This window comes from Triturus cristatus, chromosome 3_2 (assembly GCF_964204655.1).
Source record: "Triturus cristatus chromosome 3_2, aTriCri1.1, whole genome shotgun sequence".
Taxonomy (NCBI): domain Eukaryota; kingdom Metazoa; phylum Chordata; class Amphibia; order Caudata; family Salamandridae; genus Triturus; species Triturus cristatus.
Window position 1 is genome coordinate 406,942,075 of NC_140584.1, and position 144,179 is coordinate 407,086,253.

General features: G+C 44.9%; 1 protein-coding gene across 3 annotated transcripts; it reads left to right on the top strand.

Moving 5' to 3' along the window:
* The first annotated feature begins 24,850 nt into the window (after positions 1-24,850).
* On the top strand, positions 24,851-106,440 carry TRAPPC3 (trafficking protein particle complex subunit 3). 3 transcript variants are annotated; one of them, XM_085647966.1, is made up of 5 exons: positions 24,851-25,068; positions 63,733-63,830; positions 68,527-68,626; positions 86,771-86,953; positions 103,319-106,440. In XM_085647966.1, exons 1-5 carry the CDS (start codon positions 25,027-25,029, stop codon positions 103,436-103,438), a joined length of 543 nt encoding a protein of 180 aa, XP_085504092.1. In that variant the 5' UTR covers positions 24,851-25,026; the 3' UTR covers positions 103,439-106,440. The 3 variants fall into 3 exon arrangements, with proteins under 3 accessions (XP_085504092.1, XP_085504091.1, XP_085504093.1); XM_085647965.1 differs by having other exon boundaries at positions 24,858-25,034; XM_085647967.1 differs by lacking the exon at positions 24,851-25,068 and adding an exon at positions 47,669-47,711.
* Positions 106,441-144,179: the final 37,739 nt, after the last annotated feature.

Here is a 144,179-nt window from a genome sequence, read left to right on the forward strand (position 1 = left end):
TTCTGCATGTAACCGTTAACGTAAAAGTACCGCGTCATAGACTTCACTGGCCACACCAAGACACACCCAAATATCTCCCAACTGATTACGTAACTTTGTAAGGAGCCCGCCTAGGAACACAAGGGTCCTACTGCACATGGTCACATGACACTACATCTCCCCGTTTGTTAAATAAAAAATACGAACAAATATACATTAGAATTCCTCAATGAGTCATTAAGGTGCTTTCACCAATCTTCCATAACTAGTCGTACGAAGTGAAGGAGTTACACTGTCGTCTGGAATCGTAGATGTAGACTCATATGCTTGACTTGGGCACTCAGGTGGACTTGTTTCACTCCTGAGGTCTGGAGCCGATGAACATTGAAACATATATTTGAAATGGGCTGAGTCTCTCGTAATGGACTTTTGGGACGTTAAGCGGTCACCATATGTCCTTTAGTTGTCGTGACTCTCAATGGATCAGCATCAAATGGAGTGTCAGTCTTGGCGTTTCTGTTTTTGCTTGACTAGGACTCGGTCTCCTTTTTCAAAAACCATGTCCCAAGCTTATCTGCGCTTATCTGCCATCATCTTTCTTTTGCGAGAAGTTTCCAAGACATGAATCTCAACAGTTTCTAGTACTCGGTTGGTGGTTCATTGTGGTAGCTTTGTCCCAATGGCTTTCTCAAACAGCAAGGTGGCGGGGCTTTTATCTGTTGTGTAATGGGGAGTTGACCAATAGGCACACAGGGCTGGACACAAAGCTGACTTGAGATCGATTTTTTCAAGTAAAGCGCTAGACCACATTTTTCAAGTTTCCCATAAATCATTCAACAACGCCATTTGCCTTTGGCCAAAGGGGCGTGCTTTTCTGAGGTTTGACGTTCAAATGACTAAGAAAGTCCCTCAACTCTCTGCTACAGAAGGGCAGACCATTGCCAGATTTGAGGATGGAGGGAACACCCCACATTGCAAAAATATCATCCAGCCTCTTGATGAATAGCCACTAAGGGAAAACACGAGTACTCATCAATAACTACCAGAAGATGATGGCCATTGTTTAACAGTCCAAAGAAATCAACTGCAATTTTCTCCCACGCTTGTTTAGAAAGGTCAGACATATTTAGCGGATGCTGTGTTGTCTTCTGAGACAAGCAATTACACAGGTGACATGCTTTCAGTTCCTTCATGAATCGGTCGTCAAGGCGAGGGAACCACATTCGGTCTCTGAGGGCTCTCTCAGTGACTATAATACCATGATGTCCTTCGTGTGCGATTCAATAACTTGTCTCAAGCTCTCAGGTATGACAATTCTCGAACCTCTTGAGGACTTGAGCAACAAAAAGGACTTACTGCGCATTTGTGAATTTTTTATATTCAATGTCATTTGTGAGAGGTCGAGTATGTTTTCTCCGTGATTGCTTTGCACTTTTATCCTTGAGTGTGAACATATCCCTGTCTGTATTGGTAGCAGCAAGGATCTACTCAATGGATAGAGCTGCAGGGTTGCTGGACTTTACTATGAACTTGACATACTCTTCTGCTGCTTTAGACGTTTTACTGTGACGCTGTAACAACACTCGTGAGAAGTAATCTGCAGGGTTTCGACCCTTCCCTGGCTTATGCACAATAATGTAATCATACTCTTGCAATCTGAACCCCCACCTCTCATGCGAGGGGCATCTTGGCTTTTGGATTTCTGAAAATGGTGAGTAATGCCTGGTGGTCGGTAACAAGGGTGAAATGCTTTCCCTACAGAAACACAAGAAAATGTTCACAAGCCCAGGCTCTCTTTTTCTGGCTGAGAATAGGCATGTTCAGTCTGAGATAGACTTTGGCTGGCGCAGCCGCAATGTGTCTCTGAGCATTTAAATGTGTATTGTGCTGAGCAAGGATCACACCCAACCCCACTGGGCAACCATCTGCAACAATCTCAGCATATAACTTTGGATCAGAGTAGGCCATTTCAGTTGCATTTTCAATTGTGGTGTGGCTCACTGGTTAGAGGCGGCAGACCCGGAAGCAGAGGTCGGCCTGGGACCAGGGTTCGATTCCCGACGCGAACCCCAACATGGCAGGGTCTTGGGCCAAGGTCAGCGGACTCGATAATTCTCGCTTCGGTGCCTACTCTAACCATGGATCCCACTCAGCAACTCTGGGGAATAGCTTGCTTAATCTCCACTTACGGCCCCATCAGCACCGGGGATGCTTGTCTTCACCTTGGAGATGCCCAGCAGGGACCATCTCACAGGAAAAGCCAGGATGGGTTCCCCAGCGGTATACAGCGCCGGGACGCCCAGTTGCTGGGGAAGCTGTGCGCTTTACAAGTATATAACATTTTAACATTTTCTTGAAACTTCAATCACATTAAGAGGACCATTGGAAGGGAAAATTCTACTTTGTCAACTCTTGTAATGGGGCACTTACTGTGGCAAAGTCACGAATATATCTGGAGCAATAGCTGATCGGAGTATTGATACTTCCTGCGGGGGACAGGTGGATGACAGTGCTTGTACTTTTTTATATGGACTAGAGCCATTCCCCTTTCAGAAAAAATATGCCCAAAGAAATAGAATTTGTTTTTGTGAAACTCACATTTTTCTGCGTTTAATGTGAGACCTGCATCGGAGAGCAAATGACACACTTGCATAAGAGATTTGTCATGTTCCTTTCGTGTGGCCCCACACAATAATATATCATCACTGTAGTTTAAAGCACGTGTGAGAGGTTGAATTATCCAGTGAATGACATCCTGAAAATTTCTGCAGCCAGCGACACACCAAAACTGAGTCTCTTGTATCTGAAAAAAACAATATGAGTTGAAAAAGTAGTAATGCACCTAGAGTTCTCTTCCAGCGGGAATTGATGGTATCCTTTCTTCAAATCAAGATGGGCGAAGACTTTGGTGCCATGTAATCATGTCCACAATGTGTGGACCTAGATATCTTTCTCTCTTGATTGCTTTGTTGGGGGTTAGCGCATATCAACATAAATGGGCGCTGCACCTCCACTGTCCTTTTTTTTACTACCACTATGGGCGAAACCCATGGCGTTGGACATGTAGAGCGCTCAATGATGTCATGCTTCAACAATGTTTCCAGTTCTTTCTCAACGGCCTTCTGTAAATGAAAAGCAACCCAACAGTGTCGCTGAGCAACAGGATGAATGTCCTCATTAATGTGAAGTTGCACTTTCCTTGTCTTAACTTTCTCTAGTCCATAAAGTAACGATGGGAACTGTCTTCCTATTACAGAATGTGCATTGAGATTGTAGTTAATGGAAATCAGTCCCATGTCAGCAGCAGTACTGTAACTGAGTAGACATGTACTCGATGAAGTACTTTGGAGAACATGAACTGCTGCTTGTACTGTCGTTTTCTTATGCCTCATGGTCGCTACAAATGACTCTTGACTTTGTAATGGCGTAGAAGCAGCCCACATGTACACTTTTGTTTTCTATGGTATTAGACGTGGTACTGAAGAAAGTTTGTTGTATTTTTCTGCCGACATGATGTTGATTGATGCACCACGGTCTATAATGAATGTTGTGGGGCATCCATTCACCTTTAGCGTGATCTTGGGGCTTTGGCCAAATGAGTTGGATCGTTTCACATGGTGATCTTTTCAATTAGTGTTCTTCTTTGCAAGCAGCCAATCCTACATGTGCATGATTTTCTGCAGTCGGCATCACCATTGCACACGCATCCTCTTCACTATCGGTCGATGATAATGCTGAAGAGCCTTTGGAAGATGACTTTGATGATGATCGACTTCATTTAGTCTCTACTTGCCTCAATTGATGTTGCCGTTTGGCCTTGGGGGCGTGTCTAGAATCCACGTGGAACTTTCTGGCGCCCATTTTCACAACCCCATCCAGGCCAGTGAGTTCGCTCTCCCACTCCATTCCATGGCCCCATTCTTTACACGCCATTTTCCTTCAAAACATTTTGGAGGACAAAAGCTTGTGGTTTAAAAGGCCGCAGTTTTATTTCATAAAACACAAAACACATGGATCATACATTTCACAATGTTATGGTCGATCATTCGTGACCCATGTCTTTTGCCATAATTCACATCTCTTAGTAATATTGTCCCACTTGTTTTGTTTCATTTCTAGCCGACAGCACTAATCTTGAGTGGTGGTCCATTCAGCAGGTACCCCAGCGTTTACAGTTCTAGGCTTCCCTTGCTACCAACCTTGTGGGCGGCCATCAGGCCTGACCCGGGCTGCAAGTGCCGTTCCACTTGGCCTGTACCTATGCTGTCCACTCGCCTGCTCCACCGTGCCCCTGCCATGTGGCATCCCAAGGCCACTGTCTGAGTAGTCCTTCTATTCTAGCTGTCTTTGTGTGCTGTCACCTGCTCACCTGTGCCCCTGCCGTGAGGCAAGGACACTGTTTGAGCAGCTCTTCTATCTAAGTTACTAATTTCCTTGGGTACCTTTCTGTGCTGCCGTCTGCCACACTGCCAGCGGTTTCACGATTGGTGGCAGCTACCTCTTCTGACCCGCTTGCTCATGCAAAACCTAATTGCTCCAGAACCCCGACAATATTTATATGAACACATCCATGCCCACCTCAGCATGGTAAACTGGTGACCTAAGGTTGATTAGCCCGTGTCTCACGAACACCCAACCATTTGCCATAGATATTTTTGCCATTGTTATGTTAAGCTTCCATCTGGACCTGTCTACGGCCCCTGGCCTAATGGCCCCCCTCCATACCCGCCGTGCTATCAACTCTGACCAAACAAGTTCCAGCGGGCGTATGATCCTGGCCAGTGCCGCTATCCCAGATAACATGGCGCCCAACAGCTCCCTCCTCCCGATGCTTGCCAGGTCGATCCCTTCTAGGTGTATGGCGCCCGCATCCGGGGCCCTTCCATTCTGTAATTCTCTTTGTATTGCTGGGAGCAGTTGCTCCCACCTCATGCCCGGTTGCCCCATCCAGGTCACCTCCGTGTTTCTCAGTCATATTCCTCGGAAGTCCTTGTGCACCGCTGCCCATCGTTGAGCCCCTGTGATGTATGAATGTCCCACAATCCATACCACACGCCGCCTTCCCATTAGACCTGCTGAGAGTAGGGACATTTTTAAATGCTTGTTAGCCGTATGTATCCTTTGTAAGCACCCGACACCCACCGACCCAGCTTTTGATCCGCTCAGCACTGAGCCCCAACTGGGCCGCAGTGGTGGCAGCCCCTATGTGAAATGAGTGTGACCCGAATTCCCTGGAGGGGAAACCTGCCTTCTCTAGGGCTTCCCGCTGTATTGCCGTGCATTGGAATTGGCTGAGATATGTGCCATGTAGGTGTAAAAATAGGGGTCCATTGGCGTGTAACCCCTGCCCCACATATTCCTTCATGTGGCACACTGGGCAGCACGCCTTATCCTCAATACAGTTGATCCGTGTGTCTTTCCCCTTGCCATTTTGATCTGTCTTTGATCGCCTCAAGTGAATTATCATATGCCTATCCTCCATGTGTAGGTCCCCTGTTTGTATACAAGCGGACCATTGGGTCCCTCTGGCCGGAGCCACAAGCTTGCTAATCCTGTAGGCTCCAAAAAATGCCAGGGCAAAAGCTGCTCTGAACAGCTTTCTCGCTGGATGAGATGTGCATATCTTCTCCAATGCCCGCAGGACAGCCTTCAAGACTTTAAAGTTACTTGGCCTCCTCCTGTCCTTTTTCTTGGGCTGCAACCTCCCCCACCCCTTCATCGCTGATCTAATGTAGAAATAACCTGCCGGGTCTCTCCCGGTCGCTAATCTGGCATAATATGATACTGAAATCAGGTGCATCTGTGCCTAGGACTTGGACCCACCATCCTGGAATGCCCATTGCAGAAATCTTTCCACCTCCGTTTGTGTGACCCAATCCGGAGCCCCTCACCTGGTGGCATTCTGGAAAGTCTCCCAGCACTTACGATATCTGCTTGAAGTTTTGGGGGCCAGTGCGTTGTCCACCAATGCTCTCAGCTCAAGTCAATTAGTTTCCACATTCGCCCAGGCATCTGTGTCATGCTCCGTTCTGCTTCTGATGCCAGCTCACTGAATCTGTCCCACTGGAAACGAGAGATTGCATCTGCTATTGAGTTTTCCATCCCTGCAATGTGTCGGGCCCTAACCGCTATATTCGCCCCCAGCTGGTAGTTCACCAGCGTCCGCAGCAGCTGCACCACTGCTGGCATTTTGCAGTTCCCATGTTTATTGCCTGGACCACTGCATGATTATCTGACCATAGCGTGACTTGTCTGTTCGCTAGCCTATCCTCCCAGATAGCGAAACCCATTACATTGGGGAAGAGCTCTAGGAGCGTAATATTTTTTGTTAGCCCTGTGCTATGCCAGGCGTATGGCCAGCTTGCCGCTGTCCATGCGGTGCCCATTATTGCCCCAAAGCCATGCCCACCGGCGACGTCTGTGAACAGTTCCAATTGTTTGGATGTTACCCATGGTGCTCTCAACATGAGTGTCCCATTGAAGCTGGATAGGAAGGTGTCCTATTGTACTAGGTCCTCTTTTACCCCTTGTGTGAGGCACACTCGGTGGTGCTTTTTTGACATTCCCTTTGTCAACCAGGCCAGCCTCCTAGTAAAAGGCTGCCGGGCTGGGATCACCCTGTTAGCAAAGTTAAGTTTCATGAGCAGCTGCTGTATCTCCCTCAGGGTCGCTTTCTTCCTTTGTCTGGCCACTTCGGTGTTGTCCCTCACTGATTTCAAATTCTGGCTAAGTCATAGGGCCATCGTGCCCTTGTATGGTCTGCTGAAACCCGCCGTGAAACCCCCCGGCAGCAGTTGTTTGTCACTCAGTTTTTTGGGTATTCGTTCAGTTATTGCACCAGTTTTCTAACTATGATGGGGGTGGGTAATGTTCTCACCGGTGCCTGGTCCCCCCAATCTGGGCCCCTGCTCCTGCCCTTCCTTTTTTCTTGTTTTTTTATCTCTGCTTTCCCCCTCCCCTTTGGCCTGTTTACAGCGGATAGCCAGGTGGGTGCCGCCGCATGTATCACAACAGTGTCGAAACCTGCAGGACTTCTCCCATTTGCACTTGTCCTTGTCAAACTTCCAGCATGTGGTGGTGCGTCCCTTCCCAGCTTTACCCCCAGGTGTATCCTTGTACCTTGTGCCCTGTGTGTTGCTCTCGGATTTGCCTCTCCCTTCCCTGGCGGCCACCATGTGGCTCGTGTAGCCTTCTATGTCTTGGTGGTCCCATTTATGACTGGCCATGTTTGCATTTTTTCTCGAAAACACTTGTCATAATGAAGCCATGCCCCCCCTTGGTTTTTTTGCTGTGCCTCATGCACCTTCTGTTCATGCAGGAAGAGTGTGGCTGCACTCTGCAGGAATTTTTCCATGAAAACGCATGTTAGGGTCCTAAATGCTTGTTGCCAGTTCTCTATTGACCTCTCCACCCTGGGCTTGTGCCTCTCCATCCGATCCTCCTCGTTTTTGTCATGTGTTGTGAGGTCTAACCCTGCCTGTCGCACTTCTAGTAAGGAAAAAATGTCACTGTATTCCTTCCTCCATATTCTCTCTTTTACCTCTAGCGGCATTAGATTGGTCAAGCCAGTTAACATTGTAGTAATGGTGGGGTCTCCTGGGGAGGGGCAAATGTATTCACTGGCAGGCTTGGACCCGTACCCACGGGCCCTCTTGCTTGCTCTCCCGTTATTGGGCTCGCCCCCTTTGTCCCCTGCTGATCCAGCCACCGGGGAGTCGCTCCCCCCTGGGTCCCCCATGATCCTGTTTCCCACTTCCTTCCCACTCGTGCTGGCCCCTACCTCATCTGAGGCTTCTTGTCGGTTTGCCCGGCCCTCCTATCCTCGCACTTAATGCTCACCCCAGGGTCTTGCCTGCCAGGGGGCAGCCTGTGCTGAACTGGTTCTGAGGCCCCGACAATGGCCACCATAGCATGAAAGATGGGATGTGGCCGCCCAGCTGTTGAAGTGACGGTGGCCCCCAGGCTTCCCCTTGGAATCTGCTCCCCCAAGGCCCATTGCCTGGGCTGGCCTGCCATTGGTATGGGAACGCCCATGGCCCCTGCGCTGTGGCATTAGTGACCCCCAGCTGTGTCCTGTAGTTGGCATAACTACCCAGGCCCCCTTGTGTCTGCCACCCAGCCCCCTTGCGCAGCGCATGTTGCTCACCAGTTTTAGTTTTGTCCCATGCGTTCTCTTCCTGCCTGCGGGCCTCTGTTGTGGCTACAAGCCCCCCGTCCGAGTCATTGCTGTCGATGTCCTCTGGTTCGCTACAGTCATCCTCGTCTGGTAGTTGCCTGGTTGCTGTAGCTTTGCTTCGCCCAGCCTGTTTCCCTTTGGCTGATGTAGCCCCAGCCTCTTTTCCTTGTGGCTGCTGGGCTTTTACTTTTGGCTGCAGGACCTTTCTTCTGGAGGGGGCTGCCGTTTTGTCTGCATGCCACTTTCCTCATGGTTCTACCCCTACCTTGGTGTTCAGCTTGGGCTTTTTGGCTGGTCTTCCATTTGCACCAGCGTCCATTTGCTACTCTACCAATCTTTTACCCTTCTTTGCAACAAAAGCCTGAGCGGTTTCAAGCCGTCGTCCAATGCCGGCCCAGAATCTCTTGCTCTGTGCCCCAACGTTGGTTGTGCCCCGTTGTCCCGGAAATGCGTCGGCCATCGTCTCTCTCTTCCTGTCATCCGGCCGGTTGTTTGTTCTCCTTGTTGTTAAGCCCCCAAGCCTGCTCTGTGGCAAAAGAGCTTCAGTAGAACTTCTAGCTTCCCTTTAGGCCACACCCCCGCTCCGCTGCGTGCTACGGTCTCTGCTCTTCGCATTCCGGGGCCTGCCACACCTGTGACACTGCTTCCTTTAAGGCTCCTGCCCCTTTAAAAACACTTGGGCCCGCTCCCTTTAAGTTGAAGGCCATGCCCCCGCTCAATGCTGTTGACCTCGGAGCCTCTGGCTGCTCCAAATCCGCTGCTCCATAAGCCACTGACAAAAGAACACATCCTGCACCGCTCACCGCAGGGAGGGATCACTCTCTCCCCCCCCCCCCACAGCTCAACTTGCCGGTTTCTCCTCGGCGTGCTTGTCGTCGCCTCCGGCTCCGTGCTGTCGCCCTGGTCCTTCGATGGGGGAAGATGGTGGTGCTCAGTGTCCTCACAGTGCGCCGCTCCACTTCTCAGCAGGAAACCGTTCTCTCACCGCACGACCGACTCACGGTGATCCTCTGTAGCCGTCGAGGGAACCAGCTGGTGGTACGCTGAATCCCCACGCCGAGCTGACCTGCACCTGCACGTCCGTCCCGCTGCTTCGTCCAGTTCCAACGAGGTAACCGGCGAAATCCACTGCTGGCAAGGTTACAGGAACAGGACACCTGCGACATCCATGGTGATCACTTGCGAGGTTAGTTGCGCAGTTCGTGTATTTCAGGGGGGCTCTATGCCTCCTTTTTGTCTGTCCCCTGGTCACCTATTGGGCGGTTTCCTTTTTAAAAAAATGCGCCCAATTGTAGTGCAGCATTTTCATGGGTTTTTCGCCTCACGACATTGGTCATGCTCCCACCACCGTGAGGGGTTCCCCATGGGCCTTGATTGGTCCAGCTTTGCTTCCCCTGCCCACGCTACTTTTTGTTGTGACGTTCTTAGTTTCTCTATTGCTTCGCAAACTGTTATGAAATGATTTTCTTTCCCACATGCTTTGCATATTTGTCCAATGGAGAGGCATTTACATTTGTGTGGAAACGAGAATCCACATCGGAAACAAAATTTATTTTTCTTCAGAGAGGTTGTCTTTTGGGCATCCAATTTGTGTTTCTGCTTACTTTTTATGACCAACACTGATTCACTCAGGGTTCTTCCAGCTTCCATATCAGCAGTCTGTCGATCTTCACGTTCCTCAGCGCTTGCAGTAATGAGTACCATAAATATCTATCTATATATATAGATAGTTATAGTTAGGACCGTGTTTCCATAGGAAATCTGAAAATTCTATTTTGAATAACTTTGGCGCCGGTTGATGAATCCTCGCGAAATTTTCAAACTAATGGGGCGCTCCGCTCAGCTCCTACCCTGAAAGTCTCGGGGTGATTCGTCAAGCGGGGGCCGAGAAAAACGGGGGGTCCCTAAACGCGTTTTCCCCATGTTATTTCCCATAGGACCTTTAGTCGAAGGTACAGCCCAAACGGCTGAACAGAATTACTTGAAATTTGGCAGAGAGGTAGTCCTCAGGTCAGGCATGTGCCTTTTGCATATATGGAGTCAATCTGTAAAGTAGTTCCTGACAAAATTGCAGTTAAAAGCACATAAATATCTATATGCGCACACCGTGCGCGCACCGTTCGCGCACCGTGCCGTGCGCGAGCGTAATTCTGATTGGTGGTTACATGTCAGTCAACATTCGAATCGGTCGAAATCAGGAAGTGTTGTCCGCCATTTTGTTTGTTTAGGGTGCGACACTGAAAAAGAGAGGTGGCGAACGTGAAAAGGGGGCAGGGTAGAGAGTTCCTGACCCCCTAGCCTTTGTCAGGGGGTCCCTGAAGGACCCCGAAGGGTGAAAAAAACATTTTATTTTTTTTAAAAAATCGCGGGGTGCACGCACGGTGTGCGCACGGTGAAAACCCTTAAAAAAAATATATAATAATACATACATAGCTTAGCAGTTAAAAAACCGTACAAATTCACTTAAAAAACCATAGGTTTCACACAGGTTATAGTTAGGAATTAGCATTTAAAAAAACCTTGCAAATTCACTTAAAAAACCATAGGTTTCACACATGTTATAGTTAGGTGGACATTTCACTCGTAAAAAACCAATGAAATTACCCCGTTATAGTTAGTTCAGATAACTATAACTCGCGCGACCGCCACTCTATCACAAGGATGATGTCATCAGTGATGTCATGAGTGATGCCACTGACCATGTCATGAGTGATGTAATATGTGACGTCATGAGCAGTGGATTGCGGGCGCGCGAGTTATAGTTATCTGAACTAACTATAACGGGGGAATTTCATTGGTTTTTTACGAGTGAAATGTCCACCTAACTATAACATGTGTGAAACCTATGGTTTTTTAAGTGAATATATATATATAGAGATATATATATATATATATAGATATATATATACAAAAAAGCCCAGCTTCTTTGTATTTAAAAGAAAATAAAGAAATACAAAGAAATATTAAGTTAAAAATGCTAGGAAAATTGATTAGGGTCAATCACGATAATGCAGTGTCTGCAGATGCAGAAAACAGATGGTGAGGAGACAGGATTCTTTATGGGTCCATTTAGAGGAATGTCTAAGAGTATTCTGCAGTGTGGAGTGGGCTTTTAAAAAAATGAATAGGTCACCTGGTGCCCGTAGGCAGGAGAAGACTCATCATTTTGTGAGGACTGGGGCAAGGCAGGGTTGATGAGGAAATTTTCTGAATTGTGTTTGATGTATAATGTGGTGTGATGTTGTGCCTGATGGATAATGTTATCTGTGGGTTTCTTGTGTGAGGTTTGTTTAAAGTTGTAGGGTGATGTGATATGGTGTAATGATTTTCAGAAATTGTACAAAGTGATATGGCATAGTGTGATGCATGGTAGTATGATGATGTATGATATTAGTTGGTGTGTTTTTTTTTTTTTAATGAGTTTGTGATAATTTGTGGTGTGTTTAATGTGGCGTGGTGTTACTTGGCAAAGTGTGGTGTGATGTTTTTCTATGGAGTAACAAGCTATGCTTTTAAATTATGTTGTGCATGCTAGTGTGGATTAGAGTGATGTGGAGGGGTATGGGTGGGTGGGATTGTGTCGTCCTGCGTGGTCCGGTGTGATTCAGGTTTGTGAGGGTGAAATAGCAGGTGTTACATTCTTCAGAAACTGAGGGCCTCATTTACTATATTTTGACGCGCAGCAGGCCTTCCTACTGTGCTGCTGTGTGTCAAAATAGAAGGGCATGAATGTGCCGTATCTACAAGATTGAATGAGGTCATGGTATGGTGTTCTATGGTGCAGTAATGTCTAGTATATTGCCATACGTTTAATACTGTGGTGTGGTGAAACGCAATGGGATATGCCATGGTGTGATATGTAATGAGATGCAATCTATTAGAAGTATGATGTCGTGTGGTATGGCGAATTTCACATCTTTATATGCTCTAGATATGGGTCTAGATGTATAAAGCTGCACAGTTGCAGCACAAACATTGCAATAATTTACAACTTACAAATAGCAATTAGCAAACTTGTATATAAGTATATAAGCTGATCCTGATAAGTCTCTCAGTCGCAAAAATTGGGAACTTAAAAAGAAACTTGCAATTAGTGAATTGCCAGGAGTCACAAATATCAAATTGATGTAGCGGAATGTTCCTTATGACATCATGCACATACTTAGTGGCATTTGTAGCACGTACGAGAAACAAGCACTGGAATGTGGGCTCAGATACCCGAGGGTCACTAACCACTGAGGAAAGTGAAGTCTGCAAGGCAGCATAATCCTACTGAAACACAGCCGCGGCCCGTGCAGGTAACAGTGGTGGGGCCGGTTTGGGGGGCATTCGACAGACGACCACAAGGGGAAATTAAATAAATGTATTTTCCCTTGTGGTCTTCTGTCGAATCCCACCCCCAACCCAGCCCCACCGCTCTTACCTGCACGGGCCACGGCTGCTGAAACAAAGACCTAGAAAAGAAAAGGAGGTGCTCTGATGAGGAGCTGATCATCCTCATAGTTCCCCTTAAGATACCTTAGAATGGCAACACAGAAGGTTACCCATTTCTTAGACAACAGATCTTCAGAATAGGGATTCCCATTGTATATTTTGAGTCAGTCCTCTAATTGTGCATCCAAAACACAGGACGTAGGCCCTCACTCACATATAGAGTAGCATGTTTCATAATTGGGCTATTCATGTAGCACTGTGATGTAAATTAGAAATGCATCACGGAAAACTAAACAAATCTTAATATTTCCCCCTAAGTATGTGATTAAAACCTGACAAGCAGCCTTCGATTTGCAGGATGTCAACCTTTTTTGGCACTTTTTGCTTGCTACACATAGCCATCACACACACCCATCAAGACATGGGCCCACATGATCTTGTCAATTCTTTCTACAAATAAAGGGCTGATTGGGGCTGTGTGAGTCCCAAAGGATGAGGGTTCTAGACAAATAAAGGAAAATCAAAAAGGAAAACCCACTCAGGACATGATTCAAAGTCCAAACCATGAAGGTTTATTAAAATTTAAGAATCATTAAAGAAGGCAAAAGGGGCTAATGGTGAGTCAATTCAAATCATCATGAATATCAAAAATCGAAAGAAAAGTCTAAGTATGGAATCAATAATTGGTCTGACATGAAGTCTGCTTCTGAAGAGAATAAGGACAAGTCTGGCAAATATTCTAAATACAAAGTCAATGCGCTGTAGGTCATAGGGACATGCTCGACAGAAGTCTCACAAAAGTCTGGTAGACATCCCAAAAACAGCACATTTTATGAGTTCACAGGAGTACAGAATCATGCACTTTGCATTGTAAGTGGCCCCATCCGCTGTACTAATAAAAACACATTGACAAAAAACAATCAACATTTCAGAAATTATATTACATAACACAGGCTCACTCTAGAAACCCTTCCAGGGTTAATAATCAATGGGAACCTCTAACCTACATACAAGGGGAAATGACATTGCATTACTAAACAAAAAAGTACTGAAAAAACATTAATGGAACTTATTTTGACCAGCAAGCAGCACTAGTCTTGAACACTGAAACATTACAAGTAGGCAACTTTTTATTCTTCTCATCATTCAAGGCCACATCATAGGTGAATCAACACACCAAATATATCCATTAACACTTGACCTTGACCAAGCCACGTTTCACTGTTTCACTCCCTTAAGACTCATTTAATTCACTTCTTTCGTAATACTCAAGTGATGTACCCTCGGAAAGACTAATACCAGATAACAGAAGACACCCCTAAGACTCAGATTGCTAAAATAAGCTATTTTACCGCAAACTTGATAAATATTTCTTAATATGGGATCATTATCAAACAAAAATACCTTGTTAACCAATTAACTATAACAACACTCACTCATTCCAATATTTTCTGTAGCTTCCCAATCATCACGTTTTTCATGTAAATCACTCTTTTCTTCTCTTGATTAATTTTAAGTCTAGGATACATCTTCAAATTTCTAAATCTCTCAGCAGTTTCTTCTTTCAGTAGAATATCTCAAACATCTGCAGCATTTCTACTAATTTTCACTGTCCTTTTTATAAATTCTTGAGTACGATTAAGTTTCATATCATTCAACTTTCATAAAATTATTTATAGTTTTAATAATTGTTTTCTTTAGCATAATGGGCCTATTGTTATTATTGTTACTTATAACCAGATTTTTTATTCCAGGCAGCTCTTTAAACGGTAAGTCAAAAACCATCTCAAACTCCACCAAAAGATCTTAATCTGCTAGCATAGAGAAATAAGTATGGCAAGATAATGTGTACGATAATATAAGTTGATGGTATGTTATTCCTTCTGTAGGCAGATATGTACAGACATAACAGTCATTAACATCCTTCACCTCTCTTGTAGCATTGCTATTAAATGCTATGATATGAGTCATTATTTTCAGAAGCATACCCATCAGGAGCGTATGAACTCACTAAAATACCAATTATAAATAAAAGTATGATAATCCTAAGAATTAATTTTAGATCCAAGCACAATTTGTTACAAGTAACCTCCTTCTTCTAAAAAACCTCTCAAAAACTCAAATTAAATCTCTAACAAGGTGCAAAATTTAAAATAAGTTCTTCAAAAATGTATTTACAGTCCTTAAAATGGATAATAGCAGATACAGGCATATACTTCAGGAGTTTGGTTAATAAAGTTAAATGCAGGCATAAGCAATATCTTCAGCAGGGCATATCAAGACAAAATTATTCTTCAAGCAGATATGAACAATCAAAAATCTCTAACTTATTATCTAATCTAAAGAACTTTAGAGGTTCACTTTGAAAAATCCTAAAGCAAAAATCGTCTTGTGTTCCACAATTCAGTTTCATTTCTTCATTCGGAAATTATTCAATGCGGATCATCACCATTCTCAATTCACAAATATTCATGGAGGCTCTTCCACCAGAATAGTCTCTCATATCAATGTCTCTTTCTTCTGCTTCAATCTTTGTCAGATATCCCCATTCAGGAACAGCATACTTCTTGTTTGGTATTCTTACTCTAGTTGATCGTTTGAATATAGACTTTTTAGAATCTTCATCATTCAGTTCTGTTACTGTTTGCATTGCTCGTCTTCCTTCTACCACACCTTCCGACCAATCAGCTCGATTCAAGCTTTCATCATCAGACAGATTTGTCTCATTTTTATTTTCACCATTCCCATGATTTATAGCACTTGAAATTGAACTGCCTTGTATTGCTCTTGGAGGTTTCAGAGATCACATTTTTAAGTTAGATATTCTGGCTCTTCTATTTGTTGAGTTTTAGCTTGTAGTTCTTGAGCTCTTTGTAATCTTTGTGTTCTCTGTTCTCCTCCCTCTGTATCCACGTAGCGAACTTTAGCTTGACTCTGTAATTCACCTGTGAATTGTATCGCCACTGCAGTCTTTACACTCTTCATATGAGATGCGCCGATCTTCCATGGCAAACCACTATACTTTATAGCAGTATTCATCTTAATTAACCTTTAAAAGGTGTGCACGGTGCAAACAAGGAAAATGCACCGTAATAGGATGAATGCGTGGCCCCCATGGCTGCCGCAAGCTTACGCTGCCCCCGGGGCAGCGCATTCTTTTGAAAAACAGAGCAGCTGCTCTAAAGCCCGCTCTGTGTTTCATAGTGCAGGCGGTAACTCGCCTGCACTTTTTACGGGGGATTAGCGATCCCGTTGCAGGCGGGTGCAGTGAGTGGCTGCACTCGCCTGCAAAGGGGTATCTGGGGGGTCCATTTGACCCCTTTCTCCCTTCCAGAGGGCTGCCTTCAGGGGGTGCACTGACAGTGTACGACATTTTAGGTGGCGACTGTCAGTGCGCCTCCTGACAGCATCTTTGCCTCTGCACCCGTGTCTTTAATATGGCGTGGGCGCAGAGGTAAAGGGATTCCCTCGTTTGCATGGGACCACGCCCCCATGCAAATAAGGGAACGCACTCTGATGATAGCGCTGGCGCTTTATGTGTGCCAGCACTATTGATATTACACAAGGGGACGCACAAGCGACTGCGGCCCCTTCTGTAATACCAAAGTACCCCGACGGCGCGCAAAGTGGGCACAAAAGTCCTTAGCGACCCCGAGGCACTTCTGCAATACAGCCCCAGAGGTCCTCAAATTGTAGGTTGCAACCTACTGGTGGGTCACAAGCAGGTTTTTGGTTGGTAGCGAAATTCATGGTCAATATGTATGTAATATTTAAAGATTTGCCCTGTTCAGGGCTTATTTTGAGCCAGGGGTTGCAGGTGGGGCTCACCCACACTCATTTTAGGGGACCAGTACTTACTTTATGTCGGCAGACTTTGACCCAGAGCAAGAGAGAGAAAAACATACAAGGGGCAAAGAAAGAAAAAAAAAAAAAAAAAACATCTAAAAGGGAGGAAGCAGGAACCTGCAAGGGTGAGACAAAAAAACAGTAAGTGTGTGGTTTAGATTAAAGAGGCAAGAGGTGGCATCAAGACTACAAAGCATTGATATTCGGCACCATAACCTTCGATAGCGCCAGACACAGGCTTCTGGGCCACAGCACTTATTGTTTTTAGAAATTAAGCAATGGCCCTCTTTGTGCCCCAGTACAAATATGCTGAACAATTGTTTCCAGGACCAGTTTTAGAACAGATTCTTGGAAGTATTTCGAAGCAAGACTCCAAGTAAATGTTCCAGCATTTGTTGCTACTGTTTTTTTTACTTCACAAAGCCATTTCAACAGAGAAGGTGCACACTATACATAATCCTACACAACCAAACCACTAGTACATATCTATCACACATACGTTGAGCAATATCAGTGTTGCCTAATGACTAGAGCTGCCAACTTTGGATCCCGGGGATGAGATTCAATTCCTGGAATTGGCTCGACATCCTTTGGTGAGAGAGAGAGAGAGAGAGAGAGAGAGAGAGAGAGAGAGAGAGAGACTCACTCCAGAATGCACCACTGGGCCTTGCTTTGATCAGTGGCAAAGTGGTTTTGCTCTCTTTTGAAGACATGGTAAAATTGGCCTACCCCTGATTGGTACATTTAATTTACTCATGCGTCCCTAGTAATTGGTTCTACTTGTACCCAAGCCCTGCAAATTAAATTATGTTAGTGGGCTGCAGCACTCTTTGTGCCACCCACTAATATAGCCCAGTCAAACATGTCTCAAGCATGCCACTGCAGCCTGTAGTGCACTTTAGTTTTAAACTGTCATGTCAAGCTGACTAAATAAACCTTTTGCCATTTCTGAGCTTTCCTTTTTAATACTTATAAGTTTAATGGTACAATCAGATTTTAAGTTCCGATTCTGAAAATACCACTATTAGGAAGTTGTCATTTGTCTGCCTAAACCAAATGTGCCTTTTTGCCATTTTCTAGGGTCACATGACTGTGAATGATTCTCCTGGGGTGTTTTTTGTGTATTCCTTTCAGCCATGGTAACAAACAGGCCTCGGGTGCAGGGTGTTCCTCTTCTGAGCAGGAAGTTCTGAGGGGTTGTATACAACCTTCCCGAGCTTCATAGTGTAGCCTCAGGGCTATGTCCACTTCTTTCTTGACTTCTAAAGGCTGCCTGCCACTGACAAATCCAGCTAACACCTAAGCCTGCCTGTCCTTTGTTACCTTTGATAGTCTGGCACCAAACCCAAGAAACAGAGAAGGTTAGACAAACGGGGCATCTCCCACACAGAGTCTGATCCTAGGGATAAAAGGGGCACCTTCAGAACCTCTCGTCAGAACACTCTTGGGCCTGTGGAAGATTCAGAAGAAGGACTGCGCTGCTGTCTGAAGAAGGAAGACTAGACCTACTTGCCTTGATCACAGGCTCCCCAGAAATGACTCCAAGAGTCAATTGGCTGACCCCCTGTTTGAGCCACAAGAACACATCAAGCTTTCAGAAGCCTCTCCTGCAAATGCCCAGCTAACCAAAACCAACTAGACCTGCCTGAGCCCTTCTGCTGTCCTCTGCTGGAGTGAGTCCTGATCCTCAAGAGGTGCCTCTCCATCTCATGGATCCTCGGCTGGCATCAGAGGTTTCTCCTCCTGCCTCCAAACCACAATTCCTGAGCACCAGGTAAACATCCAGATGTTTATTTACTAACTGAAATGGTTTAAGATTAGGTCACTTTGGGCACTAGCCACTGATATTCGATACAAGTAGACTCCTATCTAGCGCTCTACTCTCAGTGGTCAACCGCTCAAACAGCCACTCCCAAATTACAAAATATATACAGATGTTTTTTAGCTATTCACATCTGCAAACGGACTCCGTGCATCGCCTGACGACCATTTGCGATGCCCACTGACTAGAATCTCCAGTAGATATGCGTTCTTTGTGTCCACTCCGAGATCCAGCATCAATAGTGACAGTCCGCATTGACCCCTAATGCGGAGCTCCAGCGATGACCATCTCTCTGCATCAAACAGCAGCAATCTGCAACAACCAGCTTGCTCCTCACACCGACAACGATCTCCTCAATACAGACCGCAGGTTATCTTTTGCTGTTCATCGGACGCTGGTTTCAAGTTGGGGCAAGATATGCTCCCTGTATACCATCTGTGGATGGGATGTATTTAACTCCTTGATATGATGGTTGTCCTAGGGTGGTACAACACCAAATATTTTCAAATATTATGAATACGACATTCTATGTTTTAAGCCCTGATGAAGTTCCTATGTGTCAAGGAACGAAACGCGTTGGCTGACTTTTAACTATGTACAATACCAAGGATTAATAAATGAAGATGATGGACTTAATCTTGCAAAATTGAACTTCTTTCCTGGTGCACCTTCCTTTTGAAGAATTTCCTGTTTCTGGTCTCCAGTGGCACTTAATGGCGGCAAGTGCCGGAAGCGTTATGCACAGGACATTAAATTTCAATATACTGGATTGAGGTGCAACACCTATGGTCCGCCGCTGTTAGCTTTTGTGTGTATGCAGGATGAGACCCTTATCGATCTGGAGGTTCAGGACCTTCTGGCCAAAGGGGCAATATGTCATTCCAAGCTACACCCCAGAGGTTTCTATTAGAAAAGAAGGACAAGGACTTCCGCCTCGTCATCAACCTCAGGTCCTTCAACAATCTCCCACCACTTCAAGATGGAGGGGATTCATCTCCTCAGAAATCTACCGCACCAGGACGACTGGTTAGTGCTTCCTGACCTCAAAGATGCCTACTTGTCAGTCCCCATCCATCCCCTCCACTACAGGTTTTTTCAATTCGAGTGGAGGGGGCAGGTCTTCAAATTCTGGACTCTTCCGTCCGGCCTGTCATCAGCACCCTGGTGCTTTACCAAACTCCTCAAACCAGTTGTGGAACACCTCCGCACACTGGGCATCAGGTTGATCATTTACTTAGATGACATCTCACTGATGGATCAGTCCCGAGACTGAAAACTCATCTGGACACCACCATATTTCTTATCCAGAGTTTAGGGTTCATCAGGAACCAACAGGAGTTGGACCTGGTTCCGCAACAGAGCATGATATTCTTGGGTTTCGGTATAGATTCCAAGGCAGTGACCCTGAATCTACCGGAGCAGGAGATTTCCAAGATCAAGAAGGAACTGAGGAAGGTTCTCAGATGGGACAGAATCTCTTTACTTCAGCTGGCCAGGATTGTTGGTTTGTTATCATCTTCAATACAGGCCATCTTCCTGAGGCCCCTACACTGCAGGGTCCTGCAGATACTGAAGGCATCCCACCTCCGGAGGGGGCTCAGTTACTCTGAGCTAGTGACTCTGACACAAGAAGCCGGAACGGAACTCCGATGGTGGATCGACCACATGGAGGCATGGAATGGTCGGGCGATCTTCGGCTTACGACCGGATCTGGTGATAGAATCGGACACCAGTCACCTGGGATGGGGCACCAGATATGGATCGACCTCCATGAGAGGCAGATGGATGGTGGAGGAACTAGCTCTCCACATCACCTGTCTAGAGCTCCTAGCAGGCTTGTTTGCTATTCGATCCCTTACGAGGGACAGAGTATTGTGTTGTGTGCTTCTGCGGATGGACAACACGACAGTGGTGCAATATATCAACCGACTGGGTGGCACCTGACCCCGAGCCCTTGCGGAACTTGTCAAGGACTTCTGGCATTACTGCCTTCAACGTCAGATTTCAGTGACAGCGGAATATCTTCCGGCGGTGCAGAACTCCATAGCGAACTGGAACTCCAAATACTTCAGAGATGCCAGCGACTGGAGACTCAACTCGATGGTATTTCGAGCACTGATGGCACTTTGGGGACCGTGCCAAATGGATCTGTTTGCCTCCAGATGGAACGCTCAACTGTCCCGATACTTCAGCTGGAGACCGTACCCGGGGGCGGAAGCGGTAGATGCCTTCCTTCACGATTGGTCGACAGAACAGGCCTAGGCTTTCCCTCCCTTTCTCTTCATCCAGACGGTGGCAGCACAAGTCTGGTGCCAGAGAGCCTCGCTAATCCTGGTCACCCCGATCTGGAGATCTCAAGCATGGTTCCCCTCTCTCCTGCAGCTGGTGTGGGCCACCCCGAAACAACTTCGATCATTCAAAGAGATCCTGTTGGACCTGCTGAGCCAGCCACACCCTCTGGTTCTCTAGGGCCATCTTCATTTCATAGTTTGGAGGATTTCAGGCGACGCTGGCAAGACATCCGACTTTCGCAGGGGGCTGAATTCCTTATCCAAATGATTTGAGATAAAGGAGAACAAAATTCAAAATAACATAACACACACCAGGGTTTAGTATTCAATAGTGTATTCAAAATTACATTGAATGTCATCTATTCATGGCTTTCGCAATTTACAAGTCTAATTGCAAGAAAGAATAGGTGACTGTGGTGAGATGGTGACATGTGGTGATTGGTGACATTGATAATACACTATATACAAGACAAAATAAATGTGTAAAAAGAGGGGAGAAAGAAAATAGTATAGGATCATCCTTAAGATTTTCGCACATATGCTGAAGGATCCATTGCTAATTTAGACTGTGATCCTGAGCGTTGTGTGGACGTATGTGGTGCGTATCTGCCACCCGGAGAATTCCCGAACTCGGCATTGAGTGCTGCCGTTAGCTGCGCGGACCGATCCCCACGATCCCTACAATTGAAGTGTATGGTGAAACCCCCCCGCATTGATCTGCTCAACAGCGCCTACCCAAGTGATAGGGCATAGACGCAGTGGTGTAAATTCCCGCCATATCAAGACTACCGGTCTTATCCTAATCAACGTCAGGATTGCGAGTGCTCACTTTTACGTCCTGATGATGATCTCAACTAGTTGAGATCGAAACGTCGTCGACCAGCTTACAAAAAAAGCTTCCATAAATTGTGTGAATTTACCTATGGAGTTTTTACAATGTTGTCAATGCGATGTTTTCTTTTAATTTCACTATCACCTTGTCACCACGCACTATACACTTGTTTGCTGAGCACTGGAACTAACATATAATTTATGATATATCATTTATGGTGCTAATAAATGTTATATTGCATCTATCGTGTTTCCAAGTATCTGTTGCATAACACTTGACCACCATTTTAATTGGTGTATCCTGACTTAACCCTATCTCATAAACCTAAGGCGGTTTTTGAATCGGCAATGTAATTCTAACTTGTCAGGAGCCAGAAGCGGCATCCAGTTTCAACTTAATGCAGCAAGTGCATGAGTTTTAGGAGAGGAATTCGGGGCCATTCTCACTCAAAACAGCTTACTCAACACTTTGTCAACCGCACGAAGAGGCCATTTAGGGTGAGGTCATTCCTGTTTTTTATTTCCCTTTTTGTGTTGTAATTAATAACATTAGAGCTACAGTTTGAATCTAAAGTAGAGCGCCACACAGGAGCCACACATGAGCAAGTTTACAAGTTGGTTTTGAAACCATCTGTTTCACCGTTACCAGCCTATTTGGATTTGGGAAACTCAATCGTTAGTGCGCAACGTTTGAATATTTGAACGTGCGCCGCAAGCGCATTGTAAGCACCAGCACGCGCTCCTCACCTCTTCACGCGGATCAGCTGGAGAGTCTAGTGTGATGTTTCTCTTCGTTGCTAGGCAGATCTTATTGCTGCCCTTAGACGTCTTGCAGCAGGAGTGTGCCTGGAGCCACCTGGCAGGCGTAAGATCAACGTGACGCCATTTTGTTATTTCAGCACTAAGTTTACTCTTTAGCCGATTTGCCGGGGGAAAAGTTGTTGGCACTCATCCTTGTTCTTCGGTGCTGTGCTGTTGCCTTTCGACTCTGAAGAACTGTTGGAGTTTTGATGAGGTATGGCTCACATGGTGTGCACAAAGGCTGGCAGTTGAAGTAGGCAGAGTTTTACCACAGGGACGCTGTGAAGACTGGAACAAATCCGTGGCAACCCAGTGAGGTTCAGGGTGGTGAGTCTAAGTTTTCCAAGCATGTAGTTCACTTGTGTTGCCAACCCCGATGTGCCCTGCGTGTTCTAATGACGTTTGGAGGAAGCATAGTGTTCATGGAGATGAATGAGTTTCTGGCAACCCACAGAGGTTCAGGGTGTTCAGCCTAAGTTTTCCTGCTCTGAAACACATGTAAGACACTGGACTTTGGACACTAGTTTCACTTTAAGTGAGGACTTCGGGTGAGAGATCGCTCACCGGAGTAAGAGTCTTTCTATGTGTTTATGTCATTGTTGCAATACGGTTGCGTTGGGGTGTTTGTGAAGTGTTGAGTTTTGTTTTTAGGCAGGTTGTGGGGTAGTGAGTGCCCCAGTTCTGTTCCTAGGGTGGTGAGTACCCTGTTATGTGTAGTTTGTCGGGCGGTGAGCGCCCTTTTGTGGTGAGGTTGTGGGTGCTGAGTGCCCCTGTTCTGTTCCTAGGGTGGCGAGTACCCTTTTGCGGTGAGGTTGTGGGAGCTGAGTGCCCCAGTTCTGTTCCTAGGGTGGTGAGTACCCTGTTATGTGTAGGTTGTTGGGCGGTGAGTGCCCTTTTGCGGTAAGGTTGTGGGAGCTGAGTGCCCCAGTTCTGTTCCTAGGGGGGTGAGTACCCTTTTGCGGTGAGGTTTTGGGAGCTAATTGCCCCAGTTATGGATCATAGGAAGTTGTGTTCCCCTATTACGTGGAGATTGTGGGAGTTGAGTGTCCCATTTCTGGATTTTTATCAGATTTTCAAGTTTTAAGTGGTATGCCAATGAGTGGCTTTAAAGCTTGTTTTCATTTTGCATAAGGGAGGGGATGAGGTTAATCTCAATATGTTTATTTTTGAGAATGCAATGTAAATGCTTTCCTTTGCAATGTAAATGCTTTTCTTTCAGAATGCATTGTATATATTGATGTTTGTGTTTGCTTCCTTCACTTCTGCATTTTGTTTCCCTAAGGAAGGGGGATATGTTATAATTGACTTGTGTCTTTCCTTTCTCTGGCTGGGCCTTCCCTGCTGCTCAGCTAGTATGAGTGTTAGAATGCCTGATGACCTCATGGAATGTTTGAGTGCCTGGCTTGTGTGGAGTGTCAGTTGATGGCAGGCAGGCTGAGTGGCAGGGAGACTGCTCCTGGTGGGGTTACTTTACATCTACCTATCTTCTTCTAATGAACTTAACCTGGAACTAACCTTCAATAAATCCAACCTGTTTTATATACCTGGCCCATGGACTTTCCATTTACCACAAAAACCTTCAAGGCTGTGTCATACGTGGGTAATGGAACACCTTCATTACAGTATGATAATGTTTGTCATGTTCTATGATACTCTCATGGCGTTCGATACATTTTTCTTGAATGTTGGATGCAATGGTAAGAGATCAATTACGTGAGAGCTTTATAACCTTCTATCCATATCTTCTTCGGTTCGGATTCTAAAACGAAGCAATGTCCCGAGGTCTTAACTTCCTCCAGCGAAGAAAAGGGAGGACTATGACATCACCAGTATTATATGGACATTCAGACTATTATATGATTGAACAATTGGTGGCCATGGTTACTCATAGTGTTCATGGGAGTTGTAGTTCTGTGATTTTTTTTAAACTTTATCTTTGAACGCGCTGTTAATAGAGTGAAGAAAGTTATGCATAATCCTCGCCTCCGCGTCCTTAATAGAATTGAAACTTTTCTTCGTATTAACCAGGACATTTTTCAGTCTCCCTCTTTCCGCTTTCACAATGTTAGCATGTGTGAGCAGTGCCGATATGTTTTTTCAAACAAGGGAGGCAACTAAGCTCTCTGTACCAAAGGAAATATTGCAAATTTCACATCTATTCAAGCAGCTTCCCATCTGTGACAGTCTGGTTTGAGTTCTTCGTCTGAAAGTTAGCACTCTAGTAGTTCACGATCTCTGTAATAAAGCGGGCGAAAAATGCGTCTGGTTATGCAAATAAAAGATTGACAATTGCTGCAAGTTTCCATTACTGGTTTTAAAACAACAACGAACAGTAATGGAACGTTTTGCGGAATGATAACAACTAAAATCTTACTGAACGTAAGTTATTTCACAAAAACGTACTTTTAGGTAACCTTTAAATATAGTAACCTGTTTAAGCTAACTTAAAAACATATTTACAAAATAAATACACAATCAAAGTAACCTAGCATTAAATCATCACCATGTTAAAAAACTGTATTTCGAAGTGACTACACTTTATTATGTGAAATCAAAATTAAATATATACGGAAGAAATAATACAATAGTGTATTCCAAGATGGCCGCTAGATTGCACGATCCCACTCAGTTTTATGGGCACGCTCTCCCACCTCTCCCCTCCTCCATGTCAGTGCCGCGCATGGCCATTGAGCCAACAACGCTTTGCTTCCGGAGTGAGCTGTCAACACAACTTGGTCCTGAGGTCGCTTCTTCTCGTTACTCAGTGGATCCAGGTGCACTAGCCGTTCCTTCGCCTTACTGTCTTAAGCAGTCACTAGCCAGGAGAGAGCGGGAGTGGAGGCGCCATGTCGAGGCAAGCGAACCGCGGCACTGAGAGCAAAAAAATGGTAATTCTAGAGGGTGGCAGGGAGGAGATAATACCAGTGTCTTATGAAACGCAATGCATGCGAAAGCACTACCCTCAGGGGGGTGCGCATGGGGGAATGCTAAAATAATATACATGCAATGTCTCATTAATAGGGAGAGAGTGTGTTAGCGGATGTCGGTAAGGAAGGGTCATTGAGAGGTAACGGGAAAGCAGAGATACTACAAGCGTGAAAGGTCTATACCGGAGTAATGGTGTATGTGAGGCTTAATGCCTGTGCAAGAAAGGTAAAGTTACGCTGAGCATGAGGTAATCTAGTCACGTGAGGGCAGGAAAACCGTTAATGAAAAAGTGGAGGAATGGATTACAGCTAAGTAAATAAGAAGATCGAGTAGTGCTCGAATAGGGGAGGGACAGTGCTTTATGTGGGTCGGGTCCTGTCGGATCTCAGTAAATAAAAACCGACATGAAAATGGCTCCCTATTGGGCTCGTTATTTCTCACCAATGACTGTAAAAAACCCTCAACAAGAGATAGCTCTGCACACTTGTAAAAATGTAATTCTCAATAGCCCACAATAGGGTACAATTATAGTGTAGTTGTATGCTTATATAAGGAAACAACGTTATTCAGTTGAAGTTGATTTTTCATCTTTATTCATTATGCAACTGCCAACGCGTTTCGTCCACACATGGACTTCTTCAGGGCTCAACAATAATGTTTCTCTATTATCAGATGTTCATGGTCAACATGTTTAACACAATCTGTTTGTGAAAGAAATTGTCCGGTCATCGTCCATCTTATGTTTCCATTAGGGCAAAGTAGTGAGTTGGTCACAGTGTTCTTCCGTGCCCAAAACGTCCGTCCGATTCGAATTGGACGGACGTTTTGGGGACGGAAGAACACTGTGACCAACTCACTACTTTGCCCCAATGGAAACATAAGATGGACGATGACCGGACAATTTCTTTCACAAACAGATTGTGTTAAACATGTTGACTGACCATGAACATCTGATAATAGAGAAACATTATTATTGAGCTCTGAAGAAGTCCATGTGTGGACGAAATGCGGTTGCATAATGAATAAAGATGAAAAATCAACTTCAACTGAATAACGTTGTTTCCTTATATAAGCATACAACTACACTATAATTGTACCCTATTGTGGGCTATTGAGAATTAAATTTTTACAAGTGTGCAGAGCTATCTCTTGTTGCATGTGTCTAGTGAAACCAGTTGACTTCCACCTGGTTTTCCCTAGCTTGGGGACATAGGGGATTGTGTCCCAGGCTCTTTGCACCTTGTTTGTTGTTTAAAAATTGCTGAGACGTTCTAGATTGGTGCGGGTCTTTGTACTTTGATCCCCCCTCTTTTCCGTGACTGTAAAAAATCCTCAAGGTAATACATGTCATCTATGCAGTCCCTCTTTACATTCCGCGTTTTACCTGATCTTGTATTCCCTAAGAGTATTTGCTTTTTCTAGACGTTTTGTTTCTCTAGTTTTGTTCATGCTACACTTGATTTTTGAATTGTGCATACAGTGATCTGAGTCGCCGAAGGTTAATGACAAGCACGAATGAGAGCTCAGGAGCTGATGCTGAAGGCAATGTGAGTTTCTCTCAATACCTGTCAGTGAGTAATACAGGTACTCAGAAAACATGTACATCCAGTCCTTTGCCTCTCTAGCGAGCGCAAAGAGCGATGGTCAAGTATGTGCCATTTAATTGCGTTCATACTGGAAATTGTGATAAAGAAGTACATGATTGATTAAATATTGACACCGACAAAGGAAAAGAAAATGCAATCCCTAGAGAGAAGTGGGTGTAATTTCTATACATTAATTTGGTTCTCTATTATACTTTTTTTTATTGACTTCTCACAAGCCTGTAGTTCTCTTTTAACGGGCTTCATTATCACTTCAGCTATTAAGAGATCGTAATAATGATAGTGTATATTTCTTCCCTGTCTCACTATGTAGTTATTTCGTCACCGCTTTCCACGTTTCGTGTGAGCTTCCTTGTGAGACCAGTTTTCTTATCCTGATCTTGATGTGTGTCATATTCACACACCTCTTTGTAAATTTAGAAGAGTTCTATTATGTCTGCATGGTAAAGGCCTTTTAAATTCACTATCTCTGCAGACTGAATGAATGCAGGATTGCTCTGGCACTTGACAAATCTGAGACCTTGACATCGGAACAAACCCACAACTGTGGATATTCAACTTTCATAGCATCACAGGTCGAAACAAAAAGTATCCTGGAGTCATGTGCACTAGCATCTTTGTCTACCCATTTTGTGCCAACAGTATATAGTATATAGGGGGGCGTTAAGTCTCACTGCCTATTATTATAGGCCTATGTATAAAATGTGTATAAGCAGTCTGAATTTACTATAAGACACCATGTCGTACCGTACAGTGTAAATAAATGTAGTGAGAAGTCAAACCCGTTGAAAGCATGTCAAAAAAGAAGCCACTTTTGTAAACTTCAACTTTAAACAAAGAACATTTTAAATTTAAACACATAAATCCACTTCCATCTCTCTTTTGTAATCCACTTAAAGTCCTGTATTTTGCCGGTGTGTTTAGTATTGTATTACTAAAATATCGTAAAAATATAATATCACATTTACCATTCTAAGACGACTAGTTGCAGCTTTTGGATTATGGGAAACAAGTTCATCTAGAATAATTTGCAAGCAATTCCTGTCACACATTTAATTCTCATTAAAGCTGAGCAGAGTAGTATAACTTAGTCCACTCATAAGCAGGCCTACTAATAACAGTGAAACCGAGCTACTTGAAAGCTTAGAGTGATACATAAATTATGCAAAGGAGAAAAGAGCTCTGTGTACACTCCCGTTTTGGTCAGAGTGTATTTCAGGCGAAGTTCCTCAATATGCCAGTGGCAGTTTATTGTACTCCACTTCTATTTCTATACTCTTGCAAACCCTTTAAGCATTGACGTGCTGTCTGCCAAAAATGGACACTCTTCTGTTTTAAGTAATGTTTGTGTGTCAGGCTACTTATCTCACCAACTTATAAGAGTTTCTGTGGTCTGACTTAAGAAGAGCCCTTCGTTATATTCACCACAAACTGCAAAAAATCTGACTCGCAAAGTTGTCAGTGAATGGTCTTTCCAGTATTCTTTCCTTTTATTGATTACTGGAAGCGTGTCCCATTGTTTGTTGGGGCTACTACCTAGGGTGAGCTCTTGAGCATCTGTTTTCATCCCTCTGAAATCTGTTGCTGAAGACTTTATAGTTGTCACCTGCAAGGAGTAGGGTATTGTCAGACCCTGTTCAGTGAGTAAGAAGAGCAAGCAGGGGCTACTGGGCCTCAACCATAGTTGTTCATGTTATTGGCCTTTGACCTGAAGCCTGCTCTGCTTGGTTCTTCAAACTGGGCTATGGACAACGCCGTCAGCATGTCTCTGGCAGTGGAAGCTCTGGGGAACAGTCGCTTCTCAGGGAGGTAGTGTGAGAATCCTCGAGCTTAGAACTCAACAAGAACACTTTAGTGTACTAAAAGATTGTCCACCACAGTGCTCTACTTTCAAACAGAAAGGTATTTGAAGGCACACTAAAACTACATATTACTCATACGACACAAACAAAATGCAACTTGGTGTCCTGGACTCTTGAGACTTTCTTGGCTGTTTGCAACTGTTGGCACCAGTCCCCCTCTATAGTACAGGCAGTTCCCTCCTATGTCAAGTGCCAGGCTCAGCCGCAAATTACCCCGTAGTCTCTCAATGCATGCAGTCTCTCTGACTACATTGTATATCACCAAATAAGGTTTCTTAGTCAGTGTTCGGGTCGGTAAATGTTGGTGCCCACCAACTCCTCCATTTGTCCGCTCTCTTGCTTCTGCATGAGGGCAAGCCATCAATCTTGCCAGGGTCTCTCTTGGCAGTCGCTTTTCCTATGAAGTATCTGCTCCGTGTTCTCCGGGGACAGGGGTGGCTCCTCAAAGGCTGAGACAGCTTTTCCGGGAGACTCTGGATCACTGACTGGTTAAGTATGTGTTCGAACATCTGTGTAGCCCTGCTTGGGCCAATCGTGTCGAGGATGGTGGGGCTACATGCAGGCCAGTCTCAGGATGGTATGGCTACGTGCAGGTGTGTCTCACAATGGTGCAGCTCTGTCATATGGCAAGGCCCAGCACACGCCCCACACTCTGTGAATGCAGAGTAGGTCTTGCTGTGGTTTTGTCTTTACTTTCAGCAGCTCAAGTGACACTGCAGTTTTGTCTTTGGGAACTGCGGCTCAGGTAACGCCCAGACTTCTTTTTTTGGCTCATGGCTCAGGACACGCAGTAACTTCTTTTCTAGCATGACCGCCTGGTCATTTTAGAGGATCAGAGTCCCCACAGGCTTCAGCAATCTTTGGTCATGCTGCAGGACAGTTGTTTTCTTCTTATAGCTCTCACCACTCTGGGATCACACATCATCTTGCTCCTGCTGAACCATCACTTCTACAGCAGGGTTGAAAGACTCCTTCCCTTTCAGGCAGGCTGGCTTTTCCATACATCAGGACAGGTCAACAACTCTTACAGCAAAGGGTAGACTTGGGTGATGGCTCTTCCCTCTCTGTGAATCTGGACATCAGACAGACATCAGCTTTGGTTGCACAGCAGTCTTCTGAATACTGTGCAGAGCACCTCTTTCCGTGCTCATAGAGAACTTGGTACTGGAGCAACAACTTTACACAGAACAAGCAGTTAGGAGATGTAGATCTATTGCCTGCACTTTCAGCCTGCACTTTCAGAACCGGTTTGAGGTGGTCCTCCTTCTAAGTGTCTTTTGCATTCTGCTTTCTAGACAAATACTTTTTGTAGAGTGATGTTTTGCATAGCAGGGTGTCTCCAGCCAGGAGCACCCACAACAGGTGCACAAAAAGGTGTGAGGTTTCTACACCTGGTTATCATTAGCCAGAGTGAAGCATGTAATCTGGAAATACTAAAATGCTGGGCCTCCCCTAAGGAGTCAATTTAACCTTGCACAACAGAGTCTGCAGTCCTATCTTCCCCCCCACATCTACCAAATGGCAGTGTTTTTAGGAATACTAATCAGCAGCTCCTTACTTGGTAAAAGGCCTATTTGAATTTCTAAAGGAGCCTTGACTTCCAGTATCAGGAATGGCAGCATTACGCTTTCACTGACTGAAAAACACAACCCTGCCTTCATCTCATGCAGCAATTCAGGCTTGTGGCATCCAAAATAGATCCTGCAGACAGACCTCCATTACTCTGACTTCCTTAGACACACCATGAATGTACAATTCGGGCCACATGCACAAAACACACATGCATACACCTTGAATGTTGGTACTAGGATTTGGATAATCCGATAGAATCAGAACTTTATATGAGTGGGCCAGAAGGCCCCCATTCGAGTAACTCAGATAGAAAGGTCTGGCCACAATTGTGGATTAACAAAGTGCGGTACACTGCCACCACTACTGTATGTGCTAAACCTATGACAGGTACAGTAATTCACCGTCTGTATAATGAGGAGAGGTGCTCCCCTCCCCTCCTGGTGACCGGTCCAGGACCTCACTTAATATCAGACCTGGATCTCTGTGTGCACACTAGATTATTGTGCGGCTAGGCCAAAATGGGGAAAAAACAGGATCCTAGGTAAACACATTTGGGCACTCTGGGCAAGGGAACTTAACTGTATATCATGTAGGGAACATCCCCATCCAAACAGATGTCATCAGAGTTGTATTATTCATGCCTATATAAATATCGCTTCAATCTTTCCGAGTAGCTAGCTACCTGACTCCGTTCTCATTAAACTCCGAGAATTGTTAGGATCCCCAGTTTCAACATGGGAGCTCCTGACTGCAGACAAATGCCTCCATTGTTTCACTTTGACATTGCTTGGCGCAAGGCACTGACGACTGCCCACTGGATTTTCACTTTATCATTCTTGTATCTCATGTAACTCCACAGACACATTCCAGTTTTTTAAAGCCTTATATAGATTTTATAAACTCGATATAGTCTTTACGGCAATAACCAATATTAATGGTTGCTTATATAGTGCTGAGCGCAAACTGAAGTCGGAGGCTTCTCTCTGGCTCTGTTATTAAAGTGCGTGGGGGCGAAGTTGTCTTTCAAGTTACTGGTGGAGCTGACAATTGGGGAGTAAATTGCAGCACAATTCTAGTTATTAACTGAGCTTACCCCGAGAATTCTACTACATGCAAAAAAGGAGGGGAATTGTGTTAACTTTTTTTTTTACTTTTCTGTAAGCACAACGATGACTATTTATGAAAAATGCTGTTTGAATGTACTGGGACATTTGCATCAATCTCTTTCTTGGAACAGCAGAACCCGTATAGTAAGGTAATCGATATAAGACTGCACACTAACAGGTTTGTTTTTTTCAAGACAATTGAAAGAGATGTTTTATTCAGATATATCTCCAGCTTTATTGGGCTTAAGTGCCTTTGGAGAATTAAAACCAGATGAGATGTTAAGAGGATGCCTTCACTGTCCCATCATTTACCAATTAAATAAGTGGATGGGCCTCATCCATATTTATGTAAGATACCAGATACCGACTCAAATAAATTATTCCTTAACTTGAGGACGCAGGAGTATCAAAACCCCTTTTTATATTTGTGGAAAGAAAATTCTCTGTACGATGATACCTTTTTCTATTGTTCATTGCTTTTTGTGTGGTGAGTGAAATGTATAGAGCCGCAATAATGAAGGATAGGTCAGGTTTGTTGTTTGAGAAATGTAGTGCGATAATTAGTTTTGTATGTAATGTTGAAGAGCTGTGTCTTATAAAACTGCAATTTTGTTTAGGAAACTGCATAATTATTTAAATAGTGTGTAGTCACTTAGAGTGCAGGTGTTATTATCAACCGAGTGGTACTTATTTGCTCACCCTCTGAATGATGAGAGTCTGAGTTAGCCTTTGCAGGTCTCTAAGCAGGTACTCCGCTCACTGTGCTATCTTATCAGAATCCGCTCGGATGCCCAGACGGAAATACGGAGAATCATGTAGTTATCTCAATGAAATGTGAGTGACGTCATGCTTCGAATAACTGCTGCGGCCAAGCAGTCACCGCTAAGAATAGTGTGCATCAAGTAATTGTAGCTTCAATCTCCATGGTTCAATTTAGCCTTCCATCCATCTGAGCTCAGAGAACAGAATGCCATTGGTGGGTCATTGTAACACCTATCTGTTTCCACAGCGCTGTGGAGCCTCTTCTGTGTGAAAGAAAAGCCTCTCTTCTGTGGGCTTTGGCTCCACCCAGAGGAGTTTTACTTTCTCTATTGGTTCTTTGGTGCATCATTCTGCCTTCCACAACGTGCTTCCATTGAATGCATGAGAGACTAATTTCTTTATTCATTTTAAAAACTCTTTTTATTGATGACTAGCTTACACAGTGCAAACACTTTACAAACATGAGCGTTCAAGGGTGCATAGTTATTGTTAACTTTTCCCCCAGACCACGGATCGTAGCCGGTCCATGACAATTGCATATTCAGCCAACTTGCACTTGGTCTACTCTGGATCGTGTCCCCGTCTCAGCTGCGGGGGCTCACATATTCCTCCCCTGTACCCGTTTCATTTTTCCCAAATCTGTGACCACTTGTTGGGAGACCATCTGGATTAATACACTGTCCTCTCTGTCAACATGCACCAATCCATGTCTCTTTCCCATGCTGCAAGTGACGGTGATTCCTGCGACCTCCACAGTGTCGCAATGTTCCGTTTAGTAATTATCATTCTAAGTGTCACCCATATTCTCTCTTTACTGTTTAAATCAGTCAGGCCCCATATATTCAGGAGGCACATCTTTATACTATAGTCACTTATTACCCATCACTTCCTCCATACACTCTGTCAACTCAGACCAATACGTCTAAATACATGTACATTCCCAGAGTATATGCACGAAGGTGCCCTCTTGGCCACATCCCCTCATGCATCCTGCTTCGGTTCCATAGCCCATCCTTACCAGCGCCGGGCCCGTAAGATATGTTCTATGGAGTATTTTCAGCTGTATGAGTATCAGCCTAGAGGAGATAGCAATCTCTTTGGGGTAAGCGAGTGCCTCAAGCCATTCCTCATCCTCCAATCCCACTACGTCATGTTCCCATCTAGCTCGGAGCCGGAGGAGGGAGTTAGACATGTTGATGATTAGTTTTTTATTAGTCATTGATATGGATTATTCCGGCATTTACTCGTCTAAAACCCTGTCTTCTAACTGGGAGTGGGAGAAGTCTGGTGGCGTTTCCCCCTTTGCTATCACCGCTTGCAGTGCATGCTTGATCTGTATGTATCTGAAGTGTTCAGTGTTCACGAGTTCGTACTCCGTTTGTAGTTGGGCAAAAGTGACTATCTCTCCCGCCCTCCACTGATCCCCCAACCCTGGAAATGCCAATCAAGTCCCATCGGTCGAAGCCCTTAGTCTGTGTTAAATTGCCAAGTAATTCTGCGTCCCAGAGTGGGGTGGCCCATGTGACTTTACCCTCCCAACCCAGCCTCTTTGTAGCTGCCAGCCACACTTGGACAGCATGCATAGTGGGGCCTGACAGGTTCAGTTTGGTGGGGTTGGTATAGAGTGCCCCTGTGAAGTCTCCCCCCGGGGGCAGCCACTTATCCATTTGGTATCCAGGGTCCCCCTATACATACATTGATTAATCGCAGTAAGTTGCGCAGCCCAGTAATATCTTTTGATATCCGGGAGGCCGATTCCCCCATCATACCACCCCTGTGTGAGCTTCTGGATGGATATTCTCGGTGGTTTTCCCTCCCACAAAAGTTCTCTTTGGGAGCTTTCTATAGATTAAAAGTATTCTGCCCCTACCGGACAAGGCGAGTTTTGCAGGACATATAGAAAGCGTGGTAGGGACATCATTTTGAATAGCGCTGCAAGCCCCAACAGGGACAGCGGAGAGATTTCCAATGTCTGACATCACTTCTAAGTCTTTGCAGTGGGGGCAAGAGGTTGTGTTCATAGAAATGGGTCGGATCTTGAGAGACATGGATACCCAGATATTTGAATCCCACTTCTGCTTCGTTAATGATGATATCCCTGGGCAAGGAGGGCAATTACCACTTAGAACATAGATGACTGATTTGGACCAGTTATACACTTCAGCGCTCCCACCCTCATGCTGATGTCTCGCCTCTTTGCTTTTAGTGCTTGCCAAACGATGTGTCGCTATAGTTTCGTTGCAAAACAGAACCCCGTCGCCTCGTCCTGGCTCCAAGACGCCTTCTGCCAGGACAGGATTGAGCAATATTCTGAATTAGCCCCCATCCCCTCCTGCCCTTGTGGTATCTAGCCGTCATTTGGATCCTATCTATGGCATACCTCGGGGCTCCCTCCCCCACATTTGCCCTCTTGGGGCATTTAACCCCCACCATCATGGCACTAAGCGCAGTTGCTCACCACATTCTTCTACCACCTTCTCTTATGCTGCTACAGTTAAATGGGTTTGGCCCTGCTTGGACTGTTTTTAGGGCTCGACTAGGCGCTTGCGCTGTATCTCTGAGACATGCTGTATTTAGATATGGACTTGAAGCTCTGCCCATTCTCCTCCTATATTTTTTATTGGCTTGTGTCATTCTCCTTTGTAAATGGTGGCTTCTGATTCATTAATAGGCTTGCTAGTCCCTCCTTAGTACCGCCTTTTCTACATTTGTAACCTCCCATGAGGACTGTTCCTTTTACTTGTGTAGTTACACGTATGTTTTATTTACAGTCTGTGAGCACTATTTTCTTCAATGATTTTCTCCTACTGCAGGCACGACATGCTTTCCGGCAGCGGCACCCGCTTTACTTGCCACAGGTGGCGTGCTGCACTGCTGTCCAGAATCTTGAGATATTGAAAAAAATAGACTTTGGTGAGCCATGACGAAGAAAAGAAAGGCGCGGCTCGCCAAAGTCTATTTTTTCAACATTGCAAGCTTTTAGTAAGCAGCACGCCACAAGAGGCGTGCTGTGCAGCTTACCAAAAGTTTTCAATATTGAAAAAAATAGACTTCATTGAGATGCGCCTTTCTTTTCATCGGCGCGGCTCAATGCAGCTGATTCCTTCTCCTCCCTGTTTGCTCCCTCTCTTCGGCTGCAGCTGTCTCCTCCCTCAGCTTCAATCATGGTGGCCTCTGCTCACCATCTGGAGACTAGCAGCCCGAACAGAAACAGGAAGCAGTGCAATAGGTCTCGCATTTGCGAGAGTTTAAACTATTGGCATTGTAACTGGCAATGCTTTTTATTTACCGGTTTTGAAAACCAACATATATATAAAATGCATTGTCATTTACAATGCTAATAGCTTAAACTCTTGCAAATGCAAGACCTATTGCATTGCAAATGCTTGTTTTACATTCAGAGTGTCTGTATTCCTTTTCCTGTATTGGCTGCAATGTTTTTGGTTGCGTTATTACATTTTAAAAAAAACCAAACAAACAACAAAAAAACACTTCAAGACCATCCGTACATCTGCCACTTTGTATTTATTTATTTACTTACATATTGTTATGAAGTGCACTCACCGGGGGTATTGTAGTACTAGACATAAAACATTGAAATTTAGAGCTTCAATTTGGAGAGAACATCATGAAAGAAATAAAAACACGTGAATCATGAACACACAATTTTAAAGTAATATAGATGTTTACGTTGTTCATTTGACTACGTCTAGTCTGTGTGTAGAAATGTATGCTGACCTGCAGTCTTTTTTTAAATCAGGAATCTGGAATTTCAGGAACTCGGACTTTGGCTTCTGTTCACTTTTTAAAGAAAGAACTCGGACTTTCTCCCCGCTGTTCACTTTTTAAAGCAAGATCTCAGATTTTCTGCCTACTGTTCACTTTTTAAACCAAGAACTCGGACTTTCTGCTTACTGTTCACTTTTTAAAGCAAGAACTCAGACTTTCTGCCTACTGTTCACTTTTTAAAGCAATAACTCGGAAGAACTCTGACTTTCTGCCTACTGTTCACTTTTTAAAGCAAGAACTCAGAATTTCTGCCAGCTGTACACTTTTTAAAGCGAGAACTCATACTTTCTGCCTGCTGTGCACTTTTTACAGCAAGAACTCGGACTTTCTGCCTACTGTTCACTTTTTGAATCAAGAACTATGACTTTCTGCGGCATACTGTTCACTTTTAAAAGAAAGAACTCGGACTTTCTGCAGCGTACTGTTCACTTTTCAAAGAAAGAACTCAGACTTTCTGCGGCGTACTGTTCACTTTTTAAAGCTAGTACTCGGACTTTCTGCCTACTGTTCACTTTTTCAAGCAAGAACTCAGACTTTCTGTCTACTGTTCACTTTTTAAAGCACGAGCTCGGACTTTCTGCTAGCTGTACACTTTTTAAATCAATAACTCGGACTTTCTGCCTGCTGTTTACTTTTTAAAGCAAGAACTCGGACTTTCTGCGACGTACTGTTCACTTTTTAAAGCAAGAACTCGGACTTTCTGTCTACTGTTCACTTTTTAAAGCACGAACTCCCACTTTCTGCTAGCTGTACACTTTTTAAATCAATAACTCGGACTTTCTGCCTGCTGTTTACTTTTTAAAGCAAGAACTCGGACTTTCTGCGACGTACTGTTCACTTTTTAAAGAAAGAACTCGGACTTTCTGCGTCGTACTGTTCACTTTTTAAAGCAAGAACTCGGACTTTCTGCCTACTGTTCACTTTTTAAAGCAAGAACTCAGACTTTCTGCCTATTGTTCACTTTTTAGAGCTAGTACTCGGACGTTCTGCCCACTGTTCACTTTTTAAAGCAAGAACTCGGAAGAACTAGGACTTTCTGCCTACTTCTTCCTTTTTAAAGAAAGAACTCGAACTTTCTGCGGCGTACTGTTCACTTTTTAAAGCAAGAACTCAGACTTTCTGCCAACTGTTCACTTTTTGAAGCACAAAAGCTTAGGTAGCGAGTGTAAAAAGGTTGTGAACCGGGCTATCAGTAGCGATTGATAAGAGTTTGAGCTTGAATTGTTCCACAGGGGAGAAAGCTTCTTGCACGGCCCACCAGAGTGTGTGCAAAGGTATTCAAACTCCCTGCTGATCAGTCCTTTCTGTGCTTGGACCCCAATCCAGGCCTGCCAATCTCGACACTTGTGATTAATAACAGAAGGAGGCTATTTCTGTCAAAAATCTTGTCACGAAATGTGGACTGTTATAGACCTTCCTCGCCCTAGTTACTATATGAGAACCCAAAGGTACTCACACGGAAAGTTATTGGCGGGTGGGGGCGCAGTGAATGAACCTCATCACCTGTATCATTTCAGGGCCAGGAGTGAAGGGGAAGGCCGCGGCGTAACATTGCAAGGGGAACTGGTGTACTGTTTTCACTTACCTTTCTCCAAATTTTAACGAGAGATGATGCAATGTCAAACGCCCGCGTTTCTGCGTACAGGCTTAAAGTAGCACTAGCTGTCCCTAACTTCTCAAGCTCGTTTTATTTCAAAATCTGTTGTAAGGTTGGGCAGCATCAGAGCGCCACCAAGTGGATCAGCACGGCAAGTGTTGCTCTGAAAGGCACCCTGAGCAGAGCCGTCATTCTTAGACTTTGTTCTAGTAGTTCTTCGTGGCACCTTTTTTTTACCTCTTTATTTATGTATTGTTCTGTATAGCACGGACTCCACTCGTCACGGTTTCAAAGCGCCTTGCAAGGCGTCTGCATAGGGTGTCCAGGTGACCTGGGTTTGCCAGCACTGTCCTGGTTTCCCACCAGCTGTCCTGACAGGTTTCAGCAAATTTAGCTTATGTCCCCGTTTTTAGAGAGGGTTGACTGAAAACAGTGGGAGGGGCATTTTAATGTTTTCCAAAGCAGGGAGATTTATCAGCTGTTATAAGACATCAATTTAATTAAAGGGCATGACACTGCCTTAAAAAATTGCATTTTATTAATATTCTTAGTGCCTCTTTTGTAATTCTATGCTAATGAGCTCCGTCATTTTGTGCGCTCGGTTTATGCAAAATTGTAGTCCTTCCATTTTTGCTAAATGTCCTGGTTTTTGGTTTAAAAAATCTGGTCACCCTACGTCTGCATTAACAGTAATAGAAGGAGGCATTCAGTAAAATAATTCCATACCTCTGTACAAAACCGTTACAATTGCAGGAATAAAATAAGCATAGAACAGTACACAATTTGGAGAATACCTTTAACATAAGCGCAGTAACAATAAGTTAAAGAAAATGGCATCACGTGCGTTTGCAATAACATGAGTAGAAGTAAAAGACATTTAGAGCAATCGCCAGTTTCTTGTTGATGCATGAGTACACTGTGTGAGACATCCACTTAGATTAAAGAAGAACTAGTTAAATACCCAGGAGGGAAAGGCCACGCCTTACACAAGGGCACTAGGTCTGCATGCCAGCCGCCTAAGTGTGCCCCTTGCCAGGGCTGGGTGTGTCCCCCTGGCAGTAGCCTGCAGGCTCCAAGTATTAAACCTCAAGTGGGTAATTACAAGGCTAGCAACCCCTAGCTAATTGCCAAGGATTGCTAGCCTTGTAACTTGTCCTTCAGTTCCATCTTTGTGTCTAGGCCGTGAGTGTTGCCATAATGTAGCAGGGTTATGTGGCAGTCAGATTAATTGGTTTTTTTTGAAGGTCTATAACATAAACCTCCTAACTTCCGTTGAAATGACCTGATCAGTGAGTGATTCAAATCCGTCATAGCTCAACTCATCCTTCCATCTTCACAAAGTGGTAAGAAATTGATGGATGGATTTGTAGTTCATATCCCGGTAAAAAAGGGAACCAGCCTTTACCACTTTGTACCTTTACCACACATATTTTACCACAGATGTTTTAGAACGCATATGCTTTTAAAACATATGCCTTTACCATGAATTTAAGATGAGTTTAGGGGGCTTGGAGGGTTCTACCCCCACAAATACACACATATATATATATATATATATATATATATATATATATATATATTCACTGAAAAAACCATAGGTTTCACACATGTTATAGTTAGCGGAAATTTTACTGATTAAAAACCAGTGAAATTCCCCCGTTATAGTTAGCGCAGGCAACTATAACTCACGCGACCGCAATCCTCTGCTGATGCTAATACTGTATTTAGACACTTATTTGCCCATGTCTTCTTCCATACATTTTTAGCTATACATATATTACAAATATTTTTTTTTCATAAAGACACATATGTCATCAGCAGAAGATTGCAGTCGCGTGAGTTATAGTTGCCTGCGCTAACTATAACGGGGGAATTTCACTGGTTTTTTATCAGTAAAATTTCCGCTAACTATAACATGTGTGAAACCTATGGTTTTTTCAGTGAATTTGCAAGGTTTTTTAAATGCTAATTCCTAACTATAACGTGTGTGAAACCTATGGTTTTTTCAGTGAATTAGTACGGTTTTTTAAATGCTAAGTTTTTTTCCCTTATAATAAGCCCTGTACATTTGGTGGCCTTCGGCCACCAAAAGCACAGGGGGTGGGGTAAGTGTGGATAGTGTTTTTTTTATTTTTATTTTTTTACCGTACGCTTACGGTAAGCGTACGGTAAGCGTACCCCGCGAAATTGCCGAAAAAAAAATAAAACCGTTTTTGCACTTGGGGGATGTTTGGGGACTCCCTCAACATGACTATGTGGGAGGGAGTTGTCAAAACAGCCCCTTTACATGTTTTTGGGCTTGATATTTTAAAAATCACTCTCAGTGCGAGAGACAAAATGGCGGCCGCCGCTTCCTGGTTTCGGCCGATTCGAATGTTTACTAAGATCTAAGAGCCAATCAGAATCGCGCTCGCGCACGCCACCGTACGCTTACCGTAAGCGTACGGTAAGCGTACCGTAAGCTGGCTCAGATATATATATTGATTTAAAGGCTATTTTCTCAGAATCTACTGAACAGATTTACACCAAACCTACAAAAGGCACTTCCTTGACCTAGGGACTACCTCTCTGCCAAATTTTGAGTAATTCTGTTCAGCCGTTCGGGCTGTAGCTCGTTCTAAAGGTCCTATGGAAAAATGCATGGGAAAAACGCGTTTTGGGACCCCCCTTTTATCTCAGCCCCCGCTTGACGGATCCCCCCGAGACTTTCAGGGTAGGAGCGGAGCGTAGCGCCCCACCTATTTTGAAAAATTTGCGAGGATTCGTCGACCGGCGCCAAAGTTATTCAAAATAGAATGTTGAGGTTTTCCTATGGAAACGTGGTCCTAACTATAACTACCTACTGGCTATCGCCAGTAGGTAATATATATATATATATATATATATATATATATAATCAACAGAAAGGAAAGCTGACGCCTCTTGTTTCAGGAACAGATTCACCCTTTATTTGGCATTACAACGCTGGCAGCAACACTCTCCTTCCTGACGCGTTTCAGCTTTCTCTGAAGCCTTTCTCACAGGTGAGCGGTTTATTTGATTTATTTTTCGTCATGTGACATCACGCCCCAATAGGCAAACTCCTTGAGAATGTGCAAGTCTGTCGGTCAACAATGAACCATAATGCACTTCGATGGTCCAGGTAAAATACCCATCTGAGCTGCGGCGCAGTGCTTTCAATCTCTGTAAAATACTTTGTAATACTTTGAAAGGCACAGCAGTCTTACAGAGTTCATTATATTCTGTTGCACAATGTTTAAAATATACGAATATGTATATATATTTTATCTTAGCCCTCGACACGAATTCTGAACGGTTTGAACAACAGTGAGGATATGCATAATTTTTTATAACTGTTGGATTTCCTGTTCTGTTTTAAATTGAATCTATGAATTTAATGGTATATTTTATGTCCCTCTTTATCGAGCTTTCTGTATGAACAGTTTTTTCGATTTTTAATTTTTCATCTGTTCGTTTACACCCTTTTGGTCTTTAAGCTCAAGTTTTTAGAGTAGTAAAATCTTTGATCAATGGTACTATATGATGTTGAATATAGTCTAAGGGCAATAGTATGCTGTTTTAGAAATTCAATTTTGCACAAATGTCTTTTTGCACACTTTTTGCAGGTTTACACATTCTTTTGCACTTAATTAAGATAGGACTGGCATTTCCATTTTCTTCAATAGGTAAATGTGGTATTCGGCTAGGCTTTGTATGAATTTGCACTCACTCTAAATATGTCATGGTTGCTGCTATTTGGTACTCTATGAATTGCTCTGACCTTTGAGTGGTCTTTATAATATGTATTCAGCTGCTATTTGCTTTAAATCCCTTATTTTAAATTCTACATATATACTGATTATTGGTCAATTGACATCATACATTAGGATCTTTTAATAATCATGCACTTGCAGTTTATTGGTTCTTACTGTTGTAGTATTTTATATACTGCTGATCGGTCAATTGACACAGTTTATCTGGAGTTTTTAATAATCCTGCAGTTGCAGATTATTATCTGACAATGATCTATTTATTTATATATGTGAAACAAATGTTTTTTCAGGGATTTATCTTGAACTTGCACTTTATACTTATGTATACTTCATTGTCTGCATTTGCACTTTATCAATATAATAGATGAGCTAAGTTATACCCAATATTTAGGTTCACATCAGTTTCAATCTGATTAATGTGAATGCATATTTTATGTCTCCTATTTACATTGCCAACAGCCACTATTTGTATTTAACTTTTGCAATACTGTGCCATCTTGGAGTTCAATGCCGATATATAGTCTGTTCTCCCCCATTTTCTTCACAGTGTTTTTCCTTGTGTTGAAAGGCAGTTGAGCACTTTCTGCCATTTCTGTTATTTAATCTGTCTTCCGACCACGAGACGCGTCATGTGATCAAGCTCGCGTGATGCGAGCGAAACGCGCCATGGAGGGCAGAAAGCCTAATTATTTGGTGGCGATTTTCTATTAAATAAATCTTCACTGCTTCACCATTATATGTGGTCCTGATCGTCTGCTGAATTGAACTGAGCGCGCTGAGGTCCGTGCCTGAGTGGTTTTGGTGTGACTGCCAAACCAGGTTCTGAAGTTTCGTCATATATATATATATATATATATATATATATATATATATAACAACATGTGGTAAAGGCATTAGTTTAAAAAGAATATGAGTTCCCAAAAAATGTGTGGTAAAGGCATGCAGAGTATGTCCCTGTGTTGTCCCGTCAATCAACCGTTAAAAGATCTCTTCTACAAGTATTCTGCACTTAGTAACTAGGGGATATCAATGAGTATACAATCATTTTAGGTCCATGACTGTTGCCCTGTCTGTGGTTTGGTGGACTAGAGCAGTACTTGGTTGTACTAATATTCAGCCAACGACCAGATTGAGGTTTTACCTCCGATGCAGACCGGAGTCTGAGCCCCTAGGCATATGAGTTTTACCTCTCCTCACTCATTGCTCAACCCTGGCAAACAGCCCTTGGCCACACCTGACCACTGTAGCCACACCAATACCACGGCAACAAGGCAGAGCTCTTACAACTGCTTAACATCCGTCAAATATACGAATACGCCCCATCAAATGGCAATGGTCACATCTGTAAGTCAGTATTTTAAAATGACAAGAAAGCGGATTATCAGCACTCTGCCAACACGGTTGATATATAAATAAATAAGGAGCCGTTCCGAAAGAAAGCAAAACACTACTAAAGTTATGTTAATTGAAAGCACATTAAATAATAAGTTGAAATGTCTGGCTATCGATCATTAACTAATTCCTCTAGACGAACAAACATCTGCCTTTAGATCACTGAATTACATTAGCCTTTAGACCATACAGACATTTGTGGCATTTATGATTCAGAACTCAAATTGTAGTTGTTTTTTTGTATTCATATTACAGATATACAGCAGAGTGCTTTGTTCTTACCATTCACATCTTCACCTGCCAGCTAGTGATAATTTCTAATTATTTTTCTAAGTGTTATGAAATGGACAAGATGTACATTGCTTAGATAGGACATGCTTTGGCTTCTGCTTATATGTAGTCAGACGAAGACTGTTCTTTGATTTTAGCTATTGTTCCTTTACAAAGGTACCCATCAATATATCCACGTTAGTTGTCAAGAAACACATTCAATTGTATGGTTTTCAAATGAAAAGCCTGCAGCTAATTGGTTTGCTTTACTTTGCTTTCTAATAGTCGAGACAGAAAGTATTGTGTCATTAGCTTTGTAGAGTTTGCAGTTCTGTTTGTTCCTGATTAAAATTGAGATTTTGGGGCCTATTCACAAACAGAATTTTGGAGTACATTTAGTAGTGCAATAATACTACTCACCTGCTACAAAATGCCATTCACTAACCTATGTGCGGCGGTCTCTCCTTCTCCTATCTTTTCGGCGCAGAGATCTTCACCTTGACTGAGAAGATCTCCACACAAGTTTGAATACTTGTGGCAGGGATGGGGGAGTGGTTGGAAAATGGGGAATACTTACTACTAAATGGGAGGGGTTTAGAGAGGAACATGCACCCACCCACAAAAGAGTAAGCCCATTCACTGCACTTCTAAATCTACTGCAGCCATAAAGAACCCAAAAGAGTGGTAAATGTACTCCAGCTCAGACCTGGAGTAAATCCAGCAACACACAAGGCCAACCAGTGGCACTGCAACACCCTCCCAAAGAAAACAATTGAGGCACTCCATAGTAAATAATGTTAAACTAATTTATTTTGATTTCTTGAAAATGTATATAAATGTAATTAAATGTTACCATATAAATATATAATAGTTATTTTATTTTAAACTATTTTATTTACCTTTTTTATTTAAAAATTAAAGTAACTTACTCTTTTTAAAATAAATTAATTTAAATGGATTCTATAAATACCTTTTAATAATCTTTAATACATCATGAATAAATATAAACGTGCTCTAGGTTTAAACAAAAACTAACAATTTAAATTGTATATATGTAAATAAATTAAATATGTGATTCAAAAGTAGGTTAATAGTGCTGTGCCATTGTTCTACATTTAGAATTAATATAATATACATAAATATTTATTATAAAAATGTTAACTATTTATTTTTAAAGTTTAGTACACTTTTCTACTTTTTCCTATACTTTATCATAGGGAGCTCTCCACCTACATGTGAAAAATTACTAGTGTTAGTAATTTAGGCACCCCATCAATTCAGGGGTGGTGACATGTAAATCTACATTTTATAGTAAATTTTTACTTGTAAATGTACTACAACGTGTAAGAGTAACTTTACATGTGTAGATTTACTCCCATATAAGTTTACCTTTGTGAATAGGCACCATAATGTGTGTGTGGAATATCTACTGCTTCTTTGCCACATCACCCATTTCCTCTTTTCCTGGCTCACAGTTTGAATTCTGTCAGCGATTTCAAGTTTACAGTTTTGGAAAGATCACGGAGTTGTTTCTGGACTACGTGTTCTACTGAATATTGTAGTCCGGGGACAGGCTGATGCTTTTAGGCTTTGCTGTATTAATGCTTTGAAGCTTATTTTGTGGATGAATGTATTAGTAGATCTTTGTAATGCCAACTGCCTCTTATTCTGCCAAGCTTTAGTTGATGTTTGAATTGCCCAACAAGAGGTTTTCTCAGGTATCCAGTTGTGAAAATTGATGAAGCTTGGACCTGAACTAAAAAATGTCTTAAGAGGGTGGTGCCATGAACAGGAGAATCCTTGTTCTGAGGAATATCTTTATTTTAGAATGGATTATTTAAGTGCGCTAAATTGTCATGCTAAGCTTTTTGAAAATACTGCGTTTTTGCTGCGTTTTTGCGGCCTCTCTGCAGACAGCTCCAGTTGCCTATTGAGAAACAGCATTGTGTAAAGCAGTCCCCAAAGCCACTTCCTCGCTCAAGATTATATTACTTTTATGTCAGTCTTGCACCTTTTTGTTACTTTCTTCCCTTTCTGGTGCCGATTACGATCCGGTAAAAACCGGGTACGAACCGTCGGTGGGAGAGTTTTCTCCGTCCGACTCGTACCCGGTCGGAAAACTTTACAAACATGGAATTACGATTTGCACGGAAACACCATTTCCGTACGAATCGTAAAAAACACCGACCGACGAAAATATACGTACGAATGTGATCCAGGAATGCTGCGACGTGACGTCGGGACGCTTTCAGGCAGCGTTTCACTACCCAGGAAGTACGATTCGAACCGACAGCAGTCCGGACGGCGATATTTTCACGGCACCCAAAAAGTGCCGGAAAAGCGAAGTACGGCGCGAAACGACCAGAGTAGGTGGCCCGGTACGCGCCGTACCCACCCCGCCCCCATACGTACGCGCCGTACCCCCCCAGCCCCCGTACGTATGTGCCGACCCCCCCCATCCCCCGTACGTATGCGCCGACCCCCCCCAGCCCCCGTACGTATGCGCCGACCCCCCCTCAGCCCCCGTATGTACGCGCCGACCCCCCCAGCCCCCGTACGTATGTGTCGAACCCCCCGTGTATGTACACCCGTGTACGTGTCGTACCCCCGTGTATGTACACCCGTGTACGTGTCGTACCCCCCGTGTCGTACCACCCGTGTACGTTCGAGTCGTACCCCCACCCGTGTATGTACGGTGCGTACCCCCAGCGCTGGGGGTACGCACCGTTCATACACGGGTGGGGGTACGACTCGAACGTACATGGGTGTACATACACGGGGGTACGACACGTACACGGGTGTACATACACGGGGGTACGACACGTACACGGGTGTACATACACGGGGTACGCACCGTACATACACGGGTGGGGGTACGACTCGAACGTACACGGGTGTACATACACGGGGGTACGACACGTACGTATGGGGGCTGGAGGGGTTGGCGTGTACGTATGGGGGCTGGGGGGGGTCGGCGCGTACATACGGGGGCTGGGGGGGGTACGGCGCGTATGCGGGCACATGTCTCCATGGTTGCTATGGGTGTTCGGTGCGGACGGTGTTTTTTCCATACGGTTGTAACATCGGACGCACAGGATGGATCGTGATTCCGCGGTCGGACTTCACTTTTCACATTTGTACGGTAAATCGTCCGAGGACGTGTCGGACACATTTTCCGACCCGAGGACGTGTGGGGAATAATTCCCAATGCGGTTCGTATGGACTTTTTACCATGCGAATCGTGATTGGCAGTTTGTACGGCACTTGTACGATTCGTACGGTAAAAAGACCGGATACGAGTCGTACGGGGAATTTTTTTGCCGGATCGTAATTGGCACCTCTGTGTTTGACCTCCCCACAGGAGCCTTTTGGTTTCACCTTATGGAGATTAATCATTCGTTGTGCCCCGACCACAGCATTGCAAACAGAGCCACGTTTAAACAACACTAGTATGCTGCCTTTCGGTGCGCCCTAGTGGGCACTATAAAAACTGCAGCAGAAACCTGATTGTTACAAACAGTAAAGACTCCCTTTAACAAGCACTGGCATGTAAGCGAGACCGATTGGCATTGCCAGTGCTTGTTAGTTTAATAACTTCGCCAAATGAGAAAGTTGTGCACCTCTGTGGTGAGTGCAGTTGTGCTATTGCTGAGACTCTTGGGTAATCACTCAAACAATCTTGTCCCTTGAGAGCTGCAGTCCTCGGAATCCTGCATCCTGAGACATACAGGCGTGTTTGCCATTCATCCGCCTTCCTACACTTCTGGTTTACTGCCCAGTGGAGAATTTCTTAGGAATGTGCCTCCTGTGCATAACTTCTGCCAATGCAAAAAATACAGTATTCTATGATTTTACCTCCTCCCCACCCAAAAATCCCTCATCCATGTGGGTGTGGGCGAAAGTTCTGCGTTATGTTTATAATGTTCCACAGGGGGGAAAAACAACCCTGGTTCATTATGTTTTTATTGAGACCTTTTTATTAAAGGATTTTATTTAATTATGTAAAACAAAAAAATAACACTCGAACTTGCTGTATTAACCAGACGAGTGCTCAGACTGCATTGGGCATTAACGACGTGGGAATCTAGAGGAGCGTATTGGTGTTCGTAGGGAGTGTGGCCAGAACATGAGCTGCTGCTGCCACCTAAAGGCGTATGATTGTAAAAGCACTCAAAAACGCTTTTCTCTTTTAAAGCAGTTGAAGTTATCCATACAAATTGTTACATTACACTGAAGAGACATTCAAGATGGAAACAGGTTTAGACCTCTTCCCACTTCTCTTTCCGACGTCGATAATATTCTTCCAGGACTGCACTGCAGTGTAAGCCTCTGTCTAGCATTTATGTAATGTATGGGAGAAGGGAATCCTACCCAAAAACTAACGAGTATGTTGTAAGCCCTAAAGGATTTTTGTTACCATATAGACGCATAATACTGCCTCTTTCTGTACTGATTGAACTTGATCCTTGCATCAGTGCCCATTTTGGATGTTCTTTGTACATGTATAATACATGGTTCCCTGCTAGTAATCACAACAAACACACCGTTTTTGTATCAAACCACAGTGACCTTTGAACTGTAGCAGAATGTTTGTATCCAGGCCTTCTTTGTAGTAACAGTATAATTTACAAGTGCATATATAGACATCGTGGTCTTTGTGTGTTGTGTGTTTTCTGTAATTGCTAGTGTTGTGTATGTTTCACCTCTGTTTTCAGTGCTGATGTATATTTACATGCACCCACGCCCTGTGCTGTGTTCCGTCCAGTGTCTCACTTAACTCTCGTGTTGTCTCTTTCCCTTCTGCCTGCCTGCCGCGTCCATTGTCTAGTACTGGTACATGCCATTCATTTCACCTTCTGCATCTGTGCATCTCATGGTAGGTGAGAGGTTTCCTTCTCTGATCCTTTCAACTGCCCACCGTTCTGTTTCTGCAAATGTCGTCTGCATTTTCCAACTGTTTTCTGTCTTAATGTGTGGTTTCCCTTCTTTTGGGTCCTACAGGAGACTCACTTCAGATGTAGTTATTTTGTGGCAGGCACATGAACAAGAAAACTTGCAAAATCCTATCCAGTTATAAACAGGCCAATGTTCTCGGGGCACTCATTTTAGGAACTTCATCAGAACGAAACTGCCTGGGGTTACTAGTGTGTTACAGCCAATCACTATAAAAGAAGTTTATTGGACAATTATTTAATACAGAAAAGCACATCTACAATAAAAATCCATTTTACAACACTGAACTTACAAATAATTCAAAGAATTTGAACTTCTTAAAAATATATGTAAGCTAAAGGATGATCCTCGAAACAATACAAATTCAAACGCTTCTGTAGTGTGAATACATGAAAACAATTACATTTTGCAACAAAAATAATGTATTAGACTCTGTCAGTAGAAGATGTATCAGCAACATGTGCTTCATTATGTCCTGTGTAAACATGCTTGCTTCTACTAGAAAGACTTCCATTTACTGCGTGATCTCTCCATTTCTCCTGATTCTTTCTGTGTGGCAAAACATGGCACATCTTCATTACCTCCTCGCAAGTCTTCCTTGCCACAGAAATGACGCAGCGAGCTTCAGCTCCCCCACAGAACCCTCCAAGAAATTTTGTGCCCTAGCCTCACCCATCCCTCCCCAACATGGCTGGGCTCCTTCACTCCTGACCTACCATAAGAGGAGGCACGATCCACCCCACTTCCTGTTTTTTAGGTCTCGCCTGACTCAGCGCATGCGCTGGTCCGGCGAGACTTATTGAGAGGGCTCCAAAAATGTGCTACCAGGCCAGCCTAGAGCTACAGTGCATGTGCGCGGGCGCGCGCCGCTTTTACCACGATTACTTTCACTTTCGTGGCCTCACAGCCGCTTTGATGTTTGATCGCGATTGCGATCACTTTCGCGGCCGCACGGCCGCTTGGCATAGCCAATAGGTCTCGCTTTTGGGCCCTTATAAGTATTTAGTTATGCAACTGTTACATGGCTAAACACTTATAAGGTCCCAAAGGCGAGACCTATTGGCTATGCCAATGCTTGTTTGGTTCTGCTTTGCAGACTCTTCAAGCAAGTGACAGGTTGGTGCGAGGTCATGCTGTAGCAGACACAGAGGCCCGTAAGGAGTCCTGCTGTGCAGGCTCTATGTGAATCTAGGTATGCTATGTAGTTTATTTATTTTTCTCGTTTGAGAGGCCCAGCCATAGCGGGCTCTTACCATGTGTTCGAAGCCCTGATTCACTGGTGTCATGTATTCCAGCAGTTCCTTGTGGCAGGACAGGGTTGCGCCTGCCTTCAGGGTATCGCCCGCTCTGCTTTCCATTTCAGCACGGACAGTCCGCGGAGAGGGCACAGTCAAGCTGGTGCCCTTGCGGGCGGGCATGTGCTGATCAGTCTTTTGATGTTATAGGCTGCAGTAGGGCAACCAGCTGTTTTGCGACTCGGGCATGATGCATCACGCATTCCTGGCATACTGAAATTTGCTGAGTAATGCGGATGCCCGGATCACGCTCAGCAGCGTTCACGCTGCTAAATTGTTTGATTTGCTTAGAAACTGGCCCGGCCATCACTGTGTTTTTCACGACATTTGTTTAATTGATCTGCCTATATAAGCCTGTCTCCCTCAGGGTGGTTTTCTGTGCTTTCTCAAGTGTGTTTCAGAATCACAAATGCAGATGAGTCTCTGGTTGGGGCTGGCCCTAGAGTGCAGGCTCAGGCGGTGAGCACTTTATTGCAAACCATTAAGTAAATGATCCAGGCTGCAGTAGCTGCTGCATTAAAGGAGCTTGAGGGCTTTTCATCGCCTAAGAAGGTGCGTTTGAAGCCTTCCACTAGTGCTGAGGCTGAAGGAGAGAAGGATGATCTCAAGGGCCTTTATGTGCAGGGGCAGGAACTTAAGGAGGTTCGGCAGCATATCAAAGATAATCGATCTTTCTCTGTGCCCCAGGTGCAGGAAGAATTGGAGGATTTCTTCATGCAGTACCAAATGCGTGAGCCAGAGTCCCTCCCTCTGCATCCTTTGATAAAAAAAGGTGATGAATAATGAATGACAAGAGATAGACAAGCCTTCTTTTCCACCGTACTTGTCTAAGTGGTATGCCATTGAGTGCTTTTCAAAGGATTTTCCAGTTGCAGTTAAGGTAGACTCCCCCTTTATGGCTGGGTTGTCTTCACAGGGTGCTAACATTTCAGAGGATGCCTCCCCTTCGGACACGGTTGACAAAAGGGTGCAGTCTTCAGTCAAGAGATCTTATGGTGCGGCCAACTTCTCCATTAGGACCTCAGCCTATCTCTCCTACTTTATCCAGTCTCTTTTGAAGGACTGTCAGTCTCTAGTTGAACTTATGGAGCATGGATGTTGACCACGGATGCCCCCCAGCTTGGCTGGGGGGCTACTTTGCATTCTTGGTCTGTTCAGGGGAAATGGGTGCGGGCGATACCCTGAAGGCAGGTGCAACCCTGTCCTGCCACCAGGACCTGGTGGAATACACGAGCCTACTGAAGCAAGGCTTCGAACACACGGTAAGAGCCCGCTATGTCCGGACATTTCAATGTGCCGGGAAAAAACAAACGTTGTATCATACAAAGATCTCACAAAGAGCCAGCACATAAGGACTTCTTACCGGCCCCTGGGTCTGCTACAGCACGACCTTCCCCACTTAGCTGTGACTGGCTTGAAGAGTCTGCAAAGCAGAACCAAAAAAACAGGAAGTGGGGTGGGTCGTGCCTCCACTAGTTGGTCAGGGGTGAAGGAGGTCGGCCATGTTGGGGAGGGATGGGGGAGGCTAGAGCCCTAAATTACTTTACGGTTTCTGTGGGGAGCTGAAGTTCACTACGTCATTTCTGTGGCGAGGAAAACTACACTCTGAGTAATGAACATTACCGGTAAGTAACCGGGGCAATAGCAATCTTCTTGATTCAAAATCATGACTTGTAGGAACAAATTTCCTTTGTCTCTGAATAAACAGTTTGTCTCAGATATCTTACATGGAGTTATTTCCATCAATAGACTCTTTATGTGAGCCAACACACTGCTACTGCCAATCTGCCTGTGCTCACTGTGATGCTTATAGTTTCCATTGACCAGGAATGAAAGACTCCCCTCATGCACAATGGGGTTCGAGAACCTCATGTAGATTTCCAGTTTAAATCCAACCCTCAGTAACCATATGTCATTTCTGTCTGCTGCGAGCCTTCACTGTGATCTGGTTCCAGAGCTCAGGATCAACATTTAACAAAGAGTTATTTTGCATCAGCTTTTGGCAGTATTTGAATATCCACTTTGGCTTACTCAGAGTGGATTTGGCACACTCTACTAGATACAATTGAATAGAGACAACATCAGAGTGTTTTGCAAAATGTGGGTGGGGGGAAGCAGCATGTAACATGCTGTATCCACCCAACAACTCCAAATATTGAAAACATCTGAAAATGTGATACTTGTAAGAACATTGGTTGTGTTACCACATAAAGACCACCAAACCATTTAGTCCTACCAGATTTAGGGACGAAGAATGCACAATAGAAGATCTTTTAATGCCTGAGTCCAGAAATGCTGCATGTTGCGTCCACAGTAGATTTTCACAGGTTGTCTTGTTGTTTAATTATCAGTTGGATCTAACTTAGTGATGTTAAACATTTAGATTGGTGGGGGGGTGGGGGGGGGGGATCACAAATTTGTCAGAAGTCTACCCAAAACTCCCACTGTCCTGTCGTCAGGACCGTATCACGGTTTAAAGCATATTTTACCATGACATCCTGATAATCTCATTTTTATTCCTCCAACATTCTGTAGTTGTGTTGGGAAGATGTGGCACTGAATCCCCTGCTTCTGATTACACACAATGCAAACTGTGACAACCAGTGTTGTTCTCTAGGGCAGGTAGGAATGCTCCTCAGGCGTGCCCTCATAGTGACTTCTACTGCTACTGTGGAGTGCCATTCCTCCATGTGGAAGCCTTGCCTATTTATAGATTGACATTGCTGCTAAGGACGGGGGATATTTAAAATTCCCCACTTATGTAAAATGGCCCATTTATATTGCTCTCCTGTTTAGGGTCTGCCGTAAAGCACTTCCTGCGTTTTATTCTGAATTGTGCAGCTGTTCCCAAGATTGGCAGTAGCATAATGGAATATTCCACCACTGAAGAACACGTCCGCTAAAGTTTGTCTTTCTTTTTTTCAAAACAATTTGTATTTATTTAATTTCTGCGATCTTGTTGTCCAATGGACTACATCTTTACTTGCGGATATATGGATATAATGTCATATCATATAATTATAACAGTGTAATTTTACAACAATTCAACCCCAATGCATTAGCTTTATATCAATGGCATACAATATGTTTAGATAGAGACCATAGTTCAGTGATCATGACTCACAATGTGTATCACATCTGTGCATCATATGTCCGAATTTCAGAGTCCACTTCATTCGCCATCATTGTCTGCTGTGATATGGCGAGACCGCTGTAGTCCGCCCAACTCTGCCAGATTTTAGGGTGTTTCTATGGGCATCCATGTGCCTGGAAAACCGTTATCTCTGGTCCCATGCAGAAGTCCATTCCGTTTTCCATGCCTTAACAGTAGGGGGTGTTTTAGATTTCCATATCCTAGCTATGTCTCGCTTAGCTAGTGTAAGGCCATGCCACAGGAGATGACGTTTATACCGGTTGCTGCCAATCTCATCCGTTATATGAAGCATTGTAAGTCTAAGGGATCTAGGCAGTTCCCACCCAAGGATTTCGGTTAAGAACGCCAGTACACCGGACCAGAACCTAAAGCTATACATGGCCAGACTGTGTGCAAGAATGTACTGACCTCGTAGGCATACTGGGGGGGTCTTATCAGTCCAGCTCTCCATAGTCTGTGGCGCGTATAATACGCCCCATTGAGTTACTTAAACTGGATGAGTCGTAGGTGGGAGGAGATGGTAGCTCCCGGGGGGGCTCCAGAGCCTCGGTCCAATCATGCGCATCTAGGAGGCCTATGTCGGTTTGCCAAGTATCTTCAAGTGTCGTGACGCTGTGTGTAATGAGGGATTGGTATATTTTGGATATCTTATGTTCACCTTGGTCTCCCATTAGGGCTTGCCCTCCAGTGGATTGAATTCTGGGAGTGACTCCAGTTTATCTATGTGGGGTGTGATAGCCTGACGGAGCTGTAAATATTTATAAAACAGGGAATTGTGCATGGAGAATTCGTCTTTTAGGTCCTGGAATGATTTAAGTACCGTGCCATGCATGATATCCCCAATTGTAGAAATTCCTATATTGTCCCATCCGCGAAAAAACCCAGGAGCACTGCCAGCTGGGGTAATGGTTTGTTATGCCATAGTGGTTTTTTGCGGGTGATACACCCCCACCAACCCATTCTTCAGAGAGATTGCCGCCAGGAAAGAATTACCACTCTGATGGCAGGTGGCAAGTAGTGGAGATTCGATCTACTATACAGATAGGATGTAAGGGCAAGGTCATTCATTGTCTGGCGTTCCAACGCATATGATGGATCGTCGTTTGGACCATATCGCCAGCTATTAAGCACCTGAAGGTGTGAGGCCGCGTAGTAGGCCTGTATATCTGTGGCCGCAATCCCACCACAGTACGTTGCCTGGAAGCAGGTGAGAAGTGCGGCCTGGGAGGCACCCCCCCCCCCCCATAGGAATTGCCACAACATGGCGTTGATGTCCTTGAACAAGGACAATGGGATTGAATGTGGGTGATTCTGCAAATGGTAAAGTAATTGTGGGAGAGATATCATCTTGAAAATTGCAGATCTCCCATATGGAGATAATGGCAGCCCTGCCCAGAGTTGTGTGTTGGTTTGCACCTTTTCGGTGACTTCACCTAGATTCCGATCCCATGAGGTTTTGGAGTTCTTTGACAGAAATATGCCTAAGTATAGCAGCCTGTCTGTTGCTTCAGATTGACTTCCGGGGATTCAAGTAAAGGCCTGGCGTTTCCCCGAAGATCCGCATTATCTGCATTATTCTATGGCCAGTTTTATATGGATCTGTGCGGAAGAATAGTATGTCTTCCGCGTATAGTGCTATACGATCTGAGATATCCGCTGTCCATTCAAAACCCCTAATCAACGCATCTTTCCGGACCCATATGGCCAAAGGCTCAATGTCCAGTGCAAAAAGGAGAGGGTACAGGGGGCATCCTTGCTGTGCTCCATACCCGACAGGGAAGGGATCAGTGACACAATTTGCAACTCGAACTGCAGCCGTCAGATCAGTATATAGGAGTTTGATATATGCTATGAACTGTGGGCCAAAATTATAGCGTGGTAAGAGCGCGAATAAGTAGGTCCAGCTAATGGAATCCAAAGCGTTATCCGTGTCCGTCAATAACAGAGCAGCAAGTCTGTCTAGGCGATCTACTGCTTCTATTGCGTTGTGGGCTCTTCTAATGTTATGACGGGTAGAGCGATGAGGCATAAAGCCTGCTTGGTCTAAGTGGACTATGTCTGACATGTATGGTATTAGTCTATTTGCAAGAATTTTGGCTAGTATTTTCGCCTCCGTATTTAGAAGAGATATTGGGCAGTAGGAGGTGTGTTGTTCAGGTGGCCTTCCCGGCTTGGGAAACACTACTATTTCGGTGTGTCGCCAGTCTGGTGGCAACCGTGCCATCTTAGTCATCTCCTGATTTATGTTGTGGAGATGAGGACCTAGTTCGGCCATAAACACTTTGTAGAATTCACTGGGGTAGCCTTTGGGGCCAGGGGCCCGGCCCAGCCGTAGCTCAGACACAGCTATTGTTAATTCTTCTAGTGTAATGGGCGAATCTAAGGATTTCCGTGTGTCCTCAGAAATGGCACCCGGTGGTATATCGTCAAGAAAGCTCTCTATTAATGAGGTGTGTATAGCTTCTCTTGGTCTGTAGAGTTCCCCATAAAAGTGTGCAAAGCTACCAGCAATTTGTCGGGTCTGTAAGGGTTGCCCCTTTGCATTGTAGACGAAGGGAGGAGAAGTTGATGTCACAGCCTGCCTACATAATCGATAGAGTAATTTGCCAGCTTTATCACCCCACTGATATATTCTGCTCTGGGATGCCAATCAATCAATAAATCAATCAATCAGGGTACTTGTAAAGCGCACTACTTACCCGTGAGGGTCTCCAGGTGCTGAGGGGTGGGGGGTGGGGGGGTGCCGCTACTGCTCGAAGAGCCAGGTCTTGAGGAGTAAATCTGGCAGCGAGCGAACCAGAGCGGCACTCAGGGGGGCAGCGCAGTGGCTGGGGAGCGACCTAGCAGGGCAAGGTACGCTGCAAACCATGCATGTCGGGCCTCGTCCTTAACTCACCTATCACGGGCACTGTTTCCGGCACCATATTGGGCATTGCAGCAGCGCCACACGAAGCACCGGTGTGCACACCTGCGTTGCAACGCCTGCAGGGACGATTTGTAGGTTTGTAGCAGTAACTAGCTCGGTTTCAGCTGAATTTTATGTCGCGCTGGCGGAGCTGGTCTAAAGTGCGTCCGCCATGTTGGACCACTTGGCCACACCCCCATAGTTTGCCTTTTTAAAGACTGGTGGATGTTCCTTCTTAACTTTCCTGTTTTTTTTTTTTGTTTTTTTTTAGGGGTTCGACAAGAGATATCATCACAAAAGATGCTAAATGCAGAGCTAGAGTCCTCTGTTTTACTTAGTAGAGTGGCTTGGTGTTGTTTTTTTAGGTCGAGCCTGGGCAGCACATGCGCTGCTCTGCGAGGCATGCTGTATTCAGGTATGGACTTGAAGCTCCGCCCATATTTTTCATTGGCTTGTCATTGTCCTTTATAAACTGACTTTTCATTGGTCAATAGGCTTAGTAGTCACTCCTGAGTACCTCCTTGTCTCATCTTGTAACCTCCCATAAGGACAGGCCCTCTTACGTGTGTTATCGTTTAAAAAAAAAAAGGGTTTAATATAGCGCAAACTAGACCCGAGAAATCTGGTATCAGAGCGCTTTACAGGAGCACCAGTTTAGTTTAGAAGTACACATTAATTTTTGTTAGGCACGGGGAGATTAAGTGATTTGCCCAGAAACACAGGATGTTGAGGGTCGTTGCTGAGTATCGAACCCAGTTCCTCTGCTTCAAGGTTGACCGCTCTAGCCGGAAGGCTACATCCTCTCCCCGACGTTGTTACTCGGTAGGCTTTAATTACGGCCTCCGAGCACTAGTTCGTTAAATGTTTTCCCCTGCATGTTGTTGCAGGCAAGACATGCGCTCGCCGTTTTTTTTTTTTTTTTTTTTTTTTAATAAGACGGCATGCCACAGTGGAGGCTGTGCGTTCACATTAATGGAGGCTACACCCCTTTCTTTAACCGAGCCGCATCTAAAGAAAAGTCCATGGCTGCTATTAAAGTGAGATAGCAGCATGGGGCGCTTTTACAAAAAAAGCTTTTGTTTGTCAACTTCTTTTGTAAAAGTGCCCCATGCCATGGGTTCACTTTAATGGCGGCCACGCCCCTTTCTTTAGACGCAGCTTGTTTAAAGAAAGGGGGGCGGCCGCCATTATTCTGAAGCGCATGTTGGGGCGCTTTTAGAAAAAAAAGTATTTGCAATGCAATAGATCTCGTATTTGCGAGACTTTAAGCTATTGTCATTTACAATTCCAATAGCTCAAACTCTAGTAAATGCGAGACCTATTGCATTGCAAATGTTTGTTTAATGGATTTATTAGCCGTAGTCTGCCAAGACCAACTCTCGGACATATGTATGAATAAGAACCTACAGCTAAAACTTATCATGACTAATTGAAAGCATTAAGAGAACGCTCAGGGGAAGGGTTGGTGTTTGAGCCCCTTCGAAGTGCAGTTGGATTAAACATGTTGGCAGCAGTTTGCTCCATAAGAGAGTTTGTCAGCTTGTGTATTCAAACGCTAGGGTTGGCCAACACCGGTGTGTTAGATCTGCAAGATGGCCTCATGCTTGATTGAGTATTGCTGTATAGATGAGGCAGAGGTCCAGAACATCTACTTGATTGCAAACTCGTAGTCAAAAAGAGGTCTTTAAGGCAGGGGTGAGACATTTATGCAAAAAGCTAAAATCATGACTGCTTGGTTCAGGATGTTCTCTTGTGTTCTGTTAAGGTCCTGGGATAGGAAGAGCAGCTGTTTTTTAAAGTTTAACTGTGATATGACAAGGTGAGCATTGGGACCATCTGATGAGGATCATGAGAAGTGGGATCATTTTCTAAGTGTGTTACAGATGTTGGTCGCAGTGGTTTTTAACCTATTTTTTTTTAAACGTTTTTATAACCAAATGTATTGAGTAAGAGGAATTCTACAGGTACAATGTATGATATTCATTTTATGTGCCTCTGCTTCATATTTTGCACTTTTGTTTTGCATGTATCGACGCTCTGCTCTTAGGCTAAAACAGTTTTTTGCACATAGTGTAGATAGTCCTTCCTATCTTCTAAGAGCACTTGGGTGACACTTTACATTGTTCTTATTTGGAGAAGTATCTTTCTGTGGGCCAAACAATATATGTGTGGGCTGTTAAAGAACTGAAAAGCTGCCATCAAAACGGCCCAAAATTTAGGAAGGACTGAGCAAAATTTAATTTTTATCACGATTCACATTTAACATCCATAACGCTGTCTTTTGGCCTGAGCGAGAATTCTTAACTATGTTTATCTGAAATTGAAAGTACCATGTTGGTGTTGCAGGTGATACTATGTTTTTTCAGTTTCATTTTGTTTGATAGACACAAATGACTTGATCGGTTGAGGCTGTGGACCTTGTCAGCAATATCTTTCAGGTTTTCATTCATATGCAGCATTTCTTCACCCCTCTCTCCATGCATGTGCTCATCCAAGGAGTGAAGACAGTTTGTCATCCAATTGAAGTAGAACTGAGTAGTTAGTACGCATATAGCAGTTCAACTCAAGCACGTGAAGTCCGAGATGAGTCTACTCTGTATTATAGAGGCCAGATCATGCGATGAGCACTGCACTTCAAGGTAATTTGCTGCATGCAGAGAAGTGAGGGGCAGCTTCATTTTGTAGGACTATGAGCAGAAATAAAACCCGTGAGGGCAGTTTGAAGGTCAGGGCCCGGCTTTGTCCTCTAATTTGATGTGTGCATTGTCTCTTAGTAATTGCAAGTTTCTGAAAATGAATGCAGGATGGAAAAGGAAACTGTTATGAAAGTACTAGATTTGTTTTTATAAAGTTTCATGGGATTGTTGCAGAAGCCTTGAAAGGAAACTGGAGCATTCTTCATGAGAGCTCAGACCCTTGAATTATTTGTAATCCATAAAAATCCCTTGTTGGCATTATCAACTTTGGAAATGCAGGGAGTTGTACGCAGAATGTTGGCTCTAAAAATCCCCTTTCCATACTTCGATTGCGAACAGAGGCTTTAAGTTTTGTTTTATAGGACTTCAAAATAATGTTTCTTTCACTGTGCTTCCTAGACTCTGCCCTCTCTTTCTAAGGCATGAGGTTCTCTGGAGAAAGACATTTTTGAAAGAAGGCTTCATGTTTGGGTTTGCCTATTTATTTAGCTCCATAAAGAGGCGTTCATTGTGGTGATAGTATCCAGAAATAAGGTGTATATAATATTACTGGAAATGTACGAGAATGGACCAAGGATGGCTGCAAATTAAGGTCATAGGTTGATAGTTTGTTTATTCAGTTAATGGTGTACTCTTGGGCACGTGTCTGATCAGATGTGACTGGTGATGTATTTTGTGACCTGTTGTAAGTCTTCTTGGGTGCGACTCACAAATCCTTTGCATCGGAGAGACCCCCTGCATTAATCCCCTCACACTTCTGTATCATCATAGGGTGCTATAAATTGTTTGGTGGGCGAGGGGTGATTCTGAACGAAAGGGTCATTATGATGTCCTTCGTGAACCAGGTTACTCATCAGAGGTAATGTAAAATAGGAGAGTCCATGTATGATATGGCAGACTCCTGCCGTATCACTTATCTTGCGAAGGGCCCTCTTAAAGGCGATGAACATTGGGCCCTTTTTCAGATGGTGATTAGCAGTATGAAGGGTAAAAGTCTGTTTGATGATACAGCATTATTGGGATTGCGATACTGAAGGACTTATGGCAGGAACGTGTACCGGAGGCAACTGTTGTAGAATGCCTTCTAATAGCATGTGTGGCAAAATTGCAGAAAACTTGTGCGGACAGGTCATGATGTTTCACGATGGACTCGCACTTATGTGGAATTGCTTCTCACTTTCCATTCCGGTCTTAATCTTTTTTGCCCGTCCAGCACTAATGCAGTGCTGCAGTTCACAAACCCTTGGCGCCCCAATTCTATTTCAGTCCCAGGTCTGCTCTGCCAATACAAGACCATGAACAGAAGAGATGGCGCCTGGGAGCCTAAATTATTATTATTCTGAGTTTTATATAGCGCCTGGTTACCAAATAGGCATCCCAGCGCTTGCCGGCACAAACCACTACTGCACGAATACAAGGACTACACGGGGAACAAAAAAGTTTTTAAAAGTTTACGGAACCGAAGAAGACTGGCTTCCGCGCGCAGTTGTAGGGGCAATGAATTCCACAAAGAGGCCACATTTATAGAGAACCTTCTGCCACCGGTTCTTGCCTTTTTCACCCTGCCAACCTGAAGGAGATGTTGATGGTCAGAGCGGAGAGAACGAGAGGCCTTGTAAGGCTGGACCATTTCCTCCAAAATAGGTGGACCTACCCCATGCAGAACTTTGTGGGCGATGCAAAGTGACTTGAATTTCACCCTGTCCTTCACCGGGAGCCAGTGCAATGCCCTCAACGCCGGGCGGGCAGATTGACACCTAGGGAGACCCGTCAGAAGCCTAGCAGCCGCGTTCTGCACTTGCTGCAGTTTGTTCAGGGTAGCTTCGGGAGCACCCAGGAAAAGCGCATTGCTGAAATCCAGCCGCGAGATGATAAGTCCCTGGATGAGAAGCCTACGAGTGGCTACTGGGAGTAGAGGCAGAATCTTCTGGGCTGAGCGGAGCAGGCCAAAGCACACGCCAGCGGTCTTTTTGGCATGGGTTTTAAAAGATAGGTCCTGCTCCAGCCATACCCCCAGGCTCTTGATCTCCTGCTTGGGGGGGGGGTACCGGTCCCAGACAGTCTGGCCAGCTGCTGGGAGACAGAGATGGAGAAGAGTTCCCCAGCAGCATCAATTCCGTCTTGGAGCCATTTAACTTTAGGGCTGAGCTGCACATCCACGTGTAGATCTTTTCAAGACACGAGTGCAGCCGGTCGGGATGGTGCGCCGACTGGGAAAGGCCAACCACCAGCTGAGTATCATCAGCATAGCCACACACATGCACACAACAATGTTAGTTTGTATATAGGCAGCATTTTCTTTGCTTCAGAACTGTTTAGGCCTTGATTTGTTGCTAACAAATATTTTCTGCATAATTGAAACACAAATGGGCAGTTAATGTAGAGCCTGTAGAATTGTAACCAAAAACTCTTCATTCAATAACCCACATGTTCAAGAACATTCCTATTTTACATGCTTATGTGTTTGGAGGAGCCCAGGTAAATAAACTTGAAAGGCTGTCCCTTCTAAAAGTATTTGAATGGTGCCAATTTCCAACAGTACACGACCAATAACTTTAAGGCTTCTCAATGTTAATCTGGCATAAAAGCGGATTGGTGTGGACTGTGTAAATTTAAGTGAAAGCTTGGTACAAGCCATGCTATACCGTAAAGGACTGTCAGTTTAATCTTTATTCGACTATCAGAGATAGCCATAAAAAATCTTATATCCAGTACAATCAAAATAATATAATAATAAAATCATTACATCTTATATATCATTACTATAACGTTCGCGTATTAGTTACATCATAAATGAGGCAGAATTAAGTTTTTGCACATTAAATAATCGATTACAAATGCTAAAATCCTATAAAAACTCAAGCCAGCTCTATACTGCCAAAAACGGAGGGCTTTTTTCAGATTTATTGCCTTCAGAATGATCAGGGCAACACTATAGCAAGTCAGGGGATCACCCAATGACATCAGGAATTTCATTGCCACTTAATGTGACCTGATGTTATGTGTACTAAAAAGTGGTTTGACATAAAAACATCGAAGATTCTTATAAAATTTGCAATATAACAAAAGTGCGACGTGCTCTGTTTACTTAAACTGTCACATGGGCATAGATGATCTTCCGGCTGATGAGACCGCATTGTAGGGAAAGCTACAAGATAATGAACAATGCCACATCTTAATCTGGTTAGAACAAAACAATGCTGTGCATAGGTCACATATGATAAGTAATTATTCGTACTCATCTTCAGTGCCATACGATATATACTACCCATAAAGAGCTATACTTGTTCCTTTAGCTTTATATAAGGCTACCTTCTCATTAATTGGCTGACCCCAGTTTGGAAGAAAATCTAAAAATGCCCTGGGGTGCCCTGCTCATTTTAGCTTTGGTAGTTGAAATGTGTTGAGACCACGAGCCATTTTCTGAAAAAACAATACCTAAATAGCAAAAAGAATTCACAGTCTTAATAGGGCTTTTTTCAATATAAAAAGTTTTAGGGAGTTTGGGCCCACAGATCATGATATATGTTTTGGATTTATTTATGACCATTTTCTTCTGTAGCATAAAATCTGAAAATGCGTCCATCAGTCTCTAGAGGCCTATCGGGGTTCTTGCTACGAATACGGCGTCGTCAGCATATAATAAAACCGGTTTTGGACGACCTGCCACCATGGGGGCATCAGCCTGTATCGCCTGTAAATGATTAGCTATCCCGTTTAAAAATAAAGAGAATAGGATTGGTGCTAATACGCACCCTTGGCGAATCCACCGCCCCACCTTAAAATGAGGTGTACATTCTCCCTGGGGCCAAAACTGACCTGGCTAGATAATTTCTCATACAAACAGCAGAGGAACCCAATAATCACCCTTGCTGCTTCCATCCTCGTTAGGGTTAACCACAGCAGATTATGGTCCACTAAGTCGAATGCACTACTTAAATCCACAAAGGTATAGGGAGCCTGCCTTTGCCCTGGTGTACTAGCCGATGAGGAACTCTAGATGTGTGCATTGCTCAATGGTCCCTATCCGCTTTCTAAGCCCGAACTGCACTGGTGTTAAAACAGAGTATTCAGTTGCCCATTCTTCGAGTCTTAACAGAAGGACCCTGCTCATCACTTTCATAGCAGTGTCTATGAGTGAGATTGGTCGATAATTTCTGGGATCCTCTTTATCCCCCTTTTTGAACATGGGTATGATGATTGATTCACCCCATGTTTGGGGGATTATATCTGTAGCAGCTATATTGAACACTAGTTAGGATGGGTCCCCATAAGGTAGTGGCTGATTTATATACATCAACTGGGACACCGTCCAGCCCTGGGGCCCGACCCCCGGCACTCGCATGGATTGTCTGGATGACTTCCTCATTAGTGATGTTCAAGGGGAGATTAACTCCCTCTCCTGGCAACCCATCTTGCACCGTTCGCGGCTCCCTATGGCTGTAAATAAATTCTGAGAAATGATTCACCCATTTGTCCTCGGAGACAAAAAATCCGAATTCTGGGATATTATCATTCTTCAGAAATGGGGCCTTTACCGTCTCCCAGAAGAGTTAATTATTTTTGGCTTTTGCAGCGGTAGCCAAGTTATCCCATGCCTCTTCCTTAAGAATCTTTTTCCGGGCCGCTAAGAGTGCTTTGTATTCATGCCGTTAGGTTTGGATGGTAGATAAATACCATGGTGATTGAGACAGGGCATGCTTCAAGCCCCTTAGCGCTTTAGTGCAGGCCCTGTCAAACCACCCCTTCTTTTTACTACCTAATGGGCCAGGGATCTTTGTTAAAATTGATTTAAGAGATTTTGTAATGGTGCAAAACTTCTCGTTCAGTACAAGTGGTGTGATTTCCTCCTGAAGACCATATATGATTTCACTTTGGTTGGAGACCGCTTTTTTCCTCAATGTCAAACAAGGGTCTACAACTGACCATTTAATTCTGACTCCATTTGTCCCAACCGGTTTTATAAAATTTACTGTATCATATACATCGATCTTTTTGCCCCCCCCCAAAAAAAGGAACGTTTTAACAGGTTATGGTCACTAAGTAATGAGGGTACAACGATAAGATTACCACACAAGCGACTAGCAGAGACAGATACCAGTACATGGTCAATAATAGAATGTCAGTTTTCTTTTGCCCCTTTTTACTTAGCCACAGCAACTGTGCATGAGAGCCCACAGTTGCGGCCTTCCTAAGGTTAACAGAGATTTTGTTAGAGATAAGGATTTGCAGGCCCCCCTTTGCTCGGCCTGCTTGTGATCTGGTAGCTGCTAAAAAATTAGAGGAGTGTCCTTCTCCATGGACTGGGCTAATCCGTAAAGGACTCTGTCTTCTGGATACAGGCTTCCTTTACTCTTTTAGAAAGATCGCCAATTCATGTCTTTGGTACCTTGAAAGCTGTTGAAAGTATCTTGCCTCTGGACAACACACTCTTGAAATGTGTGGCTGGTACATTGCACAATAAAGTAGATGAAGCGTGACTATATGGTCAAGTGTCACCGGATAGTTTCAGACAGTCTGCCTTGCTCAACATTTGTCCCTATGAAGCCCACAGCCTAACTTATCTGGAGTGTAGGCTAACAGAGCCAATGTTTAAAGATGGTGGTTTATTGGAGTTGTACCTAATGCATGTATGCTTTTCTTTGCAGCACATGGTACTCTTGGTCTGTGATCAAAATATGCCCTGGGCATATCGATCTTAAGACTGCTTAGTAAGCGCTGGGAGTCGCATTGCTATAAAAAAGCTTAATCTAAATATTATTCTTCGTCGTTTTTCTCTCTATATTGTGATGTTTGATGTGTGGGGATTGTCCTTGACCTAATGGAAGTTTGGAAAACTTTCTAAAGCATTGTCTTCATGCGTTTGCTAATCGTGTTTCTCAATTTCTTCCCAGAATTCAGAGCTCTTCACGTTGACGTATGGAGCTCTGGTCACCCAACTCTGTAAAGATTATGAAAACGATGAAGACGTCAACAAGCAGCTGGACAAAATGCAAGTTTGTTTTACTTTCATCAGCAGTTTGTGGGTCAAATCTTTGGTATGATATCCAAGTTTAAGCGAGTTTCTCAAAAAGGATGAGTAGTTGTCATCCGGCCAAATGTTGTTTGCTGTTGTAGACCCGTTAGAAAAAAACAGCCAACAGCTGTGTGGGGAATCAGTGTGGATCAGCATGGTTACTTGATGGTCATAGTGAGATTTTTGCTTTAAGCATATCCCATCAATCTCTGTTCTCTACAGTATCTTCCTGTGGCTGTTTGGTGTGCGTCCTTTCCCTGTCCCATGTCTATTTATTTTTATTTATTTTATTTTGAGAAGTTTTATATAGCACAAACAAGACCCGCTAGGGTATCAGAGCGCTGTACATATAATCATAGATATTAAGCAGGTACTAAACAAAATGATACAACAAATAAGAGGTTACAAATGAACAAAATGCTTAGTATTGCAGTGGGCCAGAGTTGCATTTGCAGATCTGACTTCCATGCCAAACCTTGAAGTATTTGTTTTATTCCAAGACTCTTAAGGTGGATGTACTCCCTTGCACAAAAATGTATCCAGTAGAAATGGGAGTGAATGTTCTCCTTTCTGTTAAAATTATGTGATAGCACTGATACCACTGGTAAGTGTATTTATGGCTTGTGGGGGAAACCCCCCTATTTCTGTTTGACTGTGTTGTGGACTTTTTTCTTCTAAATGTCCATCCTCTATTCCTTTTTGTTGTCATTTGTTTAGTGTTAATTATCCCATAAGCATGTATTGAACTGAAACACAATATATTCAGTTTATGAATATTAAGATGTGCTCCTTCAAGTACTCTGGCCCATCTGGCATGTTATTCCTAAATGTCATATGGCAATGCTTCTTGAGGAGGCATTGCCGAGACTCGTTTTAGAGTGATGTTATGTCACAGTTTACAAACTATACTACAATAAGTATTGGCATATGCTTCAATTTGCCTTCAAAGCAAAATACACTCAAATGATATACGGAATGCAGAACAATTCAAACATTCACCCCCAGTCGAGAGATCTGGCTTGAATCCATCGTTATTTTGCTCACCATGTCACCCCAGTGTATAGACCGAGCCATATGTAAATCAGTCTTGAGCCTGCTCCTCATGGGAACAATACAGGCCGAACTGCCAATCAAGTCCTGCCTGGACCAGAAACAAGCATTCTGGGACCGGTGTCTATCACCCCTCATCTGCCAAACTACCTTGAATCCAGTGACCCAGTGAACCCGGACCCAAGTCTGGGCATACCTGGGGCACTTAAGGCAAGAAAGCAAAATACACACAAAAGATTGATGGAATGCAGAACAAATCAAACATTCACTCGCAGTCAAAAGAGATCTGGGTTTAATCCATAGTTCTTTTCCTCATCATGCCAACCAAGTTTAGACTCCGCTATATCCAGATCAGTCTTGGCCCTGCTCCTCGTGGGAACAGACCAACCTGAACTGGCAAGCCAGGACCTCCCCGGACCAGAAACCAGCATCCTGGGACCGGTTTTGGACATCACCCTTCATCAGCCAGGCTGGCTTAAATCCAGTGGCACAGTGAGTCTGGGACCCACGTCTGGGTATGCCCGACGCACTTGTGGTGGGAAAGAAAAATACACACAAATTATAGACGGAATGCAGAAGAAATCAAACATTCACCCCAGTCACGCGATCTGGGTTAGATCCAAGTGGGACAGGCATGCCCAGACATGGGTCCCGTGCTCTCCATGCCACTGGAGTCAAGCTAGCCTGACTGATGAGGGGTGTTACCCCGAAACCATTCTCCAGATTGTTGTTTCCAGTCAAGGGAGGGCCTGGCAGTTAGGGCTGGACTGTTCCCATGGGGAGCAGGGTCAAGACTGATTTGCATATGTCTGGGTTTAAACTGGAATAGCATTGGGAGCAAAAAAATGGATTTAGGCCCAGATCTCTGTACTGGGGTGAATGTTTGAGATTATTCAACATTCTGCCCATCAATTGATCTTTTGTATTCATTCACCTTCAGGCAGTAAGGGGTTTTGTGGTCACTGCATCCGTTTTTGAGTTGGTGTCACATATTTGGTTCCCAGTAAAGAATTCACCAAAAATCAGTGTGTCTGACCATTTACAGGCCGTCTTGTGCGTTATAAGAAAGGCAACTCGTGCTGTGCTCGATCATTGCTGCTCTGCTCGAAAGAGCTTGTCTCTTGTTGTTTAATATATTTATGAAAGCAGCCATTTAGTGTACAACTTTAAAGTAAATGTGTGTGTGAATGAAAAGCTTCAGTTCATCGTGCAATATGTTCACAATATGTTGCCTCTTATCATGACTGCACTCAACTTCAAGATCATTCACAAGCTGGCAGTATGCTGGTGTGACTTCCAGGTCACAATTTTGAATCCTGGCAAGAATGATAAACTGATGGGACCTGTCTTTTACAGCCACTGGAAATGAAGCTGTTGTAATGAAGCGCTATGGAAAAGCATGCTGTTATGATCATAGATGGTCATAGATGCTATTGACAAATCTAATTTGACATGTCCTCATCGGTGACATTTTATCTGCCACCACTGGTGTTTCGCGCGGGGCTTAAAGCATATTCATATATGGCCTGTAACACTCACCTGTACTTGTTGCCTATATCCCCTATATGGGTACACAAACACTTGATTCATTTTGTCACAGCTTTCCTTTCCAGTGATTCTTTTTCCCTAGTGAACTTGGCAGACTTTTGAGTCCACAGAATATACACCACGGTTTTGCTGCCATTCCCCAGCAGATTAGCAGATGCAGCTCCCCAGAAGTAGCACACAAAGAGAGCTCTCATCCAAAGTCCCATCTAATGCCCCTCACAGAAGGCTGTGGGTGGAGGCTGACAGGATAAATACTGGCCACTTTGAGCCTGTGGCTTGTACTCTGTCGCACCAGCTCAGATGGATGTTTGCCTTGAACGGGACCCTGCGTGTTTCTTTCCACTCAAGGCTAGAACCATGTGTGGGATCTTCAGGAGTCTTGCTGTCTGTGACCTGCCCTGAAAGAAGAGGAAGCTATTCTGCCTGGTGTGGAGATGAGCAGGCCTCTGACCTGGAGAAGGAGGAGCAAAGCCCAGTGGACTGAAGCCATGGCTGGCTGTTGTGTGGAGGAAGTGAGACACTCCGAAGTCACAAGCCCCTTGAGGAACTGACTGAAGGACGTATGTATTGTGCCGAGGTTAAGAAACCGCTGGAGACATTCCAAGACTGCTAGTGCGGCTAGCTTGCATCATCAATAGCCAGTTCTGTGCCCCCGCTCTCCTATTGGGAGCTAACATTGCCCCTTTCAAGTCTGAAAGCTTAACAGACTTTGCAATATGCTGTAGGTTAGCATCTCGAACTCAGAAGCCAGTCTTGTTGGTTCTAGAACCATTTGAACCACCACTGTAGCACTCATGGTTTCAGAGACAAAATGGTTTGATACTCCGAATTAACCATAACATTAAATCCCTGTTCCCTTCTATTCCTGGTGAACCTGTGGGCAACATTTGTGCTTCTCATCTAGAGGTTTACTGCTAGCCAAAAATGTTGGCTGCCACTTGCCTTATTAAAGGGACAAGCAGGTGAAAATGACAGAGGAGGGGTGATGGTAGGAGGGAGATGGCAGGAGGTAGTGAGGACACGGGTGTGAGATATTGCAAGGGTTCGGCGTCTTCTGCCTCTCAGCACAAGTAGCAAAGAAAGCGTAGGATGAAAGGTGCAAGCATGGGCACTGAGTAGGAAGGCTCAGTAAACCCCAGAAATGGTTGGTCGAGAAATGGCAGCCCCAAAAGAATGGCCAGTTTGAGACTCTCATAGGGAACAACAGGATGATCACTGCGATCCATAATTAAAACAGTCTTCAATCATTTTGTGCAAGTCATTTGCCATGGTGCATTCATCAGCCAGGAGAATGCATTTAATTTTAAAATTAGGCAGACCAGAAATTTTCGTCATGTTGAGTTATATTATCTGTATTTTCATAAATTCTGCTCCTAGTATGACTGTGCAGCAGCATTCGGTTCCTTCCCACCTACATTTTGAGAACTGCAAACCCAGGAGCCAGTGAGTTGTAGAAGGTACTTGTCCGGTGATGTTTCAAACAATGAAATGTGTGACAAATGTTCACCAAAGTTCACAGGTGCAAGCCTATTCGCCTTTCTGAGTTCACTAGTAGCAGCCCAAGTTCTTTAAAGGTACAGGGGCTTCAAATAAAAGAAAAAGTATCATTAAGCAAAGAGCCATAGGAGGGACCATGTAGCGGTTCTCTTGACAGGTAGGGGCTCAATCCTGTGGCCGAGGCTACATTTGCGAAGTTGAAGCTGTCCTTCATGACTAGCTTACTGTTTTCAAATGCGAAACCTCTACCTTTGGTGAGTCGCAAGGCCATTAATGGTGTTTTGCCACTGCAATGGCGATTGCAGATCTTTGGCAAATTTAATTTTGATGCCTTCTCAATAGTGTATGTAAGAACATTAGGCAAAGTTGTAGGTCTTTATTGATGGCAAATCTCTGATTACAGTCATTTTCCCGCTAATCTCTATATTTGAAGTTCTATAAAGAATATCCCAATCTCCTTAACTGATCATGTGAGCCTTCGTGTTATTTGACCTTTTAATTGGAGGGGCAGCCTTCAGCACGGTTTAATGTCTGGGTAACATGTGCATCACTCATCCATGGTTTCTCCTTATAACAGGGGCTACAACATAGGTGTGCGGTTAATAGAAGATTTCCTGGCTCGGTCCAGCGTCGGTCGATGTCATGATTTCCGGGAAACTGCTGATGTCATCGCCAAGGTAATAACGGGACCGTCACCAGAAGTGATGTTTAATGGTTTTAAATGTTTTTAAAAATGTGAATTGTTTTTTTTTCTAGATAGGTCTTATACCTACATCTATTTTCTGCAGTCCTGGGATAGCCACCTTTGTAGTCCAATACTGATAGTTAAATTATGAATGCAACTGTTTTACCAAAAAGGCCAGACTGGCAGATTATTGACCCTGAGATGCTTCAGTTATCTCAAGTGGGCATAGATTGTTTGTGATCTCCAAAGAGATAAAAAAAATATGTGCTTTCATCGGATCTGGATGGATGTATACAGTAAGCTTTGTCTACAGAAACAGTTTACACCACAAGTCCACCGTGATCCCTTTTATGCCTATATATTCTTCTGTAGCACATTTTTCACTGAAAAAACAAAGGTTAAATTGATTTCATAGTAAGGCTTCGTAATAAGATTTAACATGTTAAAAACATTTTTAAAACAAAACCCCATAAATATACAGAAAAAATCCAACCGTGACGTTATAGGTAAGTGTTGAAATGGGATTTGACCTTCTATTGAAAAAACAACAAACTTCAGAAATTCGCCATTTATAGTTTAGTAAACGAACTATAACTTGAGCCCCATCATGCACTACTTATAACCTAACCTAGATCAGTTATGACTTGTTAGTAGCCTTGGGGTCAGGGCGTGCTCACCTTGCCCCCTTATTGACCCTTTTGAAAGTTTTTTCACAGCTCGAATCGACAGCAGCCAAAACAATTTCTCAGGTGTTGCGTACAGCCAAGCACATTGTTTTGCTACCTGTACTGAAATGACCATTTGGCATAAAAGCGCTCGTAGCGGCTAAGTCGTAGCTATTAAAAAAAAAAAAAAAAAGTTGTGGCACAAGTATTGTGGTACCCAACGGATCAGGTATCTCATAACGTTTTCTGAGGTTTAACCCCTTCATCCCTCACTCTAGCCCCTCTTTAAACTCTAATTTCTCGAAAAAGGCTGAATGGATTAACACCAACTCACAAAAAGCACTCTCTGAGTAAAGCTATAACTTTACGCACGTTTGGTGTAAATCTGCTAAGCCATTTTTTTCATATCAGATAGTAAGCGTTCCTTTAGTCATGAAAATGGGAAATCCCACTTTTGTGCATCCCCCCTCGCCTTTTTTGTCTTGGCCTCTGCTTGACGGATCCGCTCAAAACGTTCCACGAAGGAGCCAAAGTGGATTAACTTTTTTGTTGTTGTAATGTTTCATGCAGATTTGTCAAATTGTGCAAAAGCTATTAAGAAAACAACAACAAAAAGTATTTCCTATGGTAAGTCTGGCCTAACTATACATTAGGATTGTGTTACCATAGAAAATTTTATTTTTTGGTTTCCGTTTAGTAATAGAGATTCTTTATTTCGGCCTTAAGCCACACTCACACACCAACTCAGAGACTCATGCGCCCACTCACATACCTACTCAAGATTACTGGTACACCCTAGAGCTCCAAACCACCAAGGGCAATTGCTACCATCTCGCGAAGCGATAGGGAGCTTCCAATGACACCTCTGACAGAGCCGCCAGCAAAGCCGCCCTTAGCGATTACTCACCGGCACATCAAGGAAGCCAAGAAAGCAGCCATTACCGACCGCATCGATACCGCGGCCAACCACGCGAAGGAACTATTCAAGATCGTCAAGGAATTTGCCAACACTCCAGCCACAGAGAACACCATCCACCACTCCCAAGAACTCTGCGATTCCCTATCGAACTACCCCACAGCAAGATAGCCACTATCTACAACAACCTTACCCCCCCCAACCCACAGCCCTCGGTCACAACAACCTCAAGCTACCAGCAATCACCAGCCGAGTGCTAACCACCTGGTCTCCACTCACTGTGCAGACCACCTCTGCCATCATGTCGTCCATCTACTGTGCACTCTTATCACTACCCCCACCAGTCCTTCAACCTTGGAACCAACCCCATCAGCACGGAGCTCACCAGCATCCTCAACTCCTCCATCTCCACAGCAACCTTTCCAGATGGATGGAAATGCGCAGAGATCAGACGCCTCCTGAAAAAACCCTTGGCCGACTACAGCGACCTCCAAAAGTACCAACGAATCTCCCTGCACCCCTCTCTGGCTAAAGTACTTGAGAAAGCCATCAACCAACAGTTTGACGAATATCGGGCACTCGACCAACTACTCGACGCCTCACAATCTGGATTCCGTTCCAACCACAGCACTGAGACCACGCTGATCGCTGCCACAGATGACATCAGATCTCTCCTGGACTGCAGAGAAACTGTGGCCCTGATCCTCCTCGATCTCTCTGCTGCGTTTGACACGTTCTCTCACCGCACCCTCATTGACAGACTCCACACTGCCAGCATACAGCAAAAGACCCTGAAATGTATTTCCTCTTTCCTCTCAGATGCACACAGAGCATCCGTTTGCCTCGCTACTTCTTCGCATTCACGGACATCACCTGCGGCATAACCCAAGGATCATCCTTCAGCACCACCCTAGTCAACATTTACATGACCCTTGCCCCTCAAGGACGTCATCCGATCCCACGGCCTCCACATAATCTTCTATGCCAACAGCACTCAACTCATCCTCTCAGTCACCGAGGATCCCACAAATGCCAAAACCAACTTCCGCAGCGCCATGACAGACGTAATCAAATGGATGAGAGTCATCTGCCTCAAGCTCAACCCCGCTAAACCAAAAGTACTGTTCTACGTAAAGAAAAGCCTGCATGGGACCACAGCTGGTGCAGAACTCGGACCAACGCCCACACTGACAGACCACGCATGCAACTTCTGCATGATCCTTGACAGATAACTGACAGTGAAGTGACAAGTCAATGTAGTGGCCTCCTGGTGCTTCCACACCTTCCGCATGCTTCCACACCCCCCACATGCTTCCACCCCCCCACATGCTTCCACCCCCCACATGCTTCCACACCCCCACATGCTTCCACACCCCCACATGCTTTACAGAATCTTTAGATGGATCTCTATCAGCACCAGAAAGATCGTCACGCAGGCCCTTGTCACCAACTACGGCAACACTCTTTACGTTTGAATCTCCACCCACCTCTCAAAGTATTCCAGACCATACAGAACACCGCAGCCAGACTCTTCCTTGACCTCCCCAAACTGACCCACATCACCCCCACCGCAGAGACCTTCACTGGCTCCCCATCCAGAAGAGAAGCCAGTTCAAAATCCTCACGCATGCCTATAAAGCGCTACACAACCAAACACCAAACACCATTCTACATCAACCATAGACTGGACTTTCACCTGCCTGCAAGACACCTGTGCTCCGCCTCACTCCCCCGCATCCACTGCAGCCACAGCAAGGGCCGCTCCTTCACCTACATCATACATCGCTGCCACGGCCTAAAAAGCTCTACCCCTCCACCTCTGAACAGCTCCCTCCCTGGCGGAGTTCAGAAAGAAGCTCAAGACTTGGCTTTTTGACTGAATCAAAGTGCCAAAACACACAGATGCCCCTAGGGGTGACAATGTGCACTCTACAAATACTGATAGATTGATTGACTCGGGCACTTAAGCACCCACTCACACACCCATTGAGAGGCTCACATACCCACTCACACACCCAGTCAGAGACTTATGCCCATTCATAGACCCACTCAAAAACTCATGCACCCACTCACATACCCACTCAGCCACTCATGCACCCACTCTCAGACCTACCCAGAGAGTCATGCAGTCACTCACACACATCCACTCGGACACTCACATACTCAGTTACAGACCCACACAGATACACATGCATCCACTCAGACACTCACGCACCCACTCACAGATCCACACAGACACTCCTACACCCACTTACACAGCCATAGACCCACCCATACAGTCACTCACACACCCACTCACAGACCTATACAGCCACTCACACACACACCCACAAAGGTTACAGCATACAGTTAGGAAATAAACTGTAAAAATCCTTAGACATTCACAGAAAAAACAGGTTACAGGGACGTTCTAGTTGGGCTTGGATTTCACTCATACAAAACCAGTGAAATTCAGCAGTTATAGTTACCTGAGCCAACTATAACTTACGCCTCCGCAATGCACTGCTTATGACCTCATATATTGCATAACTGATGACATGGTCAGTAAAATCACGGACATCATTGATGGCATCTCAAATTACTTCACTGATGACCTCATCCACCAAACATACCACCATACCACCTCTCATACACCCACTCCCACACAGCCATTCACAGACTCACACAGCCACTCACACAACCATACAGCCACAAAAACCACTCATATACCCACTCACAGACCCATACAACCACCCACACACGCACACAACCACTCCCATACCGATTCACACTCACACAGTCACTCACACAGCCACTCACACAGCCACTCACACAGCCACTCACACAGCCACTCACACAGAGCTACTCACTCATCCATACAACCACTCACACATCCTTTCACTCATCCACAAAACCACTTAAATACCCATTCACACATCAGTCCAATCTCTCACGCGCCCAATTACTCCTCTGTACAGCTACTCACAAATACTTATTGTGCAAAATAGCCACTCACACAGCCACTCACTTACCCATGCACCCAAACAGCCACTCACTTACCCATACATCCACTCACACATACACTCACCCACCCATACAGCCACTCACACAGTTACTCACCTATACAGCTACTCACACACCCAATCATTCACCCATTCAGCCACTCAGACACCCACTCCCACACTAATACAGGCACAGTGCCACTTAATTGACATAGAAACCATATCACTCAGTAGTACAAAATGGATAGTAATAATTTATGCAGTGGCTTAGTATATATTGTTAACTCTCAGAAACGTTTACGAAACATTTACACTCGCTGGATGATGTAATCAGTGGTATCCATGATGTAACTGACCATGTCATGAGTGATGTAATACGCGAGGTCAGAAGCAGTGCACTGCGGGCGTAAGTTATAGTTAGCTCAGGTAACTATAACTGCTGAATTTCACTGTTTTTGTCCCAATGAAATCTGAGCCTAACTATAACGTCCCTGTAACCTTTGTTTTTTTTCCCAGTGAATTTCTAAGGTACTTTAAATGTTATTTCCTAACTATAATATCACTGTAACCTGTGTTTTTTTAAGTGAATATATATATAGATATGTTTTTAATGTATCATTGTCTCTCATATGTTCATTGTCTCCCATATGTTCAATGCCACTATAAATTTAATTTTACCTTATTCTATGTGAAGCTTGTCCTTGTGGCTAGGTCTTTGCTATATAAATACATATAAATAAATACATTTCCATTCCCACTTTGACTTCACCAACTGTAAAACCTCGAGTTATGAAGGATAGGCCTTGTTGTTTGATGTCCTATAAAAGTGGTGACCAGCAGTTATTGACTTTGGAGAGCCTTGCTGGCCAGGTCTACTAAATAGATTCTTCATGCTTTTTCCTGGAAGTTTTAGTTCTTTTATTTTTGCATTTTTCCTAAAGGACAGACCATCTCAGGGTATCGGAGTGCCCTACTTTCCAGTTTATATAACACAATTTAATTAAAAGATTAAACCGTTTAAACTCCAGAAATTATTTTAACCACAAAACTAAGACCAGTTTCTCAAGGCATGAACCAACTGCCAACAAAAGCAGTATTTGATTGCCGCATTTCATCCTAAATCTGGAGGAAGTGAGCTTGTGAGTACTTTATTAAACCTATAGAGCAGAGTGTGATCAGGCAAGTTGCAGAGAATTCCACGAAATATGAAAGCTTATCAGTTGATATTTGCTTGCATAAATCTTTTCCCATAAACCAAAATATTTTGTTTCCCCCTTTTTTTTAAACCTCTTAGAGAAATAGAACCTCTCTTGCTTTTTCCTGAAAACATCCTTATTCACATGTTTTAAGATGCATATTTTCATATTAAAATTAGCAGTGGACCTTTCTTAACCTAGCATGCAACTAGGCCTGGTGAAATTCATGTTATGCGAATTTTGCAAGATTTTGAAAAAATTTGCATTATGAGGTTGTGCATTGTTTGGCCATCGGGCGACAAGTTTCCATGAAAATGTCTTAGAGTTTGTGCCTGAACCAGTCTCCTACCACTAACTGGTTTGCCTGTTATTGTGCGAAGTTTGCCCTTGTGTGAAAAGGCAATTGATGTGCGCATAAATTTAGCTCAAAAAGCATAGTCTCTCAATTTCTTGGACAAATTTCCAAAACAATTTGCATGATTTTTAACACTCCCATACACGACCGTTCCTACCCGTGCAGAAACATGCTGTCTGCTGTGGGATTGTTTTATCATTAAATTTAGATGTACTGAAGTTGGTGTGAGATAACCATCTTTTTCATATAATCTAATATATTATAATCATAGATAGGCTGGGGCTCAAAAGTGATGCTATTTTCTTAATATCTCAGTTGTAAAATTGTTTCCAAGGGCTACAGCAGTCATAAATATTTGGATTCTAATTAAGAAAATGCAGGTGCACCTTTGTAAGAAATCGGGTTACTGGTTGTGGTGGGTGAAACCCTGCTTAAACAGTAACCACTATTCTTCTCAGGTTGACATCACAAGCACACCATAAATTAACATGTGCTCAACCCTCGGGTAGCTTGACTTAACTTTGAGGCAATGTGCAACACTTCAAACAGTAACACAGTGAAAACACACCACAAAAGGATAGAGTAATTTTTAATGAATAAAAGAAGACCAACAGGACAAACAAACAATCAGTAGAACTGGTTAAGCAAGTTTAAAGATTTTAAGTTAAAGTTAAGTTAAAGTTTAAAGATTTTAGTAGAAAATAGCGCCAAAAAGCACAAAGTGCCACCTGTCGCGCCGGACTGAAACAAAGTCACAAGTTCAGCTGACCACCATGGAGTTCGGGCCAGCTACAGAGACCCAGTTAGTCCAGATGAACAAAGTACCATAAATCCTGGTTTGTGGAGCATTGCAAGTGTCCGCCGCGAAGATGTGACACGCAGCTGAAGCAATGCGTTGGTTCTGAGATGCAGTGGGAGGTCCTGTGTCTTCGTAAAGGGTACTGTCAACGAGGGCTTGTGATGCGTAGTCTGGCATAGGAGATGCAGCTCGTGGTTCAGTGGCGGTTGGTGACCCACGAAAATGGTGAATCGACATAGATAAAATTAAAAAATATACATTTACATTTTAAAATTAGAAAAAAAAGTTTCACTTACCTTTTTTAGCCTGCAGCACATCCTATCCTCGGTGTTCTCCAGCCACTCCCGACTCCTCCAGCCAGCTCCGGACTCCTCCAGCGGAAAGTCGAGCAGCTCCTTATCCAATCCAGACACTTCTCTCATGCTGCATGAGAGAAGTGTCTGGATTGGCTGGAGCAGGCTACTTCAGCGCTCTGAAGAGCACTGAAGGCCTGTGCCTGCTCTCCAACCTAGCTGTCTATGACAGCGCGTTGGAGAGGTTGAATTGCGCATATCTGTTTGGCCTTAATAATGTAGCTGGCCAAACCGACATGCCCAATTCACACTGAAAGGGCCACTAGTCATTGCTGCAAATTGCTGCACTGACCCCGCCCTGCCATCTCAGTTCGACCGAAAGCCAGAAAACTAAAATGGTAATAAAATCCTTTCATTACCATTTTTATTTTTCCAGCTTGCTGCAGCTGTGTGGGGAGTGGGGCGGCGCCCCTCTGCTCCCATGGAGCAACCGCAGCTGGCATAGCTGGGGTGATGTGCCGGTTCTGAGAAGCATCAGGCTGCAGTGAGTTGTTCTACGTCATTGTCGATGGTCTAATCGACGAGGGCTTGCGTAGCGAAGTCTGATGTTGGGGATGCAGAGTGTAGTTGGGGGCGGGGGGCGATGTGTCGGTTCCAAGGAGCTGCGAGGCTGCGATGTGGAGTCCGGCCTCATCTCTGAGCCTTCCGTCGATGAGGGATGCAAGGGCCTCTACTGAGGATGTGTCGCAGAGGAGGTTTCGATGAGGCGACTGGCTGCTAGGTGATACAGGTCTTTGCGACTTACCCGATCCATGCAGCAGTAGTGATGTGTCAGTTCTGCTAGGGGTTGCACCCCACAGCAGAGATGTGTCAGTTCTGCTGGATTAACACAGGATAGCAGAGAACCTTAGGCCCTCTTCAAAGTGTCCAGGACTGGGGTGGCACCACCAGGCAGGGTAGGTTCACAGAGTCCAGGTGGGGTCAAGGTTATTGGAGCCTTCTGTCCCTGAGGCTTAAGTCAGGAGGCCAGCCAGTAGTAACTTTGGGGTCGTGGGTTCGATAGATGCAGGTCATGTCCTCCTCACCCAGGCAGGAGGGCAGCAGGCAGCACATCAGGGCAGCAGTTCCTTCAAAGCAGCAGTACAGCAGAGTGCCAGTCCTTTCAGCAGCCCAGCAGTCCTTCTTCCTGGCAGAGTATCCACAGGTCCAGAAATGTACAGAAGAAAGGTTCTGCAGTCTTGGCTTTAGATAGAAAAGGGCGCTGTGGTGTTGTTTGCAGTATGGCCACAGGAACTGCTGCAGGAACCTTTTTCCTATTGGTTGGTATTTTATACCTGGTCCCCTTCTGGAGGATGAAAGAAGCTTCCAGAGGTTTCCCAGGTATCCTGCCTTCCCTGGCTAAAGGCTACCTACAGGGGCTATGCATCCCTTTGTGTGGAGGCAGGACACACCCTATGCATGTGCAAGTTGAGCTGCTCCCTGCTCCGCCCTCCCAACCTGCCAGGATTTTTCATTACAATTCCAACGGCATCAAACAGGAACTGGTTACCTGTTCCCATTTGTAAATTACAGTTTAATAAGTGCAGTAAGGTAATGCCAATGTTATCGAATTAACGAATTTAAGAGTTTTTCACTACCAATAAAGGTAAACCATAAATTACATGTCCTATTTTTTAAATAAATTGCGCCCTACCCTCTGAGGTGTCCAGGGCCTGCCTTAGGGAGCGACATGTATTAAAAAGGAACATTTGAGCCTGGCAAAAGGTTTAGTGTGCCAGGGCGAAAAGGCAGTTTACACTTTACACACAAGCAGCAATGGCAGGCCGTATACATGCTTAACGGGCTACTTAATTGGAGAGCAGAATCCGGGCTGCATGCCCCATAGCAACATTAATTTTACAGGACCTGGGTACATGTAGTACCCCCTTACTAGGGACTTATAAGTATTTTAAATATGACATTTGGGGATGAGCCGATGTTGCCATGTTTTAAAGACGTGCACTTTTGCACTGGGCAGCAGTAGTATAGTGCACAAGATCAGTAAAAATGGAGTAGGAAGGCAAGCATTTTGGGGCGAAGACCACTCTAAGGCTGACTGGTCTAACAACGTTCAAAAGACAACTGACACTATAATAACACAATATACTACAGCATTCCATAACTATATAAACAAATATTTGTATACTTTTGTTGTAAATGTAATCTTGTTTTTTACTTCCAATTGTTTTTATTCTCGAGATGTGTGATTGTTTAATTTTGTTTGCTGATTGCTGTTCCTTTGCGCTGTGCTATGATGGTCCAGGCTGGGCTCAGCAAAATCTTATGCAGTTGCATTTGTGATATACTTTCCAGTATTCAGGAATCAAGTTTAATATCAATCACAGCAGGAGACCAGCATCTACCAAGTAATACCAGCTGAGTGCAGGTACTTGTGCAAGACTGCCCAATCCACAGCATGGTGTGTTTCTGTCTTTGCTTCTTGCAGGGCCATCTGGCGTGCAGGCTTTTGGAGCTTTGCTGAGTTTCTTGTCCGTGTTTTTGTGTCTTCTGAATTTAAATCAGAAGCTGTAGTAGATTGACAGCCAGCTGCTACAATCAGTCTTTCACCATATGGTTTTATGATCGGTCTCTACCCTCTTGTTACTGCTAGCCTCTTTGATCTAATAACCAGTTTGGATTACTCAAAGAATATTATGTCATTCATATAATTGTTGCACTGTCTAATCAACAATGATCAAATACCCCCCACCATGCTCATAGCAGAAGCCAGAGATAAGTGGACATTGTACTAAAGGATGGGATGAGGGGTGTTGCCATCATAAGCTTTTCTTCATATGATTAGTCAATGGCAAACTTACAGCAAGTAACAATTATCAGAATAAATAAAACTCTTATCTGCACTATAAAATAATAATTCCAGTGTATCTACACACCACACAACCTGCGAAGCTTCATTCTGTTTGTTTTCAACAAAATCTTCTTTAGAATCCAGCAACACAAAGATCTTGACTTGGGTATTTCATTGAATTACTCCCACCTTGAATTTCAAGGAATCCAATGAAAACCTTTGACTAACAAAAAGGAAGGATTTCTATTGGCAACATAAATACACCAGGCATACATACAAATGTGTGTTTGACAATTGGATACAGACATCTCAGAAAATATTCTGTGATTTAAAGTTGCTACACGATGGCTTGTGGGGCCCATTACTCACCGAAATAAACACATATATTCACAATAATGGAGGAAGACAGTTCTAGAGAACAGACACTATAGCCCATTGGAAGGGTTTCACTCCCTGACACTAGAAGGTATTAATGTATGTAACCAGAAAGCATGTTCTATAGAACACTGATTTACTGCACTAGACATCCATATATGATGCCCAGTCATTAAGATCTAGAGTCTTTGTAGAATCTGCATGCTTACACCATTCGCCTGGGAGGGTCAAAAGTCTGATTACACCTTTCTGACAAATATTGTTGTGAAAAGGCTAGTTGAGGCTAGAGAAAACAATTAATTTGATGGACTGCTGGCAGAGAGAAGCCTTTGGATAACTTTATCAGAGTAAGTTTAGGAGAACAGTGAGAATACAGTAGCTGAAGGTTGCATAGGACTGTTTATGGTTTTCCTTGAAGCCTTTATAGCTGCAGATTCTAAATCCCTCGTTCTTAGCTAAAGTGCTCTGCTTACAAACTGCGTCGAGCCCATCCATTCACACTAGGTGTAGCAGGTGAGGATCCGATGATTAAGCATGCCACAAGTGGTACCTGTGGGTGAGGATCCTACGAAAATATGCAAGAGATGCTAGAATCGCACTAATTTACCTGGGTGCGGATCCTTCACTGTCTTGAGATATGCTAGGACCCCACAACTGAGTTCTTAGATTGAAGAGATCACAATAGAAAAGGTTATCCCTCCTTTGTGTAGTTACTTGTTGTGATCTGGGAGGCTAAGGATTGCCCTTACATAGCTTCTCACCTTTTAAAATATTTCTCATGTATCATATTCATTCATAAAGTCAGATTTGTACTAAATCTGTTAAAAAATGTACTTTTAAAAAGTCACACATGAGCTTCCAACTGTCACCCAGGAGGTGAATAGCTTCTTGATGAGATGTGAACATGGTCCGAGCTGAGACAAAGGTCTAAGGTTTACCAAGATTTTCTGCTCCTCTGGCAGGATGACCATCTGGGCAGCACCCAGGAAACTAAGTAGCTTCAAAAAGGCCAGATAGATGTAGCAAACACCTGGGCCTTCCCCCTTCCTTTCTTCCCCTAGCTAGTCAGACACCAAGCCCAATGGTAGAGGAGCTGCCCCCAGAATCCTTTTAGAGTGACATCAGGGGAAGAGCAGTTCATTTCCCTGGCCCCAGCTCTATAATAGGCACAGAAGCTCTGCACAGGGGAAGAAAGGTTCTGCATTCTTGGCTTTAGGCAGTACGGGTACAGGAACTAATGCAAACGTGGGTAGAGAACGTTTTTCCTATTGGTTAGGGAGGGGCCAAGAGTCACTCACAGGTTAGTGCCAAGTGCCAGGCATCAATGTGGCCGCCCTAGGCACCCTCTTCTAAACACTACTAGACCTGTGGAAGACAGAAGAAGGACTGCACCTGCTGCTTAGACCTATGAGGAGAAACCTAAGGGCCGGACCAGATCCCACTTGTACACAGGACAATGAAGAGGACTCGAAGGGTCAATTGGCTGACCCCCTGTTAATCTACAGATTTTTAAGCTACAAGGAGCCCACTTTCCTGTAAGAGCTCAACTGACTAGTTTTAGCTGGACCTGCTCTGGACGCTGCTGGAATGAGTTCTGCCTCACACGTGCTATATATCGGGTGGCCTTAGATGAAGGGAGGCTACCCCCAAAAGTTTGCGAATCCCTCATAATATCGCCGTTGAAGCCTGATGACGACCCCCTTGAGGGGACATGCAATCCTCCCTTGTCCATGTTAGCCACAGACCATAATATAGTTGGTAAGGTCTTTGCCGGGCGCCTCTTGGAAAATATTCCCCAAATTGTACATGCAGATCAAAACAGCTTTATCCCCAGTCGCTCAACTGCCCTCAACATCTGCAGACTCCAGAGTGTTAAAGCTAGTCCCATCGCATTGGCCACATTCTGCTTGTTTAATGATTGATATGGAACAAGTGTTTGACACTGTAGACTGGGCATTGATGGTCACCGCACTCTCCTGTTTGGGCTCCTTGAGAGGGAGGGAATAGAGCTCTGAGAGCAAGAGGGGGTAGATAGCCTTGGCGCCCTGTTCCAAAATGCTGCCCTTGTGCCATTCGAGCAGCTCTGCGCGGATTATGACCTACCCATGGGCCATTTCTTAGTAGCTCATTGAACTCTGCTTTCCAAGCTACAGCAGAATTGACATACACCCCTTATACATGCAAATCACATGATTGGCAGCGGATAGCACCTCATCACGTTATTCACGCGTGCGCAATGGCTTCTACACCACAAGACCTGTTGCATTCCACCAGACAACATTGGTCGTGCTCTGACACAGAAAGTGTGGGATAGGGCCCTTGTTTACCTGCATAAAGTTTTTCGTAATGCAAAATTCCAGTATATTCAGCTCAACATCTTACATAGAGCGTATCACACACCGCTTGCATAGAATATATGGCAGTGAATCAACGTGCCATAGATGTGGTTCCCAAGTTGCTAACATGGCGCTCATGTTCTGGACTATTGCAATGCACTTTATGTCGCCTTGCAAAAGAAACTTCTAAATAGGCTGCAAGTCTTGTACAATCTCTTTGTATCACCTTTAATGCTCTTAATTGCATTGGCCCTGACTATCTGCAACATCCTTCCAGAACCTTGCGTTTCTCATCAGCATGCAATGGCATGGTCCCCAAAAATCAAAAAAGTTAATTTGGGTGGCAGAAGTTTTATCTACTATACAGCAAATAGATGGAACTCCATGCCATTTTCTTTTAAGGCCTGTACAAGCCTTTATGCCTTCAGAAAAGAACTGAAAACTTAGCTTTTTAATAAGTGGTCACTTTTTGGGACTGGTTTCTCTGCTTGGCACTTTTTTTGTCTTTTTTTTCTCCTCTACAGCAGGCAGCGCCTAGACGCTCTCTGGCATTAGTTGCACTTTATAAATAATTATTTCATTTCATAAGCGCAATCGCTTTGAAAGGCGGTCACAGATGCCCTGACAACTGCCACGGGGACGGAGTAATGTTTGTTGATTATGTAAAGCTGAACCAATGTCTTCTGTCGTAACAACCACCATAGTATATCGACCTGCTGGGAACATGTATGCTGCTGTTGATTCCATTCTCATACTGTAATGGTTGCAATACGGACTATGCTACTTTAAAAATCATTACAAGTTGGTTACAAATAAAGAGTTCTGATGCACTCGTGCTGTTCCTGAGGACCTGGCACCTGATGGCTGGTGTCAAAGCATACAACTCCTACTTAACCCTAAAAGTTGGGACTTTCTACAAGCTTTTTACCTGGAGAACCGAAGAGGGGCCGGTACCAACCTTGCAGTTGATCTGCAGAGTGTGCATTGCTAGTGGCCCTGACTTTGGCGTTACTCCTGCTACCTTCTGTAGTTGACACCAGAATCCATCAGCACCAAGACCGCTTCAGGTGCATCCCACAGGCCACCTTGGCGATGCCATCGTCGGGGACCCAATCTACACCGAAGATCTTCGGCGGGTGAAAAATGTAACTTCTCTTGTCGGAGTTTTTCCCGCCTAAATCACCAGATTTGTCTAGGCTCTATCTAAAGGAGGGATTCCATCAATGCCAAAGTCACTTCTCTCAGCACCAGCCATTGTCTGCTTTTTCCACCGGTACGAACCTTGTCCTTGTATCCGACCCACGCTCCATCACAGTCGACCTGAAATCTTACCTTTGTGCAAGCAGTTGCCTACACTTGGTGCTTTGTGCCTTCCGGCGATACTTTTATTTAAACCTTTAAAAATTCATATCTTCAGTTCCCCTTTATTGTATTTTTGTCATTTTGGAGTTATTGTGTTCAATACAAATTCATTTTTATAAATTGGAGCGGGAGTTTTATTGTGTTGTGTTTTTGACTTTTTAACAGTTTTGGCTTTTCTAAGTGCTTTTTCTCACGTTAAGCCTGCCTGCGCTGTGCCATAACTACCAGGGGTTGTGCTTGAGTTTAAATTACTAAAGCCTTTATTGGACCTAACCGTAATAGTGACTCTATTACATGTGGTTGACTACCATCCACCCCAACTAATAATTAACTTTCTCACACCGAACAAGCAAATTTAGAAAATATAATCAGGTGCTCATAGCTTACAGTCCTCCCAGAAAAGGACAATCTTGTTTGAAATAGAGTGTAGCTCACTGGGTTCATGCTGCCATTGTATACTAGTCATCAGAAAAGGGGGTAGTTCCTCTTAAGCCAAGTGGATGCAACCAGTTGGATCCAGTGGCTTTTGTATGAGTTGCTGGGAGATCTGAAAATCAGATCTGGGTGCCCTCACACACCTGTTAGGGTGTCATCCTTCATCATTGGGTGCTCCTCATCTGGCCAGCGCTGCAATGCCTGATGGGCCTGGGTGCTTCTTTAACGGAGATCTTTTGATCTGGAGATGCCATATAGATGAATGCAAGTGAGGGGGAGAAAGGGTTGTGAGTGATAACAAAAATAGACTCTGGTCCCTTAAAGAGATTTTAATGGTTGAAGAAGGTTACTAGGACTAAAGTAAAAACAAAGGTGCTATCATGTGGTCTTCAGGTACCAGGATAACTATTAGACTAGTGAGATCACTAGTATGGTGTGGTCAACATGTTTCGTGCTTTAGATGCCCCAAAATCGGGCCGCACTTAATCAGGACCTAGGAAAAAGCTATTTGTGCCCCCTATCAAGGGCTAGGGCTCTCCTTTCTAACAAGGACTGCCTATTGTGGTAACCGGTGACCCCTAGGTGGGTGCCGATCAGTGATTCCTCCTCAATTGAAGTTAGTTAGTGCTTCATAGGCATAATGGAGGTTCCCGACCAATATTAAGGACACTTTGTGGCTGGTCCCGACAGTGCCATTCAACCTACCCACCTTCATACGGCCTGGAACTGTCATACTAAAGCTGGCTTACCTTTGCGAGGAAGGGTTGCAAAACATTCGACAAGAAGTGTGTCTGCATCAATGACTTTGTTCACTGGCATATCGATAGCGGACATCTGCCAGGCAGTAACCTGGAAGACTGGGCACACATTTAGTCACCACTATTGCTTGGATTCCACAATGCAGAGGGATGCTGAAGTTGGTCAAGCGGTTCTACATCATATTTTTCTGTAAAGGTGAGCATTATCCTCCATCCGTAAATGATTGTATAATAGTACATTGTTTGTTATGTTAATTCAAGCATGTGAATCTATGAAAGATCCAATTCTGGAAAAGATAAAGTTACCTGCTGCAACTGTTGTTCTCCAGAATCGGTATCTTTTATGGATTCACATGCAACCCCCTACTCCTAGCTCACCTACTTGTATTACTCCTTCACACGAGTGCTGAATGAAATCCGAAGAATGGTGGCCTCTTAGGTTGTGGTCTTCTGGCTGATTGTCTCTGATTGGTTAAAGTTTCTTTTTATTTTAAGTGATATGAATAGGTTACTAACCATCCCACTACAGCGTAAAGGCTATGTTTTGTATAGAATTTCTGTTCTGCGGTTACCGTGGAACTCCCAGCTCGACCACAGGGATGGTTCAAGCATTTGAATGTATTTAAGAATGTCCCCCACAAAGAGGGCGGGGGGCAGGAGCTAGTTAATGGTCCAGTGCCCGTGCTCCAAACTAACCATGAAGTAAAGAAGGGGGGGGGGCACTGTTCCAAAGGTGAGTAGTGCAAAAAGGCACCACCTCACTGCAAGTAAGAGAAACATGGAGGAAAGAGAAGTATCCTAGGTCTAGGACTCAGTGGGGAAGAGCATATCTTGTCTCTTGTTGCCCTCACACACGCCTAAGGATGTCATGCTTCATCATTGTGTGGTTGCTCCTCGTTGGTCTGGCGCTGCAATGCCCTACGGGTCCCCCGAAGGGTCACTTTACCAGGGATCTTTTGAGAACTGCCGTTTGGTGCATGCGGGTGTGTAAAGTGAGTCCTAAGTGGGGGGTGATTAAGTGCATGCAGAGCGTTAAAAATGTCTAAGGGTTACCAAAGAGATGCTTTAATAGAGTGGTACCCTTGGCAGAGTAAAAAACCCGTAGGTTGAAGAGTTACCCCTGTAGGTGTAATGTGCTCAGGTAACTATGAGGTAGACATGTTTCACGCCTCTATGGTCATAGCGATCCTTGGTGTTTCATCAGGACCAGTGTGAGTTGTGAAATTAGTGTAGTGCACGTAGAAAAACAATACTAGTAGAGGGGTAGGATTGACCCTCTAGACGATCAGTGGGGGCCATAAACTAAGAGTTTCTTTAGTAAAGGCAGTAACTAAATTGTTTATTCCACTCCTGATCGTGACCTAGAAGGAAAAAGGATACAAACGAGAGAGCGAGAGACATACTTCAGGTAAGTCGGGGAGGCTAAAAAGGTATGCCTCCATGAACACATGTGCTGAAAAACGCATCTTGCGTAAGTGAGAAAGATAAAGAGAGACAGACCAGTCGGCACAGTGCCCTCCACTCTAGGCACCCTGTGTAATGTCACAACCGGAAGCGGAGGTCGAAGAACTGAGAACCGAAGGCATACTGCCCGCTCGACTCCCCTCCCGGCATCCTGAAAGCATCAGTGTTGGCAGTGGTGCCTGTGAGACATGAGGGACCCTTGACTGGGGTCTCGAAATAACACTGTACATGATGGGCTAACATTAGTCCGCACCCAGCGTCCTGCCCATGCAACGTTTGGTGTTTGCTTCAGTTTTAGAAGGCTAGTACTCGCATGACCAGTGTTTTTTCGAGACCCCCAATCAAGGGTCCCTCATGTCTCACAGGCACCACTGCCAACACTGATGCTTCCAGGATGCCGGGCGGGGAGTCGAGCGGGCGGTATGCCTTCGGTTCTCCGTCCTCCGCTTCCGGTTGTGACATTACACAGGGTGCCTAGAGTGGAGGGTACTGTGCCGACTGGTCTGTCTCTCTCTCCCTTTCACACTTACGCAAGATGCGTTTTTCAGGACGTGTTCATGGAGGCATACCTTTTTAGCCTCCCCGACTTACCTGAAGTATTTCTCTCTCTCTCGTTTGTATCCTTTTTCCTTCTAGGTCTCGATCAGTTGTGGAATCAACTATTTAGTTACTGCCTTTACTAAAGAAACTCTTACTTTATGGCCCCCACTGATCGTCCAGAGGATCAATCCTACCCCTCTACTAGTATTGTTTTTCTACGTGCACTACACTAATTTCACAACTCACTCTGGTCCTGATGAAACGCCAAGGATCGCTATGACCACAGAGGCGTGAAACATGTTGACCTCATAGTTACCTGGGCACATTACGCCTACAGGGGTAACTCTTCAACCTACGGGTTTTTTACTTTGCCAAGTTTACCAATGTATTAAAGATACAAATTCTGGAGAACAACCGTTCAAAGTAAGTCACATTATTCTTCCTAACCATGCTTGACAACAGTGCAGTCTGTGTAAAAGTTGGAAATCAGTGGAGCTGAAAGAAAAGCAAGGTATATTTGAATCTGAAGGAATGTTGTAGCTGTTGCTAATTTATCATAGTCTTCTTTTTGAAGTGAGCTACACCACGATTTAAACACTCTTTTTGACATTTTGGCACTGATACGTATGACCTAGTAAGACTATGATGATTTATTGTTTCTCTGTTTTGCTGTGTGAGGTTTCCTACCTGATACCAAGATTAACTAGTCACTTGATTTGTCCAGCCCTTTGGTGTTTTTAAGGCTGTTAAGGCAACATTTGGTCTAATTCACATGTTGGTAACTACAACGTTATCTTTTCCTTGAATCTACAGGTAGCCTTCAAAATGTACTTAGGAGTAACTCCCACCATCACAAACTGGAGCCCAGCAGGGGATGAATTCTCCATGATCCTAGAAAATAATCCCCTTGTAGACTTTGTGGAGCTACCAGATAACCATTCGGCACTTATTTACTCCAACCTTCTTTGTGGGGTACTTCGGGGAGCACTGGAAATGGTGAGTTTGAAGATGTCTTTGCAAAATAGTGTCCTTTTATAATTCTTTATTTTTTGCATTTTTTCACTTTTTTTCTTGTAAGGGATTTCATACAATTAAATAAAAATAATATCTTAGTACATAAACTCACTCACTCACTCTTTCTCTTTCTCTCTCTCTCTAGGTCCATATAATGTATGACAAGGGTACTTTATCATAATATATATATATATATATATATATATATATATATATATATATATATTATGATAAATTACTCTTGTCATACATTATATAGGACCTTCATCCTCATTCGTTTTCAAGGTCACGGAACTCCTGTGTCGAGCAAATTCCTTTTAATGTATGACAAGGGTACGTTTTCATTATATAGATATATGATGATACAGTACCCTTCTCATACATTATAAGGCTATTGCTTGTCACTGAGGAGTTCCATGACCTTGTAAAGGAAGGAGGCTGAAGGTAGAGTTCTTGAAGAACTCTGAGGTGGCTTGTGAATGTCCTTTTAACATAATATAGAGGGTATTTTATTCCTTATAATACATATTCAGACCATCGCCACACACTACTTAAATCTTTGGTATTTTGCTATTTTATGTGAAAGAAATAGTGTAAATGCAGACATAAAGAGTAAAAGCAGCATCTACAGCATGAAGTTAAACACACGAAAAATCATAATTTGTTGCCAAAAATTATTAGAATCAGTTGAATGTAAGTCCGTTTAAAAAATGTTTTTGCTCAGAATGTGTATAAACATTCAGAAAAAGTCTATCATTCCTGTAATGACCTATAGCTTGCAAAAAATAAACATATTTCCATAAATGTTTCCTTTTTGCTGATCAGTAGTCATTCTAGAAAAAAATATTCATTATTTTCATTATTTAAACCATAGGTACAACTGTAAAAACTTATTACACCTAGGCAGCTTTGTCATTTTGTTATTAATAGTGACTAGAGACCTCAACTCAACTGTAATAAAGAAATTAGAGGCAGGCTTTTATAAGGGATTGCAGACTCCTAGGTATTAGTCAGTTTTAAATACTTCTACATATTTGCTCTTCCATATATATGTGTAATCCGTTCCTTTGGCAGATATCCAAAAGTCAGTCAAGGACTAGCTCTATCATAATGATGTACATTTTTGTTTTGCGAGAGATCGTTAAAGAAATTCAACCTACCTCCAAGTAACCTATGTTACCCCCTCCAAATTAGCCTGTTCAGAGAGTACCTTGTCCAGTTATCTACACATGCATTGCAGCTGTCTTTCCACATTCACAAAATGTTGTGTAAAGACTGCTTTTTTGGACCCATTATCTTCTGACTGGACTTTGTTTATTAATGATGGATACTGCATTAAATAAAGTGAATGTTTCAGACATACAGCTATTTTCACCCAATATGAGGTTAATTTGTTCTATCACTAATTTCTAAAATGCTAGTATTCTAGGAAAAGTCTGATTACCCATGTTTATATTTCCCTTCACTATGTTTGCATATTCAGCAGACCTCAGACTTAAGTAATTTTAAGATGTTCATCCTTGTTAGTATCCAATGCAACCTGAAGCAAAGTTCTGCTCTGTTTTTGCAATGAAATTTGCATATCTTTCTCGGTCCTGTTTTTTACATATACTACTAATTCAGCAAAGCAATCTGCCTGACACAACAGGTGCAATGTGGTTTCGCCCTACATCTGAATATAAGAATGAGATTGAACGAAGCTTTGTCATCTGAAATATTCTACTTGAAAGTAACCAAGCTCTGCTATCTCATACATCTTCCCAACACAGTATCAAAAAGTCTTATAACACTGTTAGTAGTCTGTGGTTTGTCCTCTTCTAGTCAAACCCCTGTTAACCCGCGGCTTGCTCTGTGACTCCATCTGGCCTGTCATTATTTCTGGATTGGTCCTTATAGGAAAGGGATTCCTTTTCCTCAGAAGGCGACCACTATGGGTGTTCAGGTGAAAGAATTATTTTTGGTTAGCATAAGACTCGGAATCTTCATCTCCAATGTTCCAAGCCAGTTGCCCTTTTTTAAATCTGAAGACTGCAAAAATTATCATTAAAATGCGTTGTTGCAATGGTAGAGAAATCCGTTACTGTCCAGTGACTTATAAATTCCTTTTGTGTAGAGTGACTGCATAAAGATCCTTACTGATCTAACTTCCAGAGTTACGTGAAAATCTTGAATCCATAATCAAGAAATTCAACAACCACAAATGTGGGAGGGAGTACATGGAATGTGACCACAGGAGTGTAGGGATGAAGATGACCAAGAGGTTGGGGGATCCTTCCCAACCTCCAAATATGAGGAGCAGTGGTGACAAACCTAAATAATTTTGGTAATGATTAATCTGATGCCCCTTTTCCATCTTGGGGTGAAATGCTACTTTAAATCAAAATATGTGTGGTTTTATTTACGCACTTGTTCGACTGGGTCAGTCCTTGAGTATGATTGTGTCTTTTGCAGAGAATTTGCTCAAATCACTACTATTAGTGTTTAGTCAATTGCCTGGGATCAGACGTCTGCGTAAGACAATCTAGACCTGACTTGTGAACTATGCATTTATAGAACCAAATGAATGTAGGAAAAGATCATTTTATACTTAATTCACCTCAAATTCTTACCCTCCTTCTCCAGTCGCCTGGGCCACTCCTTGACGCTTCACCTTTTTGACATTTGTGCTGTTTGTGCTTTTTGAGCGCTCAACCAGTGCTGCAAAAATATAATAGTCCTAGAAATTTGGGCACTGTTTCATTCCAAATAAAGTGTTAAACTATAGTGAAAATAATATTCAAGAACAGCCAACAATACTGCTTTTTTGGGGGTGATACTTCTTTATTGGCTATTTATTTTCGAGATTGATAGAAAATTCATCCAAAACAGTAATACATAAATGTGATCATGGCAACGCAGGAAGCATCAAGAGGCACAAGAAGAAGGTTTCAAAATATAAAATACTGCAACAATCGGTGACAACAAAGGGAAAAAGAAAATACATGCTCTAAACCAAACCAGAGGCTCTTGCAAGGATATAGCCCACAGGTAGGGGAGGTGGGTCAATGTGATACAAACTCAAGGATAAGGACATCATCAAATATCAATTAAATATAACTGTGATTGTCAAGTAAGCGTTCAAGAAACGTAAAGAAACAATCCAGGGAACTGAGGGGGAGGGGGGTGTGACTGTGGGGTCCCAAAAGTATTAGTTGTACTAGAACAAACAAGGATAAACAAAAGAAGGGAAACCAATTTGGGGGTTAACATCAAAGGTTATGTGTACGTGGCCATATGTGGGCTAATGTCTAATACTGCCATCATTGCTACAAAGTGGGAATCGGTCACAATCCAGCACTTTACAAAACACATAAAGATGAAGATGCAGGGGGCGCTAGAGGGCGCACGGCAAGATGGCCGCACCTGAGTGAGGCTCTGCCTGACCGAGTTGAAATCAGTCTATTATCCTTTGGTTATGAGCTGCGTCTAAGGGTTTCGGACACTTATTTGTCGCTGTACCCACCTGCGACACTGGTTGGGAGTGACTGCCGCCCTGAAGAATCGCTCATTGTGAAGGTTTGAGCTCCTAGTCAATACGACGCCTCTGCTGTGCAAATTGCGGCTGCCGCGAGGTAGTAGCGGAGCGCCTCCTCGAGTTCACCGCGCGGAGCCGGGCGTTTTTGAACACATTTGCCCAGAGCACCTCGCCGACGTACAAGGCTGATCGCGTTTGGGAAGGACTGCGTAGAGCTGGTCAGTGATTGCGAGGTGCAGCGGCTGGACCCAAGCGGAACGGGAAGATCGCGCCCCGGCTGTACAGTGGGCCCCCGAGTGAGGAGATCTGCTGCTGCTATCTGACGTTGCTGGCGCCTACCGACACCGGTTGCGGTGAGTGGGGTGTGGGTCTAGGCTGGTGCCGCGGCCTACGAACTGTGGCTGGTGCGAGGGGGCGGCTTCTAGGGGCCCGGTTTCTGCTGGGGAGCTGCCGGTGCGACGGAGAGTACTGCTGTGCGAGGCTAGGACTGACTTATCGGCTGGGACTGGCGTCTCCTACTCCCTGGTGGTGCTTTGTAGCTGATACGCAATATTCATGCTCCACTGTTCCGCCATCATTGAGTGCCAACACCAGAGTACACGTGGTTGACTGTAATGAGTAGCACGCCATACGGGGAAGTGCGGGCCTGTTTGTGGCAGGGCCTACGTGGGGTACAGCTTGGCAGTGCACTGTGAGGGGACCTGAAGAGCCTGAGCTGGTGGCCTTATTCGGAGGTTAGGTGCGCACTAATCAGGAACGAAGGCGCTCTCCCGGATATTGCTGAGTGAGGCTGTGATTCACGGGGTGTAGTTACGTTTTCTTGGTGCGCATTGTGACCCTGCTTTGCTATTAGCCAGCGGAGGGGTTTTACACTGCAGGAATCATGGGGAAGACAGATAAGTCACAGCCACGCCTAAATTTTGAGGCACGTAAATCTTCTAAGACTCTGCAGAAAGCTGCCTCGGATTCTGAGGCAGATGCCCAGGCCGACGGCCCCCCTCGCTGGAATCCACGCTATTGGCTATGAAGCGCAGCCTTCAGGCCATTGAGGGTACAATGGCATCAGTCAATCGCCGTTTAGATCACATGTCCTCTCAGTTAGAAAAACAAAATGTTCGCATGGGGGAAGTGGAGCAGAGGGTGCCTGCTACAGAAGATGGCCTGAGTACCGTTTCCGACAAGACACTAAATATGGAGAAAGTACTAGCCCTCATTCAGGCAAAGAATGAGGATTTGTAGGCGCGGTCCCGACACAATAACATCAGAATTACCGGGCTGCCAGAATCCACCAATGTGGGTAAAATGGAAACATACATTGAGCACCTAATTTCTGATCTTTTTGGCGCTGATCAACTTTCTAACATGTTCATTGTGAAGCGTGCCCACCGCTTTCTTGCGGCCAGACCGGTGCCGGGGGCCCCGCCCCGTCGCATCATAGCTAGACTTTTGAACTATAGGGACCGAGACACTATACTGAGGTTGGCGAGGGAAAAGGGCACTATATTGCACCAAGGAAACACGCTGGCCTTCTTCCCTGACTTCACGGTGGCTGTGCAGGCAGGCAGACGAGAATTTGACACCGTGAAAAAATTTCTACAAACGGAAGGGGTCCTGTATGCGATGTTGTACCCTGCTCGCCTATGCATAGGGGCAGACGGGGACTGTAACATTTTCTCCTCTCCTAAGGCTGCTTTGGAGCATGCCAAGCAGTTGAAGTGACGGAGACGGGTGGCTAGTCCTACGTCGGATGAGGAGGAGCAGCAGTGAGAGATATAAGTGTAATGTATGCTTACCCAGATATACGACGTCTCAGTTTGCACCTGATGTATTGTACTCTCACATACACTGTCATGGGTTGTTCGGCATTTAAATGAGACCTGTGAATATTTTTTTCTTTTTTACATGAGGATGCATTGATGCCCAGGGGGATGGGGCAGTATGGTACAATATGTTTCTGACACTGATGCCTTACTATCCAAGCTCAAAATCAATCTACTCGGCCTCTCCTACTCTGTAGGAGGTTAGAAGCACTCAGTGCCCCCGAAAATGGGAGTACCCCAAAGGATTACTATTTTTGTTGTGGTTGGGTATGTTGGGGGGCGGGGGTGATGGGGGCATTCGGATGGCTTTGGCATGTTGGGGTTGCTGAAGTGGGTGAGGGGATGGGGGTGTTTTGGGGACAGGCAGAAGTAAGATGGTACCGATTTGGACATCCGATGCCTGGATGTGTACTGGTAATTTGGGGATACCTTGCCTGTCCTATTACGCCGGTGCTCAGTTAAAGCTGAATTTAAAAGATGAACAGCACAGTTAGGTTCCTTACTTGGAATGTCCGCGGACTAAACACACCTAAAAAGATAAGGTCTGCGTTTGCTTGCCTGGAACGACTGGGAGTGCAAATAGCCTTACTACAGGAGTCAGCAAATAAAGTGGGTGCGCATTGGGCATGTGCCAAAGTTGCTTCCTCCTACTCTACCTACTGTAGGGGTGTGTTGACCCTGGTAAAGAAGGGTGTCCCTTTTACTGTGGTCCGATCTGAAACTGATGACTGTGGACGAGTGGTGCTTCTGCATGGGCAATTGGGTGGACAAAGTGTGTTGCTTGTAAATGTGTATGGTCCCAATGTAGACGCCCCCTCCTTTTATTTGGATGTGTGGCGTAGAATAGCTGCATTCCATCCTGCGGCAATCATTTGGGGGGGGGGGGTGATTTTAGCGTTTGCCTAGATGCTACCATTGACAGAGCTGGCAGTAGTGAGATGCGGCCTAAACAAGCTGCGGAAGTGTTAATGGGCTTAATAGATGCAGGCCATGTACAAGACATCTGGCGCTGCCGTCACCCCGCTGGTCGGGAGAGTACCGTTGTTTAATCTGTGCATGGGTCCTGGTCTCTGATAGATTTTTGGCTGCTGTTCGGAGAGGGTTGGTGCCTGGACAATTGCGGTGACACATGAGGCGCATACCCTATCCGACCACTCCTCTGTACTCCTGGAATTACAAATTCCCACTTATGAGAGACCGCCCTGTGCATGGAGACTCCAACCTTCGGAACTTAAGGACCAGGTATTTCGGCAGACTATCGCTGAGGCGATCAAAAACTTTTTTAGGGAAAACGAGGGATCAGTAGATAGTGCGGGAGTATTATGGGAAGCTTTTAAAGTTACCATAAGGGGAGCCTGCATAGGTGCCCAATCGGGTGTATTGCGCGATCTTCGTCGGAGGATACACAAGTTAGCCTCCGATATTTCTAAACTTGAACGTGAATATGACTTGGTTCCTTCCACCGCTAAACTAGCTGCCATAAGGGAACTTGTCTTGGAACATAATGAGACGGTGGACCAAGAGGTATTGCATTGGTCCCGTAAGAAAATAGCACAATACTATGGGGAGGGGGGCCGCCCTGGCCGCTCCCTTGTGCAAAAATTGGCAGAGAGAATATACTAGAACTTATTGATAAAGATGGGGTAGCCTGCCATTCGACAACGGAACTCTTTAATACCGTTTTACGGTTTTACACCAGTCTGTATGCTTCTAGGGCCTTCCCACCGATCGAAGAGATAGATGCATACCTGGATGATGTCGCGCTGGGGTGGCTATCCAATTCTCACCGCGAATATCTTGTGCGACCGTTTGATGAAGAGGACGTTAAAGAGGCCATACTGTCCCTACCAACCTGTAAGGCTGCAGGGCCAGACGGACTGCCTAGCGAATTTTACAAGGCTTATGCGTCGGATCTGGCCCCTTGGCTATTAGAAGTTTATGCTGAAGCTTATGAGAAAGGGACATTGCCACCCTCTCTTAGAGCGGCCCTCCTCGTCACATTACTGAAGCCGGACAAGCCCCTGAATCAGTGTGGGTCATATAGGCCTCTTTCGATCATCAATATTGATGCAAAAATATTACACAAAATGATAGCTGCTAGGATACAACCTCTGGTTCCTCTTCTGGTTCTGCCAGACCAATCTGGATGTGTTATGGCGCGTTCCACAACTCACAACTTTTGAACTCTCTTCTCCACCCTATATTACTTTGAGCCAGACTTCCAAGCGGTGGCAGTGTTGCTCGATGCAGCAAAAGCCTTCGACTCACTGCAATGGCCTTTTATGTTCACGGTTCTTACCAGGATGGGCTTCCCTCCTTTTTTTTATTACAGTGGATCAGGGTGTTGTACTGTGATCCGGTGGCCAGGGTTCGGGTTAATGGGTGGGTGTCATCATTGTTCCATATTGAGAGAGGCACGCGGCATGGGTGCCCCCTGTCACCTATGCTGTTTTCGCTTGCATTGGAGCCCCTTGCCTGCAAACTACATCAAAAACACGGGGCTGCTGGCCTACGGTTTAGGCAACGACCATTGATTGTCTCCCTATATGCGGATGACATGTTGCTATATATTTGCGAACCGGCTACATACCTGTCTACGCTTCTCCGGGAATATGTCCGGTTTGAACAATTCTCCGTCCTTGGGATCAATTGAGCGAAATCGGTGGTGTTCCCCCTCACTGCGCACACGAAGGTGGTGGAGATGGACTATCCCCTGACCTGGACGTCTGATCCCGTGAAATATCTTGGAGTATGGGTGCACAGAGATCCTGATACAGTTGTCACTGAGAATTATGGTTGTGCGGTTACGCGCATCACGGAACTGGCTGAGAGATGGGCACACTTGCCCCTCTCATTGGCAGACAGGATAGCGGTTGTGAAAATGGCATTTCTCCCTAAACTACTTTATTTCTTTGTAAACATCCCTATAAAGTTAAATGTGGTAATGTTCCATACTCTGCAATCGGTTCTGCTGACGTTCGTATGGGGTGGCAAGAAACCCCTTTGCCGCTGGGACCTTTTGGCTCAGCCCTTTGAATTGGGTGGCTTCGAGGCACCTTACCTTTGCTTGCATTACTTGTGCTTGCAAGTGCAGTTTGCGCATTACTGGCATTTTCCCCAACGTTTTCAGCCTCATGTGGCTATAGAATCTGATGCTGTCCTGCCAATGCCACTGCAGGCTGCAACCCTGTCGGGGGGAATCGGGCGGTCCACGGACTGAAATAAACCCTGCACTGTGCACTGCATGGGCATGGCGAATGCTTGCGACACGGGCTCAATTATCGTATTTATATGCTCCGTTGCTTCCTTTAGTTTCACACCCCAACATCTTTGCGGTGCGCGAGCCGCCGGCCCTACGAGAGCTGGCGGCCGTGGGTATAACTCGGATTGGGGACCTCTAAAAGGGATGGTCAATTTAAAACACTGCAGGAGGCGCAGAATGGTGCAGAACGTGGCTTTATGTTTGGCTGTACATATGTCCGAGTCTGTCAGGCCATTCGCGTGGCGTATCCAGAGTACCCTGAGGAGCCCACTACTCTACGGGCATTGCAGGCGATGCTGTCGGGAGAGGGGCGCAAGGGGTTAATCACTAAACTTTATAATGCTTCTCAGCGAGAGAAAGAACGGAGCGATCACCCCTCTTGTGTATGCTGGCAGGCAGCGTTGGGTACCACTGTTACGCCAGACGTTTGGGCGGCGTGCTGTCAACTCACTGGTCGTCTCACGGCAAACTGCAACCTCAGAATTATTCACTTCAAATTTTTTAATCAGGTATACTGTTCCCCTTCACAACTATATAGGTATGGTCTGCGTGAGACTGCTAACTGTGTGCGATGTGGAATGGCGGATGCAGACTTCTTGCTTGTGGCGTGGATGTGTGCAGGTGTATTTGCGTTCTGGACCGCTGTGACGACAATGCTTACTGATATAGTGACGGAACCCGTGCACTGCACTCCTGAAATATGCTTACTGGGTTATGTTAAACTCCTTAAACCCTGCAATAGGCGACTTGTCGCAGTTTCTACCCTGTTTGCGAAGCGTGCCATTGCGCTATGTTGGGGAGTCAAGTCAGTTCCTACAGTGAAGAAATGACTCCGCGAGCTCATCTATTGCAGGACTCAACTACAGATATATGAGGAGGAGATCCCAGAGGCTTCCCACCCCAAAGACTTTTGGGCCCCGTTGACAGCTTATTTGTTATCCCATCCAGATCTACTGTAAATCTCCAGCAAAGTTGCGCCCTTAGCTTTCCAACTCAACGAACTTGATGATAGCTCCCGCTCGCTGCTCTGGCCTATACCGCCCCCTGAATGTCATCTTGGATCCTGGGTGTTGTTTCTCCTGGCTCATGGTGACTGACTGCATGTAAGAGCTTATCTATTGCCATCATCGCTATTATCTTGCATACCACTGTTTATTAATGTATGGGTATATTCCGGATGTGCTAAACTTATGATCTTGCTCTGACTGGGGAGGGATGGGTGGGGTTGGGGGGGTGTTTCGTGAAACCCAATCGCTTTGTACTACTTTGCATTGCTTGATTGTTTTTCTATTCTTGAAATCAATAAATATATATTAAAAAAAAAAAAAAAAGATGAAGATGCAACAGGCAAATTTCATGTCCTGTTTTTGTCTTTCATGCAAGATAGGCATCCTGCTAATACTGGGTTTTATGTTTGCTTACAGGTGTCCAAATATCTGAGCTGACTGACAGTCATTGATTATAATTTGTTTCTTTTAACTGGCTTGCCATATATATATATCACTAAATAATTTTTGCTTTTTTCAAACTGTGAGGTTCTGTGATTTTTACAAACCAGTAGAACTACTGTTCTCTATCATCGGCATTGTCAATTCTCAAAAACGTACACTCTTGAAAATAAATAGAATGTTTCATAAAAGTACACCAGATTGGAATTTCTTGCTTAAGGGAACATGAAAGCTGCATGGCATATCTGATAGCGACATCTAACTGCAGATTCCTTTATATTAGAATCCTCTCCAGGTGCCAGACTGGATCCAGTACCTCTGCGCGTAGGTAGAGGGCATCGAGCGACAGTAGCGATGTCGTCTCCTGAATGTGACTTCAACGGAGTCCATATAAGCCCTCCCCCGACCCACTGACGTCAGTTCCTTCTTTTCCGCACTAGGAACACGGTTCTGCACTGCAGATCCTCCGTTCGTTTTCCAGCCTACTTGAGGTTTTTTTTGGGGATGGAGCAGTGTACCTTTTTCTACTCTTCTTCAATGTCCTCAAGGTTCAAGCCTTGTGAGTCCTGTGGACGACAAATGTCTGCCACAGACCCTCACTCAGTTTGCATGTGTGTCTGGGTGAGCACCATGACTCCGAAGAGTGTGACTCCCGTCGCCATCTCTGACCGAAAGCATGCAGGGAACGTCTCATGAAGCTCCTTGTGGTGCGGATGTCACAGGCATCAAAGTCTTCTCGTTGTCCTCGGTATCCTATGCGCTCCATTGACCGAATGCACATCCGTTCTAGGAGCCGTTCCCATAGGTGTCATTTTCCCTCAATGTAAGTCTCGGCATCGGTGGTCGAAGTCGCTGAGCTGGCCACTTTCGTCGTCTACTGCTGGTCGCCGCTCTTCTGTTGAAGTGAGTCTGCTCCGTATCTCCCCACCTATCCTGGGGCCGGTGCGCCCTTGGACCCACGGAGGTGCATGAGGTTGCGCCTGTAACCCCCCTGGCAGGTTCTCCCCTGCTTCAGGTCACCTTCTGGTGTCTGTCGCCTTAGGGACACCGGTGCACAGCCTTCGAGGCTCCCCCTCTGGCTTCTGGTCTGCTGACTCCAGTGTCAAGGAGTTGCCTTCTCGGCATCAATCAACTTCGGTAACTGTCGGATGTGGCTCCGATGGACCCGACCGTCTCAGATTTCCTTCCTCTGTTTTTTTCCTTCTGAGAACCATGATTGTGAAAGTACAACATACAATGTGGTGTGTGTCCCTCCCATTTCAGATCCTGTCCCACCCCCTATACAGCCAAGCTGGTTCCTTGACTTGGCTGACATCAGTGTTTTAGAATCCTCTCCATCATCGGAGACAAGTTCCGCTCTGGTGGACATGCTCAATTGAGCTTTGATCATCCTGGATTTGCAGCCTCCTTCTGTGAAATTGTCAGCAAGCCTTTAATTGGCATTCTGCTTCTTGTCCAGTCTAACGTTGAGCCTGTACTTCCTTACAGTGACTGTCTTTTCGTTATCCTGTTGGGTGCTTGGACTAAACCGGAAACAGAGCTTCCTGTGGTTCGCTCTATTTCTCATAGGTATCACCCAGCCCTGGGGTATCCCTCCTGTCTCCTTCGACATCCCTCTACTAGCGGCTTTGTGCTTCAGGTTGCTTTAGCCTCCCAAAATATTGTTTATTTTTTTCCCTCCTGTCCCTCCAGAACGAGATATCGGGAAATTTGATGCTTGTGGTAGGTGTATTTTATCTTCTTCTAGCTCTGCCCTACAATCTCTGAACGCTTCTTGTGTCCTCGTCTGATTCTCCCATGCCTTCTGGGACTCAGTGGGTCACCTCTTGCCCTCCCTTCCGGAGGAAGCCTGGAATTTTCTTGTTCCATTGTTTCACGATGGCCAACAATGCCACACTTAGCATCCACTGTGCCATGGATATCGCCGATTCTGTTGGCCGGGCTATGGCCCTTCCATAGCTCTACATTGGCATGCATGGTTGCGTACTTTCAGGTTTTTTCGGAGGCTGTGCAAACCAGGTGTGCATGCCGACTCTGATTTACGCCGGTTCAGAGATAATCGTGGTACAGAATTTTAACTCTGTTGTTGTACTGGGTTTGCCGTGACAAATTGTTTGCCCTTGCTTCAGCTCTTATTAGCCTTCATAGGGTGTTTCTCTCCCTTCTAGGATTACACCCAGTGTGGTGTTCCTGCTTGCTGCAGTGCTTTTCTTGTAATCATTCTGTCAGTGACAGATTTAGTATCCATCTCTCTGGAACATATCTTACTTTGCGGCCTCTTGGGATCCTTCTGTTGCAGCTTCCTTTGGCGCTTAATTTGTTCTACCCGAGTACTTACTCTATGTTGGATATTCTGTTACATTGTGCGGATTCACTATACCCTTGTTCCCTGTTTTCGGGGACCTTATTTTTTATGCCTTAGGGGCATTTCGTGAGCTACCTATACACTTTGTATCCCTTATAGGGACTTCAACTTCATTTTGTCTCTTCTTCTTATGTCCTTGTGGTCGATAATTGTACCACAGGAAGACAGACTCTTGTCCTGGGTGCTGTTTTCTTGTGCAAGCCCCTTTTCTACTTTATTGTGCCCCTGCTGCTGTTAATCTTCAGCAGTTTGGTGTTCTTTGTAACTGTGTTTACCCTTTAGGTGTTCTTACCTACGTGATTCGTTCACAGCCACTACTGTTGCTTGCTGCGGGGGGCTTTATACATATTTGCCATTGCACTCTGTGTGTGGCTGTTGTGTCTACTCTTCTTTTCATTTCTGTTCCCCATGGAACCCAGTTCCCCTGGTTGTTGGATCCATGTCTTGGCATCCTTCTTTCACAGGAGGCTGTGTTTCCCTTTCTTTCCAGTATCTTCCTTCCACCTCGTAGGTGGGGATACTGTTCTCTTCCTCACAGCTGTGTATGCCACTCCCATCTTTTGTGGCATTGGTTTTCTATGTGGCGGACTACTCTCCTTTTTCCATTCTCCCTTGGGAGAGGTTCCATTACCCCTCTCCTTTTTTAGTGGGGGTAGTTCATTACTTTTTGTTGGACATATCCTATATTCTGTCCAATTACGTATTTCTGCTGCTTGTGCACTGCCCTCCAATGTTTGGGGCATTTTCCTGCTCCCTGCATTTGTTCCCCTTATACTCTGTATTCTCAGTTTTTGTATAGAGCTATTGTTTGTTTTCTTACCTATTTCTCAAGTTTCCATGGAGCGTTGGTCAGGTTTCTCACGCCTCCATGGGCTGGACAATGTGTGATTGTCTACATCAACTATTTGTTGTCTTTTGTCTCCACTAGCCCTTTTGTTTCACCCAGCCCTTTGGTTTCTCTAGCCCTCCTTCTCCTTCTTCCTCTTCTCCTTCTTCCTCTCCTTCTTCTCTCCACCACCACCTGCTATTTATTCTTTGTTTCACCTGTTGCCACCTGCTGGCAGCCTTCCTCAATTGGTGGCAGTGGTTCTTGGACGGTTGCCCTTGTTTTCCTGTATTGGGCAATACCCTCCACTTCCTACTCTTAGGTGGCATTGTGTTGCTGTTTTCCCGCCTTGTCTTTCTGTCTCCACCTCAGATACTGTTGTAACTTCTTTACAACGGTAGAATGTATTGTATCTGCCCTCCCTTGATTGCCTCTGTTCTTGGAGTACCCTTCGTTCCTTCACTTTTCATCCTCCCGCTCACTAGCGGAGGATGTGCGTTACCTTCAATAGCGTGGATATTCTTTTGCTTACCCTGTGTTACTTGTGTGTTTATACTGGAATTTCTATGTTGTTTTTACGCATATTAATCCTTATATACATTTATCTTTGGATGTATAGGTCTCTTCGTGTATACACCTATCTCTTGAATGGATCTCTTGTAGATGTCTTTTACTTCTGGTATATAGAGATCTGTGTGCTGTGCATATATGGTCGTCTGGCCTTCTATACGTTTTATTTCGCTGCATTTTACCTACACTCTTCTTGGTCACCTGTTTCAGCCTTCTTGGTTGTACTTGTCTGTTTCCTCCTTCTCTTCAGTGAATATCTCCTTTACATTATTTCAGAGGATGCCTTCTATACCTTTAGGGTTCTCAATGTAAGACCAGTTTCTTTACAGGTCTTCTTGTTTCTAAGCGATGCTCTTCAGCATTCATTGTTCTTTCTCTATTTTCCATCGTTCTATCATTGAAGGTTTATTCTTCCGAAATCAGTTTCTCAGGATAGTTTCCTCGACAATGGTGGGTGCTTTCTATTCATTTTATGTGTTACTGCGGCTGAGCATGCTGTGTATGCTCCTTCCATTTGGTTTTCAGCGTGGACTCTATGTACTATTGTCCTTTGTCCCTTTGAATTCCCCTATCTTAGGTTGCATCCCCTTAAGGGCTGCCTCTTAACTGGTTCTATATCGTGTTCTTACGGTCTTATAACTTTCTACTGCCTATGGGCTTGCATCTTGCTTCACCTATCATTTTCTGGTAGCCTGGTCCCTTTCTATCTTTTGGACCAGCTTCTCCTCTTTGGGGATCTTTGGTGAGGTCAGTTCGCAGCACTCTTCCAAGGATGGTATTGCTTGGGTATTTGCTTCCAAGATAAGTAATCTGTGGCTAGATGTCTCTATCAGATGGGCAGGTTACTTACCTTTGGTAACGCCTTATCTGGTAGAGACAAAATCTAAGTGCATATTCCTTATCAACCCACTCATCCTCCCTGCTCTGCGAACTGAGGGCCCTGTTGTCTCCTATATCCCCTTTGTGCATACTACTGCGGTTTGTTCATTCTGTGCTGAAACTGATGTCAGCACGTCGGGGAAGGACTTGTATGTACTCCATTAACGTCACATTCAGGAGACGACGTCGCTACGGAGTCGTTTAACGCCCTCTAACAATGCGCAGAGGTACTGCTGGTACAATTTTCAGATCCAGTCTGCCATCTGGGAAGGAATCTAAGATAAGGAATCTGCGGCTAGATTCTGTGTCTACCAGATAAGGCATTACCGAAGGTAAGTAACTTGTCCTTTTAGTGCAGTGTGGTAGGAAAAGAAATACATTTTCCTAAGCCTCCAGTACTTTTAAACTCATATAGTTGTAAAATGTTTCCACTTTTCAGAGACGTTCAAGCCTTGCAGCAGAGTGCCAGAACTGCACTTTGAGTATACATTTGTATTCAGAATCTGCAAATGACAGGTTGCTAGTGGTAGCTGGGGAAATCCCAGTGTTATAACAATGGTGCCAAGGACCAAAGTGTAAGCCGGGGAAAAGGGTCACCTGCACCTACTGGTGGGTAGTAGAAAAAAGACATAGTTATGGTGCAGCAACACCCTACCACCACTGGGCATCCTACCACTGTGGAAGCTTTATTAATGTTGGTGATGTCCCCAGGGAGCCTAGTGTCGCACATTTCTTGAAAGTAGAGAGGATTAGTTAAAATTGTGCACTATTTTTCCAGCCCATCATACCCTGGAGGCAGAGTTGCACTGAATGAAAACATGCTTTCCTTTTCACGGTCCTACTTAAAATTTACAGAAAATCACTACTAGCAGGAATGGCCAATCTCAGCGTTCGTAAGGTAGATGCGTTTCGCAACTGTCACATCCATATACTGCGCTGCCTACGTGGCTCATCAGAAAGTGAATCTTTATTCTTGATTGGTAAAATAAAATTGTTGCTCCTTAGCATAAAAAAATCTAGCTATGCTATTGGACTTATTTTATTGTCAACAAATGGTAGTGGGGCAGTTATTTAGGTAGCTTTCACATTTATTTTTCTATTTTTATGTTGGAATTTCAGCTGTGTCTAAGGGTTCATAACTTTAACAGATGAAAATACTGAAGCAGAGAGAGCTAGTGGTTTGTGTGGGATCACAGTACATGGGCGCGTACGAAGCCAGGTCTTCTGGGTCCACCGTTTTCAACTACAGCCAAGCAACCTTTATTCTGTATTGTGTTTATTAATAACTACTTTTAATACAACCTTTTTCACGAAATGTGATTTACAAAAGTTGATGTAAATTCATGAGAGGTGACTGTAGATAGCCCGAAAAGTGGCACTGCGGGAGAAATGCAAACAAAATATTCCAGCCTGAAACTAAACCGTAACGTTTGGAGAGTAGGACTGAATGGATAGAAATAGATTTTGTTTGAAGTTCTGGAATTGGACTCATTTGGGAGCACTGAAATTGTCAGAGGGCCTTCTATAAGAAGGAAGAATAAGGAGCAGATAAGGTTCTTTGTGCCTTTTCAGAGGGTTGTGGGAGTGCTCCTGAGAATACAGACAGATTCCCAGTGAAGTGTGCTGTTAACTATGCTTCTCTTGTCTCTCACCTTTGTGGCAGGTTCAGATGGCCATTGACGTGAAGTTTGTCCAGGATACCCTCAAAGGTGATGGCGTCACAGAAATCCGCATGAAATTCATTCGGCGGATCGAAGACAATCTTCCAGCTGGTGAAGAATGACCACTCCAAATCCAGGACAAGAGTTGCGAATACAAATTTCCTCAGAAACTGGAATTAGCCATGCCACGCGATTCCCACAGATTCAGGGCACCCTCCACCCCTTCCAGTTTGCAGTTTTTAGAACATCGAGGCCCTTTATTTATGATGTTTATATTCTTTCCACGTTTTTTTTGTTTTCCAACACAATAAACATTTGAATTTGTATGAGAATTGAATGTGTTGAGGAAGTGCCTGGACACCTGGATGTCCAGGTTCTTGGATGCATGATGTCTAAGTATTCTTTTGTGAGCAGTGGCTGTTTGGACTACCCGTAAGCAGCACTTACCTATAGATTCAAATATGTAGGCTGGAGTCCCTTTCTAAACACCCATCTGTAGGGCATCGGGTGGTGCAGTAGGAAGTCTTTCTTTCTCTTTTTTCTTAAATCATCTTGACCACCCAGAATCCTAAAAAAAAAAAAAAGGTTCTCTAGCTCCATTTAATTCCGATGCACTCAGAAAATGCTCTCATTCTGCTACTTTGTAAAGTGTTGTTTTCATGTTTTGTGCCTTTTTTTAAACACCTCTTGATTATAGGTTTAGTTTAGATAAGACAATAACAGACTTTTACAAAAGTGTGGATATCATTGACCGTTTTACTAGTGTATTCGTAAGTGGTGCATAAACAAATAAATACAATAGCCCCTCCAGGGGTATCATTTTCAAATGCTCCATATCTAGATGTTCACCATACCAGTGCGAACGATAAAAACTAACTAGTTTTTTTAGTTCAGCTAGGGAGACAGCATGAGCTTAAAACGTTCTTACCTAAAGTTTAGTGGTTCAGAAATGGTTCTATCCCGTCCTGGTGAGTGGTCCCACCCTCGCCTATCTCTAGTTACATTGGGTACCCCCCTACTACATTCTTAATGTGGTTTGTCTGACTTTCAGTGTGACCTCTTGGAAGAAGAATACTTCTGGTAGTAATCTCTGTCCCCCATAGTAGATAGTTCAGGCCTGATGAGGATGAGTGTCAGCAAGTCACCACAATATATATCTACCGTAAAAAAGCTAGCCTTTAGGCTGCTAGCCTTGCTCCTCCATCCACCAACTGTAGGTAGCCATTGGGGGTGCTATGGAAGGAGTTGGAAACTAAATTAGTTGGAAGGCACTAGCGGAGCACAGGGTGCTTGCCCATCCTAATCACGAAACGTATATAGGGCCCTCCTCCCCCCATCGTCCAGCTGGGGAAGTTTTACAAGTCCATATAGTGCACATCACTTGTGTGCCACCACTGCCGAAATTGTGTGAACTAGATACTCCTGTAAAGAGTGTGTACTTCGGGGAAAGACAGTTGCTTTGAGGTTTCTGAAGACGTCATGGGGGTTTCTATAGACCGCTGTAGTGTATTAAATCCTCGCAGAGAAACACGAGGGGTAGTATAGACGTTGTGCAGAATTATCTTTGTGTGGCAGTTTGCCCTTAGATAGCTGTTTCTCTGCTCAAGTCTGAGTGGTGGGTTGCTGAATGGGAGTCCTCTGCAAGATGGCCTGACCAGGTTATGGGTGCCCCTCTAATGTGATTGCACTTTGCCATCTGGCCTGGGTGCTGTTTCTTCAGTGCAAGACTAGAGGGTTTTCGGGGTGTGTCTGGCTCAGAATTGTTTTGTTGCCATCTGTGTGCCTGGAAGTGCCAAAGTGTCCTTCCCGTCAGTTGGAAAGACATGCAAATGGCGTAGCAGGGTGTCTAGTCAATATTCTCTTAATGGTGGGAGATGCCAAAAAGTGACCAGTTATGTCGATGTTGGGAGGGTTCATGGTTCACAGGAGTTGGTAATGGCTCCACTTTATGGATGCTGTCCAGGTGCTAGCATGGGCCAGCAATGGAATCTCACAGGCCTTAAATAGTGCGCTGCCAACCATCTACTTGTCTTACGATACCTATGAAAGTTGCCTCATGAAGGTGGTGATGAAAGTCGCAGATGTGCCCACTTATGAAGTCCTACGGGTCCGGCCTCCTGAGCTGCACCAGAATTAGGGGGTTGATGTGTATATGATAGCAGCGGAATATATCCAAGTGTGAGTGGTTGGCAAGCTATATCGCTAGGATTCACAGGCATCCTTTTCCCCCTCTTGAAAAGCTGTTGTCCTCACTGAGAAGCCTTGCAGCACTCCGTCTCAGTCACCGACCTAGTCCTCATTTCCACCCTTCAATTCATTCCGCTGTGTCTGCGTAGGCTCTCAGTACCTCTGTTGTGGCAGCTTCTGCGAATTGCGGAGTGGCCATTTTGTTCCGTGGCTAGCCCCACCCCCTCAAGTTCTGTGTCGCAGCATTTCTTTTTATTTTAGTGATAAGTGATTGAGTACCTTTTTCATTTCTTTCCACACCTACATTGAAGAATCAGTCACTACACCTCGTGTAGTTTATTGTAAGGTCTGTGGTACTGCCTTCATACTGGCAAAACTAACATGTTAATAGTAGTTACTTGGAATTGTAAGCATTGTCGACTTAAATACATAATTTCGCCTCCTTCAAAAATGAAGTGAAAACATTTCTGATGAACAAGTTTTTACCCTAAGATCACACCTTTTTGTTTCTTGATTTTATACCTGGCTGTTATTCATCTGCTGATTGTGTATAGTATATTGCTGATTTCCTATGGAGGTCAAGTTTATCAATGTATTAATCCTCTCTGTAACCCCTTCGTATATGTGACCGGTTCTTTTGTCTCACACTTATTTCTTACCTCCCCCGCCTGTAAAGTGCTCTGCTACCCTCGGGTCATGTTCGCACTATATTCAGGTTAGTATTTAACAGGAGGGCTGAGAAATTCCATTTTCCGATCTAACCCCTGACACGGGTTTTTGAAACTCATTGGGTTCTGTCCCAATCCTAGAATTGCTTTGTTTTCTGTCAGTCCTGTTTAAGGTTACACTGTATTTGGGTTATGACATTATTCAGAGTTCCTGCTTGGAATGGCAGATAAAGAGTGTGTATTGCCCAATTAAATTAGTCAAACCTCCACCTTTTTTCTTTGCCTTGGTTTTGCTTTTCCAAACACAAAGGGATGGAGGTATTTATCTAGATAGTCCCGCTAAAGGATTATTTTGAACTCTATGTTTAATATAGGGAAATGCACATGCTGAGATCCTGAAAATTTTCTGTCCTAACCATCTCCCATCAGTGCCTCTTGAAGTGCAGTTTGAGCATGGCTAATTAGAACCTTACACTGTGTTGACAGGGCAGCACAGTGAAACATTTCCCTCTTGGCCTGGATGGAGAGACTTATTTTAATCCCCGGCGCCACTGATTTCTCTTGCCCAGTATGTTTCCTGTGAGTAAAAGCGGTGTACTGCTTTACTTTCCAGCAATTTGTATTAAAAAACAAATTGTTGAAAAATTAAAAATTGTTGCAATGCTGGTTTCAAACGGAATCAGATGTTTTATTTTCACACAAAAAAAGTTATTTTGAGTATTCTATGTTTCTGTTTGCAGATGTTTTTTCTTTGAACCTCACAGCATCTGGGGTACAGACTTGTTTTACGCCATACTCTATCGGTTGTCCGCAGTGCAACAAAAATTCCAGTTGGTGTGGCAGTAGAACAATTTTAATTAAACACTATACATTTCAAATTCTGCTCTCAGGATAACTTAATAGATTACTTTGCCTTGAACAGCACTTCTCTCCTTGTTGGATCCTCAGACTTTTTGTGGCTGGGTCCTCCAGGGGTCTGGACAGGAGCGGTGTAGGGGCCTGGACAGCAGACCATGGATGTGAGGGAAAGGGGCAGTTTAGCAGGACAGATGTGAAGACGTCAGGTTGTATGAATGGAGTGCCCAGTAGAGATGGGTGCCTGGTGAAGGAAGCGGTCAGCAGATTGGGATCTCAAAGGAGATATCTAAGAGATGCAGCATCCTGTTGAATAACCCAATATCAAACCTATCGAGAGCACCTTTAAAGAACTGGAATTGGAAATGTCTAGAGCCTACCAAAGAATCAAACCATTCCGAAAGTAATCCCTCCTGCCACATAATGAATGGTAAATCGATTTTCCAGGATTTGCTCCTAATAGTTTAAGAAATCCAATGTTTTAGCGAAGGCTGGTTCTGCTCCTTTTTCCATTGTTTATAAGCCCAGGAAGCTTTCATTGAGTTACTGTGCGGTGTAGAATGGGTCTTTTCCTAGGTTGAAAGTGGGAATGACAAGGCTGCTTTGAAGACTGCAATGGCTATTTGTTTTGGCCTTTGTGACTTCTGAGCCTCTCTGCCCATAATCCGTGGATTTATGTAATTCAAGAGTTGATGTCATCCATGTGCAAGATGTTTGTTAGAATGAGGGTGCGATAGGGGGGAGAGAGCGGATTCGAAAGCCGCACATAAGCAATAAACCTTTTAGGTCGAAGCCTGTCTGGTTTGCTAATGACATCTTGGGGACATTCGGAAAGCTTCCCTAAATATGCATATGGCCAGGTACTACCTACACCCCCTCCTCCCCACTCAAGACCCGTGACAGGAGAGAAGTTTTTGGATGCGGGGGGCGTTACACCCTCCGGCCGTATTTATTATACACAATTAATACACGTTAATCATAATTACAATATTTACAAAATGTAGTAGAAAACATATTTTACACTGATTACACTTGATAAGTACAGATATCCGATGGCTAACCTTAACATAACTCTAATACAAAGGTTTCCTATCCATATCTAAACATATCTTCAATAATCTTTACGATCTTTATTTTCTGCGTACCTAATAGAGCCTACGGCAAGGTCAGTAACTGGTGTCAGATCCTTATCAATTTCTAACCACGCCCTCCAGCCGGAGTGCGCATGCGCAGAGGGCCCGTTCACCGTGAGGGTACTCGCCCGCCCCCCCCATCCTTCTCCCCCTCCCGGTTACCCTCGTACGCTCTGTACCTGATCTCCATAAAGGGGCCCTTGCAGCCGTTGTGCACGTGCGGGATGGCCAATCAGCCTAGAGAAAGCGTGACTCCCTCCTCCCCCGCACCCAACTGCCCTGGAGTTCTAGGAGAGACCAGTTGTCCCTCCCACTTGGGCGACACCATTCGGGAATGGCGCCGCCCTCTAAGGACCTTAAATTTACTGCTCACCAATCATGACTTTACCGCCACAGGCTAGCATAGTTGACCGACTATCTAGCCCCCCCTTGTGCTCACTAGAAAGGTCATCCCCTGCGACTAAGGCCCCTCAACCAGGTGGTGCAGGTACTGGTGGGGCTGTTGCCGGGACCGGTGACAATGGGCACACTGGACCTGCTACTGGGACCGACAATGGGGTAGGTGGCACCGGGTCGTTATCTCCCGGGGTCTGGGGAGTGGGTGGAGGCATTCCCTTTGGCACACGCTTTTTAGTTCTCACCCTTTTGGGGACTGGTGGAAAAGCACCCTTGGGGGGCACATTTGGGCACCTAGCCCTCTCTCCCTCTTGCCCCTCAACTTGCTCCCTGAGATTAGCAAGATCCTGCCCCCTCTCAGTCACATTCTTCATCATATCCTCTAACAGCCTCTCCATACGAGAGCCCTGCTTCCCCCTCGTCGCCTTCCCCGCCATTATGCAATATATCCTAACAAAGCCACAAAACGTCCACTAAATCTAACCCTTACCCCAACCTCGAGCTTACTTAGATTGCTCTGATGTGCACGGAGGGTACTTTACTTAGTGGCCTAATTAAGATGAATGAGTTGACAGGCTAAACATTAAAGACACCTCAAAAGTCCTGAGACCCCACGCAAAAATTACGCAACAAGGCAACGTTTTGGGAATTCAAATTCAAACAAAGTCAATAATTGCCCCTAAAATTGAATGAGCTAACCGGTTAACCCAGCTGAAATTACCTTAAAAACCACACAAAGTACTGAGACCCCCCACAAAGTAAGCAACACAACAACGCAACGCAACGCAATAATTGCTCCCAAAACCGATTGTAGCGCGTACGTACTTGTTTAAATGATCTCACAATTATATGGCATATGGTGTTGAAACCTCACTTGATTCCCCATCCCCCCCCCCCTCCCCCGAAAATGGACGTTGCTAGGTGTGGAACGGAAATCACCCCTTAGCAATGCAACGCCTCAATAGGGTACATCTGTGCCAAAATATGAATAGTAGATGCAAGTGGGGTATTTAAAAGAAATAAAATAATGATTAGGTGAATGCTTTCACTATTGTCTATAGAATGCCCTTCAAGCACAACCTAGACAGAGTTTATGCAATAGCAATACAAGTAGCCTATTTCCAAGGGTCTTCCATATAAACGAGGCTTCACAGTATTACAGTATCTCGGTGCCAAAGTTGTGGAACAACAACGCTAGCCCTTGCACCCGCAACTGAACTTACACGTGCGGTGAGCAGCACAACAGAACGCGCTTAAATATACGATGCAACCGGAGGGGTGCGTGCCGCTATTAGGACCTGCACGACCCCAACCGGGTACCTGCCAAGGAAGCTCCTGCCCCTCCACCTCCGAACGCTCCCTCTGTTGGATCACCCGTGATCCGCCGAAGTCCAACAGCCAGGAACCAGAGGAAAAATAGTCATCTTCGCCGACGCTGCTGAGGCGGAAGCCGGCTCCCTCGGTTCGCGCGTCAGTGACTTGCGAAATCCGGCCGATGTCCGCAGCAACCGACAGCCCTTCGCTTCAGCTGACCCGACCTGCAATAAAACAAAAAGCAAAAGTTACCGCCTCCTAGCGAGGAGTGGGGGGCAAGCTGGGGAGTCAGGAACCAAGAGGCAGATTCCTGGGTTCCCCAGCCCTTTATACCCAGATGGTCCGGCCAGACATACTGGCCGGACGTTTGCTCATCGTCGCGACCCGGAAGTGATTCCAATCAATTCCGGGTCGCGCCCAAGACCGGGACAATGGGGGTAGGGGGCACGCCTGCCGCGTCACATAGGTGCGCGAGAGGCACGCCCCCTGCGGAGGGGGCCGGCTCGACCGCCATACTTTTGGCGCGGCCGATGCCGGCCCCGCCGTTCTATTCCTCCCATCGCTTACCATTGGCTTTGTGGTTTCTAACGCACATTTGCTTGCTTTCCATTTGCTGGCTCTGTTTGTTTTAGGCTGTCCAGCTTGAGTTAATCCCTTCCTTGCCCAAATGCTATTTGCTGTATTCTTTCACCAGTAGTGGATTTCTGTAAACAGGCCTTAAATCGTGTTCTTATCTTCTCACATTTACTGTGCATTCAAAGACCGAGATCGTGTCAGGCTCTGTCTTCCAGGGAGCTTGGTGTTTACTGTTCTTTCTGTGACTTCAAAGTAAGAGGATATATGTATCAATCATGCAAGCTGGGCGGGGTAGTAGGATGCTTGAGAAAGGCTGGACAATGCTAAAAACAATTCTAGCACACAGCAAAATTTAAATGTCTGCAAATGAACTAAAGATATTTTAAAATATATCAGAATTATGAAAACGCAAATGAAGCACATTTTTGGGTAATTCTGAAGTGTGGTCAAAACAAATATTTTAATACGATCAAACAAACCAATACACTTGGTAATGACATTTCCAGACATTGTTTGTCCGCTGTATATTTTAATCAGTAATACTGTATGTCTGTGCAAATGTAATGGTCATTTCAATTGAAGATGTGTTGTCTGTAATGGTAGTGTGCTACCACACCATGCATATTCCACTCTATGCCACTCGACATTACACTGCACCACTCCACACTACTCCACTCCACATTACATCACTGCACTCTACTCTGCACCAGTCCACTCTACGCCATTTCACGCTATCCCACACTACTCTACTATGCACCACTGCACTCTTTACCACTGAACACTACACTAGTCCACCCTGCACCATTCCACTCTATGCCGCTCTACTCTGCCACACTGCACTCCATGCCACTGCACTGTATGCCAATGCACTCTACTCCGTACCATTCCAGTTTGTCAGTGCACTCAGCCAATTAAATCTACACAACTCTAATCTATTCTGCACTCAACATCACTCTAATCTACACCACTGTACTCTACTATGCACCACTCCACTTTACTCAGAAACAATCTACTCTACGCCACTGCATTTCAGTGTCACTGCACTCAGCACGATTGCACTCCACTCTGCGCCACTCTACTCTACACTACTGCCCTTTAGACCACTTTACTTTAAACTACTGCACTCTTCACCAATGCAGTCTACACCAACTACGCTACACCACTGCACTCCATAGAGCTATACTCTACTCTGCAACACTCTACGCCTTTGCACGCTAAGCCACTCTATTCTACTCTGCTCCACTGCTCTCTATGCCACTCTACTCTGTGCCACTCTACGACTCCCTACTCTGCAAGACTGCACTCTCTGCCACTGAACACAATGCCGCTCTACATTGTACCGCACCACTGCACTCTAAGACATATTTTAGTATGTTTTCTCACACAGAATGCCCTATGTACATGAAAGTATAAATCAAAAAAGGCGGTTTCTCTCAACTTTGTGACAGACAATTTGGGCACTTCCATCTAATGGCCAAAGTCTTAGCACCTGTGTATCTACACTTCTCCCAAGCCCATGTGTGGGTGTACGTAATGAGTGTCGCTAGAGCTCTACCCATCTGAGGCCTAATTTACTTCCCATTGACTTCACACTGACTTCACATGGTCTTGATCGGCTTCCTTTCACAGGAGTTAGGCCCAGCCACACAAATGTGCTAATGTTTTTATCGAGAGAAAAATGATTTGCCCAGTGTGTGTAGTGTGGACTCTCCAGGGTGTTTAGTTTTCAGAATTATCTCGATTTGGTAGGCTCCTCTGTGTGATGACTTGGCCCGAATAAAACAGTTAACCACATTGCCACAGTGAGGCAGTTTGCATAGTGACTTCTTGATGTCTCTACATTGGTTTTTAAGACCTTTCCTATAGCAGATGATTGTCTCAGCCATGCGAGTGGGCTACCATTTGTATGTGGAAAAGAGTGGGAAAGCTGGGTGGTAGTTTTTTGTAAATCCTGCACATTCTGTAACTTTTCCCCACAGAAACATGAGGAAAATACACGATCTAACTAACATTAGATATTTGCAGGGCATTCTGTGGAAGAAAACGTAGTGGGATCCATGCCCGTCACACCACCCTGGAGTCCCCTGGGTGTCTCATTTGTTTTAGGAATGTCTGGGTTTCATAGGTTTCCATGGGTTGGGACCAAGCTTGTGCCCAAATTCCAAAGCTATCTACAGAACCAGAATGAGTCAGTATGCACAGTGAAACCTTTATGCCTCCACATTGTGTTTGTGACTTTTCTTCTTGCAGAGGGAGCACGAGGGGTACCACTTCTTATTGGGACAAATGTGGGTACATTTGTTATTGTTACTTGTTATTCTTCGCGGAATTTGACTCCATTTTTGCCTTCCAAATGTAAGCCAATTTGAGAAACTCCTGTTAACCTTGATATTGTGGGCAAGCCCAAATTCAGAGTTATACAAATACCCACTATTACCAAACTCTGTGTTTAGTGCACATTTGAAAAATACATAGGTTTCCTTCATAGCCTTTTTTACTTTAGTTGCTTTTACCATATGAATTGATACATAGTCTGTAAAAAATAAACAAATCATTATTAGCTGCAGCACAGTTGTTGTTTCTGGGTACCACATGTTTTTGGACAATCAACAAGCAATAAATATCTGCCACTAGATGCGTCTGATTGATTAACAGTATATATTACTTTTGTAAATCAGCGCTATTTTTCACCTACTTAGTTTTTTTTCCAGTTTATTTTCATTACTTTTTAATTTCACCAAATAGGCTATTTGGGGAAACCATGAGCAGCACACAAATGACCCCTTGCTGAATTCCGAATTTTGTCTACTTTTCAGAAATATGTAGCTTTCAGGGTTTACACACGAGTTTCACACCTGATTCCACCACAAACTACGAGTAGGTAGGAACCACAAAACTACTGCAAGTATAACTGAGGTTACATTTTTTTTTTTTTTTACAACTGTGCATGTATCTGAAAGCTCGGAAGACTGGAATCTTAGCACAGTGCCCTTTTGTTGATGCCATTGCTAAAAAAAAAAAAGGCTTTTCTGCACATCAATTTTTTTTTCAGAAAATAAACTTTTTGCTACATTTTGGCTATTTTCTTGGTTCTGTCCTGGGGATTAGACAAACCTGGGGTACCTTTAAAGTCCCATTATGTGGGACGAAAGGATGCAAAATTGGCCTGGATACTTTTTCTGGGGGCACAAACTGCCCCAAACATCAAATAAAGGCTCAGCACTTTGTGGGTTGGGAAGCTTCAGCAGTTAAGATTAAGTCCTAAGTTCTACAGTCATGAGTTTTCTCAGCATTCCTGAATCCTTTTATTACATGAAAGGCTTTAGTGAGTTGGTACCAGTCTGCGTTACCCACTGAGGCTCTTATGACCTGATCCACCAACTTCACAATCACTTAGATGGATGTTTACTTTTCATCATAGTACTTCTTCCTGTTGTCTTGTAGTTTCAGTTCTCTTCTAAGCTAATCATCCTCAACAGACACTTTTGCTGTAAACCAATTCGGTCATGTTGGTTCTAGTTTATTTTCTGACTGTCAGCCCCTGGACAACTTGAAAGAAGCTTTCCCTATAGTTGGAGTTATATTCTATATGCAATTAACTTTTTTTTTTTTTTTTTTTTTTTTACAACTCATTCCTGCATTTCAAGCTGTTTGCCTCAGTCAACGAATAACTTTGATGGTTTTATTTAATCTTTCAACAACCCCATTGGTTTCTGGATTATGCAGCTCTCATTTCCCGTAGCAAATACCACACTTCAAAACATTTTTAGGTCTCGCCTAGCGACGCAGCGCCTGCGCTGCTCACTAGCGAGATCTATTGTTGTCGACTTGGGCTCGAAGGGGGACAGGAGATGTGCACGTGTACGGAGGACAAGAGATGTGCACGTGTACGGGTCGCATATCTCCTGTGCTCCGTACGCGTGCACATCTCCTATCCTCCCTACGCGTGCACATCTCCTGTCCCCTTTTTTAAGCCTCATGCAGTTTCACTTTTATCAATGCGCCCGCGCAGTTTTCTGTAGAAGTTACGTATGGGACGTCTCTCAGCGTAATGTCTATTAGTACACATGCGTGATAACTCCAAGTTAAATGCTTTTATCTGGGCAGTGACCGGCTTGCGGAAAAGTTCACCCAGATACAGCTGAAGCAGTTGGGTGAGACCGGCAGGTGAGTGATTCTGTGCACGCGTGCCGGGCCGTGTACGGCCGTGCCTGCTTGGACAGAAGATGTGCATGCCCACGGTGTGTCTTTAGCTTATGGCAGACTCAACAAGACAGGGCTTTATTAATTAAGTGTTATATTTATTGGTTTCACTTTTGCTTTTTGATCAGCTCGGCAAACTGTATTTTTGAATATTTCATGCTTTTAATAAGCAGCACGGCATGCTGCGCTGCTTACTAAAAGTATCAAATATTGAAAAAAAAAGTTTTTGGTGATCTGCGCCTTTATTTTATTTCTTTCGCCGGCGATCAGGAAAGGGCCGGTAGACCGAGCACAAGCAAACTGGCTTTGCTGACCGATGTCAGACGGGTAACAAGCCAGGAACGGGCACAAGCACACTGAATTCCACATGGTCAGTTGCTCTAGGGCACTGCTTGGTCCTCTCTCCTATGAGCGGTGTACGGCTGGAGGCTCTGCAGGATTGGGAAAGCAGGGGGAGCACATCCGGGATGCACTCGACCTAGGCAAGCCTCAGGGCTCACCCGATACGGTGGAACTTAGCCCAATCTACCCGCACTGGCCGCTTTCCAGCTTTGTTGCCTTGTTGCCCCTTGCTCACGACCCCTACCTGACTTTTGCGATAACGGGCCGTCTGGCGGTGGATGCCGGCATCTCTTTCACCTGCTCCTGTGCTTGAGTCTCTCCCGACCTACCAAGTGCCTCTTGGCATGCTCGGTGTGAACTGGGGGCCGAGCTGAAAGCGGCAAAGCTGGCATCTCCTTCTCTATCTGTGGTGCACTACAGTGCTCAAGGCTCTCCCGACCACCGGTGGCCTCTTGGCGCGCTCGGCGTAGACTGGCAGGTGAGCCGGAAGTGGTGACAGTCAGAGGGGTTTTCTGCACTTCCCCCCTTGGACAGGCGATGTGCACGCTCACGGCTCGCGGCGTTATTACAACTCCTGCTTGCACCATACGCGTGCACATTTCCTGACCAGGTGCAGCGCGCTTACGTGAGCTGCATGCAGTAACTGCTTGGTCTCGTCATTGCACTGTAGAAGCAGCTCAATCCCCACGCCTCACTGGCTTCCCAGGGGTAGCAAAGATGGCGGGTGCAGGGGTAGAGGAACAAGGAGCTGGAAGACTTGCTTGACCGTAATATCTTGAAATGGTTTGGGGGTGAATGTGGGGTCGGCAGCAGAGCCGTAGCACTCACCACGCAGGTACAATGGGCCCCTGTTAAAAATCATTTAGATTTAGCTTTCCATCCTGCGAAGTCATCCCTTGTGAGTGCTGATATAGACTGCCAGTCGGGAATGTAAAAAAATCGGGCTTTACTGGGGCGAGTCCCGCGAAGTCTCCGACCCGTCTGTAATATAAAATTGACTATGAAACTGCTCACTACCTGGACAGATATTCACCTGCCTAACTTTACAGGCAAAAAACCAATGATCGAATCTTCAACAAACTCTAGCACAATGTCTGCGATGTAGTCCCTTTTTACATTTCAGGTTTACTTTGTCTTCCATTCCCTAGGAGTATTTGATTTTTTTTCGAGATGTTTCTTAGTGCAATATATTTAACATGTTTCTATTGACTCATGCGATCTGAGTCGCCTCTGGATGAGTGAGTTGAGGTTGTGGGGGTGATCCATGGCATGGAACACAAAGTTAAGGTAACGGGTGTGCCAGGTTTAATTACCATTTAATGTTAAAGTTTGTGAAGTGGATAAAGACAGCTGTTGAAATAGTGACGGCACCAAAGAAAATTAATTCTATGTTTAAAGGTGTGGGAAGAGAGAAAGGGGGCATGTTGAAAGTGACAAGGAAGTACATGCAGAAGGACAGAGTGAAAAGACAGTAGTGAAGACAAATGCAATGACGTTTGAGTCATGCAGATGGAAGATTTTAGAAAGATACCTGGAGGAACAAGCATTTGCAATGCAATAGTTCTCGCATTTATGCGAGTTTGAGCTATTGACTTTGCAAATAACCATGCCTTTTATTTTTGTTTTCGTTATTACAACATAAATAAAAGGCATTGTCATTTACAATGCCAATAGCTTAAACTTGCATAAATGCGAGCTCTATTGCATTGCAAATGCTTGTTCTTTTTCTTTCTAGCAGAATTGTACACCATTGTCAGCAAATACGAACCATAGAAAAATCTGAGCAATTCTCTCCAGAAACCTTCCACCGCCTCTAGAACAAATATTGCTAACACATCATCTCAGGTCATCTTGGGAGTAAGTCCGCCAACCCCCAAAATGGGTCATAATTTGCACTCCCCTTAAGGGTCCCACTGTATCAAGAGCAATCTCCACCCAAGGCCAACTCAATGATTGACACTGCATAGGAGGTTTTTGTGTCTTAATTATCTTATCACTATGATCACACTCTTCACAATTTCTATTTAATCTCTTTAGGTCCAAATCGAACCTTAGCTATAGGAAGCTGGCTCTTTATACAGTGTACTGAAACGAAGTACACTGCGCAGAGTCCAGTGGGTCCCCAATTAGTTTACAGAGGCAAAAGTAGATAATACTATTGCTCTCTTTGTGGTAGTGTGGGCGAGCAGTTACGCTTATCAGAGGATAGTGCTAAGCATTTGTTGTACTCGGAGGCAATAAATGGGACACACACTCAAAGAATACATTGAAGACCAAATTAGAAAAATAACACTTCTTTTTATATATGTTTTTAAACCAAGAACTTCGTTCAAAGATAAGTACTATTTTCAATATCAATAATCACAGTTAAGTATAATGTTCAAACCTGTGCACTTTTATGCACAATGCAGTCCTACAGTAGAAAAATTCAAAGATGCATAAAAGTAGGTACAGTTGGTTACAGGGGTTCACCTTCAGGGTTCGGAGTTGTAGTGGGCCACGGACCAAAGTACCACCAGCAGTTCTTCGGTAACCTCCCGGGTTCCATCAGGAGCAGGGTGCTGATGAGGCCGGTAGCTGCCATGCTGCGGTGAAGGGGGCACCCAAAAACAGGCTCCACAGGAGGACTTCCGGACAAGTCCAAGGGCTCCCAAACAGGGGCTTAGGTCTCCAGGGGGCACAGCTGGTTCTTAGGGAACCAGGCTATGCAACTCGGGTGCAGAGTGGTTTGGTTGGCTTGACTGCTGTGCAAAGATGCACCTCGTGATCCAAGGCAAAATCAAGGCAGCTGGGTCACTCACGAAGTGAGTCTCAGTGATGCTGACATCTATCGATGGCTGCTTGTTCCTGGTGCAGTGAGAATCCAGACTGGACTCTCACTGTTGGTGTTTGGTGCAGGGCATCTAGTACCACAGGGGTTGGTGTTGCATGGCTCCTGTTGGTCCTGGTCTCTTCACACTCGGTGGGGAGACAGATCTGACCTCGGTTGGGCTGGGGAGCTGCAAGGCGGTGGACTGGACTCTGCTTGTCAGTGTCTCCAGACTGCAGGGGAGTAGCTCCTCTACTCCAAGAGAGACTGTCGATGGTTTTCAAAGTGCTGGCAGGCTACCCAAGGCTTTGGTAGTTCTTCAGCTCGCAGGATAAGTCACTCTGTTGCAATTGTCGAGAGAGGGCTATGGACAGCAGGGTTTTGCGTCAAAATTCTGCTGCAGTTCCCACCAAGCAGTGACTAATCATCATCCTTCTTTCGATCCGTCGAATCTGAGTTCTTAGGTTCATGGTTGCCACCTAGATACTCTATTTAGGGGCATTTATGGGGAGTGATGGGTAGTAGCCAGTGGGCTATCTACCTTAAGGGTGTCTATAACCTCTATATGACCACTTCCTGTAGGTAGTGGGCATAACCCTGACCCTGGAATACTAATGCCATCCAAAACAACATGAATGAATCTGAAAAGTGGGGTCCACATCACCCGGCTGGCCCTAGGGCTGGTGCAGGCTGAATGTGGGCACACCTCTTAATCTCACTAAATATGTCGCCTGTTTTGCTGCCAAAACGTGGGGTCAGGACAGGGGGATGGGTACCTCCACTATCTGGAGAGGCCCAGAGTCGCATATCAAAGGCCGCAGGGTGTTTGAAGTTTCCCGTAGAAGAATGCCAATCCTGCTTGGAGAATGTGTGAAGACCTCTGCCCTGAGCGGGCTTTGTTCCTGGCCTCCGAGAGCGAAGGCTCTTACCTCAGGAGGTCAGAAACCTGTCTATGATGGCTGGCTGGTCGAGACCAGTCAGTCAACACACTAGTAGTCTTTAGGTTTTCAGGGGGGCACATCTAGGGTTCTCTCTGGATGGATCTAATAACACATCCAGCACTGGCATCAGTGTGGGTTTATTAAGACGAGGTGTTTGATACCAAATTCCTTGGGGTACAGTAATGCCATCATGTAGCTCGGGAACTTTTAATCAGAAATGTCCAGCCCATGTGCTCGTCATGGATTCACTGTGCACTCTTAATATCTAAGGGGAACTTGGATATCAGGGGGATACATCCACTCAGGCAGATATGCCCACACATGGGTATAGTAAACCCTGCCTTCGGGCTGTAAGGCCTGCCATAGGGGTGACTTACCAATACCACATGCATTGTTTTGCTGGCATGGCGCACAGGGGTGTATGCCATGTGGACTCTCTGGTTTTCTCTGTACCAAAACACGCTGGCGGTAATGGCAGTTGGCATGAGCTTGGTGATGGGTCCCTTAGGGTGCCACAATTTGTGCTGCAGCCCTCAGGGACCCTCTTTAGTTCCAAAGCCCTAGACACCAGCGGTACCACTTACTAGGGACTTGCAAGGATTCTTAAGGGGTGCCAATTGTAGAACAATTGTACAGTTTACAGAAAAAACACTGGTGCTGGGGACCTGGTTAGCAGGAACCCAGCACAATTTTGGTCAACGTTGCATCATTTTGCTATGCATTGGCATAGGAGAAACCAATGTTGTGCCACTAAAAAGCAAACGATCCTTTTCAGCAAGTTACTGCCTGATAACTAGTAAAGCTTGTGTTTGACCTTAACTTTTTTTTCTCTCCATCCAGCCCTCATCCTCCTCAACACTTCCATCGGAACGGTATATTTGCTTAATTCTTCCTTCCTCTCTTTCTGAGGTAACAACATTTTTGACACACATACATTTTCCAGTTCCCAGTCCTCTTCCTTAAGGTCGATATTATTACATTTCTCAATAACTGATCTAGACAAACTTTCTCTACTCTGCTGTATGCTCCACGAATATATTCTATTTTAAACGTTGATTCTTGTAAATATATCACCCGCGTCCTAAATCACTCGCTACCTTTTTCTTGCTGTCACATCATCCAATCCTTTGCATATGAGGTTTGCAGTCTGATCTGACAGTAAATCCTTCTTCCCACAGAAAATGATTAAACTGTTCTCAATCCCTTCCAATTTGTGTAACGCTTTATCCCTGGTTCACATGCTTACAAATTCAATACCTATTCCATATCTCTCTTGACCTGATCAGATTGCTAACCACATTTGGTTCATCATAGGAACTTAATGATATTTTCCCCCTTGAAGGATAACATAGACTTTACCCATTAAAATCTTACCCTGAAACTTCATGGTGGTCTCAAAATAACCCTCCTTTTGATAGATTGACCCCCACAACCCCAGGCCTAGTGTCAATTTTGTCAACTCAATCTTTGCTTCATATTTTTTATTCATTCAAGATCCTCTCTGAAATGATGGTGACACGAGAGTCTTAGTCTAACATTATTGAAATATTCCTACTGCCCCTTACCATTCGGTCTGAGGGATAAGCACTGTCCTTGCTAATCAATTGTATTACAGTTTCATCACATTCCTTTCACCTCCATCTCCTTTTTGCCTTATGGAGAACATCTACAATATTTTATATTGTGACCTTCCTTTCTAATCCACTTTTAAGTCGTGCAAAGGTTTTGCTTCTAGTGTTGTTCAGTTCATGATGAAGTTGCAGCCTCCGCAATCACCAGTCATAATGCCTTTGTAGACCTGTTTCGGTGCCCCTGTCACCAGAGTAAAGATCCCATTTTCACCTCACAAATCAGGTCTCCATTTAAGTTTTATTTATGAGCACTGCAGTTACACCTCCTTGATCTATAACATTTAGAGTCTGTTTCGCCAGGAGGACTGCCCCAAGGCACAAGACGGAAAGACATTTTTCCTGATATTCATGAAGGGAATGTCCAGAGATTATGTGCACGATTGCTTAAATATGGACTCTTTGCACATGCTGGTGTTGTGTAAGTCATGAGGCATATAGGATCTTTTTTGACCCCTCCTTTCCTTCCCTTTTTTCATACAATCCAGTTTTGTGATATTATATACAAATTCCCATGAAGAATGTTAGTCTGTAGAACAGAACAACACTGAAGATCTCCAGGCCTATAGAGGAGAAAATGCAACAAATACCCAACCATTTGTGGTCAACCAAATGTAAGATCAAAGAATAATCTTGACACTAGAGAACCATATTCAAGGTGGACACAACCCCAAACAAAATCCTGCCCCTCTGGTGATGTTTTGGCAGAATCCAAGAGATCATGCGTTTAAGCGTGAGCATGCTTCCTGGAAAAATTGAACAATATCGCATATCTTTACAGAGCTCACTAAGATTTGTAAGAATTTTAAAGATGAGTGTATGTTTAATGAATGACAAGAAACATTAAATGCATTTGGATTAATTCCATTAAAAAAAACTTGTATGAATGAAATAAAACTTGTACAGCATGCAGCCACCATAAGAGCATTCCGGCAAATTGTTATTGAATCATCGCGTATTAGTCTGTATGTCCATTGTGCAGTGCTAAACCTGAGGTCTGCTGAATCACATACTTTGATATGAAGGTAGATAATAAACCCAGCAGGAAGTAAACTACAAGTGCTTAATTCCTACAATTGTTGGAAAGACCTCAGTTTTCCTAGAATTTAATAGCTATTCTCTTTAGTTGTTACTCGAGCAAAGATATTTATAAAGAGAATAAACTATTTGCCATGATGCAGTTGTGAAATCGATTGTTCCATTCCCAAAATGAAAATATGGCTACATGTACTTATGTCCTGGTAGATACGGGTTTAAGTGGGTAGATTTCACCTCCAATATGTGTTTTGGCTGTGGATTAACCAGCCTAGACGTAGGCCAGCCATATCCAGGTATAATGAAAGCTGTAACAGCTGAAGCTTTCTGGGAATGGAGGTAAGTGTTTCTTTCAGACATAAAAGGCCAACCTAATGTCTGATTTAGAAGAACGTTTTTATGGATTGGGTTACTTCACTGGTCATGCAGTGCAAGGATTCTTTCCAGCTTTATGGGTTCTCAAGGCATATATGAGCCCAGCCATTCCAGAACTGTCTTCATGCTGGAGAGCTTTGTTCATGCATAGGTGGAGATCTTGGAGGATCGGACAGTTTGCCTTGTTTAGTATGCAGAATTAGAAGGCCAATATAGGAGTTGGCAAATTAACATCACAAAATATTTTAAAAGGAAATTGTATAACATCTGCCGTCTTTCTGGAAAGCAGATGTATAGTGAAGCGAGGAGACCTCACAGCCTTTCTCCACTTATAGTAATCTACCACACTTCCTGCATCATCTGTAGGCCTTCCACCTCTGGTTAAGGGTAGAATCATCTTATAGAGGGAGCCTCTCACCATCCTGCTCACAGACTCCCTTAAATAAGGGAATGCACTGGGGAGAAGGATGATCCAAAGTGGCTTGTCTAGAATACCCAAACAAGTTTCGCACATAATTACAGGACGGCCATGCTGGAAACCATCCACACAGGATGGTGTGGTAGTGGCCCAGTAACTTGTTTTCTAGGGGAAGTTGATGCCCGGTCAAGTGCGGAGATGTAGATATGACTGTAAAATGGTACCAACAGGTTCTACACGTACAAACCAGATATACAAGCCCCTCTGATCATAGCATAGCTGAGAGTGAGGAGAGGGAAACTCAGAGTCTGCATGGCTGCTGGGTTTCCTTCTCTGCTTTGTCTCTCAAAACACACTCACAAAAGAAAGTTCAACCCTGTAGACTCAGAGAATTGTGAGCTACTATCATACAGTCCAGCAAGACCATGCTACTCTGGTAACTTGTTTATATTCCTTAATAGTTCATGTTGTGGTCACCTATAGCTACATCTTCAATAAGCCCCTTCCCTGTAGGGCCTTTTTCACTTTTAGTGGTGTGGGATTCTTGCTTGGATGCACCCTTTCACTGTGATCAAGAATTGTTTACAGTCGAGAGAACATTTTAAAAAAATCAGGCACAGAACAGACCCCTGATCTATTTTCTGCAAAGCCCTGCCAATTGTTGATCTTAGTTTGGGATCCGTTTGCCTCTTGACCGCCTCCATTGCAACTTGAAGACCCCCACATTAGAGCTTTGTCTGCGTGGAGCATGGTTTTGAGAGCGAGTAGTAGATTAGAGGTAGTTGGATCAGCAGAGTGGCCCAGGTGTCTTCCCAAGGCAGCCTTTGGTACGGTTCACTTCCACATGTCAAATTGCCTGTGGTTGTGATAATTCTGTAAATGTGCGCCCCACCAGTTGCAAACCAAAGTTATCCTTTTATTAAAGATACAAAGCTGAATGGTCTCTATCTTTATTTGTTCTCAGCCAGTAATCTATGTTTTTGCCGCTGATCTGGGGGATAAAGTCTATTTTAAAGGATTAAGGAATCCAGACAGCACCTTCTTCTTAAGTAGGTTGTCCAAAAGAGAGCTAGGTGACTCGATTAAGTAAGGATTGGGTGATCTCTTGCATACAATAGACGGTCCCCTCACTCTATATACAAGTGTATTATGTTTAATAGTTTTGGTAAATGGAGTGATGACCATGCTTGATTTTCATGGTTTCATTCAAGTAAAGGCTTTGAATGTTAACAGCAATTCTTCAAATAATAAAGAGTGTTGTGGACTGTGCCAGGGAATGTATAAGATGTGTGGCTTCCATAGGGTTCATTAATAACAGAATATTTACACGCCCACTTTTATTATGGAAGCTATGTTATTCTGTGATTCATGTTTTTTTGATGTGAAGTAAAGTTAAGAACGTATGTGACGGGGGCGTGCACGGTGCAAGATGGCTGCTTAATCCCGGAGCTCCGCGCTCTGGGGAGTCCCAGACAGTGATGAAGTGCTGAACAAGTTACTTACCTTCGGTAACGATGTATCTGTAAGAAACATTAGTTAGTTAGATTTCTCACCTTAGAATATCCCCAGGCGTCAGGCTGGATCCGGAAAGATTTTTCGTCAGCAATACGCCTTGCGCGTCGCTAGGCGTCGTCTCTGGCTCCGCGTCCGGCGTCGTGCGCCGGAATGACGTCGTCAGAGTACTTAGACTCCGCCCTCGCGCGCTGACGTCAGTTCTTGTACATAGCTTTCCGCGCCAGGAACGCAGAGCCATGCAAGAGACCAACACTGGTGCCAAAAAATCTAGGGCCCTGAAAAGGATAACCTTAACCCTAGATGTCAGTTCGCAGAACGGGGAGGATGGGTGGGTCGGTGAGGAATCTAACTAACTAATGTTTCTTACAGATACATCGTTACCGAAGGTAAGTAACTTGTTCATCTGAAAGAAACACGTTAGTTAGATTCCTCACCTTAGAATAGATACCCCAGCAATACCAACCCCGGTGGTGGGTCTGCGAACCAAGATCACACCAGAAAGTCCTGAAGAACAGAACGGCCAAAGAAGCCGTCTCTCCGGACTTGGCTGTCCAGGCAATAGTGCTTGGCAAACGTGTGCAGTAAAGCCCACTTCGCCGCCTGACAGATGTCCCGCAAGGGAACTCCCCGGCTCAGGGCAGTAGTAGCCGCAGTGGCCTGGGTGGAATGGGCCCTCAACCCAACAGGAGGGTCCTTTTTTGCCAAGGAGTAACAAAGTTTAATACACAACACGACCCACCGCGAGATGGTCCGTTTGTGTACCGCTTTCCCCTCCTTAGCTCCTACGTATCCAACAAAAAGTTGGTCGTCCACCCGGAACTGTTTGGTGCGGTCCAAATAAAAGGACAGCGCCCGTTTTGGGTCCAGACGGTGGAGCCTCTCTTCCTCTTTTGAAGGATGCGGAGGCGGAAAGAAGGTGGGTAACGTGACAGATTGCCCAAGGTGAAATGGGGTCACCACTTTCGGTAGAAAAGAAGGACGAGGCCGGAGGACAACCTTGTCCGGATGAACAGAAAGAAAGGGAGGTTTAGATGACAGAGCCTGGTGATAGCTACCAGGAAAGCAGTTTTCAGGGTCCGAAGACGAATGGGACAATTGTGAAGAGGCTCAAAAGGAGCGCACATCAGAAAGGTCAGAACAAGATTCAAGTCCCACTGAGGCATTACGAAGGAGACAGGAGGGAACATGTGAGTAATGCTTTTGAGAAAACGGGAAACAACAGGGGACTTGAAAAGAGAAGGCTGATCAGGAAGCCGTAAGAAGGCAGAGATTGCAGCAAGATAACCTTTCAAGGTGCCCAGAGCAGAGCCCTGCTGGGCCAAAGAAAGAAGAAAGAGTAGAACCTCAGAAAGAGGGGCGGAAAGGGGATCCACAGCCTTTGCTGTGCACCATGCCACAAATTTGTTCCACCGGCAGGCGTATACCGTCTTTGTGGAGGGACGCCTGGCTGCCACAATGACATCACAGACTTCAAGAGGCAAGTCAAATGGCATCAACTGCCGCCGCTCAATCTCCACGCATGGAGGTGCAGGCTGGACAGGTTCGGCTGGAGCACCGTCCCCTGCTGCTTCGACAGAAGGTCCTCCTGAAGAGGCAGTCGTATCAGATGATCGATAGACATACTGAGTAGCTTGGGATACCAGAACCTTCATGCCCAATCCGGCGCCACTAAGATAACTTGGGCCCGGTCGCGCCTGATCTTCTTCAGCACTCTGGGCAGAAGTGGTATAGGCGGGAAGGCGTACAACAGACCGCAACTCCACTCGCAACGAAAAGCGTCTCCGAGAGAGTGCTGCCTTGGAAATTCCAACGAGCAGAACTGCTGACATTGCGCGTTCTCTTCGGTGGCGAATAGATCTAACTAAGGCTCTCCCCACTGCAGAAAGAGACCTTGCGCCACGTCCGAGTTCAGACGCCATTCGTGATCCATCATGCACCGGCGGCTGAGTTTGTCTGCTCTGGCGTTCAGAGAGCTCGCCAGATGTTGAACCACCAGGGTGATGCCCTGGTGTTCCAGCCATGTCCAGAGGCGCAGAGCCTCCTGACAAAGGGTCCACAACCCCACCCCGCCCTGTTTGTTGCGGTGGTGTTGTCCGTGAACACCTGCACGACACTTCCCCGGACAGAGGGAAGGAAGGCTTTCAGTGCAAGCCGGATCGCTCTCAGCTCCAAAAGGTTGATATGGAGTTGAGTCTCCGCCGGAGACCAGAGTCCTCTGATCTCCGCCTCTCCCATGTGGCCCCCCCATCCCAGGAGGGACGCGTCCGTCACTACTACGTGCTCCGTTTGGGATAGGGAGAGGCATCTGCCGCTGACCCAATCGCGGTCCGTGAGCCACCACTGCAAGTGTTTCGCAGTGCCCTCCGAGATCAAGACATGGTCGGACAGGTTGCCTCGATGCTGGGCCCACTGAAACTTCAGGTCCCACTGCAGAGCCCGCATTCGCCACCTGGCGTAATGCACCAACAGGATGCAGGAGGCCATCAGCCCCAGAAGCCGCAGCACCAACCTGACCGAAACCCAGGATAGAGGCCGAAAGATGGGAATCAGAGCCTGAATATCCCGGACCCGCTGTTCCGGAGGCTAAGCCCGGAACTGCGCCGAATCGAGAACCGCTCCGATGAAGAGGAGCTTCTGGGAGGGACTCAGGTGTGACTTCGGCACGTTGATGGAGAACCCCAGCAAATGCAGGAGGTCGGCCGTAGTCTGGAGGTGGGAGACGACTTGCTGGGGCGAGCCCGCCTTCAACAGCCAGTCGTCGAGATAGGGGAAGACTGGAACCCCCGATCTGCGCAGATGAGCTGCGACCACCGCCATCACTTTCGTGAACACCCGAGGGGCACTGGTGAGGCCGAAGGGGATCACAGTGAACTGAAAGTGCTCCTGAAAGTGCTCCTGACCCACCGTGAACCGCAGGTAACGCCGTGAACCGCAGGTAACGCCGGTGGGCCGGCAGGACGGGGATGTGAAAATAGGCGTCCTGCAAGTCCAACGCTACCATCCAGTCTCCAGGGTCGAGGGCAGCCAGAACCTGAGCTAAAGTTAGCATCTTGAACCGTTCCTTCCGGAGGAAGGTGTTGACGCTCCTGCGGTCCAAGATAGGGTGTAGTCCCCCTTTGCCCTTCTTGGGAACCAGAAAGTAGTGGGAATAGCAACCACGGCCTACTTCTGGACCAGGAACGCGCTCGACGGCCTCTTTGGCCAAGAGGGCCGTAACTTCCTCCCGCAGAAGATTCAAGTGATCCTCCGATATACGGTGGCACTGCGGTGGCATGGCTGGAGGGGTCGTCTCGAAGGGGAGGGAGTAGCCCCTTCGGACGATTTGCAGCACCCACCTGTTCGAAGTGATGGAGCGCCAGTGGAGTAGGTGATGGCGAACTCTGCCGCCCACTGGCGTGGAATGGGCCTGAAATCTCGGACTAGGAAGGCTTTGAGGCGGATGCTGCCGGGGTGGATGTGGACTGACCGGCACGTTGTCCTCTAGAACCGCCACGGCGGAACCCACGTCCGCGTGCAGGTTGGTTCTGCGGCCGGTGGCTTGGCGGACGTGAGGAGGCGCCTCTTCCTTGGCCACGAAAGGGGCGAAAGGCGGAAGTGTGCGGCCGTGGGGCCGAGAGACCCAAGGACGTGGCCGTAGCCCGGGAGTCCTTAAAACGAGCCAGCGCACTATCCGCCTTGTCACCGAAAAGGCGAGCGCCATCAAAGGGCATATCCATGAGGGTACTCTGGACATCCCCCGAAAAAGACGTGGACCTCAGCCAGGCGTGGCACCGGAGCGCCACCGTGGTGGAAAACGCCCTACCCAGCGAGTCCGTGGTGTCAAGTCCACACCGTATGGCATGTCGCGCTGCATCTCGCCCGTCAGCAAGTTCCTGGGAGAGACGTGTCTGGGCCTCCTCCGGACATAGTGGCAGCACATCCTCCACCGTATCCCACAGAGAGTGGGAGAAACGGTCCAAGAGGCAAGCGGTGTTCAAAGACCGCAGGCCCAAACTCAGGGAAGAGAACAGTTTCTTTCCGAACTGTTCCAGCCTCTTGGATTCCCGATCCGGAGGAGCGGACGGGAAGGAGGATTGGGAAGTGGAGGCCTGGATAACCAGGCTCTCGGGGGTGGGGTGTTGGGACAGTAAACTGGGGTCGCCCGGAGCAGGGCGGTGGCGCCGGGCCACGTTCCGATCCACAGGAGGAACTGTGGAGGGCTTGGACCAAGTGCCCTGCAGAACGTCGACGAGGACCTCATTGAACTGCAGCAGAGGCTCTGTGGAGCTTGCTGACGGTTGAAGCACCTCTGTGAGGATATTAGTCCTCACGGTCACAGCAGGCAACTCGCGCCCCAGGGCTTCGGCTGCCTTGCGCAGCACCACTGAAAAAGCTGCACCTTCCTCCGAAGCCACAGTCAGAGGAGAGATGAAGCCAACGTCCGGCGAAGTGTCCAGACCACTGGCATCCCCCAGTTTGTCTGCCCAGTCCTGTGAAAGTTGACCCTGGAGGGCCATAGGGTCCTCAGACCCCTCCCAGTCGCCCCCGTCATCCGATTCTTGATAAACAGGAGGAACGATCGGAGCCGGACGGTAGATGAAACGTTCATCCATCGGTAGCGGTGCCGGGCGGCGCCGTGCCGGCGTCGGGTCCGGACAGGGGCTAAACCGGGGAACGGCGTCGTCCGGAGACGGCGCCGGAGGTGGAACCGGTGTCGGCGGCGGCGGAGGAGACGTCGTGAGGTCGACCGGCACCGACCGAGATCTAGGCCTGGATCTCTCTGGGACCTGCGGCGTCTGGACCGAAGTCGTCGACGGCACCGGGGCCGGAGCCGCCGGCACACGAGGTCGCCCAGTCGAGCCCGCGGGGCTGAAAGGCGTGCCGGCGGGCGTCGACGGCGGAGCCAGGCCCCTCATGGCTAAGAGGAAGGCACTGACCTCCGCCGGAGTCGCGTCAGTCTCAGGGACCGGCGGGTATGGAGACTGACGCGGCTCCTGTGGCTCCGGCGTAGCCGCGGGGGTGGGACCACCCTGACCCTCGGCCGAGTCGCGCGACCGGCGAGGGGAGTCCGAAGAGCAGTGTCGCCTCTTAGACTTCTTGGATCGCTTCGACTTACCTGAAGACTTCGAGCCCGACGAGCGATGATGATGACTGCGGCTCCGCGACCGGTCCTTGGACCTCCTCCTGGACCGGGACCGTGAGCGGCGCGGAGCTGAGTGCCGAAGCTCGAGAAGCTTACGGGACCGCTCCCGCCTAGCCTTCGAGGTCAAGGCCCGACAGTCTGGGCACGACTCCGCGTCGTGGTCGGCCCTCAGGCAGTAAAGGCACCGGCGATGGTGATCCGTCACCGTCATCAGGCGATGACAGGCGTCACAGGCCTTAAATCCAGGCATCCTACCGGCACCAGAGTCAAGTCGACAAAAGACCAAAAAAGAGTCAAAAAGTTTAGTCAAAAAGTTTAGTCAAAAAGTGACTAAGGGGTAAGCTCTTCCCAGATCGGCGCTGTCTGGCGCGGAAAAAAGAAGAACTGACGGCAGCGCGCGAGGGAGGCGTCTAAGTACTCCGACGACGTCATTCCGGCGCACGACGCCGACGACAGACACGGAGCCACAGACAACGCCTAGCGACGCGCAAGGGGTGTTGCTGACGAAAAATCTTTCCGGATCCAGCCTGACGCCTGGGGATATTCTAAGGTGAGGAATCTAACTAACGTGTTTCTTTCAGATCCCTGGGTTACAAACGACAGCCTATTCATGATATATGATGTCTGAATAGCTTGGCTTGTCAATGTGACGTTTTCAGAGCTGAATAATGACCCCTATGTGCCAAACTGAGGTGTACCTAGATTCGACCGCGGCGCTTCGATATTCATGAGGCAATGCCGACTGGGCTTGCGCTTCCGTTGAAAGAGGAGCGCAGCTATCGGATGACAGGAGCACCTGAGGTGACTTCATTGTTAGTGCGGCTGATCCTATGGGATGAATACGAACGACACTGAAGTAAAATCCATCTTTCTTTTCCGAATATTTCTTATTTTATGTAATGCTACTGGATGTCAGGTGAGGAGAGTGCACTAATGAAATAATGCAACGTTCTTGAAGCAGAGCTGCCTGGCTTTGAACCGCTCTTGAGTAAGGTGCGCTGCTGTCCTATGTTGGAAGTGCCTGAGGCGACTTCCCACTACTGTCTTCCGCTATCTGGTGAGGCAAAAGACGAATAATTCTGTAGCAGCACTGACATTTTAAAACTTTCCTTTTCTGGGCAGTTTTCTTAGTCATTAGATATGAGGAGTGCGCTGCTTTAATAATTAAGAAATGTTATGCTTGGAGCTGCCTGGGCCTCAATTACTTTTAAATAGAGCGCACTGCTGCCGTGTGCTAGAAGTATCTGAGGAGATTTTGTGCTTCTTTTTATTGAACTGTGTACCTGATGAGACAAAGACTGATGAATTTTACACGGCACCTGTGACTTTAAATGCTTCTCTTTTGGGCAATTCTCCCTGTTGTCTGCTTGGAGAGGTGCTCTGCCTCAATAATTTAACAATAACTTGCTTCTCCTCAAGTAAAGCAGACTAAAACCTACACCGCTATTAGTCAAAAAACACGATACCCTTTATTGAGCCGCAGTTTCTGGATTTGCTTTCAAAACTCTTGACGACTCCAGAGCTACATTTACCCTTTTAGGCATTCTCTTTTATATTGATGATCCGATCGTGAATGTTCCTCAGTATCATTCGGCAGGAGTGCCGCATTGTTGATAATAATAAACTAATCGCAAACTACTCACTTTTATTGATGATCAAAACCACCAACGACAAACACCCAATTATAAAGTCAATTATATTGGAGTAAGTGGAATTCAAAGTATTGCCTGATACATTGAAGAACCCACATAAGAATATCACTTACCTGCTGAGTAATCGTTTACCTGTTAGAAAACCTCAAACAGGATCGACTGGGAATATCTTCTGGTAAAGCGGCTGGTAAATCCACAAAACAACCCTCTTATTCTGAAATCCTAAATCAAGGTCGATCCACCTCAGAAGCTTGGAATACTACCCCCTCGGCTCAAATATCATATAACCCTACGATGTCAACTGCACCAGATTCTACTATGGAACAGATACTCGAGGAAATCACTGTTATAGGATGACGTTTGGAGGGAATGGAGACTTAACGGCTGAGACAAAATCCATACGTACAGACATCGCTGGATTTCAGAGTCGATTTGATGGTCTTACTGAACAACTTGTCGCAGTTGAGATGCACCTTAATAATATACCAGACCGAGACCAAGAACTTCTTTTCCTTAGGAGGAAGGTGATAGACTTGGAAGATAGAAACCGTCGGGACAATGTACGCTTCTTTGGTTTCCCCGAAGGAGTAGAAGGATCAGACGCCAAATCTTTTCTTAGAACAGCTCTCCCAAAAATGACAGGCCTTACCTTCGACCCGCCATTAGAGATGCAGAGAGCACATCGCATTGGTCCTTTCAAAGGAGGGAAAAACGTTCATCCACGCACACTTAATGTCTGCTTTCTGCGGCACGAGCAGGCTTGTCAGTTAATTACTGTGGCTCGTGCACATGGTCCATATATATTTGAGGGTCATGGGATCCGAGTGTCAGCGGATTTTTCAAGGGAAACCAATGAACGTCACAAAGCCTCCCTCTCTTTTCGACCCCATTTGTGTCAACTAGACATCAAATATGGCCTTATTGAACCAGCACGTCTGCGGATTACGAACGATGGTATATGCAAAGACTTCTTTAATCCTGAGGATCTCCGACATTTTTTAGACAATCTCACTCCTCAAAGTATGGAATGCAATGTGTCTACACCTGAGCTCCAATCTCCACTTTCCTCACTACTCTCCTAGTAGTCTTCTGATGATTTTCGACATAACCCCGGTTGGTCCCAAAGTAGAGGAAGGCACCCAGATCGACATGCATGCTCTTTCAGAGACTGAACTCGAGTCCCTCAAGCAGTAGCTGCTCTTGCGCCGGAGAGAGACATGGACAAATCACGCTCTCCCTTAAAGTCCCCTTCACCACCTGAAGAAGGTGTTTCCTGAATCCTGACTCATCAATTAACTGATCAATATTGAAGATTAGATAGAAGAGATTTACCTTGCTGCCTTCCGTAGCATCGACTTGATTAGTAACTGACTATATATGCATTATTTGCTATATAATGTCCCTATTATATTCTATTCCTCTTCTTGAACCCTTCCTTCCCTTCCCTATATCCTAACATGTACACATGATAAAGTTTAACTATTCTCATAGTGTTATGAAAAACGTTTATCTGGTTATACTCTTCGTACTGCAAAATGTTAAATGTAATGAATGTTATAAATGCAGAGTTTGTTGTTATACATTATTTTCTTCATAGTGTTTTCTTTTGATTTCTTTTTATATACTCTTCTTTCAATAAGTAGTTATAATATTTTACCATTAATTTATCTAATTGTCATAATATTTAGTTACGATAATATTAAAAAAGATTAATACTTTGTTGCTATTAATATGGTATGAAATATGTTTAATTGATCTCCATATAGGGAAAAATGTAAATGATAAAGTTGTTCTTCTCTATTTCTTCAGTTTCCTCTGGTGTATATAGCCTGAAAGTTTAGTTATAATGCTCTTTCTCTCCTTGATTCTTCTTTACACCCTTTTTTCTCCCCTTTTTTCTTTTTCTTTCTCTTTTTAGCAAATATTCATATAATTTCCTAATCTAATATATTACTTTGCTGTGCTAGTATTTAACTAATTAGCTTTGATAATATTTAATTGTTTCAATATTCAACTATTGCTTTATTTAATTGTCAATATTTACCTATGGTTATAGATAATATTTAATTGTTATTATACTATGCAAAGATTATTTGTGTGTATTTCACATCTGATATTTTTATACTTTTATGCAACACTGATTCTCTTCTTTTTATTATCCTTCTCTTATCCCTACCTTTTCTCCCACATCAAACTCTAACATAACATATCTTTCCCTTACTTATACAATGGTTCATATATTTAAATATTTGAATATTTATTCACTTTTATATTTTCAAGCTCACTCATTATTGAAAATATTGTTACATAATTATGTCCTTTTTATTCACTTTTCGCCGTGTGGGGCTCCCTCCGGCACATATAGCCTGAAAGGTAAGACCCGCAGCAAGCAGTTCTATTCCCTTAGTACTGCATTACACTTATGTAGTACAGCTACCCTTTCTCTTTTTTTTTTTTTTTCCTCTCTTTAATTTTCTTTCAATTTCTTTAGTGTCTTATACCTCTTTCTTCTTACTTGTTCTTCTGTAGATTAGCAAGTGCTTTATACTTATTCTCCCTTATTGCCTGGAACTTGTTCTTTACCTTTTCATCCACCCTCTTCTCTACACCGACTGTTCTCTTCTTCCTTATTCATATTCACTTTTCTCATAATATCCCTCCTTTCCCTGAATAAATTCTTATTTCCATAATTCATTTTCCTTTCTACTCTTCCCTCTTCCTCAGAATTTAGCATCTTCACCTCCTAACACACACATGGCAGTTAATATCTCCTCTACTTCTCACCCATTACGTATTATCTTGTGGAAATTTCATGGCCTAACGCATTCATTAAGCACCTGAAAGTACTGTCCTATCTACAAACAAAAATAACAGATATTGCTCTTATGTAAGAAACTCATTTAGATGCCTTAGAATCTTCTAAATTGTGGCGAGATTGGGTAGGAAAAGTAATTCATTGTGGACTGATGACACAACTTCTTCCTCAAGAAAGCCAACCACAGAAATGCGGAGTGGCTATTCTACTTCACAAATTTTTACCCAATACGATTGTTAAAACCTGGGTTGATCCAGAAGGCAGATCTGTTTTAGAAAAGTTGAAAATAGGAGACTATCACCCTTATGCATCAAGCCAAAATCCAGTCGGTAAAATACCGATTCGGTAATAGCTCCCGGTATTGTGTTAAAAATACCCAATCCCAATGCATCAACCCAAAACCCGAGCAAATAACGAATCGCTAAATAAATAACCTCGAACATACCGAATCGCTAATACCAAAAATGCTAATTTACCGAATCGCTAAATACCGAATCCGCAATTACCGAAATCACTATTAGCTCCCGGAAATTGCCAATAGCAAATAACGAATCGCACCCCAATGCAAGAAAACTCGCTAATACCGAAAATCCCAAAAATCGCTATTTTGCCAGAGCTAAATAAGGGGAATCAAAACCTGGAGGTAAAGTCACAAAAAAAAAAAAAAAAAAAAAAAAAAAATTCCTACATGTGCAAATGATTGAGGCAATCACTAAACCCTTAAATTTGGCCCAGGAGACCCTGTTGGCTCCCCCAAAATGGCTGCCCTCTACGTGCTTGCAAGGAGGATGCGGATCAATGCAGCAGGACAGCGCAGGAGAAGGGTACAGGAGAGAGTGTTCAGACTGCGCATAACCCTGCTCGGCCAGAATGAGGACGAGGTGTACCAGAAATATCGCCTGAATCGCGCTATGATCATGCGCCTGATTGCAGACCTGGAACCATTACTGCAGCACCAGACCCACCGGACAAATGCAATCCCTGCGCACGTTCAGGTACTATGCAGCCTGCACCTACTGGCCTCTGGGAGTTTCCAGGGGGTAATTGCGGTTGCCGGAGGTGTTTCGCAAAGCGCACTGTCACGCTTCTTCCAAAAATTCCTAGATGCCATGCTGACAATGCTCCACAGACACATCAGCTTCCCCACAACCCCACAGCAGTTGGACCGCACAAAACAGGCATTCTACCAGGTGGCACAATTTCCACATGTGATTGGATGCATCGACTGCACGCATATCCCCATATGCCCTCCGTCAGCAAATGAGTACCTTTTCAGGAACCGCAAGTCATACCACTCGATCAACGTGCAGGTTGTGTGCGATGCCAACAACATCATAACGGACCTAGTGGCACAATTCCCAGGGAGCACACACGACTCATACATCTTCCGCAACAGTGGAATGCACAGGCGACTACTCAATGGCGAATTTGGAGAGGGACTCCTGTTAGGTAAGTAGAACTACGCTTCCCCACACCAACACCACACATGTATGTACATCACCAATGCTAAGTCTATGCTTCCATCTTCTAGGTGACAGTGCTTACGCCCTGCGGGAATACATACTAACCCCATACCTAAATCCAGCAACCCCGCAGGAACATCGCTACAACGCTGCACACATCAGCACGAGGAATGTGATAGAGCGGACTTTTGGGATTCTCAAGAGCCGCTTCCGTATCCTCCACAAGACTGGCGGCGCAATGCTATACCAACCAGACACATGCTGTCGAATAATTGCTGTATGTGCAATGCTGCACAACATTGCCACCAGAAGGGGGATACCCATGGAGGTGGACAGGGATGACGACCCCCAGGCTGACCAACCACCCGCCCAACGACGACCGGCACACATCCCAAACACAGCAGAGGGCCATAGGAGGCGGACAGACATAACGCAAAATCATTTTTGACCCTGGGTAAAAAGAGACATTACAAGTTGGTGTTGGGTGCAACTGTTTAATGCACAGTAGCACTGAGGATTGTGCAACAGAACTAGCATTGTGAATCATGCTCCGATTGCATAAATGTAAATAAAAGGTTCCTTAAAGTCAGGCCTGTGCAAACAGAATAATTGGATGGCCATGGTTGCTCCACCATGGACCTGCAGCATGTACAAATTTCTAGTGCCGCTTGCCACGTACACCAAGCCTCCGCTCAGGTACATCCATACCCTCACCACGGCCTGTCCCCGTGGAGGCACGCGAACTTCGGCGCCTGGTGCTGGCCTCTGCCAGTGACACGCTGCTGACACTGGAGGCAGCCTCACTGGTGTCATCCCCTCCCAATGCTGCAGCACTGCATGTGCTGCTCTGAAGTTGTTCCACAGCAGTGGTGATGTGTCTCAGTGACTTGGCAACATCACCGCAGAAGTGCCCAAGGTCCACCTGCAGGGAGACTGTGCGGCGTGCCAACACAGCGGTGCAGTTGCTGTGCCGTTGTATGGCCTTGGTAGCGGCGGCAGAACGCAACATTAGCTGCCGGTTACTCCTCCTCTGGGACTCATGGCCCTCCCTGATGGCACGGGTGAGCTCACGTACCTCCTCCCTGAGCTGAGCATTGCCATCAGCAACCGCAGTGGTCTGGTCCCTGACCGCCGTGCCCATGTCCCTGACCGCGGAGCCCATGTCGGTGACTGCTGCAGTCATGGCGCGCATCTCCCTCGCTAGGCGCACGATGTTGCAGCTGATGCTAGCCACATGTCTTCCCTGCAGGTTCTGTGTGCGCAGCATCCTCTCCTCAATTGCAGAGGTTGTTGGGACATCCTGGTCAGCTGAGGAGACGGAACTGCGACGGGCCCTGTGACGCCGTGCGTGTCTTGAGCCTCCATGTGGTGCAGCAGGTGGTGTGGATGTGCGCTGCGTGGGTGCCAATTGAGGGGGGGGGGTTGCCATCTCCTGCAAGGGCGCAACTTGGTGCCTGTGCCTCTGCGGTATTGTGGCTGCACTGGCTGCAGGCTGGCTTGCTGGTGCCGTTGCTTGTGGCGCAGGTGGTGGTGCCTTGGCTTGTGGCGCAGGTGCCTTGGCTTGTGGCACTGGTGCTGGTGCCGATGATTGTGGCGCTGGTGGAGGTGGTGCTGGTGGGGTGGCAGGTGTTGGCGGTGCGTGCGCATCCTGCACAGTCTCCTGGTCTGACTCCACGGGTGTCTCAGAGATGATCAGCTGGTCGCTGTCGTCAGAGTCCCCAGGTGATGCATCTGTGTGTGAAACAGTGCATGATTAGTGGGATGATTACACCTACATAGTGTTGTACCCATCAATGTCCCTCTGTGGTCCAACAAATGAACAGTCTACAGCCATGTACAACATATGTGTTGTGTGAGGATTTACGCCTGTGCCTGCACTCTGGGCTGACTAGACTACAACTCCCAAGATGCAGTAGTGTCATGTGTGGAACTGTCTGTGCCAGAGCTGCAGACACAGTGAGATTGGGCTGGGGGCATGGGTATGGATTTACGCTATGCTGGGTGTGGCACAGGCATGCATCTTACCTTGGGCACTTGTGGCTGCGCCGGACGTGTCCATCTGGATCACCCCCACGACGGCTTCCCGCTCTATCGTCCCTTCCACAAGGTCCTCCAGGGCTGTGTTGGATGGTGCAGTGCTTGTTCCGCCTCCAGTCCTTCTTGCCTCCCGGAGCCTCTCAGCAATCCTCTCTTTTGCGCGCTTCCGGAGGTCATACCACCGTTTTTTGAGATCGTCGATGCTGCGGCTAGTGACGCCAACCGCATTGATCCTCTCACGGATGCGCTGCCAGATGCGCCGCTTCTCGGACTCAGGCACCTTGAGGGACAGCTTGCCAAAGAGGCGGTCGTGTTTGCTGGCCACTCCCTCGATGAGGTACTCCAGCTCCCTGTCTGAAAACTTCTTCTTGCGCTTGCGTGCAGATTCAGCGCTGGATGGCACTTCCTGCGACATGATGGATGTGTGCTGTGACTGGCAGAATCTGTGTGGCCTCACTCTGCACAGCCTGTCCTTCTTTCCAGCTCCTGTCTGCTCCTCTGTCGAGGCTATGTGGGTGGGGCAGCAGTATTTCCTGGTTGGTGATGTCATCAGCCTGTTCCCGGTGCGACGCGGCAAATTGCGATTTCGCTATTACCGATTCGGTAATTGCTAATTCGGTATTACCGAACTCGCTATTAGCCAAATCGGTATTACCGAACTCGCAATTTGCTAGTGGGGCCGTTTGCGTGCCCCGCTATTAAGGAATCGGTAAATTTAGCGATTTTTAAGGAATCGCTAAATTTTACCGAATCTGTTGATGCATGCCAATTACCGATTCCTTAATGGCGATTCCTTATTTTTCGCTATTAAGGAATCGGTATTAGTTTGGTTGATGCATATGCCCCAGAATCCTTTTTGTGGGCTCAGTGTATGCTCCGACGGGAGCCAAACTTTCCTTCTTTCTCAGTTTGAACCGTTTATTGGTAGAAATCGGTGCATCTCGCTATGTCATTGGTGGTGACTGGAATCTTGCCCACAATGCTGTTATTGATAGAACAGGCTCCCTGGATAGATGTAACCAGGGAGACAGAGCTTTACTGGGAGACATAACATCGGATCACGGGCTAGTGGATCATTGGTGCCTTTGCCACCCCTCCGATCAGGAGTACACCTTCCTCTCTTCTACTCATGGCACCCAATCCAGGATAGATTATTTTCTTATTTCGCATTCGGTAGTTGCAACTACTACTGAATCCCATATCTTGGAAGCTGCAAAATCTGACCATGCTCCTGTTCTTCTTGATCTAGAAATAGATTTAACCTCTCCAGGCCGCAAACCATGGCGTATGAATATTCAAAGATATCGCCCACCTAAGGGTAAAACCCTACTATGTTCTCATCTCTCTGATTATTTATCTATTAATAAATCGTCAGTTGCCTCCTGCAGAACCGTCTGGGCAGCTGCCAAAGCAACTATTCGTGGTCATCGAATGAGAGATGCAGCTGAAGCCAATAAGTCAGCATCCCTTTGTCATATTGAATTAGAGACTCAAATTACTTCTCTCACACACTTATACTCATCCCATCCCACAATACCCAACCGTCGCAAGCTAGAGCTTGCTAAGATGGTGCTTAATAACCTATATACCTCCAAAGCTGAGTACGCTCTTCAGCGTCTGAAAGGTAGACATTATGGACAAGGGGAGAAAGCAGGATGATTACTTGTTGCGCAGCTGAAACAGCGTGAGGCAGCTATGGCTATTCCTGCAATACGTACACAAGCGGGTGAGATTGTCACTAAACCGCAAGAAATTGTAAACACTTTTGCATCCTTTTATAAAAAACTTTACACCCCTGAAACTTCAGTAACTGAAGATCAATTAGTTACCTATCTTGCATACATTGACTTTCCTTGCCTCACTGATGAGGGTAGAGACTTCCTTGGTGGTGACATTAGCAAAGAAGAAATAGCTACATCCATCGCCAAATTACCTTATCATAAAAATCCCAGGAGAAGATGGTTTTCCTGCGGAGTTTTATAAATGGACTGGAATACAAACAGTCAATACTCTATCTTCTGCCTTTCATGAGGCAGTTCAAACAGATTCACTCGTTTCTATTTCTAACGGAGCACTGATTGCGGTTATCCCCAAACTAGGTAAAGACCCGCTTGATTGTGTTAGCTATCGTCGCCCATCGCACTAATAAATGGAGATGTTAAGATTTTGGCAAGTCTTCTAGCGGCACGACTTCGTAAAGTTATTCCCTCTTTTATTAATCATTCACAGGTTGGCTTTGTCCCTGGTCGCTCTTCTAGGAACCACCCAAGAACACTGGCTCACACTTTATGGACTGCAAAAGAGTTGATGAAAGATGCTGTTGCTCTCTCATTGGATGCAGAAAAAGCATTTGATCGTATTGACTGGAGATATCTTTTTGCAGCCATGAAGCGCTTTGGTCTAGGTGATCAGTTCATTTCTAAAGTTCGTCTTCTATATGACAACCCAGTAGCTCAGGTCAATTGTGGTGGTTTTCTCTCAGACCCTTTTGCAATCCGAAGGGGTACCCGCCAAGGTTGTCTCCTTTCTCCCCTTTTATTCCTACGAGCGATAGAACCCGTCGTTATTCGTCACTCACCACAGATTAAAGGTATACTCATAGCAGGAGGTGTTTCTAAATTATACTTATATGCTGATGACATTCTCCTTACGTTAAAAGATCTTCCTTACTCTTTACCTGCTCTACTTGAGATTCTTGATGGCTTTGCAGTCCGTTCTGGTTACAAAGTGAACTGGGATAAAAGTGAGGCTCTTCCATTCGCTTCTGGTACCACAAAAACATCAATTCATGGGTATCCCTTCTTCTGGAAATTATCGCAATTAAAATATTTGGAAATTCTGGTCAATAGAGGTTTGGTAAATATGGTCTCAGACAATCTCGCACCGCTTATAACACAAATGGAAACTGATTTTGCTAAATGGGCTCTTTTTAGGTTTTGCCATTTGGGGAAAAGTACAGGCCGTTAGGGTGGTCACCTTACCCCGCTTCACTTATGTACTTGGAATGCTTCCGATCGCAGTTACCTTATCTACACTATGTCTGGTGGATGCCCGTATTCGGTCTTTTGTCTGGGGATCTACTCGCCCCTGTTTAGCTGCTGCCAAATTAATGGCTCGCCGCTCCCTTGGGGGTATGGGTTTACCATCTTTGGAGTATTACTCTCTAGCACTGAATCTCTCGCAGTTAGTGTATTTACTTCCAAGTACGACTGATCCTCCACAATGGGTCACAACAGAACATTCCCTGCTTAATCAAAGTGATGGCCTTAATTTTCTCTATGGAACTCGAAATCTACGATCTTCCCCTCCGCATCCGGTAATGCAAACCACCTATCTAGCATGGCAACGAGCACATCATCTTATACGGGTTGCTCATTGTCTACACTATAAAGCTCCACTTTGGGGTAATAAGAGTATTCGAATAAATGGTCAAGCGCTTCACTGGTCCAGTTGGAAGTTGAGTTGTATTCAGACACTTGATCTGGTTATATTAAATGGAGAGTTGAAATCCTTCGATTTACTTCACAAGGAATTTGATCTCCCATTACACCAGACTTCACAACACTTGCAATTATAGCACTGTCTGAGACGGTGTCTAGGTTCAATATTAGATTATCTCCTTATCTGGTGACGGCATAAAGGAGTGATGTCGGGTCTGTATGGTGTTTTAACTCATCACTTATATTCACAACCACTTCTTAAAGCTTTTCATGAGAAATGGCAGGAATGTCTACACATTACCATTGAAGAAGATGTCTGGTCAGATATGTTATAAGCTCTTAATAAGGCCACTCGAGAAGCACGTTTGAAATTTGGCCTTTTCAAAACCTTACATGATTAGTACTGGACACCTCTCAAATTGAAAAAAGCAGGATTATTGTCACACTCTAAATGTTGGAGGTGCTCTTGAGTCAATTGTGACCTTCCTCATATACTCTGCGAATGTCCTTCCATGCAGTGTTTTTGGAATTATGTAGGGGACACCCTGCAGAGAACATTCCTTTCCCTTGTTCTTCCTCTTACCCCTTCCATCATCTTATTGCATGATTTTAGGGACCTTCCTGCCATCATGCGTCCGCAACGTCTCCTTCTACACACTGCACTTTCTACAGCCAAAATTTGTATTTTAAGACATTGGCAATCGCCCAGTCCTCCCTCGCAGGAAGAATGAATGGTATCAATGATTCAAAAAGCATCACATGAACGTATAATACATCAATTACAGGATCAAGAGGAAGTTTTCCAACAAGTTTGGACTTCTTTTCTTCGAGATCCCTGAATATTTTCTACTTCCTTCCCATACCTCACACATCTTTATCTCCTCTCATTTATCCCTTTCTACATCCCCTTCCTCCCTTTATATTCTATCCTCCCCTCTCTTGTTTCTCGTGCTGTACATATTTTGTTCTCCTTTACTCCTATCTCTCTCCTCCTATCTTTTTTTCATCTTCTGCCCTTCTTTTTCTTGCTTTTGTCCGTTTTCTGTCCAGGCAAGGAGTTTCCACTTATTTATCTTTACATATTTATTTATTTATCTATCTATCTATCTATCTATCTATCTATCTATCTATCTATCTATCTATCTATCTATCTATCTATCTATCTTTATGGATTTATCTATTTATGACTCTTTTATATTATTTCCTCTCTTTTTTTCTATACTCAACCCATACTACGTATCCTATGCTCCATGGATTAATCTTTGTTCCCCTTTTCATTTTCATTTTTATGTTTGTAATTATATTATATTCATGTTCCCCTCTGTTTAATCTCTTTCTATGACTATATATACAAAAAGATTTATGAACTTATATATATCATATAATACATTATTTCTTTTATTATCTATCTTTCATTTCTTATATGATCCCTTATGTAATCCCGCTTCCCTTTGAAATTGAGCGTTATTTTAAATTGATGTTAGTCTATTGTGAGCCCATAATGTTATATACATTCATGCTTTTTATGTACCTTAGATTTCTCCAATAAAATTACGAAACCAAAAAAAGAACGTATGCTGCATGTTCTCCATCTTTAATACATGTTTGTTGCAATAGCTAGGAACATCTGTTTTCTGGAGATGTTATGATTCGCCTTATTTAGTGGCCTTGTGGTAGTTTCCAAAATACAGGCTGGTTTTGCATCAATCAGCCATTCGATGTCATGGACATGCCTGCCCCGGGCACAGTTTACATGCCTCACCATCCCAGCCCCTGCATTTTAACCATCATTTTGAAGGGTATGTGTCGAATCGATCAACAATTTAAAAAAAACTTCATAGAGATACGGGAAAGTCTGGCTCAGTACTGCTGGGCAGCATGTGGGATCTGTCTGCTCGTGCCTTGTTAATATGAACAATTATAATCTGTGGAAGCATTTGACCAATCTGCTACTTTGAGGATATCTGAAAGGGAACCTCCTCCCCAGAAAACCTTACTGGCCATAGCCCCTCGGGAAGAATGAGCGCCAAATTTGGATAAGTCAATACCCGCTTCCAACATCACCGTTCTAACCCATCTCAAGATAGTAGCAGAAGAGATTGCCTTGTAGGGTTTAACAAAATAAATCAGTAGTTGATTTTCATTCATAGGTCTAAAAACACTCATTTTCTCTTCATACACTTTCATGCAACTTACCACACAAAGTTTGGGACAGTCAAAAAAGAACGGGTAGAAAATGTTTTCCGACATTGTTTTGGTCCTTTTCCATATCTCAAATAATACACCATCAGGTGAATAAATCCTATTAGAAATTCCTAATGCTTTAACGTCTGAACCTCGTCTAAAAGATATTAAGCAAAGTAGTGTAGCTAACTTAATGGAAAGTTGTTTCCTTGTAAGGAAAAGGTTACCAGGCCAGGATGTAAAAAGGTCGAAGATAAGATTTACGTTCCATAATGAATCATATTTGGCTTTAAGCGGATGTTTCAGTCTTATTCCTTTAATCACTCTACGAACTAGGGGGTCAGTACCGATAGAGAAGTCATTTAACAAGAAATGTCCTGCAGAAAACGCTGATCTGTAACAATTTACTGTTCTATAGGAAAGTCCTGATTTAAAAAGGTCTGCTAAGTAATTTGCTACCTCTACAACAGGTGCGTCCATGGGATCCATACCCGTTCCATGCACCAACGACACCATTTTTTCCGAACACCGATGTATCTTCTCCTTGTTCCCGGAGCCCATGACTCATCCAATAGGTTTTTAGCCTCTTCTGAAAGGCCTGAGTATCTTCTTGAACCCCTGGAATCTTCCAGGCAAGAAGGTTCATCTTTCCTTCTAAGAGAAGACGATGTACCTCTCCATCTGTGCCCTGAAGGAGGTCCAAACTTCCTGGGATAAGGCGTGGAGTTTCTACTGCCAGTGCCATCACGCCTGGGAATGATATTTGAGAATTCCAAAAAGGAGTAATTAGAACAATGCGGCAACGCTCCCTTCGAACTTTCAAGAGAACTCTCTGGATGAGTGCGAAAGGAGGGAAGGCATAACAATTCAGTATGTCCCAAGGTTGGAGAAGAGCGTCCACTGCAGTTGCTAGTGGGTCAGGCTTCCAACTGTAAAAAAGATTTATCTGAAAGGTCAGCCTGCTGGCAAAGAGATCTATCTCGAAGGGCCCCCATAGATCTTGAACTCTCTGGAAAACCGAAGGATTCAGTTTCCAGTCACTGCAGTCTCTTAGGAACCATGAGTTCCAATCTGCCCTTGTGTTTAGATGGCCCGGATGAATTCTGCCCTCAGAATTATTTTGTGATTCCAACAGAAATACCAAATCTTCTTGGCTAGATCTGCTAGAAGCTTTGACCTTGCTCCCCCTAATCGGGTTGATGTAGGAGACGGCTGGGAAATTGTCTAATTAGATTAGAACTACACTGTTTTTCAGGGTAGACTTGAAGCTCATTAGTGCGTTCAGGCTGGCTAACATATCCAAGCAATTTATGTGTAGGGTGAGTTCCTCCTGGGACCATTTCCCCCCCAGTTTCTATTTTTCCTAGTCTGGCACCCCAGCCTAGATTGCTTGCATCGGATTCCAGTGTGGGATTTGGAGTATTCCCGAATATTGCTTTCCCATTCCAACTGTCTAGGTTGTTGCGCCACCATAGGAGATCCTCTCGAGCTTCCAGAGACAGGGGAACGATGTCCGAGTACCAAAGACCTTTCTTCAGTCCTGAAGATTTTAGCCTCTGTAAGGCCCTGTAGTGAAGGGGCCCTGGGGAAATTGCTTGAATGGATGAAGATAAGAGCCCTACTATCCTTGCTAGTTCCCTCAGGCTCACTGTGTCTTTGGACAAAACATAGGAAACTTCTTTCTTTATTTTTGATAATTTCTTCGAGGGAAGTTGTAATTGAGTTAGAGGTGTGTTCACCTGAAAACCTAGAAAC

Coding starts and splice junctions, on each gene's coding strand:
- TRAPPC3 (XM_085647965.1), top strand. CDS start 24,861: ATGGCCATTGAGCCAACAACGCTTTGCTTCCGGAGTGAGCTGTCAACA. Junction 63,831..68,526: donor AACAAGCAGCTGGACAAAAT/GCAAGTTTGTTT, acceptor TCCTTATAACAG/GGGCTACAACATAGGTGTGC. Junction 86,954..103,318: donor TTCGGGGAGCACTGGAAATG/GTGAGTTTGAAG, acceptor CCTTTGTGGCAG/GTTCAGATGGCCATTGACGT.